Source organism: Hemiscyllium ocellatum, chromosome 16, assembly GCF_020745735.1.
Source record: "Hemiscyllium ocellatum isolate sHemOce1 chromosome 16, sHemOce1.pat.X.cur, whole genome shotgun sequence".
NCBI lineage: Eukaryota > Metazoa > Chordata > Chondrichthyes > Orectolobiformes > Hemiscylliidae > Hemiscyllium > Hemiscyllium ocellatum.
In genome coordinates, this window is record NC_083416.1 from 70,519,734 (window position 1) to 70,663,912 (window position 144,179).

At 40.5% G+C, this 144,179-nt stretch overlaps 1 protein-coding gene and 1 pseudogene across 1 annotated transcript; both read left to right on the forward strand.

Annotated features, from left to right (window-relative positions):
* Positions 1–14,159: 14,159 nt before the first annotated feature.
* Positions 14,160–75,459, forward strand: kif3a (kinesin family member 3A). The gene is made up of 17 exons (XM_060837362.1): positions 14,160–14,307; positions 28,236–28,518; positions 29,595–29,739; positions 31,664–31,748; positions 32,194–32,299; positions 34,267–34,406; positions 39,833–40,030; positions 44,040–44,214; positions 44,298–44,393; positions 55,311–55,467; positions 62,345–62,525; positions 63,469–63,579; positions 66,514–66,639; positions 68,527–68,580; positions 69,358–69,426; positions 70,694–70,821; positions 71,887–75,459. The coding sequence occupies exons 1-17, from the start codon at positions 14,302–14,304 to the stop codon at positions 71,933–71,935; spliced, it is 2,109 nt and encodes a 702-aa protein (XP_060693345.1). The 5' UTR covers positions 14,160–14,301; the 3' UTR covers positions 71,936–75,459.
* A 46,504-nt stretch (positions 75,460–121,963) lies between these two features.
* Positions 121,964–122,251, forward strand: LOC132823087 (10 kDa heat shock protein, mitochondrial-like; annotated as a pseudogene).
* Positions 122,252–144,179: the final 21,928 nt, after the last annotated feature.

The window sequence follows — 144,179 nt, forward strand, 5'->3', positions numbered from 1 at the left end:
ATTTCAAATTTTTAGCATCTGCGGTATTTTACTTTTAGAGTCACAAAGTCCTACAGCACGGGGAGAGGTCCTTCAGCCCAAACTGGTCCATGCTGACCAAAATGTCCATCCACACATAGAGTCATAGAGTAGCAAGGCACTTAGGAGTCATAGATTTGTTTAAGATTAACATGCTAGGGGTTCAGTTAGGAAGGCAAATGAAAGCACTTGTTTCAAATGAATACAAGAGCAGAGGTGTACTACTGAGCTTGTTTAAGCCTCTCATCAGACTGCATTTGAAATATCATGAGCAGTTTTGGGTCCATATCTAAGTTGTGCTGGCATTGGAAGGGTCCATGGGGTTCACAAGAATGATCCTGGGGATGAAGAATCTGTCATATGAGGATTTGTTGAGAACTCTGGGTGTGTAATCGTTGGGAGTTTGGATAGATGAGAAGGGTCTTGATTGAAGCTTACAGAAAACTGAGAAGCATGGAATGGAATAGGCGTGGAGAAGATGTTTCCAGTAGGACCCAAGGGCGCAGCCTCAGGCAGAATGGACAACTCTTTTGAAGTGAGTAGGAATTTCCTCAGGCAGCAGGTGGTGAATCTGTGGAACTCATTACCATAGAAGGCTGTGGAGGCCAAGTCATTCAGTGTATTTAAACAGAGGTTGATGAGTCTTGATTAGAAAGGGGATCAAGGGTTGCAGGGAGAGAGCAGGAGAATGGGGTTGAGAAACATATCAGCTGCAATTGAATGATGAAGCAGACTCAATGGACCAAATGGCCTAATTCTGTTCCTATGTCTTATGGTGTTATGGTATAAAAAAATTTGGATTATAAGTCATAGGCAACCTTTGTATCCTAAAGTTAGATACTTGAATTACAACAGCAATAAAGTCATGCCTTACACTCTAAATTTCATGGTATAACTAAGCACTGCACTCCTCCTAGGAACACTGATGTATCACTGCTGAATTTTCTACTATTACTTTAGATTTTGAGCAATTTCATCAAGACAATGACATTAATTTGAAGAAGCATCAACAGAAGGAAACTTTTAATATATGTCGAGTGTAACTAGAACCTAAATGGTATACTTCTAGTTGAGAAATTAGGTTCATCTTCATTACAATCTGTAAAATACTAGGAATGGTAGCAGTGCAAAGAAGCAGGGTATAAGGTTAAAACAATGTTCAAATAAATCCCAGCATGAAAAAAAAGCTTTTTGAAGTTTTATATCAGAAACATACACATGCGAAGCTTTTAGGTGGCTGCTGACTACTGCCTTGATTTGATTGAAGTAGCTGAATGTGTTCTGACATCTTTGTAACACTACTTTGATGCACGTCTGGGACTTCATGAATATTAAATGAAATAGCTCAAATGAAGCTATCTTTATATTTCTGTATTGCTGATGCATTTGCTCAGAAGCAGGAGACAGTGAAACACACATGAAGATGTGAAAATTGACCCATTCATTAGCAATATTTTGAAGATGGCATGAAACTTAGCGTTTGTACTCTAATGATTCTCTGTGGTGTAAAAATCAAATCCAGAGGTAAGTGCAACAGTGTAGTGCTTTAAAGAGGTTTACATTTTCTGTTTTTAGTTTTTTGTTTTAATTTCCCTTTTATTTTTGCTTCTCTAATTTTATATTTTCCACTCATTTTTTTTTCCGGAAGCTATGATTCTGGTGTTATTTTTCAGGCTATAGTTATTATCTGCTAACCTACCGACAGTACCATTGTTCAGGCATGAAATATGCCATTTCTTACTGGCCATGTTAAATGACTTCAAAACCATAATGAAATTTATTTACAGAATGCTACATTGTATATGTTTGCCTCTTTGCTAACCAACATCCCCTGGACTAGAAAGTTTTTTTCATACTCTTCTAGTCAAGATACTTATAATGCCATTCACCTGTTTATCCTTTTAATACAATTAACAGGTAAACACTTAACCACATGTATCATCATCATAGGTGAACCTGACCAGCTCGTCATCTGACACTTGTACTTTCAAGTTAGGTTGTTGAATAGGGATCAGGCATTAAAAATCTGGCAAAATGCCATTGCAATTCATAAGATGCAAGCAAAGGACAGTCAAATAATGGGAAGGGAGAAGATGTTCTCATTTTGAGCAGTGAATAAAAGGCCCTAAGATAATTGTTACAAATGCATTTCTAAGTTTTGCTTGCAAAGAGGAAGTGCCTCGTGTGTTTAAGGTATCGACAGATTACTTAAGTGTGAACATACAGATGGATTTAGCTGAGTCTGATTCATGATCAGGAAATTATTTTTATATTTTGTCCATTTTTTTTCCATTAAAATTGCTGTATCTGTTTTTAGAATTGAGACTGCTTAAATGAGCTTGCTACTCAGTAGGTATACCCCTTCCCCTTGCCATGGCATATATTGTTCTTACAAATACATACTACATACAGAAAGTTTTTCCACTTTTTACATAAAAATAGTCTGACAAGAAGTGTACTTTAGCTTTATGTCTTTCACATCTAGATAGTAAAGACTACCCATCCAGGAAATCTTTCAATGGGGCTCGGTTGGGAATAATTAACTATTGTATAAAGAGGTAAGACTTGGAGAGTCGAAATGAGTTCACTACAAGCATAAAAGATAAGGAATATATGAGTATGAAAAGAGTATTAGCTTAATGAGATATTGGAACCATTCTTCAATGTTTGGATTTCTAACATAATAACAGATGTATTAATGCAGCTTTCAATAAATGCTGTGTTAAAAGGGTAAATTCATAATATCAGGCTAAGTAAAAATCAGAAATGATAGGTTGCAAAGGTTAAAAAGGTGAAATTCCTTTTACTTTAATTAGTATAAGACAAAGGAGGGAAGTTGGGTGGTCAGTAACTTAATGATATAGAGTCAAGAGTGTGGGTCTCAAAAATGAGATGAGTTTGCAGAGTGTGTGGAGTTGATAGGAAGGGGAAATAAAGAACAAAGTGGTAGGTCTTGGTCTAAGAAGGAGATTGATTTCCATTGAAGGTTGAAGAGTAGAAGAAAGACCAGAAGTATTGAACAGAACTAAAGTGCCAACAATTCTGAAAATAACCTCAGCAGGCAAGGCAGCAGTTATAGAGTGAGAAACAAAATTAATGATTGTGGTCTGTGACCTTTCAGCAGAGCAGGTAGAAATTGGAAATGTAACTTATTAAACAACTACAAAGGCAGGGAGAGAGGGTAGGGGAGGAAAGAACAAATTAAAAGGATGTTAGAGGATGGAAGACAAGGGAGACTGTAAAACAAAAGAGATAATGGTGCAAAGTAAAAGATGGCTGTTAAAAGGATAAGTAAAGTAAAAAATGAATACAGAACAAAGTATAGGCCCAGGCAAGGTATAATTAGGAATACTGTAGTTAGATCTTTACAAACAGCTGTTTGTCTGAGAAAAGGAGGTAATGGTAATGAAATTTTTGAATTCGATGCTGAGCCTGGAAGCCTTGAGTTTCCCACACACTTCATTGGAACAGGATAGCATTCCAAATCAAAATATTGGTGTAGGAATAGAACAGAGAATTAAAATGAATGTCATCAGAAGCTCATGGTCGTAGCTACCGCACAAAATGGTATTTCTATCAGCACATGGTCTTCCTACAGCAGAGGATACTGCACCATGGACGGTGATTACAGTATATCAAAACTGAAAGAACACAAGCAAGTTTTTATTTCTCAACAAAGCAGTATTTTGTGGTCCTGGACAGTAAGAAGAGGTAAAAGCACAGCAGTTGCATTGTGTAAGCTGGCTGTGAGGAGAGGAAGGGATGTTAGAGGGTCAGAGATGAAGGGGTTCAGGGAATGAAGGGAAGAGAGAATATACTAATAAAGGAATGGGAAATATGTAGTCATGAAAAGGAGCCATCAAGGCTGCATTTAACTGAATGTGGGGTTGGGGGAGTCATACCTGGCACTTATAAAAGATGTTGTTGGAGGTCAGTCATCTCAGCTCCAGGATATCTCTGCAGGAGTTCTTCAGGGTAATGCTCCAGGTTCAACCATCTCCAGCTGTTTCATCAACGACCTTCCCCTCCATCAATCAGTTAGGAGTGGGGATGTTTGCTGGCGGTTGTACAATATTCAGGATCATTCGCAACTCTTTATATAATGGAGCAAACCATCCTCAAATGCAACAAGACCTGGATAATATCCAGGCTTGGGCTGACAAGTAGCAAGTAACATTCACGCCACTCAAATGCCAGACCATGACCACCTCCAATCTGAGACAATGTCATCAACGCCCCATGACATTAAATGCTGTTACCATCACTGAATGTCCCCCACAATCAACATCCTGGGGCTTACCATTGACCAGAAACATGGACATGCCACGTAAGTACAGTAGCAACAAGATCAGGTCAGAGACTAGGAATACTGCAGCTGTTATTCACCTCCTGACACCCCAAAACATATCCATCATCTCTAAGGCACAAATTAGGAGTGTGATGGAATATTCACCACTTGCCTGGATGACTGCAGCTCGAACAACACTCAAGAAGTTTGACACCATCTAGGACAAAACAGCCTGCTTGACTGGCATCACATCCACAAGCATTCTTCCAGTACTGATGCTCAGTAGCAGCACTGTGTTCTATCTACAAGATGCAATCTTGAAATTCACCAAAGATCGTTTGACAGCACATTCTAGTCCATGACCACTTCCAACTAGAAGGACAAGGGCAACAGATACATAGGAACACCTTCACCTGCAAGTTCCCTTCCAACCTGCTCACCATACAGCCTTGGAAATATCTTGCCATTCCTTCCCCGTTGCAGGGTCAAACTCCTGGAATTTCCTTCCGAATGACATTGTGGGTTACCTACATCCATTCAAGAAGACAGCTCACCACCACCTTCTCAAGGTGAACTAAGAATGAGCAATAAATGCTGGCCAGCCAGTGGCACCTATGTACCACAAATGAATAAAAGAAAGCTGGTTGGTAGAAAAACCTCTCTCTCCATCCAGAAATACCAGAATGTGGATGTAGTGGTGGAAGAGAGACAGGTAGTAAGGCCAAATGACACCCTTGTTGACTGGTTGGTAGCTGAACCTGTTGATGGTCCTCTTGACCAGACCACAGAACAGTCTCACAAGGAGGTTTACTAGTCTTCCTGCTCCATCTATGATAGGTGATCAAAGATCAGGAGTATAGATTCTGAGTTGCAATACCTCAAAGCTACCTCAGATATTAACAGATGAACTTTAAACTCACACATCCTACATAGCTGTAAAACATGGTTTTCAGCTAAAACTGCTGAATAACCTGCTAAATGTAGGTCTCCACCAGCCAGGGTTAAAATAGCATTGGGAGGAATGAGGTACTTTAGTGGACAAGTAGACCACCCAGTACCTCCACAATACCATTTAAAATGGGAGGCAGAACTGGGAAAGGTAATGGGGCAGGCTGGCCATGTGTTGTACTTTATGAGCTCCTCCTGCCTTCCAATGAGCTGGTTGGTAACCCTAAAGTAAGGGTTACAGTGGTGACTTGCAGGGCACAGTTAGTATAATGTATTGAAAGTAAGGTTTCAGAATCACCAGGCAAAGTATCAACATCTTTAGAAGGAGATGAGAAGTTTGACAAGACAGAAGAAAATTCAAGTTAAAATTGTAAATAAGAGGAAATGGAAATTGAAAAGAGAATTTGGTAAACAGAAAATATATTGATCAGAAGTGATGTACAGGTAGTTCTCATATAAAGCATGTTTTGGCAGCGTAATTTGGTTATAATGTCGCCAACAAATCAGAGAATGGTATTTTCTACAATGCTTACCTCTGTTTGCAATAGCGTGATTCCAGTGGCAATCATTTTGCGCACTTCATTCTGCGCCAATGTCAGCTGCCATCAGAGCATGTGCCAGGTATGGTGCTATACATTGAGCAGGGTAGCATTTTGTTCAATAAGATATCATCTGTCACCCTATGAACAACTTCTTCAAGACAGGAAATAAAGGACAAAGCAGTAAAAACTGGATGTCTTTTTTAAAACCAATCCCTAAGAAACAGTCAGAACACAATCAACCACAGCCATCCACTTCTGCAAACCACAACTGGACTGACCCACTGTTCTGTGATGACCCGCTGTACCTGCATTAACAATATTTTTTCAATGTAATATTTTAAACTTACTTTTGTTTTGTTAATAAATATGGTTTAAGCCTTCATTCAGGTTTTGCTATACATTGCGTTAGGCTCTTGAGTGATATTTGAGCTGTTGTAAGTGATATAGTTTGCTGGTCTACCTCAACCCCACTTTCCTAAAGGCTCCATTATTTCTATTAAGCGATCTTCTATTAAGTGAGGCTTTGCTGGAACACAACTATGCCATTATAGGAGAACTACCTGTATTGTAATTTTTTTTGGTTTTCATTTAGAATAATTTGAAATGTAGTAAAATAATAAATATTGCAATTATCACTTTCTGGAATAGCAAAAATCTTATGACTATGAAATTAGGTGATTTTTGTTGCCATGTGCAAATCTTTAAGAATACATTGCCAAACCCTCTTGTGGTTTAGTGTCCCTACCTCTGGACTGAGAAACCCAGTTCAAGTCCCACCTGCTCCAAAGGTCTGTCATAACAGCTCTGAACAAGTTGATTAGAAAAAATATATTGAATTAGAAAAAAGAATATTTTGGCTAGAGACCACAGAATTACCAGAATTCCTTTTAAAAACAAATAGTATTACACAATGTCAAAAGTAAAATTTGAAATTACTTCCAGCTAATTCGTGTTTATGCTGCCATAGATTTGTTGCATTCAAGTCCCTTAATGAATTATCAAAAAAAACTGATGGGTACTTTGAGGCGTATTAGTGGAACTTAAATGCATAAATTGTCAATCCAAGTGTGACCTGGAAGCTACAATGCACTTGCAGTTTCATAAACTATTATTCAGATGGTCAGATTATGCTTAAAATAGTTTACATATTAAATAATTCTCTGCTTCATAATGTTTACTGATAACAAAGATAGAATAGATATCTAAATTTTTTCTTGATTTGATGAAAATAAATCACTCCAAGACCAGAAAAAACCCACATGATACCAATTACAATAAACTAATTCCAGAACTGAGGTAAGAGTCACTGTCCTTGAATGAAGGTGGCATCAAGGAGTGATCAAAACTACAGTCAATGGGAATCGGAGAAAACCTCTCCACTTGTTGAAGTCATACCTAACTCAAAAGAGAATGCTATGGCTGTTAGTGGTCAGTCATCTCAGCTTCAGGACAAACCTGTAAGAAGGTCTCAGTGTGGACTCCAATGCCCAACCATTTTCAGTTGCTTCCTCAATGAACTTCCTTCTTTCATAAGATCAGAAGAGGGGATATTTGCTCATAATTGCACAACATTCATACATTCATCCTCAGAATAGTAAGACAGTCTATCTCCAAATGCAACAGACCTAGACTATATTCAAATTTGGGCTGGCAAGTGGCAACTAACATTCAGACCGCAGAAGTGCCAGCAATGACCATCTTCAATCAGAAAGAATCTTAATATTGCACCATGACATTCAATGGTATTGCCATTATTGAAAACCCCACTATCAACATTTGATAGTAACCATTGATTAGAAGCTGAACTGGACTCACTAGTTAAGTAATTTTATTAAATGAGTAGGTCAGAAATTAGGAATCCTGCAGTGAATAAGTCAACTTCTGTTTCCCAAACCTGTGCATTACCTACAAGGCACTACAACTACATATTCCAGTTTCTTCACCATCAACATTTTATAACAGCATGTGTGCCACCTACAAGATACTCTGCAGAAATTCATCATGCATCCTAAGTCAACACCTTCCAACCCACAACCATGCCGATCTAGACAGACAAGAGAAAGAGATACATAGAAACACCACCAACTACAAGTTCCTTACCCAGCCATTCACCATTCTGGATAAAAACAAATTACTGCAGATGCTAGAATCTGAAACCAAAAGAGAAAATGCTGGAAAATCTCAGCAGGTCTGGCAGCATCTGTAAGGAGAGAAAAGAGCTGACGTTTTGAGTCTAACTGTCAAACGTCAACTTTGACAAAGTGTCAGTTAGACTTGAAATGTCAGCTCTTTTCTCTCCTTACAGATGCTGCCAGACCTGCTGAGATTTTCCAGCATTTTCTCTTTTGCACTCACCATTCTGATCTGGTGAGGTCTCCATTCCTTCGTTCCTTCACTATCACTGGGCCAAAATCCTGGAATTACTTTCCAATAATGAGTGTACTACACTGAAAGGATTACAGCAATTCAACAAAGCAGCACAATACCAGGGTAAATAGGAATGGGCAATAAATGTTGGTCCAGCCAACGAAGTCCAAATTTCCTGAATGACTTTTTAATATGTACTGTGGCCAAGTGACCATGGCACAAAATTGAATGTTTTAAATTCACCCATAGCCAGAGAAATCATGCTCAGAAGAAAATTGGCCAAATTAAGTTAAACACCAGGCAGCAGCTATTGACTACCGAGGAGAATAGAAACCAAGATCAAAGAGGATTGAAATGTTCAAGGGGAACCAGCAAGAACCAGAGGTTGTGTACTGGAAAAGTGTTGATCAGACATTCTAGCATTTTGACTGCCTGGCATGGCAACAATGAATGGTGTGACCTCATTGGATGACTTAAATCCAGCTCATGACCTCTTTGCCAAAGGCAACAGAGCATTCTGGAAGATCAGGGACAAGGAAGGATAAGAACACACACCTAGATGCCACCCCATCAGGGAAGACACAAACTGGCCGAGCAGTGGAGCTCTGACCAACTGGAGAGAGAAACAGAGAGAGAGAGAGAGAGAGAGAAAGAAGATCTGCTCTGACCTGCAAGACTCACCTTCATGGAAGAGAGCCAGCACTAGGTCAGAGAGGAAGATTTCAGCAGCCCAGCTCAAACACAGATCGTTGCAGGTAATATCCTTTCTCAGACAATAAATAAAGATTAAATACTATGGGAGTTTGGTAAACACTCATGTGGTGTCTTTAATAAGAAATATTTTGTTAACAAAATCGAGTTGAACTGCAAACAGCATAAGTGTCCCTTTGTTTGCTTCACTGACAAAAGCACTTGGGTAAAATGCTTTTAATATATAAACTGGTCAAAATGTCCAAAGCACAGAGAACAGTACTTTTTAATGACATGCATATTCGTGTTTTTTCTTACTGAAAAAGTGCATAATGATGTGGACTGCATAATGTTACAGGAAACCTGTGGCTCACTTGGCAGTTCCCCACACATAATTTTTAAAGCTGGTCTGTGTTCTCAGCAGCCATCAGTGTAAAATCTGTGTTCAAAAAAGTTATACTGACATAGATGTGCGACTTTTTTTTCCCTTAAGACACTATATACAAATCAGAGTCAGGAAGTATTGAAGAGCTAGTGCTATTATATAGTAAATTTGAATGAACAATTTAATGAAAATTAGAAGTCAAGTATGACCTTTATATTTGTCAATGGATGCATCGATATTTATCCGTTCACATGCTAAATACCAAATCTTCGGAGAGACTGAAGAAGGATCTAAGGTCACAAACTGGAGACCTTAGCAGCATTCAACAATGAAACTGAATAACATATGTGTTTCAGAAGATAATGTATTAGAGGGAATTAATGCTCACACTATATTGAATTCCACCCATTTTATTGATTTCACACATAGTCTGTACGTCATCACAGTTGCTTGCTAAGCCATTTGAGAGGACAGTTAAGAGTCAGCCTTATTGCTGTGGGTCTTGAGTGCATCTAGGCCAGACCAGATCAGGTGAGGATGGCAGATTTCTTTCCCTGCAAGACATTAACTTATAATATTGTGTATTTTTTTTTACGGTAACAGGAACACCTACTAACATCAAGAAGAAAAATTCCTGGCAGAATGTAACATTGGTTTCTTTCTTTAGAAGTGATAAGTCAGGGTCTATAAAAGTGCTCGGTCCTGAGCCAAAAACCCATCAGTTCATCATGCTCAACATTGGAATGTATAATTTCTTTGCCTTAAGATCTGTAATGTGGCATTTTATTGAATACTTTATGGGAATTCAAATACACCACATCCACTAGTTAACCTTTATCTCTGTTCCATCTGCAAAGAAAAATGCTAATAAATTTGTCAAATATAAAATACCGTTAAAAGCCATGGTGACTCTGTTTGATAGTATTGTGATATTCTAAATGTCTTACTACCACGTGTTTAATACTTGATCTAGTATTTCTACTGAGGACAGATGTTAGATTAACTTCAGTCTTTATTATCTTGCTTTCTGACTTCCACCTTTCTTATAGAGTCATAGAGTAACAGAAATGTACAGCAGAGGAACAGACCTTTCAGTTCAACTTGTCCATGCTGACTAGATATCCCAACCCAATCTAGTCCCACCTGCCAGCACCTGGTCCATAATCCCTCCAAATCCTTCCAATTCATATGCCCAACCAAATGTCTTTTACATGTTGCAATTGTACTAGCCTCCAGCACTTCCTCTGGCAGCTCATTACATACATGTACCACCCTCTGCGTGAAAAGGTTGTCCCTTAGGTCTGTTTTATATCTTTCCCCTCTCACCCTAAAACTATGCCCTCTAGTTCTGGACTTCTCCACCCCTAGTATTGGACTCCCCAACCCCAGGGAAAAGACTCTGTCTATTTATCCTATCCATGCCCCTCATGATTTTATAAACTTCTATAAGCATCAGCTTCTGATGCTCCAGGGAAAACAGCCCCAGCCAGTTCAGCCTCTCCCTATAGCTCAAATCCTCCAATCCTGGCAACATCCTTGTAAATCTTTTCTGAACCCTTTCAAGTTTCACAACAACTTTCCAACAGGAAGGAGACCAGAATTGTATGCAATATTCCAACAGTGGCCTAACCAATGTCCTGTTCAGCCGCAACATGACCTCCCAACTCCTGTACTCAATATTCTGACCGATAAAGGAAAACATACCAAATGCCTTCGCTACCCTAACTAATTGCAACTCCACTTTCAAGGAGCTATGAACCTGCACTCCAAGGTCTCTTTGTTCAGCAACACTCCCTAGTACCTTATCATTAAGTGTATAAGTCCTGCTAAGATTTGCTTTCCCAAAATGCAGCACCTCACATTTATCTGAATTAAACTCCATCTGCCACTTCTCAGCCCATTGGCCCATCTGATCAAGATCCTGTTGTAAACTGAGGCATATTCTTCGCTGTCCACTACCCCTCCAATTTTGGTGTCATCAGCAAACTTATTAACCACACCTCTTATGCTCACATCTAAATTATTTATATAAATGATGAAAAGTAGTGGACCCAGCACCATACCTTGTGGTACTTCACTGGTCACAGGCCTCCAGTCTGAAAAACAACTCTCCACTACCCCCCTCTAACTCCCACCTTTGAGCCAGTTTTGCATCCAAATGGCTAGTTCTCCCTATATTCCGTGAGATCTAAGCTTGCTAACCAGTCTCCCTTGGGAAACCTTGTCGAATGTCTCACTGAAGTCCAAATAGATCACATCTACCGCTCTGCCCTCACCAATCCTCTTTGTAACTTCTTCAAAAAACTCAGTCAAGTTTGTGAGGCATGATTTCCCACGCACAAAGCCATGTTGATTATCCCTAATCAGTCCTTGCCTTTCCAATTACATGTACATCCTGTCCCTCAGGATTCCCTCCAACAACTCACCGACCACCGACATCAGGCTCACTAGTCTATAGTTCCCTGGCTTATCCTTACTGCCTTTCTTAAACAGTGGTACTACATTAGCCAACCTCCAGTCTTCCAGCACCTCACCTGTGACTATCGATGATACAAATATTTCAGTAAGGCACCCAGCAATCACTTCCCTAGCTTCCCACAGAGCATCCCACATCTGATCAGGTCCTGGGGATTTATCCACTTTTATAAGTTTCAAGACATCCAGCACTTCCTCCTGTGTAATATGGACATTTTTAAAAATGTCACCATCTATTTCCCCACATTCCTTTTCTATAGTAAATACTGATGCAAAAAACTTGATTAGATTCCCTACAGTGTGGAAACAGGCCCTTCGGCCCAACAAGTCCACACCGAACTTCCAAAAAGTAACCCACCTAGACCCATTTCCCTCTGACTAATGTACCTAACACTATGGGCAATTTAGTATGGCCAATTCACCTAGTCTGCACATCTTTGGACTGTGGGAGGAAACCGGAGCGCCTGGAGGAAACCCACCCAGACATGGGGAGAATGTGCAAATTCCACACAGACATTCGCCCGAGGCTGGAATCGAACCTGTGACCCTGGTGCTGTGAGGCAGCAGTGCTAACCACTGTCTCCCCCATTTTCTGTGGCTCCATACAAAGGCTGCTTTGCTCATCTTTGAGGGGCCCTATTCTCTCCCTAGTTATCCTTTTGTCCTTAATGTATTTGTAAAAACCCTCTGGATTCTCCTTAACTCTATTTGCTAAAGCTATCTTATGTCCCCTTTTCACCCTCTTGATTTCCCTCTTAAGTACACTTCTACTGCCTTTATACTCTTATAAGGATTAATTCGATCTATCCTGTCTATACCTGACATATGTTTCCTTATTTTTCTTAATCAAACCCTCAATTTCTTTAGTTATCCAGCATTTCCTATACATACTAGCCTTTCCTTTCACCCTATCAGGAATGTACTTTATCTGGACTCTTGTTATTTCATTTCTGAAGGCTTCCCATTTTCCAGCCGTCCCTTTACCTGCAAACATTTGAAATAATGTGGTTTTCCAATTTGCTGGGGCTTTTGCAGAATCTAGGGCATATTTAAATATGACACTAAATGCTCTCACAATTTCCACATCCACTTCCTTTAAAACCCTAGGATGCAAACCATCAGATCCAGGGCACTTGTCAGCCTGAGTCCCATGAGCTTTCTCATGCCTTTTCTGTACAGATCATGAATGTTTTAAATTTTTTCCTTTAGCGCAGCTTTTTTACTATTCTTAGGTGCCTTTCTTCCCTTCTACTCTAACTGCAAGTACAAAAAATCTCTTCCATGACTCTACCATTTCTATGTTTCCCAATTTTAGTTCTTATGTCTCATCCCTGAAGGGATGATCTGTTTTCCAACTGTTACCGTGTTCCTTTTTCAATACTTGTACACACCAGGTCATACTAATTTTTGCAAGTTTTCTTTTGTATACTCATCAAAACAATTTTAGACAACTACCTGATGAAGGAGCAGCGCTCCAAAAGCTTGCGTGCTTCCAATTAAACCTGTTGGACTATAACCTGGTGTTATGTGATTTTTAACTTTGTACACCCCAGTCCAACACCGGCATTTCCAAATCATAATTTTTTTAAAACACAGATGCACGTTTTAGCTACTCGTGAAATCTCTTTTTCTTAGCTATTCCAATTAGCAGTTTTCTTGCTTTCTTTTCGAACTCAATTTCAGTTTTATTGAGTATAAAATTGTCATCTGAACACGTCATACTAAGATATTAAACTGCATTTAAAATAATGAAATCAGTATTAAAATCAGGCATGAAATATACCATTGATTGGTACAATTGCCTTTTCTATGTGGTGGCTAGGTGTAAAATCTACCCAAGTCTCAAGGAAAGGAAATCTGTTCAGCCTACTGTTTGTGTTTATGTGAAATGAGTTTCAGCAGTTTCACCCTTGCTGGCATAAAGCCATATTTACAAACATTTACATATTTACAAAATTCAGAGAAACCACAGGCATGGACAATTATCAGACGTGCAGCTATGAGCTGCTGGCTGAAATGGAAAGCGTTTCATTCCTCACCGTCCTTTAATATGTGTATGCGGACTCATTGTGTTTTACCCACTCAGGTACCGACACATTTGAGGAGCAGGAGAATCGACGTTTCGGGCAAGAGCCTTTCATCAGGAATCAGCACACCACTCTCGAATCTGATCTCCAGCATCTTGCAATCCTCACTTTCTCCTACCTACACACATCTCCCAATTCCTCTTCTTCCTTCGTCTGGGCCATTGTTAATTCTCCGGCTGGTTTCCTCTCTGTCTGTCAGCGGTGTCCATGGAAACCAGACGCGCGCCCTCTTCCGTTCTGATTGGTGGCGCCGCGGGCCGTTCCACGCTAATAGGTCAATCTGGGCCGTCTATCATACCTAGAAGGCGGACTCTGAGCATGTTGGATGGCAATGAGCATGCGCAGAGCGGAGCCGAAGGGGAAGCTTGGGGGCAGTTAGGCTCGAGCCGTTCGGGGTGGGCTCGTGGGCAGGAGGGTGAACGTGTGTACGGGCGGCGGCACTGGCGACGACGGTTGGATTCAAATTTGAATGTACTCTCGAGCGCCGCGGCGACGATCAAGATGCCGGTGAGTGAAGGGCGCGAGTCTGCAGACAATAACGGGGTGCTTTGGGCGGATGGAGGGGGCGGTGGCAGAAAGGCCTCTATTTAACTGCCGAGATCGAGTCTGGGTCTCGGGCTGGTTTTCAGATCTCCCATTGCGGAGTGAGGCCTCGGTCTGGAGCAAATCTGGAAAACCGAACGACCGGTCGGATACCAGCCGACCTGCATGGGGTGGGGATGCGGCAGAAATTGGGTAGCGCCCTTCCTTAAATCAGTTTCGCCAGCTTGTCTGCCTTTCCCCACCATCTCTCGCGAGCGGATTGAAAGATTGATTCCTCCCCCTCTGATCCTTCTCTTCATTTATTTAAGGGTGGGGCGGGCGATCAGTTGGAATTGTGTGAGCCACCCCCCCCAGGGATCATGATGGATTGGGTTTGAGAAGCGGGGATCTGTAGGCAGACCTGTCTGTGCTGCATATATCACAGACAGACACACAAGAGGAGAAAGGCTGTGAGCCAAGCCCAAACGGCAAACAGGAATCTGCTGTAAACAATACGTGGGGACTAAAAAGCTGATCACGCCCGTGCCCATAGGAGCGAAATGGAAAGGTGTCTGAGCTTGACCAGGGTAAAGGATTGCAATTCCAGGACTGATGTTGCACCATGTTTTGATGGATGGCCGTGTTGAAATATTGCTAGATGACCAGGTTTCCCCTCCCCTGAGTCTCGTTGCATATGCCCTCCGCTCCTTTGAGTGCAATTTCATGGGAGTGGTTCAGTCTCTTCCCCCACCCCAATTTCGTTATTATTTTGCAGCTATTCAATAATTTATGCAAGATTTGAAGGGGCAGCTAGCACGAACGATGCGGTTAAACGTTTGCTGGACGAGCTGGATCAGTTATAAAGTTAGGTTCACAAATGAAAAATTAGTACTTGCAAATGTATATAAAATTATGTGGGGCAATGGAGTGAAGTTGGTGCAGGGAAATTTACCAAGACTTAAATGTGATGTTAAGCTGGGAGTGCCAGAATCTATTGGCAACATGGAAAAACAATTGAAAAAGAAAACATAATTGGTTGGATCATCAGAATCATGGAATAAACAGTAAACTCCTTCCAGTATGGAAACAGGCCCTTCAGCCCAATAAGTCCACACCAACCATTCAAAAAGTAACCCACGCAGACCCATTCCCCAACCTACCTACATTTTACCCCTGATTAACACACCTAACACTATGGTCAATTTAACATGGCCAATTCACCTAACCTGCACATCTTTGGATTGAGAGAGGAAACCGGAGCACCCGGAGGAAATCCACACAAACAGTTGCCTGAGGTGGGACTTCAACCCTGGCACTGTGAGGCAGCAGTGCTAACTGCTGAGCCACTGTGCCGCCCAGTACTTTGCTTTTGTTCCAGCATTTAGAATCTCAATGCAGTCTTGTCCTGAATATGAAATCATCTAAAAGTCAAGTCCCTGTCACCATCACTTTCATTTAAATGCTGTCTTAACTGTTTAAAAAAAATCTTGTTTGTTTTCAAATTTCTCCACCATTGGTATCTGCACTTTCTGTGTTCAGTATTGGATGCATATTTTGGAAATGGTGGAAAAGAGCAATAAAGCCTGTTATCCTACTTTTCATGATACAGTGTTATTTACAATATTTTTACTTGGTGTGCTTGAATATGGCTTTTTAATTTGCAGGTTAAAGCAAGGATCAAACATTCTTATAGTTCTCTTATGCTTGTTAATTATTGCTGATTGTACTTTTATCGGAGCTTGTGCATGTTTGTAACAGTGTCAAGAAATTCCACTGTATTTAAATTTATGATATCAAGTTTAGTTTGGATTTCAGGAGTATCTGTTTTCACCAATTTCAACATTCTGTTTTTCTTTGTAAGTCGTGAAAATCTCAGGTAAAAAGCCACTATTGGCACAGCATCTCTATTCTTCAGTCTTTTGGTGATGTTTAACACAGACCAACTTGCCCTTAATAATATTAAGCAAAGAGCTACATATGCATGAGATCTGAAACAAAAATAGAAATTGCTTGCAAAACTCAGCAAGTCTCGCAACACCTGGGGAAGAAAATACAGTTAACATTTTGAATCTGGTGACTCTTTACTAGAACTGTTAGCAGCTAGGAAAACATCATATTTATGCTGAAGATGAGGTTTGGGGGGGGGAGAGTATATAGGTTGAAATATTGCCCAGAGAGAGAGAAACATGAAAGGGATAGATTTGCAAGGAGAATATGGATGGTAGGCCAGGACAGAAGAAAATCTAAATAAATAATATTAAGAGCTGAGAATAGGAGAGAATGGGTGAGCTGTACTGAAAACAACCCATGTCTTAACAGGACTGTGTGTGTGTGTAAAATATATCAATCATGGAAGGATGGAATCAGGTTCTAAAGTTATTCCAGTTGATGTTGAACCCTAGAGGTTGCAGGGTTCCCAAATAGACAATGAAATGTTGTTCTTCAAGCTGGTACTGTGGCTCATTGGAATGCTGCAGCAGACCTGTAACAGACATGTTGGCATGGGAGCATGGCAGTGTGCTGAAGTGGCAGGCAACTAGAAGCTCAGGGTCATCCTTGCAGACAGAACGTAAGTGTTTTGCAAAGTGGTCACCCAGTCTGTGTACTGAGGAGACCACACTGTGAACAGTGAATACAGTAAACTAGATTGAAGTGCAGGTAAATTACTCCTGGCATTGTCTGGGGCCTTGAATGGTGAAGAGTCATCATATGGGATAGTGTCCTGGGAGTGTGAGGAGGAATTTGCAATGGTGGAGGAGTGAATCAAAATGTGCTGGATGGAATTGTCTCTGCAGAATGCTGTCAAGGGAGGGCAGGGAGATATGTGTCTTGTAGTGGCATCCTGATGGCTTACAATTCTTTGGATGTGGAGGCTGGTGCAGTGATAAGTGAGGACCAGGGAGACTATTGTTATTGTGGGAGTGAAGTGAACGTGTGACATCAGAAGTGTGGGAGATGAATCGAACAGGGGCCCTGTTGACTAAGGTAGAGGGAATCCTCAGTTGAGGAGAAAGGTGGATATTTCTGATGCCCTCCTACAGAATGTGGCACTGTCAGAACAAGTGTGACAGAGATGATGAAACAGGGAGCATGGGATGGAGGCCTTACAAGAAGCAGGGTGTGAGAATGTGTAGTCTAGGTAACTACAGGAGTTAATTTGTTTGAAATGGATATCGGTGTCCAGCCTATTCTCAGAGATGGAAACGGATGTTAAGGAAGGGAGGAATTGAAGATGGACCAGGTAAAGTGGAGGGCAGGGTGGAAAATGGAAGCAGAAGTGAAATTCAGAATTTCAAGGAAGCAGCATTGATGATGTCATCAATGAACTGGAGGAAGAGTTGTTGTGGGGAGGGACCTGAGTAGGATTGGAACAAGGAAGCTGCACATATCTCAAAAAGAAGACAGGTCTAACTATGGCCCATGCAGGTGCTTGTGGCCACCTTTGACTTGAAGAAAGTGAAAGACATTAGAGGAGAAGCTATTCAAAGTGAGGGCGAACTTGGTCAGGTGAAGAAGGGTTTTTGGAGATGGTTCGGACTTTCTTTCCAGGAAGAAATAGATGGCCCTTTGACAATGCTGATTGAGGGTAGATGTGTAAAGGGATTATGTGTACATGGTGAAGAGGATGCAACTGCTGCCTGTGAACTGAAAATTCTGAAACCATTAAAAACCACAGGTGTAAGTGGGAGAGACTGGATAAGGGAAGAGAAAGCAGAGTTGAGGTACGAACAAGTAAGTTCAGTGGGGTAGGAACAGTCCTGTTTGTGGACTTTGGGGAGAAGATAGAAGCAGACTGTACGGGGTTGGGGGACTGTTTGGTGACAGTTATGGACATATGTTTAACAGTAGGGTCATGGTCCAAGGGGAAATAGAAGGAGTATGCAGAGATTAGTATGCCAGAGAACCACAGCATCAACCTTGTCGGCTGGTTTAATGACAAAGTCAGGGAGACTTCTCCTCAACTTTGTGGGTACAATTTTTTGTTTGGTTAACTCCTACCTCTCTGCAGACCCACAAATGAAGCTAGAACCATTTAATAACAATCCATAGGATAATCATTTAATAACAAACTGAAACTAAGTATTTAGCTGTCACTAAAGTCTTTTGTGCCCATGCCTCACCTTCCACGGCATGCAATCTTGACATTCTGTTTAACCCGAGATGAGGATTGCAGATCCACTTAACTTTACAATGGCATTGCTCCATGCATTTCTCCTCTCTTAAATGACTGAGATCCTTAAACTCTTTTTAACTGTAGATTTGATTTCTTTAATGACCTACATGCTAACCTATGGAATCACTCTTACTACACTCCCACTCCCTTCTTATCCAAAACTTGGTTGTATGCATCTTTTATGGAGCAGCTCCAATTTCCTCATGACTATTTTCCTCATTTGTTTTTGTTCACTGGCTGACTGCTGACAAGTTGAATTCAAATCCTCATTCTGAAATGCGAATTCTATTTGCATCTTTGTGCCGCTTTCTTTTGTGACCTCTTCCTGTTGCAGTCTTTTGTCCATTGGCTCTGCTTTTGCCTTGAGTCTAAATTGCAGCAAGACCATACTGTCTGTGGCTTCTTTGTTGTATCTTTCAATTTTTTTTGTTTAAAAGTCTTAGCAAAATTATCTCTTCTAACCCTTTAACCTTATTCAACCATTAATAAGGCTCAACCTTATTTTGCATTTTTCATACAATAAGGATTCTTTATAAGTTAAAGTTGTTGGAAGTAGTGAACCTATTAAAACTTGCTGTAAAACATCAAATATTCCAACATAATTGTTCATGCATTTACTTTAGCACGTGCCTGCATGATTACTCTAGGAAATAAAAAAAATCTGAATACTAATAGTGTATTCTGTATAATATTACACAATTCATCTAAATTTTAAATGATTTTAATAAGTACTTAATGGTTCAGCACTAGTATGCTTATAGGAAAACAGGAATTTTTGGACACCGAGAATATATAAGATAAAGTTACTTAACTCATTAACTAGATCTGCAAAATGGCTTAGAAACATAGAATATCAGAGCAAGAGTAAGCTATTCAACCCTTTAAGCCAGTTATGCTGTCTGTATGATCTTGCTTGATCATCTGACTCAATTCCCATTCCTGTTTTCTCCCCTTATCCTTTGATCCCTTTAAGTCTAACAACTGTAGCTTTATCTTTCTTGAAATTCTTCAATGGTTTGGCCTCAACAGTTTCTTTGGGCAGAGAATTTCTCAAGTCACCACTCTGGGTGAAGAAGTTCATCTTTTTAGAATCCCTACAGTGTAGAAAGAGGCCATTCAGCCCATTGAGTCTGCACTGACCCTCTGAAGAGCATCTCAGCCAGACCCCTACCTATCCCCTTAACTCCACATTTACCATGGCAAACCCATCTAGCCTATAATTGCTGGACACATACCTAATTGATACACATTTTGGTCTTTTTTTTTCCCTAAAAAGCTGTTTATCCTGGGAGTGTAACCCCTGGTTCTGGACTCCCTCGTCATCAAGAGCATCCTTCTTGCACCTATCTGTCTAATCCTGTTAGACTTTTATAGGTTTCTGAGATCTTTCCCTCGGTCTTCTTACTTGTGTGAATATAGTCCTAACTGATCCCATCTCTCCCCCAACATTAGTCCTACTACCCCATGAATCAGAACTGAAGAAGGGCTCATGCCCGAAACATCAGTTCTCCTGCTCCTTGGATGCTGCCTGACTTGCTGCGTATTTCCAGCAACACATTTTTCAGCTCTGATCTCCAGCATCTGCAGTCCTCACTTTCTCCTACCCCATGAATCAGTCTGGTAAACCGTCTTCGCATGCCGCCACTAGCCTGAACGTCCTTCCTCATAAGGAGACCAAGAACTGCATACAGTACTTTTGGTGTGATCTGTCCAAAGGTATGACAATTGCATCAAGGCATCCCTGCTCATGTACTCAAATCCTCTTGCTATGAAGGCCAAGATACAGTTTGCCTTCCTCATTGTCTGCTGCATCTCCATGCTTGCTTTCAGTAACTGGTGTATGAAGATGCCCAGGTCTCTTTGCACATCTCCCTTTCCCAAATTACTTCCACTCCGTTAATAATCTGCCTGCTGTGCTTGCCTGCAGAGTGGATAACTTCACATTTATCCACATTATGCTGCATCTGCTGTGTATTTGTCCACTTAATTAGTTTGTCCAACCACGCTGCAGCTTCTCTGCATCCTACTTGCAGTATACCATCCCATAGCTTTGTACTATCTTTAAACTGGAGATATGTTGTGTAGTTTCTTCATCTCACTTGGTTCCTGACACCTTTGTGTTGCCTGGTCAAAAGCTGGATATGTTGGATAATAAATAGGTTTATATTTTTTTTCTGTATTCCCCACTTTTTTTTAATGATACTGAGTTGTAAATGGCAGTAACTGGCCTGTACCTTAAAATGGTTGCAATTCCTATCAAATTCCATTTCTCCAGAGAAATGCTGCCGAACCACTATCATAATAAATTCATTTTTCTGAGTGCTTGTCACTTTAGTTTTATGAAATACTTGATTGCATTTTCAACTTAATCTCTTTGAATGATTTAAGTACTTTTCCTGTATCAGGCCTGTTAGTCTGCAACAAATGTAAAGAATTGTTGTCTACTACTTAGCCTGTTCTATTTAATATGGATTAAAAATGTATTATCTTATTTTCTGACCCCACTGCCAATACATTTCTCTACAAATGAGTCACTACTCAGCTTTTGTCTCTTTGTATTACTATCTCTCTACATTGGCTTGCTTTGAAATTTGGTTAATGCATGCAACCATGGAATAGCTGCTAGTTCAAAGTAGGTTTTAATAATTCATCATGCAAACATGTTTACTTCAATTTCTCTATTATCTGCAAATATCTAATCATTAAAACAAGTTGCTTCTGTTTTAATCATTATCGCAGTACTAAAGTAGTATTTTATAGTTTCTTATTTTAAATATTTTTAAAAGCTGTATCATATTCCTCCTTAGCCTTTTTATGTTTCGTAGTAAGTAAACTTAGCTCTCTCAGCTGGTTCCCAAATTGCTTGGATGTGAGCCTAGGCATCTATATTTTGCTTTTCTCTGTACCCTTGGTAAAGTATCAAGAACCTCCACCGCAAATGAAAATCAAACTTCATTACTGATTTTTGTAAGAATACTGCTTTAAGTATAACACAAATTAGGATTGAAGTGAGCAATTACTTAGATCTAAATAAAAATGGAATTTTACTATTCTATGTTTATATTAGAGCATCTCTTATTCAGATTACCAATGGCGTGATTGCAATCATAGATTCATTAACAGGGCATTCACGCTACAGGATTGGTGCCTATGTAAAGTGATTTTCACTTACCACAGGATATGCACTGTTGCTATAAATGCGGTTCCAACTTATTCCAGGAAAAGTTGTGTGTGGATGCAGGAGGTGATAATTCTAGCTAACAAACTGTTTCAAAGTTGTATGGTCAATCTAGATTTTTGAAAAAGGAATTCTGGTAATTTAAGCAATTACAGTGGCAATTTTCCTGTGCCTTCCTATATGTTTAATTTTTTTAACCATATTTAGATATGTTAATAGTTCTCCTAAACATGGCTAATGTCTAATAGGCCTAGAATACTCAAGTAAGTTTAGGTTATGCATTCCAGTCTCTAGAGTTAGCCCACAAAGCTAACTCAGCAAAAGTACTACTTTTTTACTTTAATCTGACACTTTTTTATAGTTGGCATAATTAAGCATGGTCTGAAATTTATTTTCTGTAATCATTCATTTACACTGTAGCATCTACATAAGCTCTTGTTAAAGTATTGACTGATCACAGTTTATACTTTCCTATCATTGTTATCTGAAGGTGTGGCTATCTTTAATTTTGAGTAATTTGTTAAGCTGCTTCAAAATGTGATCCTTGTGGTGTGGCATTTATTGCTATTTTAAAATAAAACTTATTCATAAACTTTTGTGAACATCCAGCCAAGGTTTTCTAACCACATACCTAATATGTTAAACATTAACTATCCACGATTAAAACTAGTTCTTTCCCTTTTGTGTTGACAGAGTATGTTGGCATTCAAAGTTGTGAGCCTTGATAGCCTAGCTAAGAAACCTATTTCCTGATTTGGTGCAAAACCAGATAGACCAAGAAACCTCAGGTTCAACGCTTGGTTTGTCATAGAGTCACAGAGTCATACAGCATGGAGACAGACCCTTTGGTCCAACTCGCCCAATGCTGACCAAGTTTCCCAAACTAAACTAGTCCCACTTGGTTGTATATAGCACATATCCCTCTAAACCTTTCATACTCGAGCATCTATTCAAATGTCTTTTCAATGTTGTACCTGTACCTGCATCCACCACTTCCTCTCGCAGTTCATTTCACATACAAATCACTCTCCGTAAAAATGTTGTCCCTCATGTCCTTTTTAAGTCTTTGTCCTCTCAACTTAAAAATATGCTTCCTAGTTTTGAATTCTGCCAGCCTTGGGAAAAGACCGTTGTTGTTCACCTTATCTACGTTCCTCATGATTTTATAAACCTCTATAAGGTCAACCCTCAACTTTCTGTGCTCCGGTGGAAAAAGTCCCATCCTCTCTTTGTAACTTAAACACTTCAGGTCCAAGGATATCCTGATAAATCTTTTCTGAACCTTCTTCAATGTAATAATATTCTTACTATCGCAGGGCGACCAGAACTGTAGACAGTACTCCAAAAATGGCCTCACCAACATCCCACACAGCCTCAACATGACAAACCCAACTCCTGTACTCAGTGGTCTGAGCAATGAAGGCAAACATGCATACGTGGGTGGCACGGTGGCTCAGTGGTTGGCACTGCTGCCTCACAGCACCAGGGATCTGGGTTTGATTCCAGCCTTGGGCAACTGTCTGTGTGGAGTTCGCACATTCTTCCCGCGTCTGCATGGGTTTCCTCTGGGTGCTCTAGTTTCTCTCCACAATCCAAAGATGTGTAGGTTAGGTGCATTAGTAAGGGGTAAATGTAGGATAATAGAGTAGGAGAATGGATCTGGGTAGGTTACTCTTCGGAGGGTCGGTGTGGACTTGTTGGGCCAAAGGGCCTGTTTCCACATTGTCATCAACCAGTAATTAGTGCGCATCTGTGAAAGTTGACCAATTTGGACTTTTGTTAAATAGCTGACTGACTGCTGTCCTGAGTCACTTTTATAAAAATAAATACTGAACTGCTTTTGGGATATGTGAAATTGTTAATTTTGTCTGTACCTTCAGTAGAGTAGGGGAAATAAATTATAATAGGAGAGGGCAGCACAGTGATTAGCACTGCTGCCTCACAGCACCAGGGACCAGCGTTCCATCCCAGCCTTGAATGACTGTCTGTATAGAGTTTGCATATTTTCCCCATGTCTGTTTGGGTTTCTGCTGAGTACTTTGGTTTCCTCCCGCAATCCAAAGACATGCAAGTTAAGTGTATTGGCCATGCTAAATTATCCTGTGGTGTCCAGGGATGTGCATGCTAGGTGGATTACCCACGGTAAATGCGAGGTGATGGCAATAGGATGGGTTTGAGTGGGATGCTCTTTGGAAGGCTGAATAATCTGTTTCAGCACTGTTGGGATTATTAGATTAGATTAGATTACTTACCGTGTGGAAACAGGCCCTTCGACCCAACAAGTCCACACTGACTCGCCAAAGCGCAACCCACCCAGACCCATTCCTCTACATTTAGCCCTTCACCTAACACTATGGGCAATTTAGCATGGCCAGTTCACCTAACCTGCACATTTTTGGACTGTGGGAGGAAACCCACGCAGACACGGGAGAATGTGCAAACTCCACACAGTCAGTCGCCTGAGGCGGGAATTGAATCCGGTCTTTGGCGCTGTGAGGCAGCAGTGCTAACCAGTGTGCCACTGATTCTAAGTGTGGAAGTAGTAAAAACTTGACATATTGCTGCTTGATGTGATACTTGACCAAGGTAAAAGGTGGAGAAAGTGAGGTCTGCAGATACTGGAGATCAGAGCTGAAAATGTATTGCTGGAAAAGCGCAGCAGGTCAGGCTGCATCCAAGGAACAGGAGATTCGATGTTTCAGGCATAAGCCTGAAGAAAGGTAAAAGGTGACCTGGCTTACAGCTGCGGTGGAAAATTACTGATGGGGATAAAGACTGAGGTTATATAGTTATAGGTTGTTGAAATGTAGAGGTTGTATATTAATCTCGTTAGTCTCTCTGTTCTTGAGCAACATCGGGAACAAAGGGGGTAGCTGCTCTGTGCTTTTCTATAGGTTTATTGTATTCAAGATTACTTGAGTGCTGCACGTAATCTAAGTAAACAGCAAAGTTGTTTGAATCATTTTATAAAATGAAGGCTGTTTGTTCAGCTGGAGAGAGTGCTGTGGGACAGTGGAGACAGTGGCAGCCTCTGTGTATTCACAAAAAATAAAGCTCTTTGAAACCACTCGAAGTCTCAGACTAACTAATTTCCTCGACACTAGGTGTATGAGCAGTAGAGTACTTGAGCACCTGAAGAACAAAAAAAAAGAACGTATTATGTGAACTGAGTGAAGAAAGTACCAATGTTTCTCAGTTAAATTTGCGAATGTGATAGTTTAATAACTAATGTTGGATTTTAACTATTTGAAAAAAAAGTAGGTCTGAACTAATTTGTAAAGTTCCACTTGACCTCAACAGTCTTTCTCATTTATGATCCGAGTTTCATTCCGACTTCACCTCTGAATCTTTTAAGATTCCACTTAATTGTTGCAATATGTTTGCAACTTTGAATTCTAATGTCTTATCTGTACCAGGCACAGATCTGATCATGAGAATACTGTCAATATTTCAATGTAAACCTAAATCCCAACAGTCTCCACTGAGAGCTATCTTTGAACTCCTCCTATATCCAGGCAGTAGTAAGACTTGTGCCAGGTCCCTTTGGGTATAAGGTCTCATTTCTATTTACCAGTTTAGTGTGCTGCAGATGTTTGGCAGGTGATGAATGTGCAAATTTCTGAAGATAATTACCGTATATATTCAAGCATGAGTTGCTCTCATGTAAAAGTTGACCACTTATTTTTGGCCAAATAACCTGGACTTTTCCATATATCTTGTGTAAAAATCAACCCTTGTTCTTCACAGATAACAGATAACAGTCAGTGAGCTGGTTGTCATGTCCCACTCCAGCTTTCCAGTCTGCCGGTTATTCTGATCCACTTCTGATCTTCCAGTCTACTGGCTGTTGTATTCTGCTGTGGGTTTTCAGAATTACCATAATTCCTTTTTTCTCTCTTTATTCGTTTAGAGATCAATTGGGCTTCAGCTAATGATATGGTATGGATTTTTACTGGTATGAATTTCAGCCCCTCAAATGTAATAGTCCATGTAATAGTCAATACCATAAATTTAACCTTAAAAAGTAGTCAAAAAAATGCAACTATTGCTTGAGTATATATGGTATATTTGTGTTTATAGCTTGATCTGTTCAGATGTCAGTGTAAGAAAAGTGTAAGCATATTATATATTTTGGAGTTAAGTATGCAGCAATGGCTTTAATGTATTCAAAAACAAGTGAAATTAGACCTTCTATTCATTTGTCTTAAATTGTCTTCAATTGCCTCGAATGTGACAATATATTTTATTTACATGTAAAGATTTGACTCCAGACTGGAGGAGCACAACACCATGCAGAACTGAATTTAGCAAGTTTTGAGAAGATTTGTAGCTCAGGTTGAGGTTTTGGATGTAGGTTTGCTCGCTGAACTGGAAGGTTCATTTTCAGATGTTTCATCACCATACTAGGTAACATCTTCAGTGAGCCTCTGGACGAAGCACTGCTGGTGTTTCCTGCTTTCTATTTAATTGTTTTGGGTTTCCTTGAGTTGGTGATGTAATTACCTGTGGTGATGTTGTTGGGATCCACAAATGAAGCTGCATCAGAACATTATTTCAACGAGCCACCACACACTGCAGCACAGAGGGACTATGCAGGGCAGAGGAAAATCACTGTACAGTATATTCAAAAAGAATGGATACCCAATGAACACAGTCCGCTGATTTTCTCAGCAACAAATCCAAACAAGCAGACGAAACGCGTCCAGAAACCCGAGCCACTCTCCCCTACATCAAAGACATCTTGAAAATGACTGCCAGATTACTTAGACCCCTTGGCATCATGGTAGCCCACAAACCCACCAACACATTAAAACAACAGCTAATGAATTTGAAAAATCCTATACAGATAATAAGCAATACTAATGTCATTTACAAAATACCATGCAAGAACTGTAACAAGCACTACTTTGGACAAACAGGCAGAAAACTAGCCACTAGGATACATGAACATCGACTAGCTTCCAAAATGGCATGACCTTTCTCACTAGTATCCTTTACAAATAAAGAAGGATATCACTTCGACTGGGACATCACAGCCATTCTAGGACAAGCCAAACAGAGACATGCACAAGAATTCCAAGAAGCATGGCATTCCAACTGGAACTCTACCACCAAACACATTGAATGAATTGGAACCCATTTACACACACGCACACACACGTGAAAAAAAACAACAAGAAATGATGTCACCACAATAAATGACATCATCAACCCAAGGAAACCTAAACATGTAAATAGAAAGCAGGAAATACCAGCAGTGCTTTGTCTGGAGGCTCATTGAAATTGTAACCTAATATGGTGACAAAACATCTGAAAATGAACCTTCCAGCTCAGCGAGCAAACCTACATCCAGAACTGATTTTAATCAGGAATCTAGAGTTGGCTTTCATATTGTTCTTTTCACTCATGGGTACTGACTCTCTGCTGATAAATGTAGAGTCTGTTGAGGAAAGAATATAATTCAGTTGATAATCAAACATGAATAAAAGGCTGATAATGTTAAGTGGTCACTTGAGGTGGACTGCAAGTGTTTATGCACTGTAGCTGTATGAAGTATTGCTTTCAGAACATGAGAGAACATTTAAGGTCGGTGGAGTTGTGGTCAGCGAAGAAGGATGTGGCAGGTTACAGCGGGATATAGATAAGCTGCAGAGCTGGGCAGAAAGATGGCAAATGGAGTTCAATGTAGCTAAGTGTGAAGTCATTCACTTTGGTAGGAGTAACAAGATGATGGATTACTGGGCTAATGGTAGGCTACTTGGTAGTGTGGATGAGCAGAGGGATCTTGGTGTCCATGTACACAGATCTCTGAAAGTTGCCACCCAGGTAAATCGTGCTGTGAAGAAGGCATATGGCGTACTGAGCTTTATTGATAGAGGAATTGAGTTCCGGAGTCCTGAGGTCATGTTGCAGTTGTATAAGACTCTGGTGCGGACGCATCTGGAGTATTGTGTGCAGTTTTGGTCGCCATACTATAGGAAGGATGTGAAGGCACTGGAACAGGTGCAGAGGAGGTTTACCAGGATGTTGCCTGGCATGGTAGGAAAATCGTATGAGGAAAGGCTGAGGCACTTGGGGCTGTTCTCATTGGAGAAAAGAAGGTTTAGGGGAGATTTGATCGAAGTGTACAAGATGATTAGGGGTTTAGATAGGGTTGACAGTGAGAACCTTTTTCCGTGTATGGAGTCAGCTGTTAATAGGGGACACAGCTTTAAATTAGGGGGAGGTTGGTATAGGACAGATGTTAGGGGTAGATTCTTTACTCAGCAGGTTGTGAGTTCATGGAATGCCCTGCCAGTAGCAGTGGTGGACTCCCCCTCTTTATGGTCTTTTAAGCGGGCTTTGGATAAGCATATGGAGGTTATTGGGCTAGTGTAGATTAGGTAGGCTTCGGTCGGCGCAACATCGAGGGCCGAAGGGCCTGTACTGCGCTGTATTTTTCTATGTTCTATGTGAGGAAAGAAAAGATTTTGTTCTCTTCAGCAAAAAGAAAATATGATTGTTGGGACATTTTCCTACTTCACTGGTGAATGACAAGTCCTGTTATCATGTTTAATGCAGAGTAATAAATTGGAGAAGATTGACCGCGTTGAGGCTAGCGATAACGTGAAGGTTGTGGTACGCTGCAGGCCGATGAATGAGAAGGAAAGAAATATGGGACACAAACAAGTCGTGAATGTGGATGAGATGCGAGGAACAATCACAGTCTACAAGACAGATGCTGCTAATGAGCCTCCAAAAACATTCACTTTTGATACAGTTTTTGGTCCAGAGAGCAAACAAGTTGATGTGTACAATCTCACTGCAAGACCAATTGTTGATTCAGTTTTAGAAGGATACAATGGTGAGTTTTAGATTTATAATGACTTTTGTTATTTAAAATTAAAAAATAAATACATACATATGCTTTTAAAATATATTTCATTGTTTTAAGAGGTAGGATTTCAAAGCAGCGAGGTCAGTCAGAGTCCTGCAGTTAGTTGTGAGAATCTGTTAAGCATTCTGGGAAAATTATTTTACAGGTTAATCTGTTTCATGTAAAATATTTATTTTCCTCAGCAATTTGTTATTCATAGAATATCATGTGAATAGCAGTTAGCTTTGTAGAATTCTTTTATACAGTTTCTTCATTGGCAATCCTGCTATCTAGAAACAAGTGTATTACAAATACGCACAGGTGTGTCCTTCTGCTCATATTTTCCAGTAGTTGGGCTAAGGGCTCTTGTGGTGCAATGGTAGTGTCCTTATCTTTGAGCCAGATCAGTGTCAAAGCTCTCAATGTGCGATTTGAGACCCTCGCATTGCTATTGACTGTTCACTGCCATTTGAAGTGACTGAACAATCTAGTCTGTACATAAGCATTAAGGAATGGGTAAAATGTCCTGGCCTGGCCCTGATCTAAGTCCCACAAAAAAATGCATTTCTTTCAAAAACAAATCTCTGTATATTTTCCTACCTTCCACTGAAATTAACCAGTATTGTGCATCTCAACTGCTTCGCATGATACTGAGCTCAGTATTCTTAACACTCAAAAAAAAGTTTCTCACTAATTCCTTATTGGGTTTTTTAATGAATATCTTTTCTATGGCCTCTTGTTATTTGACCTCCCAATTGAAGAAACTTCCCCTCTATCAGTATCCTTATTCAATCAAATCCCCTCATAATTTTAAATGCCTCCATCAGGTCACTTTAGTCCTTTCTCTTTATAGCAAAAGGAGCCTCCGTTGTTTTAATGATTGATTACATACTGCTGAAACAATACAGAAAACTCCTGAAGGTGCGTTCTGAGTATTCGCCCCTTCCGTTCATTGCCAATCATAGCCTTTCTCGCTTGTAAATGTTTCAGTTTTGCTATTCAGCCTCATTCTATTATAGTTGAAATATATGCCACAAAATACCATTTTTATTTCACTTCTTTAGGCACCGTGTTTGCTTATGGACAAACAGGCACTGGCAAAACATTTACTATGGAAGGAGTACGTGCTGTACCTGAACTTAGGGGCATTATTCCCAATTCGTTTGCTCATATATTTGGACACATTGCAAAGTCTGAGGGTGACACCAGGTAAAGTTCCAGTGTTGTCTTTTAGGGGTGCAGAAGCATTGTGGACCATAACACTCTGGAATCATTCAGTCAGAAATTGGGTGGAATGAACGAGTTAGACTTTTAGAACTAAGATGAGAATTTCTTCAGCCAGTGGGTAGTTAATCTGTGAAGCTCAGTATCACAGAGGGCTGTGAAGACCAAGTCATTGAGATTTAAGACAGAGATAGGTAGGTTGTTGACTGATAAGGGGATCAAGATTAAGGGAGAAGGCAGGAGAATGGGGTTGAGAAACCTATCAGTCTTATTGAAATTCGGAACAGACTTACTGGGCCAAATTACGTAACTCTGCTTCTGTGTCTTGCGGTCTTATTATGAATACCAGGATGTTGATTCCAAGCTAAAATTGCATAATGTTCTTTTATAACATACACTAACAATTTAAAAAACAGTCTTCTCTTCTGAAGACAGAAGCTCCTTTTTACTTACTGAGAAACTAAGGGGAATGGTTTTAACAGAGGCGTAAAGGAGATGAGGTAAATTAGTTAATAGTGATTATGTGGCTTAAATTTTCATTTTAAGAATTTGCAGATTATGGGAGAACAAAAAGGCTTAAGTAGTCATGAAGTTTCATACTTCTCAATTTCCAAGGCAAAAATGAGTGTTACTGTAGAGGATAAAAAAAAGAACATTGGGGGTTAGAACAGAAGTAAAGTTCAGAGAAGTACTTAATGGAAAATAGAGATACAAGTTTCAGTGGAGGAGATGGGCGGCACGGTGGCACAGTGGTTAGCACTGCTGCCTCAGCGCCAGAGACCCAGGTTCAATTCCCGCTTCAGGCGACTGTGTGGAGTTTGCACATTCTCCCCGTGTCCGGGTGCTGCGGTTTCCTCCCACAGTCCAAAAATGTGCAGGTTAGGTGAATTGGCCATGCTAAATTGCCCATAGTGTTATGCGAAGAGGTAAATGTAGGGGAATGGGTGGGTTGTGCTTCGGCGGGTCGGTGTGGGCTTGTTAGGCAGAAGGGCCTGTTTCCACATGGTAAGTAATCTAATCTAGAGATGAGAGTATCTGTTAATGATCAAGTTTTCACAACTCTTACTTGAACGCTATAAAATTGGCAGAATAGTATTGAAATATTTGATATATTTGAGATTTATAGAATCTCTATTTAGTGGCAACAATTGCTTGATACAAGAAAGTGGAAATTAAGCTCCTTGGAACCATCATTATCAGTGGAAAAAGTATAGTTCTATTTGAGGCTATAAATCATAGAAGTGCAGAAGGAGGTTACTCATCTTGGTTCTATGCTGGCTGTTATCAAACTTGAGTTCGTTACCCAACTCTATCATACCTCTGTAGTGTTCTCTGTCTCAAATGTTTGCTTTTCCGTTTAACAATTACAATGATTTCTACTTCAGTCACAGCCTTTGAAGAATTCTATCCTTTAACAACCATCCATAGTGAAATTCCTCTTAGCTTTTCTTCTCACTCTACGACAATTTTAAATTGCTGCCCTCTTCTCACTGACTAATATCAGTGCTTTTCATAGAACAAACTTGAGGAAAGGAAACATTGCACTTTTTCAAATTAGTCATTGAATTATCAATTTCTTGTGTAGTGGGAGGTAATGTTTTTACTGCATGATTAGTTTGACAAATGAAAAGTGAGGATTGAGAAAGTAAATTACTTAAAAATGCTTAATATAAAGGCTGATTAATTAGGAGATTGGAGGATAAATTCAGTGTGCCGTGTTCCCAGTGGTTAGTCGTAGTTGAAATTTACAAAAGAATTATGTATAATTATTACATAATTACATGACCTTGTCTCCAAACCATTCTGCCTTTGTTAATGTAGCTCCCTGCTGGGACTTTCAAGTTATTGAATTTAACTTCAAGTTATAGTTTTTTTAATTTTACCCGCACAAACCCTTCAACTTTTTAAGGTTCCTTGTTCGAGTGTCTTACCTGGAGATTTATAATGAAGAGGTTCGTGACCTTCTTGGAAAGGATCAAAGTCAGAGACTAGAGGTGAGAAATTCAGTTCATATTAGAAGAAAAATCTGTCAAATTTATAGGTTTATTTATTTCCCACACTATGGCAGCTAAATTAGGCTCGAGGGATGCGATGTTAACACTCTCCGAATATAAAGCGTGGTCTGAATACTTATTATTTGCTAATATTGGCGGATTCCACTCAGGAACCTTCGATAGTGACATTCCACTAACTTAACCTATATTTTAGCTAACTCCTTTCTTACATATAGAGTTCAGTTATGAGAGTGTGTTTTTTTTTCAACTTCTTTATGAGCTAATAATCTGCAAATTGATTTTTACCTACTCAGCCAATTTACTGCCTGGACAATAAAGCTGGAAGTGATTCCTATTATGTTCAGTTCTGGTATTGTTTATGCAAGTTTTACAAATCTGTCTATTCATGCCTCTTATTTCTAATTTTTAATGTTTGATTGAGCAGGTTAAGGAACGGCCTGATGTTGGAGTGTACATTAAAGATCTTTCTGGTTATGTGGTAAACAATGCAGATGATATGGATCGTATTATGACTTTGGGGAATAAAAACCGTAAGTTTTAAAAAATAATTCATATGAAATGCTTGAAAGTCACAAAAGAAATTCTGTATGATTGACCATGTTGTGCTGTCCCTTCTTGACCTGCCTGTAACTTTGACATTGTTGTGCATACCATGCTTCTCCAACATTTTTCCTCATCCACCTGAATGTGTCTGTTGTAACTTGGTTCTATTTCTGTCTATCCAGTCAAAACCAGAAAAATCACCTGTAATGGAATCTGTTCCCACTACTTATTACCTCTTGAGTTCCCAAGGTCTCTTAAAATTTATATACTATTTTCAGGCTTTATCATTTAAAAACACAGCATATATGTGGAAACTGATGCTGAGGAAACCCAATTTCACCTAAACCATGCCCATCCACTGCCTCAAATCTGCCCTTTTGCTTGTTTGCCATCCAGTCATAGGTAGGCAAGAATTTTTCGCTGACTAAATTTTGGAGAAGACTTGTTTTTGATCACAGCATGAATGCCCCAAAAAAATTATCCAAAACCCTGCTCAGTCACAAAGTTCCATTTACCCATTTGTACTGCACTTCTTGACCAATATTAGCCCCTTGTAGTTACTTGTAGTTATTTTTTTTCAAATCTGAGTTTAGACATGCAGCTTTCTGTCTTACAGTTCCAAAACTATCTGGGGTTTCTATGCTCCTCCAATTCTGGCTTTCTTCTCATCCCTGATTTTAAATTGTTCAACAATTGGCTGCCTATGCCCTAAACTCTGGAATTCTCTACTAAAGTTATGTGCTTCCCTATTTCTTCCTTTCACAGTTCTTGCTTCTACCTCTTCAATGATCCTTTTGATAAAACCTTTGGCCATCTACCCAAATAATTTCTTGTGTAGCTTGATGTCAGGTTTTATTATGTTAAAGGTGCTCGACATATGCAACATTGTTGATTTTAAAAATGCTCTTTTTGGCCCAGGTTTATTTTGTTCATTTTCACATTTGTGAGCTGATGAAATAATTTTAATTTTTCTCTGAAAACCTGCTGGTCATACTGGCTGGTTAGTCTGTCTTCTCAGTTGAAATTGCCTGCAATATCAACTCCAGTTTTTTAAGAAAAATGAATTTCATGTTCTAAATTGTGTTATTACTTTAGTTTAGTCCATCTCTCTGAGCTGTCTCCAGGTTTGCTAAAATGATGAATATAATAGTGTTGGTTCTATTTCTTTCTCTTCAGGGTTATTATGTCAAATCTGAGTATGAGTAAACAGTCATGATTCCACAGACATTTCCAGATGGAAAATAGTGTCTCTGGTATTATGCCCAGTCATTGTTTTGTAAATCTCTGTGAAAATTTCTCATATAGAGTCTTTTTAATTATCATTATTCCAGTTACTATTTAAAAAAAATTACCAAGATGTTAAGGATAGCGTAACTACAAACAAAAGCCTAATAATAGCAATCTTAATGCTGGTTCAAAATCCTGGAATTCCCTTAACAGCAGTGCGGACTGTTAAAGAAAGTGAATCTCAGCGATTTTTTTATTTTGGTAAGGGTAAGTTGGAATGAGGAACAAGTGTAGGTCTTTCCAGTCATTTGCAGAATTATACATCAATAAAAATCAAGTTCCTTTCTAAGACTGTAATATAGTGGTGTTAATTGTTGTTGAGATGAAGTGTTGTAGCTTTGACTGTGACACGTTTGTGATTGTGCTGCTGTGAAACTGAACAATATTGCTAAACTTGTACATGTATTAGTGTTGAATTAAACAAAAAATTGCTAGTGCTTAATAGATCTCAAACAATGGGAACAATTTTAAACTGAAGCCAAGATGAAAGACAGTATTATAACAAACTGTTGTGCTGTCTACCCATAAGTGAAAGGGGAGTTAGGGTCTCACCTTTTGTAGTTTTGGTTTTGAGTAAGTTTTCTTTTTTGTATTTTTATTTTTGAATAAAAATGCTGATTGATATTGCTTTGATATTTTATTGATATTGATTCTTTACTTCCTCTAGGTTCTGTTGGTGCTACCAATATGAACGAACATAGTTCCCGCTCTCATGCTATTTTTACTATTACCATCGAGTGCAGTGAAAAAGGAATTGATGGAAACATTCATGTTCGCATGGGCAAACTGCACCTTGTTGATCTTGCAGTAAGAATTAGCAGAATATCTAAAGAACCCGTGTACACACTGCTGTCCTGTGTTTCTGGTTCATTCTTCTCATAGAGTCATAGGGATGTACAGAATGGAAACAGACCCTTCGGTCCAACTTGTCCATGCCAACCAGATATCCTAAACTAAGCTAGTCCTGTTTGCCAACACTTGGCCCATATCCCTCTAAATCTTTCCTATTCATTTACCCATCCAGATGTCTTTTAAATGCTACAATTATACTAGCCTCCACCACTTCCTCTGGCAGGTCATTCCATACGCTCACCACCCTCTGTGTGAAAAAGTTGCCCCTTAGGTCCCTTTTATATCTTTTCACCCTCACACTCACCCTATGCCCTCTAGTTCTGGACTACCCCACACAAGGGAAAAGATCTATTTATCTTATCCATGCCCCACAAGATTTTATAAATCTCTATAAGGTCACCCCTCAGCCTCTGACGCACCAGGGAAAACAGTCCCAGCCTGTTCAGCCTCTCCCTTTATCTCAAATCCACCAACCCTGGCAATGTCCTTGTACATCATTTCTGAACCCTCTCAAGTTTCACAACATCCTTCCAATAGGAAGGAGACCAGAATTGCATGCAATATTCCAAAAGTGGCCTAACCAATGCTCTGTACAGACACAACATGACCTTGCAACTCCTATACTCAATAAAGGAAAGCATATCAAACACCTTCTATCTGTGATTCTACTTCCAATGAACCTTTTGTTTTGGTTTATCTAGAATTTGTCATATCTCTGAATATCTTGGTTCTTATTGTTGAAGCCCAAACCTGGAAGGGTGATAGTTGGGGACACTCCAAACTCCAATGCACCCTGATCAAGCTTGGAAGTTTCTGTGGGCAGTCCTGGAACTAGTTGCTTTGATTAAAATTTTAAATCAGGACCAATGTTGCTTTTGTTATTTTTAATTCCAGTGCCAAGAGCCCCAAAACCATGTTTGTTGCTTCAATATCTGCATCTTGATTTTTCTTTTCAAAAATTATAAGCAGTTAATGTATTTTTCTTGCAAGGCTACCAGGAAGCTTGCTTTTTGTCTGGTACAGTTTCAGATAACCAGTTCTAGGCCTGTCTTCCTGATCTGAACACAAGACAATTTCATATTGTCTGGCTGCTACACAGAGTTTTGGCTCTTGAATAAATTGAATATTTTGATTTTGCAATGAAAATAAATCATAAAATGCTTTAGTCAGCTAGTTGTCAAGTAAGGATCCGAGGAGCAGTAAAATCGACGTTTTGGGCAAAAGCCCTTCATCAGGAATCCAGGCAGAGTCTGAAGGGTGGAGAGATAAGCTAGAGGAGGGTGGGGGTGGGGAGAAAGTAGCATAGAATACAATAGGTGAGTGGGGGCGGAGATGAAGGTGATAGGTTGGTGGCGGGGAGGGTGGAGTGGATAGGTGGAAAAGAAGATAGGCAGGTAGGACAAGTCATAGGGAGTGGGGTAGGGGATGAAGGTGATAGGTCGGGGGAGTGGAGTGGATAGATGGAAAAGATGAAAGACAGGTAGGTCAAGTCATGGGGACAGTGCTGAGCTTGAAGTTTGGAACTAGGGTGAGGTGGGGGAAGGGGTAATGAGGAAACCAACGCCACTCACCTGTATTCTGCTGACACAACCCCACAGATCCCACTGTCACCATTCCCAGCCCACAGAACCCTGAGGAGAACACCACCCCTGCTCATGACCCCACCCCCATTCCCCCCACCATCACACCCATACCAGATCCCAGCTCCCAGCCCTGCTGAGTTTTCACCATCCCTCCAGACCTCCCCCTCACTGAGGACGAACGATCAGTCCTCAGCAAAGGACTTACCTTCATCCCCCTCTGTCCACGCATCAATGAATTTAATACATGCCATGACGTCGAACACTTCTTCCGCTGCCTTCGCCTCTGAGCTTACTTACACAATCAGGATTCCCGCACACCTTCCGAGGACCCCTTCGCCCACCACCAACACACTGCATCCACCTGGACACCCCGTGCTGGCCTATTACCTGCTCTCGACCTCTTCATTTCCAACTGCCGCCAGGACATTAGCTGCCTCAACCTGTCTACCCCACCTCCCCCACTCCCACCTCTCACCCTCACAACGTGCAACCCTCCAATCCCTCTGCTTCAATCCCGACCTCACCATCAAGCCAGCAGATAAAGGGGGTGCAGTGGTAGTCTGGCGCACTGACCTCTACACCGCTGAAGCCAAACGCCAACTCGAGGACACCTCTTCCTATCGCCCCCTCGACCATGACCCCACCCCCCCATCACCAAACCATCATCTCCCAGACCATACAGAACCTCATCACCTCAGGAGATCTCCCACCTACAGCTTCCAACCTCATAGTTCGGGAACCCCGCACTGCCTGGTTCTGCCTCCTTCCCAAGATCCTCAAGCCTGACCACCCTGGCCGACCCATTGTCTCAGCATGCTCCTGCCACACTGAACTAATTTCTGCCTACCTCGACGCTGTCCTATCCCCCCTAGTCCAGGAACTCCCCACATACGTTCGGGACACCATCCACTCCCTCCACCTCCTCCAAGACTTCAGTTTCCCCGGCCCCCAACGCCTCCTCTTCACCATGGATATCCAATCCCTCTACACCTCCATCCGCCATGATCAGGGCCTCCAAGCCCTCCGTTTTTTCCTCTCCCAATGTCCCCAACAGTACCCTTCCACCGACACTCTCATTCATTTGCCTGAACTGCTCCTCACCCTTAACAATTTCTCCTTCGAATCCTCCCACTTCCTCCAGACCCAAGGGGTAGCCATGGGTACATGTATGGGCCCCAGCTATGCCTGTCTGTTTGTAAGCTACATAGAACAGTCGATCTTCCGTAATTACACCCGCACCATTCCCGACCTCTTCCTCCACTACATTGATGACTGCATTGGCGCCACCTCGTGCTCCTGCGAGGAGATTGTTCAATTCATCAACTTCACCAACACATTCCGCCCTGACCTTAAATTTACCTGGACCACCTCTGACACCTCCCTCCTCTTTCTGGACCTCTCCATCTCCATTAATGACGACTGACTTGACACTGACATTTTTTACAAACCCACCGATCCCACAGCTACCTGGATTACACCTCTTCCCACCGTACCTCTTGCAAAAATGCCATCCCGTATTTCCAATTCCTCCGCCTCCATCGTATCTGCTCCCAGGACGACCAGTTCCGACCACAGAACCCACCAGATGGCCTTCTTCTTTAAGGACCTCAATTTCCCTTCCCACGTGGTTAAAGATGCCTTCTCGTCAATGTCCCGCACCTCCGCCCTCAGACCCCACCCCTCCAACCGTAACAAGGACAGAACGCCCCTGGAGCTCAACTTCCACCCTACAAACCTTCGCATAAACCAAATCATCCGCCGACATTTCCGCCACCTCCAAACTGACCCCACCACCAGGGATATATTTCCCTCCCCACCCCTTTCTGCCTTCTGCAAAGACTGTTCTCTCTGTGACTACCTGGTCAGCTCCACGCCTCCCTACAACACACCCTCCCATCCTGGCACCATCCCCTGCCACCGCAGAAATTGCAAAACCTGCGCCCACACCTCCTCCCTCACCTCCATCCAAGGCCCTAAAGGAGCCTTCCACATCCATCAAAGGTTTACCTGCGCATCCACCAATATCATTTATTGTATCCGTTGCTCCCGATGCGGTCTCCTCCACATTGGGAAGACTGGACGCCTCCTAGCAGAGCGCTTTAGGGAACATCTCCGGGACACCTGCACCAATCGACCATACCGCCTTGTGGCCCAACATTTCAACTCCCCCTCCCACTCTGCCGAGGACGTGGAGGTCCTGGGCCTCCTTTACTGCCGCTCCCTCACCACCAGACGCCTGGAGGAAGAACGCCTCAGCTACTGCCTCGGAACACTTCAACCTGAGGGCATCAATGTGGACTTCAACAGTTTCCTCAGTTCCCATTCCCCCACCTTACCCTAGTTCCAGACTTCCAGCTCAGCACTGTCCCCATGACTTGACCTAACTGTCTATCATCTTTTCCATCTATCCACTCCACTCCCCTGACCTATCACCTTCATCCCCTACCCCACTCACCTAATGTACTCTCTGCTAATTTCTCCCCACCCCCACCTTCCTCTAGCTTATCTCTCCACCCTTCAGGCTCTCTGCCTGTATTCCTGATGAAGGGCTTTTGCCCGAAACGTCGATTTTACTGCTTCTCGGATGCTGCCTGAACTGCTGTGCTCTTCCAGCACCACTCTAATCCAGAATCTGGTTTCCAGCATCTGCAGTCATTGTTTTTACCTAGTTGTCAAGTAAGTTATAAAATCAGATTAAATTGGAGATAGCTGCTTATTGGGAGTGTACATGATGAACTGAAAGTCTCATTACTCTTCCTTTGTTTGGCTCTTATAATGAATTGAACTCCTATTGCAAAATTGCATATTTACTTTAATAAAATTAGAAAATAGATAAAGGTAGAATTCGGTGGAATTATTATCTTAACAACCCTCTTTTGGCCTCCAATTTTAAACATGCCATTTCCAACTTTGTTTTCATTTTTACATGTTCTGTATTGCATTGTGACAAGCTTTCCTGTGGTTTCTGTCATAAGAATTCACATGGAAGTCACATGAACATATAAAAAGAAAATATACAACATAAAATAGAGAAATAACTTTATATAGACACTCCTTGTCTCAAAAATGCCTGCATCTTCTTGTGCCATTTTACTTGAACGTTACGCTGATTTCGTCTCAATAAAAAAATTGAGCATTATTTTATTCCTTAAAAAGTATTCTAAAATTAGAAATGTATTCTTGACTGGCCTTGGTTTTTCACAATTACCTTGTCTATCCAGTTCATAATTTCAATTCAGAATTGTGTTTTTAATTCTTGGCAACTTATTCAGGCATTAATTGCATTTTTCAATAATAAATATGTATTTCAGAAGCTTATAATGATAAAACAATGGTGTGTTAAGACACAGTTCATCCCATGTTGGTGGTATCTTTAATCTATTAATAGGGACCAGAATCAGTGAAAATGTAATAAACTTAGTCAATCTAGAAATCTGACAAGAGGTATACAGTGTGTGTCAGTTTGGATAGTTCACATTTCTACTTCTCCAAATTGAATTTTATTCTTCATTATTTGTGCTGAATGCATAATAATTAAATACAATTAAGTACTAATTTTGAAAGCTAAATGAAAATTAAAAATGAAAGATGCACATCCAAAAGGCCATAACCTGTCTATTATCTTCACAAATGTAGATGAATGTTTGTGCATTTCAACATTTTCTATTTTAATTTTGTATGATGATGTTTTTAAAAAAAGTGAAATAACTTTGGTAACCGCAGTAATTAAAAGGTAATCATGAGAATTTATACAGTAATGTTTTGAGGGTCAGTGAATTAGTCCCATCATATTTGCAGGGTTCTGAAAGACAAGGAAAGACTGGAGCCACAGGACAGCGATTAAAAGAAGCAACAAAGATCAACCTCTCATTGTCCACCTTGGGTAATGTTATCTCTGCTCTTGTTGATGGTAAAAGTACACATGTGCCCTATCGTAACTCTAAACTGACACGACTACTCCAGGATTCATTGGGAGGCAATTCAAAGACGATGATGGTGAGCTTTCTTCCTCTTATTGTTGCATAATTGAGAATAATTAATATAATTTGGTGAAATTAGTTTGTATTTAAGCAACATATGTTTTGACAATCGATTGTTCCTATAATTCACAAAATATCTTGTATTTAAAAGGTGGCTAAATAAAGCAGTTGTATGATTCTTATTTTCATATTAGATTTTTGAGTACTAAAGAATATATTGATAGTGTGAGGAGATGGAATTGAGGTAGGTAGGCTATAAATAATCTTGTTGTTTGATGGAGCAGGCTCTAAGAACCAAATGGCCTACTCTGCTCCTATGTAAATGAGCTGTCCGTATAAGATATGTGGTACAAAAATAGATTATTCATTTCAACTGATCCATTTATGGTCCACTTTAGCCTTTGCCTGTCTTTCTTCTATACCCATCTGCATAATCCTCTTCTTCTTCCTTGTATACTTGTCTAACCTCCCTTTTAAATGTATTATAGTATTTACATTAACTAATCCTTGTTCAAGATTGTTTCATGTTCTTGCAGCTCTCTCAAAGAAGACGTTCTTCTGAATTCCAAATTGGATTACTTGGTGGCTAACTTTTATTGAAAGCTTCTCGTAATGCTCTTCTCCATAGTGAAAACTATCTCTCTATCCAATCAATCAAAACGTTCCATATTTATAAGACTATATTAAGTCACTCTTTCAGCCGCTGTTGTTTTTGAAGACAAGAGAAATCTGGTTTATTAAATCCTTTTCTGACACCACATATTTCTGGTTAACCTTGTAAATTGTCTCTACATCCTTTGTAGTACCTCCTTTCTATAATGTGAGTTTTTAAAGTTCATACACAAGACGAGAGCATTATTGGCTTGGCTGGTATTTATTACCCACCCCTAATTGCCTAGATGGCAATTGAGAGTCAACCACGTGGCTGTGGTTCTAGAGTCACGTAGGCCAGACTAGATAAGGATGTCCATTTCTTTCCCTAAAGTTGGGTTTTTCTGACACTGGACTATGGTTTCAAAGTCATCATTAGACTCTTAATTCCAGAGTTGTATTGAAATCAAAATCCTCCGTCTGCCATGGCAGGATTTGAATCCGGGTCCACAGAACATTATTTGGGTCTCTGGATTAACAGTCCAGTGATAATACCTCTAAATTATCAACTCCCCTCTTGTAGTCTCAGCATGGTTTGTCAATGCTGTAGCATAACTTTTTTTCTACTTTTCAGTTCTATGTCTGATAATAGTCTTGGTGTTTGGTTTGGTTTTGGTTTCATGGCTTTGTTAACCAGTGGCACAACTTTTAATGGTACACCAAGTTCTCTTTGTGCCATTATCCACCTAGATTTAAAACATCAAAGTAATAATTGACTTTACTATTTCTCTTACCAAGATATATTATCTCATCTTTCTGTGCTGAACCTCGTTTTCTATTTATTTATCTGCTCTGCAAATTTATTTGCATCCTTCTTTAATTTGTTGTGGTTTTGCTCAGTACTAACTGTCTCCACTTTTTCTCTCTGTGCCACTTGCACATTTAGCAATTATGTTTTTGAGTCGAGAAAGTGTTGCTGGAAAAGCCCAGCAGGTCAGGCAGCATCCGAAGAGCAGGAGAATCGACGTTTTGGGCAAGAACCCTGATCTGCAGTTCTTACTTTCTCTTAATCGTGTTTTTTCAAGTCCAGAGTCTAAATTGTAATAGCAATTGTGAACAATGGTGATCCCAACATTGATCCTGGCGGATCACTATTACCATCCTCCACTATACCCTTACTCCAACCTTTTTTTTGAAGCCTGCAAGCAATCTATTTTACCACTTGTTCTCTGATTATAGCATTCTCTAATCTAATTCATTGGTCATTAGGGGACATTTCTTATTGAAGGCCTTTACATCTATTTCATTACCAGTCTCTCTGCCGGTCTCTCTCTCTCTGTCATCTCCCAATAATTAGTAGAGTTTGTGAAATGAAGGTTTTCTTTTCAAATCCTTGTTGTCTATTAATTATGATATTTTTGCTTTTAGATGATGTTAATCTCTCCATTATTTTCCTTATCATTGTTTTAACCTGGCTAAGTTAGGAATCCGTGGGCATGTGCTGTCACTCTTTGTCAAATATAGGTATTAGTTTGGCATCTACCAGGCTTTTGGCAGTGCATATTTTTTTTCTCAAATCAAAAATGTACCAGTGTCATTATCATGTACTTCTTTTTGACATTCCAGCAACTAATATAATCAATAGCTACAAAAAGTTAAAGTTCTTTAGGCATTTATCTATCATATACCATGGCAAATCTTTAATGCAAGTATGTGTTTAGAAGGATTATTATATGATTTGAAGTTTATCCAGAATTTTATTGAAAAGGTGAAAACCAACATTGTTAGTTAAAGGGACACAAAGCTGAAGGGATGACTAGTGAGTAGCATGTAGTGTGGTTTGGACAGGCTGAGTAAGTGGGCAAATGCATGGCAGATGCAGTGTGAAGTTACTCACTTTGGTATTTGACCATAAATTGGGAGGGGAATGCTCAGCGAGAGCTAGGTGTTCTCATGCACATATCAGGCAGTAAAGAAGGCAAATTGCATGTTGGCCTTCATAGTGAGAGGTTTTCAGTACAGGTACATGATGCCTTGCTGCAATTATAGAGATAAGGCCACACCTGGAATGTTGTGTGCAGTTTTTAGTCTCCTTATCTGAGGAAGGATGTTCTTGTTACTAAGGGAATACAGCAGAAATTTACCAAATTGATTCCTGGGGTGGCAGGACAAGTATATGAGGAGAGCTGAAAATGTGTTGCTGGAAAAACGCAGCAGGTCTGGCAGCATCCAAGGAACAGGAGATTCGATGTTTCGGGCATAAGCCCTTCTTCAGGACTTATGTCTGAAACGTCGAATCTCCTGTTCCTTGGATGCTGCCTGACCTGCTGTGCTTTTTCAGCAACACATTTTCAGCTCTGATCTCCAGCATCTGCACATCTCACTTTCTCCAAGTATATGAGGAGAGATTGATTTGGTTAGGAGTGCACTCACTGGAGTTTAGAAGAATAAAGATGATCTAATACAAACCTATAAAATTTTCAGGACTAGACAGGTTGATACAGGAACGATGTTCCTGCTGGTGTGGGAAATCCAGAACTAGGGATTGTAACTTAAGTATAAGAGGGAGTAAACATGAGAGGAGAAATTTCTTTACCCAGATAGTTGCGAGGCTGTGGAATTTACTGCCATAGAAATTGGTTGAGGCCAACACATTGTATCTTCAAGAAGGAGATAGACTTCGCTCTTAGGGCAACGGGATCAAGCGATATAGGGGAAGGATGGAGTGGGATGATTATGGAGTGGCAGAGCAGACTCGAGGAGTCCTGGTTGTGTCATCTATGATTCATGTTAACCAGTGATCAGTCTGTATTTTTCAGAAGATTTTAATATATGACTGTTTTAAAATGATATTTAGTGGGTTCCTTCCAAATTCCTTTTTATATTTCTTTATCAAATCAAACTGTCCAGAAACACTTCTGGAGTTGGTGGGATTTGAACATAGGCCTCTCTGATAACAAGATGGGGACACTACTGATGTGGTACAGGGACCCTAATTTTTGCATTTGGATATTTTCTGACACATGTTCAAAGATGTTAATACACACCACTGGAGCAGATGGCAATTGAACCCTGGGCCTCTGAAGCTGAGATAGGGACACTACAACTCCCCCCCAAGAACCCTCTCTGTTTTTTTTTATATTCTTTATCTTTCCAGAAGGGTTCTTGCACACAATTGAACATTTTCTTTATCCCCATTACTACCAAATCACCAGTGATACTGTTTTGGGCTTAATGACTTCCTTGGACTGAAAAGCACCTGCATCTCAATGAATGAATAATCAACCTAGATTGAGGGTGTATTTGCGCCACCAAGGGAGGTAACTAATCTCTTCTTGGCACCTTCATACTGCAAAGTAATCAAGATTGAGAGTTTAACATGCAGGAATGAACTTTTGGCATCTTTTGCTTTTCACACCTTTTTTCTTTATCAGTGTGCAAACATTGGGCCAGCAGATTACAATTACGATGAGACTATCAGTACTTTACGCTATGCAAACAGAGCAAAGAATATCAAAAATAAAGCCAGAATTAATGAAGACCCCAAAGATGCATTGTTGCGCCAATTCCAGAAGGAAATTGAGGAGCTTAGAAATAAGCTAAAAGAAGGTATGTACAAGTGAAGTAGAAGAACATTGATGCATTGATGAAATAAAAACCATATCTGAATCAAAATATTTAAATATTCACAGGTGAAGAAATCTCTGGTTCAGAAATGAGTGGCTCTGAAGACGATGACGAAGAAGGTGAAAATGGAGAGGGAGGAGAGAAGAAAAAGAAGCGAAAAGGTAGATGTTTGAAATCAACTTGAATTATGTCTTTATCCGATAAATAATGCATGCAGGGATGGGAGTGTTTAGATTTAATGTGACAGTAAGCTGTATTTTACAATGCATTTGAATGGGTCAGGATTAATACATTTAAAATTTTATTTTATTTCTCCCTTCCCTATTTAACTAACTCGGGCTGATAACGTTAAAACCTCAATTTTGTTAAGCTTGAGTAATGATGCTCCATTTACTTTTCAAAAACAATTTCGATGAATATAAGACAAGCGTCAACCTTGTATATACTGTCCCTCTCTAGTAATATGGTGTTTTGAATTGTACATTGGTTGTATATTCATGTCTGGAATTTGTTTTTAATTCTTTCTCTGGTTATCAAGGCTACTGGCAAAACAGACATTTGTTTCCTGTATAGTTACAGTCTAAAGGAAATTAATGAATTGCTTGGAGTTTTGTGACAAGACATTTTCACTTGCAGCATGTTTAAAAACTGATTTCAAACTTTCAAGCTGACATAGTGGGATTTGGGTTTATGTTCAACTAATCCACCTGCCTTGTCCACTTTTCTAGTAGCATGACCATTATGCAGTCATTTTTTTTTGTGTTTGCACGGTTCAATTTAACTATAATACCTTGTTCCTAACTGTATGGCAGAAATCATAGTATATTCTGGAGAATGGGGATAAGTTGAATGGTGGAATTTAAATGATGCAAACATGTTAAAATAATTTTGGAACAATAGGTGAGTTTCTAACATAACTGCTGTTCACCTGCCAAAACTGGGCCAGAGGTAAAATTTGGACTAGTGATTTGCATTTCAGTCTTCAGTTTTATAAGGGATGTCAAGGGCTGTTTCGGCATTCTGTTTGCAAGGACTACAGTTATAATAAATTTTATTTCATTCTATCATCTTGACAGTGCCGCTAATTTTTTTTTGTGATTTGCTTTGTTCCTGGGCAAGAGCAGCTGTACACAATGTTTGTATTAACTATTAGTTTTTCTTTTTCTTTCAGTGACAGTCTCATCAATCTTCATTGCTTTGGCCTTCTGATTTGCAGAAAATAATGATTAATTTGTCTCTTTTTCCCTTCCTTCTGTATTCACACGCTGCCTACCTGTGGCTTGCTAATTTCTTCTTAATTCAAGATCAAACAGGTTTGTGGACTCTCTTTTTTCATGAGTTTGAGTGGATTATTTTCCTTTCTGTATATATTTCTGTAATGTTAATGGCTTATGCAAGATCTAAACCTGATCCCAATAAAACGTCTATTAATGCATGCTTGTATACAGCATTGTACCTTTTAATATTTATAGGCAGGTTAACTGAAATGAACTGAGGTAGAAACTGAACTAAAAGTGATATCAAAAGAGACTGTAATTGGGTAGTGCGGAGACAGTATGTGTTGGGTACTCAAAATAAATATTGTGGAGAAGTAGGGTTATGTCCACATCGTGGTCCCTCATGGATTTCTTCCCTAAATCATAACGATGGGGACTAGACTCAATCAAGAAATAGATCAGTGGTTATATAAATATAAGTACAATATGGAAAAGCAAATTCAGTTTTAATGAATAATGTACTTTTATAAAAGTTTTTTGGACTGCTTGGAATTTCCAGAGTAGCAATCTAAGATGCTGTGGTATTGTGGACAAATTGATAACTAAAAGGACTGGAAAATAGATATATTCCAGTCGGTTCTCTGGAATTGTCAATGTAGTGATTTGTTCTAATTTTGGCAATAACAAAATTCTGTGTAAATCACCCTATGGGAATCTAATTTGTAGTTTGTTGAAAGATAAATTTATCAGAACTTTGAAAGAGCATAATATCAATTATTGAGTGTAGTATGCGACGACAAACGTATGCTGCGTGATCTAATTGAATGATGCAACTGTTTCAAGGGAACGTCTACCCCTACATCTATTGGTTAGTTTATAATACAGAGCTACTTGTCGCAATATTTGAAAAACTTGGATTTAGAACATCCATAATGCATTGGGAGATTATTGACTAGTTTCAAAATCTCCCACTTCCAAAGTGCATGTCAATTTGTTTATGTTTGATTAGCTCAAATAACCATTGACTATTAATAATGCTTATTCATTCCTTTACAATCTGATGTAAAAACCTAATAGTGGGCAACTCGAAACTGTCTGAAACAAGCTAATGAAATTCACAATAATACCAGAAAGTACTAGTGAAAGTCAACAGCTTGGCCGCATCTATGGAGTGAGAAACAAAGTTTGAGTCCAATCTGACATGTCAGATTCGAAATATTTGATTTTCTCTTTCAATAGATACTGCTAGACCTGCTAAATTTTTATAGGACTTTGTTTTTGTTTCCAGCATCTGCAGTATTTTGCTTTGAATTATCTGAACGTTTTTTGGGTAACACAAAATAACTTTAAATATACACTGAAATAATGCCAGAAAAGTCACCAGACCCTCTTACCCGTACAGGGCCGTCCCTACACCAAACTTCATTCCCAGAAATAGACTTTCTGTCTCACTTAGCAGAGTCTTTTGTGTGGCATTGGCATTCCTGATACCGTTTCACCCTCTTCTGCTTCCCCACCCCCCAATTTAATCTTGTGAGGAGTCTTCCCATTAGTAACTCTGCTGGAGCTATTCCTGTAGTTGCATGAGGGATGGTCTTATGTTCAAGTAGGAACTGGGACAGTTTGGTATCTAATGAAGGTATAGGCTGTTTCTTTAAATCTGCTTTCAAAATTTAGACTGCTATTTCTGCCAAACCAATGGATGATGGACAGTATGGAACAGTCTTTGTATGTTGAATACCATTTGAAATGCTGAAATTCTCTGTTGTTAAATAATGACTCATTATCTGTGACCAACCTGTCTGGAAGTTTGTGTACTGCAAAAGTTGCGCGCTGTTTTTCTATCATTGTCCCCATGTTTGACTAATGAACTCTGTGCACACGTCTAGCCATTTTGAGTGGGCATCCACAATGACTAGGAACATTGAGTCTATGAAAGCACCTGTATAGTTGATGTGTAATCGAGTTCATGTTTTTATCCAGCCATTCCCACAAATATGAGGAGTTGCTCGTAATAATGTTTATCCTTGTTGGCACTCTAGGCACTGCCCCACCAATGCAGCTATGTCTGAATCCAGTCCTGGCCACCAGATGTAACATCTTGCTGACAGCTTCACTTTGGAAACTCCTGGATGACCCTGTTAGAGTTCATCCAGTATTTGCTGGCAACCTTTGCTCGGGACAATCACTCTTGCTCCCCACAATAATATGTCCTTTGTTGTAATTTGTCTCTACTGGTTCAAAAAGGTTTCATTCCTGGTTGTGACAGCATTTTGATTTCCACGCTCATCATCAGCTCTGAATGGAAGTGTGTGTAGAAAATTTAAAACTATTAGAGTCTTCCAGTGGTGGTACCACTGGCATGTATCTGCTAACGGGAGGCAGCTCAATACGTCAGCTTTCTGTATTTGGACTCCCGGAGGGTGTTCCTATTTGGAGTTATATGCACTTAGAAATAGAACCCGCAGCTGAATTTGGCTTGAAGCTATGAGCGGTACTATCTTTTCCTTTTTAAGTAGTCTGAGCAGAGATTTGTGGTCTGTTATTATTGTAAGGCTACATCTCTAAAGATATTGGTGGAACTTCCTGACTATAAATACGACTGCCGAACCTTGCTTCGCAATCTGGGTATGTTCCCGCTCTGCATTAGCCAAGGTCCTGGATGCGTATACTGTTGGGCGCTCTTCTTCGTCGGGCCTCCTATGAGCAAATACTACCCTGTGCCGTACAAGGAGGCATCGCATGTTAATAACAGATCTCGCTTGGAATCATAGTGTGCCAGCTCCTTAGAGAATGATGGCTGTTTCTTCACTTTCCTGAAAGCTATGGCTTAGCTACATGACCATTTCCAAGGCTGACATTTTTAAGAGTTGATGCCAGGATGGAGGCCAGATTATGTATGAACTTTTCTGTAGTAATTCACCAGCTCAAGGAAAGACCTAAGCTCCGGTACAGATGCGGGGGTTCATAGACTCATAGAGATGTACTGCACTGAAATAGGCCCTTTGGTCCATCTTGTCCATGCCGACCAGATGTATTCTAACCTAATCCAGTCCCATTTTCCAGCATTTGGCCCATACTGCCTCTAAACCTTTCCTAATCATTACCCATTTAGATGCCTTTTGAATTTGGAATTGTACCCCCTCCACCACGTCCTCTGGCAACTCATTACATACATGCACCACCATCTGCATGAAAATGTTTCCCTTTGGGTCTCTTTTAAACTTTTCCTCCCTCACCCTACACTTATGTCCTCTAGATCTGGACTTCACCACCCCAGAGAAAATATACCTTGTCTATTTATCCTATCCGTGCCCCTCATGATGTTATAAACCTCTGAGGTCACCCCTCAGCCTCCAGTGCTCCAGGGAAAACAGCCCCAGCATCTTCCTGTGGTTCAAATCCTCCAACCCTGGCAACATCCTTGTAAGTCTTTTCTGAACCCTCTCAAGTTTCACAATATCCTTCTGATATTGGGTGGCACAGTGGTTAGCATTGGGACCAGGGACCAGGATTCAATTCCTGCCTCGGGCAACTGCCTGTGTGTAGTTTGCACATTCTCCCTATGTCTGCGTGGGTTTCCGCCGGGTGCTCTCGTTTCCTCCCAAAGTCCAAAAATGTGCAGATTAGGTGAATTGGCCATGCTAAATTGCCCGTAGTGTTAGGTGAAGGGGTAAATGTAGGGGAATGGGTCTGGATGGGTTGCTCTTCGGAGGGTCGGTGTGGATTTGTTGGGCTGAAGGACCTTTTTTCACATTGTAAGTAATCTAATCTAATCTAATCTAATCTAAAGAGGGAGACCCAGAATTGCAACATCCCAAAAGTGGCCTAACCAATGGTCCTGTACAGGTGCAACATGAACTCCCAATGCTGAAATTCAATGCTCTGTCCAATAAAGAAAAGCATACCAAGTACATCCTTCAGTATCCTATCTACCTGCAACTCCACTTTCAAGGAACTATGAACCTGCACTCCAAGATCTTACCATTAAGTGTACAAGTCCTGCCTGATTTGCCCTTCCAAAATGCAGCACCTCTCATTTATCTAAATTAAACTCCATCTGCCACTCCATGGTTCTTTAGCCCATCTGATCAAGATCCCTTTGAACTCTGAGCTAACCTTCTTTGCTGTCCACGACACCTCCAATTTTGGTGTCATCTGGAAACTTACTAACTATATCTCCTATGTTCACATCCAAATCATTTGTATAAATGATGAAAAGGAGAGGACCCTACAGCAATCCACTGGCTCAGACCTCTAGTCTGAAAAGCAACCCTCCACCACCACCCTCTATTTTCTATCTGCAAGCCAGTTCTGTATACAAATGGCTAGTTCTCACTGTATTCCATGAGATTTAACCTTGCTAACCAGTCTCTTATGGGGAGCCTTGTCGCATGCTTTACTGATGTCCAGATAGATCACGTCCATTGCTCTGTCCTCATCAATCCTTTTCATTACTACTTCAAAAAAAATCAGTTTTGTGAGACTTGATTTCCCACGCACAAAGCCATGTTGACTATCCCGAATCAGTCCTTGCCTTTCGAAATATATGTCCCTCAGGATTCCCTCCAACTATTTGCCCACCACTGATGTCAGGCTTACTGATCTTCAGTTCCCTGGCTTTTCTTTACCACCTTTCTTAAATCCTTTCTCCGCATTAACCAACCTCCAGTCTTCTGGCATCTCACTAACTATTGATGATACAAATATCTCAGCAAGGGGCCCAGCAATCACTTCCCTAGCTTCCCACAGAGTTCTAGTATACACCTGATCAGGTCCTGGGCATTTACTCACTTCTATGCATTTTTAGACATCTAGCACCACCTCCTCTGTAATATGAACGTTTCTCAAAATGTCACCATCTACTTCCCTAATTCCATATCTTCCATGTCCTTTTCCACAGTAAACACTGATGCAAAATACTTGTTTAGTATCTTCCCTCATTTTGTGTGGTTCCACACATAGGCTGCCTTGCTGATCTTTGAGAGGTATTGTTCTCTCCCTAGTTACCCTTTTGTCCTTAATCTATTTGTAAAATCCCTTCGGGTTCTCTTTAACTATTTGCCAAACTTATCACATGTCCTTTTTGCCTTCCTTATTTTCCTCTTAAGTATACTCCTACTGCCTTTATACTCTTCTAAGGATTCACTCGATCTCTGCTGTCTATGCCTGACATATGCTTCCTTTTGCTTTACTAAAGAAATTGAGGTTTTAGTTAGCAGCATTCCATACACCTACCAGCCTTTCCTTTCATCCTAACAGGAATATCCAGTCTCTGAACTCTCGTTATCTCATTTTTTGGAAGCTTCTCATTTTCCAGCTGTCCCTTTACCTGTGTACATCTGCCCCCCACCATCAATCAACCTTTGAAAATTCTTCCCTAATACTGTCAATATTGGCCTTTCTCCAGTTCAGAAATTCAACTTTTAGATCCAATCTATCCTTTTCCATCACTATTGTAAAACTAAGAGTTATGGTTGCTGGCCCTAAAGTGCTCCCCCACTGACACCCCAGTCACCTGGCCAGCCTTATTTCTCAAGAGTAGGTCAAGTTTTGCACCTTCTCTAGTAGGTACATCAACATACTGAATCAGATCATTTTCTTGTACACACTTAATAAATTCCTCTCTATATCTATATCTAAACCTAGACACTATGGCAGTCCCAGTCTATTTTTGGAAAGTTTAAATCCCCTACCATAATGACCCTATTAATCTTACTGATACCTGAGGTCTCCTTACATCTTTGTTTTTCAATTTCCCGCTGACTACTTGGGGGAGGGGTCTATAATACAATCCCAATAAGTTGATCATCTCTTTCCTATTTCTCAGTTCCACCCAAATAACTTCCCTGGATATATTCCAAGAAATATCCTCCCTAAGTATAGCCACAATGCTATCCCTTATCCCTTACTCCCTCTCCTGTCTTACGACTGATTCTATCTTTCCTATAGCATTTGTATCCTGGAACATTAAGCTGCTAGTCCTGTCCATCCCTGAGCCATGTCTCTAATTGCTATGATATCCCACTCCCATGTTCCTCACCATGCTCTGGTGAGTTCATTTGCCTTCTCTGTTAGGGCTCTTGCATTGAAATAAATGCAGTTTAATTTATCAGTCTTACCTTGTTCTCTGCTTTGTTTCTGCCTGCCCTGATTTTTTGACTCTCCTTTTCCTAACTGTACCCATCTCAGATTGATCTCTTTCCTCACTATTTCCTTGGAATGTTCTCGCTTCTCCCCCCCCGCCACCTTACTGGTTTAAATCCTCCCGAGCAGCTCTAGTAGATCTCCCTGCTAATATACTATTTGCCTTGCAATCTGTCCTCCTTGTACAGATTACCTCTACCTCAGAACATTTTCCAATGTCCCAAAAATCTGAACCCTTTCCCGCTGCACCAGCTCCTCTGCCACACATTCGTCTGCTCTCTCCTCCTTTTCCTCACCGGGAGTAATCTAGATATTACTGCTCTCAAGGATGCCCTTTTTAAATTCCTGCCTAACTTTCTATATTCTCCCTTCAGAATCTCATCCTTTTCCCTTCCTACATCATTAGTTCCAATGTGTACAATGATCTCCTGCTGGTCCCTCTCCCCTTTGAACATCCTGCACCCTATCAGAGATCTCCTTTATCCTGGCACCAGGGAGGCAAAACACCATTCTGATTTCATGCTGCTGGCTGTAGAAACATCTGTGCCTCTGTCTAGAGAGTCTCTTGCCACAATCGATCACTTGGAGCCCATGCACCTCCGTTCTATTAGAGCCATTCTCGGTAACAGAAACTTGGCTGTTCTTGTGACATTCATCTGAGAGTACATCACCCCCTACATTTTCCAAAACAGCATACTTGTTTGGGATGTGGATAGCCACAGGAGATTCCTACACTACTAGCCTATCCCTCCTACCTTCCCCTGAGTTAACCCATCTACCTTACTGTCTTTGCAGCTTTTCTCCCTTCCTATAACTGCCATTCACCACCTGCCCCCATCCTCCCCATCTCCTGTAGATTCCTTATTGCCTCCAACTGCTGCTCCAACCGATCCATGCAATATGATAGGATTTGCAACCAAAGACACTTCTTGCAGACATTAGCATCAGTAACATCAAAACTCTCACTAAACCCCCACAGCTGACAGGACGAGCACATCACTCTACTAAAGGCCAGCTTTGCTCCTTCGCAATCTATAGACCCAGAAAATAGCACCGTCTTATTGCTCTCTAAAAAGCATTGCTCCAGGCTGACGTAACACTTACGGCTTATATTTTTAAAATTTAATCAAGAGATAGATCTCAATAAAACATATAATCAAGAAAGAACTCACTTTGCTCACTACTGTAAATTTACAGCAGGGCTACACTTAAAAACTATGCACTTATCTGTTCCTGTCCCACACAGGTTCCTCCAGGTTAGCTGTGAATTTCGTTGTTTGTTACTTTTTTCCTAGACACACTCCAGTGTCCAGAGATACTTGAACTCAAGCAGCAAAGGCAGTAATTGTGCAGATTCACTGCTTTGTCGGGCAGCACTATAGGTTTCTTTCTCTAACCATGTGGTCACTGCCTTTGTCTGTCTTCCTCCTTTTTAAAGTGCCGTTATTTTGATGCTTTGGTCCCCAAAGTTTCAAAACAATGCAAAACTATATAAAACAGTAATTGCTGCTCCTGGAATTTGAGGAAATCACCTCCAGCACTTAAAATACCTCAAAAAAGGAACAGCTCCTACAGCCACAATTTCTTCCTGTCCTCCATCTTAGATTACCCAGAATCAGGCACCTTTGATTGCCCTCACTTTATCTTCTAGTGGATGCCACAATGGTCTTGTCAACTCTGTAGCCCAAGTAGGTGCTGGAACACATTTTTTCCTTCTAAAGGGTAGCCCACCTGGGAGAAACATCTAAGGACTATGTCCAAGTTCTCAAAGTGCTCCTTATTGGTCTTCTCTGTTATTAGCAGGTCATCCAGATAAGTGGTGCCCTACATATGGTGACTTGGGGTGAACCTTGTAAAATCACTGTATCGGCTACTGGGAAACTGCATAGGCTGATCTTAACTCAGATGGCAGTCTTGTATATTAGAACAGTCTTGTATATTAATACTAATGGGTATTAATTGTAACATACTTCTGAGAATCCTCATCTAACTGCATTTACAAGTATACGTGCTGTGAATGGAAGTGTGTCCAGAAAATTTAAAATCATCTGCTTTTCATAAGAGACCGGAACCAAACTTGTACACTTAATCTGTAAAGTTCCCCTCTTATAGGATTTCATTCCAGCCGAGGTCTTGCCCAAACTTTAGGGTTGGAGTCTGGAACTAATCACCGAAACAGTCGCGTCATTATCAACCTCCATTAGAACTGTGTGGCCATTTAACTAGATGTTTATTTTGATTGGTTTTGATTTGGATGTTGCTAAGCAATTTAACTGTTCCAACCAGATGTAGGTGGACTTTCCGGAGTGTGTACTCTCCTGGATGCTGGCCTTATGTATTCTGTTAGTCAATTTAGGTCCAGTAGGACCCTTTCCTGTCTTGAGTCTGCTTACCGGCAGCAACTACAGTGACTTGCTGGCCCAGATCCTGAAGGAAATTTTAACTGTTTGGCTTGGCTTTGTTTTGAGGTTTTTCTGTGGGTTGACCTAGAGTCCCTCTGTGCAGGATATGTCCCGAGTGAGGTTTTGCAATTGCCTTCATTCAAGTGGTGTTCCCTGAGCTCAGATGGACTGATGCGGTGTCCACTTCCATCAGAATACCTTACAGCTCGTATGCACCACTTGCTGCATTTTTCGATGATAAAGTCAGTTGTAGTGTCTGTTCGAAGTCCAGTTGGGCTTCCCGAAGAGTATGCACTTTTGCCTGGCTTACATCATTAATGCCACTCACGTCACCGCTGAAATAACTCCACAGAGCCTGGTATCCTGTCACCAGGTCATCCTTTATTTACGTGAGGCGAGTTCTTGACTCTGATCCAACTCCCTCAGAGCCAGCTCTCCGAGTGAATAGGATGTCTGACCCTCCTGTTCTTTCTTTTAGTGAACAGAACCTCTGAAGTTCCTGTTAGTTTATTTTTTTTTCCTTTTTTTATTTTTTTTTTGAACAGTATGTCTGACACTCCTGTTATAGAGTCATAGAGATGTACAGCATGGAAACAGACCCTTCGGTCTAACCTGTCCATGCCGACCAGATATCCCAACCCAATCTAGTCCCATTTGCCAGCCAGTGCTCCCTGATTGGGGCTGTTAATTTGGTCCAATCTGGGAACCCATATTCTGAGAGGTCCACCTGGCTGACCTTATTACAATCACGACATATTTCAAACAATTGTTAAACATGTTTAGAAAATTGTCCTTACTCAGGTTCCATCCAATGTATTTTTTTGTCAGGTAGCCAGCCCACTTTGGGAGTTGCTGCTTTGTGATGCTTGTGCTCTTTCACTGATCTGTTCTTAGTGTTATTTTGTCTCTACATTTTTGTATTATCACCCTGCAGTGAGCAATTTCAGTTCCTTTACATTAAATGCCTTGCTTTAATCAAGACTGCTTCTTGCAGGTACCTGATGATGTGTACTGTTCTGGTAGCTGAGTATTTCTCTCTTGCCATGATAAAGCATTTCCACGAGCTTTTTGCCCAGCTGCTCCATATTATCTTGACACAAACATTCATATACCAAAATAATCAGCAGACAGCCTTTTCGTACCATGCAGTGTGTTTAACTGAAAATTGGTATGCATTTTAAAACAAAATAAAGTTATCAGCATTGCTTTACAGTATTCTTAATGACATTGTCATCATGCTAATCCAGGTCACTCAACTGAAAATGTAAAAATGTGATCTGCTGAATAAGATTGAACTTTTTTTGCTTTGAAGGAAGAAAGAAGGTATCTCCGGAAAAGATGGCAGAAATGCAAGCAAAGATTGATGAAGAGAGAAAAGTTCTTGAAGCTAAGCTTGACATAGAGGAGGAAGAAAGGAATAAAGCCAGAGCAGAACTAGAGAAAAGAGAGAAAGATCTGCTGAAAGCACAGTAAGATTTTTAAAATTCATACACGGGATGTGGATGTCACTGGCTATGCCATCATTTATGGCCCATGCCTAATTGGCCAAAGGGCATTTAAGAGTCAACATTCTTGTGGGTCCAGAGTCGCATGTAGGCCAGACCAATTTAAGAATGGCAGTTCCCTTCCCAAAAGGACATGAGTGAATTAGATGGCGTTTTTTATCTGACAATTGACTATGCATTTATGGCCGTCATTAGACTCTTAATTCCAGATTTTTATTGAATTCAAATTCCACTATCTGCTGAGGCAGGACTCAAACCTGATTTCCCAGAACATTACTTTGGTCTCTGAATTAAAAATCCAGCAATACTACCACAAAGCTACCTTCTCCCCATGGAGAGTATAGAAGTTCAATAAACTAAGACATTGACATTAAATTTGATAAAGTTAGTAATATATATTAATGCAACCCTGTGCTCCTCTCAAAATAATAAAGAAGAGATTTGGGATATTTTCATTGGAAAGAAAGAATCTAAAGTAGATATGGCCCATGCCATAGATATTTGAATTCTGCGCTGGTCAGTTCAAAATGTTTTACATACTCACTTTAATGAGCAGAAATTCATGGACTGACGAGCAATGATGATGGTGAAAAGCATCAACGTATAGACGTTTCAAACTTAAGATGCAAGAGCATAAGTGATCATGTATCACATTGGCTGGTTTTATGATCACAAAGAATGTTTTGTAGATGGGCTCCTGTCAGATCTTTAAAAGATGCAGGATGTCTTGAAATGCAGAAAGGTGGGTAAATCCCCATGACCTGATTAGGTGTACCCTAGAACTCTATGGGAAGCCAGGGAAGTGATTGCTGGACCTCTTGCTGAGATATTTGTATCATTGATAGTCACTGGTGAGGTGCTGGAAGACTGGAGATTGGCTAGCATGGTGACCCTGTTTAAGAAGGGTGGTAAGGACAAGCCAGGGAACCATAGACTAGTGAGCCTGATGTCGGTGGTGGGCAAGTTGTTGGAGGGAATCCTGAGGGACAGGATGTACATGTATTTGGAAAGGCAAGGACTGATTATGGCTAGTCACCATGGCTTTGTGTGTGGGAAATCATGTTTCACAAACTTGATTGAGTTTTTTAAAGAAGTAACAAAAATGATTGATGAGGGCAGAGCGGTAGATGTGATCTATATGGACTTCAGTAAGGCATTTGATAAGGTTCCCCACTGGAGACTGATTAGCAAGGTTAGATCTCACGGAATACAGGGATAACTAGCCATTTGGATACAGAACTGGCTCAAAGGTAGAAGACCGAGGGTGGTGGTGGAGGGTTGTTTTTCAGACTGCAGGAATGTGACCAGTGGAGTGCCTCAAGGATCAGTGCTGGGTCCTCTACTTTTTGTCATTTATAAGAATGATTTGGATGCGAGCATAAGAGTGATAGTTAATAAGTTTGTAGGTGACACCAAAATTGGAGGTGTAGTGGACAGCGAAGAGGGTACCTCAGATTACAACCGAATCTTGATCAAATGGGCCAATGGGCTGAGAAGTGGCTGATGGAGTTTAGTTCAGATTAATGTGACGTGCTGCATTTTGGGAAAGCAAATCTTAGCAGGACTTATACACTTAATGATAAGGCCTGAGGGAATGTTGTTGAACAAAGAGACCTTGGAGTGCAGGTTCATAGCTCCTTGAAAATGGAGTCACACGTAGATAGGATAGTGAAGAAGGGGTTTGGTATGCTTTCCTTTATTGGTCAGAGTATTGAGTACAGGAGTTGAGAGGTCATATTGGGGCTGTACAGGACATTGGTTAGGCCACTATTGGAATACTGCGTGCAATTCTGGTCTCCTTTTTATCAGTTGTGAAACTTGAATGTGTTCAGAAAAGATTTATAAGCATGTTGGCAGCGTTGGAGTATTTGAGCTATGGGAAGAGGCTGAACAGGCTGGGGCTGTTTTCTGTGGAGCGTCAGAGGCTGAGGGGTGACCTTTATAGAGGTTTACAGAATTTTGAGGGGCATGGGTAGAATAAATAGACAAGATCTTTTCCCTGGGGTGGGGGAGTCCAGAACTAGAGGGTATAGGTTTAAGGTGAGAGGGGATAGATATAAAAGAGACCTAAGCGGCAACTTTTTCACGCAGAGGGTGGTATGTGTATGGGATGAACTGCGAGAGGATGTGGTGGAGGTTGGTACAATTGCAGCATTTAAAAGGCATTTGGATGGATATATGAATAAGAAGGGTTTGGAGGAATATGGGCTGGGTGCTGGCAGGTGGGACTAGATTGGGTTGGGATATCTGGTCGGCATGGATGGGTTGGACCGAAGGGTCTGTTTCCATGCTGTACATCTCTATGACTCTTATGTCACCTTGTTACTTTTGAAATATAACAAGTTGGGATTGAATTATTTTTGTTTGGTATCTTTGGGGAGGAATAATTTCATCATCTGAGAAACTTCCAGCTAACAAATCAATATTCATTTTGTGTAGCTAATGTCCTGACTAATAAAAAATAATGGTGATAAAAACAACGCTTATGTTCAAGTTCTAGCAAACCCACATGGACTTCTTGACTTTAAATTCCTGAGTGGCTATCTGTGTTGCAATGCAGGTTGACAGGGTAGTGAAGAAGATATTCGGTACACTAGCCTTTATTGGTCAATGCATTGAGTATAAGAGTTGGAATGTCATGTTGCTGCTGTACAGTACAGGACATTGGTTAGGTTGCTTTTGGAATACATTGTTCAATTCTGGTCTCCCTGCTATTCCTGAAGATTCCTGAAGAAGGGCTTATGCCCGAAACGTTGAATCTTCTGTTCCTTGGGTGCTGCCTGACCTGCTGCGCTTTTCCAGCAAGACATTTTCAGCTCTGATCTCCAGCATCTGCAGTCCTCACTTTCTTCCTGCTATAAGAAAGATGTGAAATTTGAAAAGGTTCAGAAAAGACTTAAGAGGGTTGGAGCTAAAGGGAGAGGCTTAATTCTCTGGGGCAATCTTCCCTGAAGTATTGGAGGTGAAGGGGTAAAATTGTAGAGGTTTATAAAATCATGAGTATGGATAGGGTGAATAGCCACGGTCTTTTTCCTTGGGTAGGGGAGTCCAAGACTAGAGGGTGTAGGTTTAAAGTGAGAAGGGAAAGATTTAAAAGGACTTTAAGGGCAACCTCTTTTTAGATAGAGGGTGGTGTGTATGAAATGAGCTGCCAGACAAAATGGCAGAGTTGGATATAATTACAACATTTAAAAGGCATCTGGACAGGTACGTGAATAGGAAAGCTTTAGAGGGATCTGGGGAAAGGCTGCCAAATACGAGTAGGTCAGATTGGGATGTCAAGTCGGCATGGATGAGTTGGACTGAAGGGTCTTTTCTGTGCTCTATGACTTTTTGCGTGGAGCTGTACATGAAGAAATGGATACGCCAACTGAAGGAAATTGATAGTTGGCAATCAGGAGGTTTGCTTGGCCATGTTTAACTAGATTCCTAGGATCTAGAATCAGTATTGAGGATTTCAAAGGCCACTGCTTTCTGATATCAGTTTGCTGCTGTCACGTCTATGGGTCTTCCTTACAGGTTGGACAGATGTATATTTCATAGTTGTTTTGGCGAAGTCTGACTGATGGTTGTGATTCTATATGTCAGCCTGATTCTTGATTGGTCTGCAGGACAGCTCAAATGATTTTGGTACAAGCCCACATGTTAGCAAGGAGAACTTTGGATTATTGACTTATTAGGTTTGTCTTTGCCATGTGCATTGATGTCAGATGAATTGTTCTGTTTTATTCTTATGTCTCCTGATGATTTAATTTAGCTGAGACTGAGTAGCTTGTTCAGCCATTTTAAATGGCAGTTGAACGTCACAAATAGATCAAAATGCTTCATGATAAAATACCTCTGTTTCTCCTCCCAAGGGGCATTAGTGAACTAGATAGATTTTAATTTGTAATCTGGTGGTTTAATGATCATCATTAGCTTCTCATCCTAGGTTTATTTAATAAACTACATTTAAATTTCCACTGGTGGGACTAGAGGACTAATTAGTCCAGTTACATAATCGCTTTTGTGATCTGCATTTTGTCAAATGAATATTATGACCTCTAGTGGTGAAGTCCAAGATTTTATGTTTTATTATAATCCTGCCAACACTTTTCTTATGTACCTAGTCAGTTTTAAATTACACACAGATCAAGACCAAGTGTTCTTGACCACAGGCAAGCAATCCTCTTGCTGATTGCCAACTGTTAACCTCCTCCCCGTTGGGTGATTTTGAGATTAAAATTTGAAGGGTTGATTTAATCCATCTTCTGAATTTGTGCATTCTGTTCTTGTTTTATATAAAATGTTGAGTTTATATTATTTGAGATTAAGTAGCAAACCCTGACTTAATTTGGGAAATTGAAGAAAAGTTGATTGGAGATGAGACTTTCTCTGGATTACAGATTGGGGAACTGCGATTAAGTAGAAAAGTACTGCAGCAGCACTGTGGAGCAAGGAAAATATGATGACTACAATTGATTATAGTTGTGGAAATAGAAATGTACAATGGATGAACTTTGAGTTATGTACATGACCACAAGATTTATGTGTATAGAGATTTCTTGATTGTTGCTGAACTTCATGGTTAAATTGTTCAAGGCTTGAACTGATTTTGTTTAAAATGTGCTTAAGTAGATCAGTTGAAAAAAACATCTTGAGCAGGTGGAAACATTATCAGTACAGAATAGAATTTCCCTTAACTTGCCAAAACTATTATTGTATTAGGGTATTACAGTACCTGGTTGTGTCCACCAGATGTAGCTAGCATGTCAGTGATGGGAAAATTAGAGATTTCTTCTCGATAAAATTGCAAAAAGTTACACCTTTCCAATCACTTCTAGTCCTTCCAATGCAGTTATGCTATCATTTTTCATTATTCTGCTCTGCTTTTATCTTGCAACTCAATGCACTGGCTGGAATTCTGTTGATGAGAAGCCTGATGATGGTCGCAAAACTTCTGCCATTTGTGGGACCACAGTATGCAATCTTTGGCTGTCTCTCAACTAATTAATTGGTGTCGGGCTTCTTTTCTGTTAGTAGACTACCCCATTTTCAAAGAAGTGGTGGGTAATCAGAGTCAGTAGATTAGTGTCAGTGGAAATAATGCCCACTTCTGAGACATCCTTTAATATAGGGTAGCCAAGCGGCGAGGCACCTTCCCCAAACTAAGTAATGTGGTTTTGGATGCGAATGTCAGTCAGGCAGGCCCTGCTAAAGCTAGGCTGGGGTATACTGCTTGGTGAGGGCGGGGGAAGAGTTGATCTGGGTTGAGCCGGGATCATTGCTGCAGTGTCGGTGTGACTCTTGATTAAGCACCCTCAGGACATTAGAAACCTGTTAGATCTCATCAGGTGCTCTCAAATCTTGCATGTACTTACATGTCTCATAAAGTACATCCATTGTACATTCCTATTTTCACAACTGTAATTAATTAGCAATCAATTTTGTGAACTAAATGATGTGGTGTGCCAACTGGCAGTGGCATCAAGAGCCCATTTAGATAGCTGGAGGAAGACCTTTCCTCAACATCTTATGAGTCCATAGGCCTCTCCTGGTAAAACACAACCCATTTTCTTTCAAGTGTACGTCAGACTCACAGCAAGGTTGTTTTTAAATTATTACATTGTTCATTTCTAAGGGCATTGCCTCAAAATCTGTAGAATTTAAACTTTTATAAACTAATGAAATTAAATTTCAACAAAGAATTGTTAACCTGCAACATCATATTGTTCTAAGTTGACTCTTGATAGATTATTTATATTTAACATCATTATGGACATAGAAACATGTATATAGAGTCATAGAGATGTACAACATGGAAACAGACCCTTCTGTCCGACCAGATATCCATTTGCTTCCTTTTTTGACCACAGCAAATGCAAAAGTACAGTGTGAGGAAAAAATGTGGAGTGAGTGAGCCACTTGGGCATTGCAAACAAGGGAAGAGAATACAATATGAATGGTGAGACTCTGGAAAGCACTAGGCATCACAGGGATCTTGGTGTGCATGCCCACTTGTCCCCTAAGACAGCGAGAGAGATAGATAAAGTGGTTAAGAAGGCTTTTGGGATTTGTTTTATAATCAGTCAGTTCAGAGATCTTAGTCTACACCTATGGACCCACTTGTCTTTATTAACTGAGGCATAAAGTTTAAGAGTACTGAGGTTATCTTGGAACTGTATAAAATATTGGTTAGTTTACAGCTGGAATATAATGTACAGTTCTGGTATCCATGTTATTGGAGAGATATGATTGTACTGGAATGCATGCAGAGTAAATTTACCAGGATATTGTGTGAGCTGGAGAGATTTTTATTATGAAGTAAGATTGGATAGACTGGGGTTGTTTCCCTTAGAGCAGAGAAGATTGAAAGAGGACATGATTTGAGATGTGTGAAATTACAAGGGCCGTAGACAGGAAGAGACTTATCCCTTGCTGGAAAGATCAATGACAAGGGGTATAAGTTTAAGGTAAGGAACAGGAGGTTTAGAGAAGATGTGAGGAAAAAGAAAATCACTGAGGGTAGTGGGAATTTGGAATTCACTGCCTGTAAGGGTGGTAGGGGCAGAAACTCTCAGAATATTTAAGAAGTATTTCCATGTACACTTGTGATGCCAAGGCAAAAAGATAATGGGCCAAGTGTTGGAAATTGGGATTACAATAATTAACTGGCTGTTTTTGACCAATGTAGACTCAGTGGACCAAAGAGCCATTCACTACACCATGATATAATGTTCTTTGGTTTTCCTTATAGGCAAATTGTTATTGTTAAGGATTTATGTTATTTGTTCTTATTGAAAATAATTTAAAGCTTAACATTTTATGTATGTAATGGGATGTACTCACTGGAATTTTCAAGGCAGGAGCATCAGACCTTGTTAGAAAAATTGTCAGCTCTAGAAAAGAAGGTGATTGTAGGAGGAGTGGATCTTCTGGCTAAAGCTGAAGAACAGGAGAGACTACTAGATGAGTCAAATTGCGAGCTTGAAGCGCGCCGGAACCGAGCAGAGCAACTTCGGAAAGAGCTGGAGGAAAAAGAGGTAATGTTACTATTTTTAACGCATTTTCTAATTAGCACAAAGTTGAAATACTGCTACCCTCAGTTTTGCTATTGTAATTGTTTGCAAGCCTTTAAACCTCCACCTCGGTGTCACTTAAACCCCACTTTTTGATTTTCCTCCCCTCAACTGTCTAATTTTGATAATACCCTATTTTTTGGGCTTTAGGTCTTTTATTCAGTTTTCTTAACAAAAAAGACATTATCAGATTGCCAGGCAACAGATTTGATTAGATTTCCTACAGTATGGGAACAGGCCCATCAGCCCAACAAGTCCACACTGACCCTCCGAAGAGTAACCCATCCAGACCCATTTCCCCTACCATTTATGTATCCCTGACTATTGCACCTGACCCTATAGGCAATTTAGCATAGCCAATTCACCTGACCTGCACATCTTTGGATTGTGGGAGGAAATCGGAGCACCCGGAGAAAACCCACGCCGACATGGGGAGAATGTGCAAACACCACACAGAGAGTCACCTGAGGCAGGAATCGAACCCGGGTCCGTGGTAGTGTAAGGCAGCTTGTTGAACCTGCTTGTTACGTGTCCCTTTTGCTTTCACGTTTTCTGATATTTTTAGTTCTCATCATGTTTAAATTCATAGAGAATCATGTGTCTTCCTCTTGGTTATGTAATCTCCTCAAACTCTAGAATTCCTTACAAATTTATGTTTCTCAATGGCCTTCTTTTTAGCTTACATTCCTTTAGTGCAGCTTTTTCCATCTAATCTCCTTACTCTTGAATGTCTTCCTTAAGCCACTTCACCTCCCTCACCTGCTTCTCTACCTCTCTATCCTCAAAACTTGCATCTCCTATATCAGGTAAGACAATTTTGGAGAGGTGTTAACATCACATATATTTGTCTTGGTCACTCTTAAAATTCAGTTGATGTCCATTGTGGTGTTTTTCTTTCATTAAATAGCAAGAACGTTTGGACATTGAGGAGAAATACACCAGTTTGCAGGAGGAAGCTCAGGGCAAAACAAAGAAACTGAAGAAAGTCTGGACAATGCTGATGGCAGCAAAGTCTGAGGTGAGAGGTAGCCGTGTTCATGGAGGAGCTACTGTGATTTGTAGACTTTTTATCCTTTTGCATATTCCAGTCAAAGAAAATGATTTGAGTTGTAAATGAGCATATTAAAAAGTCTGAGGGTTTAGATTATAACAATTGGTTAAATAATTATTCATATGGAATCACAGCATAGGAAATACGAAAATTGCAAACTTCGGACCTTCAGTTTATACTTTCAGATAATCAGAAATAATATGTATGAATATATCTTAATGAAGCACCAAAAATATAAATGGTCTTTTGAATGGGCATACCATAGTGAAAACCACCTGTGGTACTCACAGGTGGAATTGTCCTTGCCCCTGAATAATGTAAAAGTTGGGAAAATTATGCAAGATAAGCAGTGAGAAGCTTCTCAATGTTTTGAGCAAAATATTCCAATATTCCGAGAATGGCAAGACAAGATTCTCGTTAGTAATTGGCAAGAGGCCTATTTCCATGCGTTAGCATCTCATTATTAGTGAATCCTCCCTCATCAACATGCAGCTTCCCATACTTTCAGTCGCTGCATAGAAACTAGATAACCGACAATTCCCAATATTGAAGTCAGGGTGATTACCTGGCGACTTCATGTCCTCTGGACCTCCATCTTGGATACCAGGCACCAGCAATTTAGGGCATGCTCCATGGGTAGTATTACATACATCCAGGCCTTGGCATCTAACATGTACCAATCTCACAACATCATAATGGCACATCTCCAATCTACTTGTGGTCAGATTTTATACTTCAGTTGAATGCTGATGCCAGAACACTTTGCACAGACAGATAAGCAAGAGTATCCTCCAATATTAGTCCAGGGGTTTAGACACAGTCAGGTTGCCACTCGAGAATGTCATAGTCAGGTTGTCCATATGTCTGCAGTTTACGGAGTGGACACCAGTCAGCCCTGTAGGTCGGATGCAACAGGTCAGGAGTTGTAGGAGGTCAGTCGAGGAGCTGTACAGATGTCCATAAGGGATCGGACCCTCATCTTTTGAGGCTGTCTGTCAGTCAGGGGGTTGGGCCACAGTCAGACCTAGGTTCAATTCACTAATATTCAAGGGAAGGATATCACAGGCCAATGCTGGGGGAAAGAAGCTAGGGAACTTACATGTTGGGATTGGAGGCAGAATGCTGGGAAGCAGTGGGGAATAACAATAGTGAGGAGAGCCGACTCAATATAAAAAGGTAAAGTTTCCATAGTTGTACTGGACCATAGGCCTCCTGTCTCATTACAGAAAGATGACTGGTGGTGTTTTAACCTGAGGGTCACCATGCTTCCGGTGAAGAGAGGTTGAGAAGAGGAATCCTTCATGGTAACCTCAGTTGATGAAGGAATTGAACCCACATTAGTGAGTTTTGAGAAGATTTGTTGCTCAGGTTGAGGTCCTGGGTGTAGGTTTGCTCGCTGAGCTGGAAGGTTTGTTTTCAGACGTTTCATCACCATACTTGGTAACATCTTCACCCGGAGGCTCACTGAAGATGGTATCTAGTGTGGTGACAAAATGTCTGAAAATGAACCTTACAGCTCAGCAAGCAAACCTACATCCAGAACCCATATTGTTGGTGTATTCTGTGTTGCAAACTAGCCTTCTAGCCAACTGGGCTAAGAATTTATATGTGGGGGAAAGACAGGAAAGGAAAAAAGTCTGGAAGGGAATTAGGACCTTGTTTTTTGTCTATGACTTGTATAAGTTCGCTATTCTCTTTACCTGTATTTTTCCTGGAAAGTTCCTGCTTAGTGAGTGGTGTGGCACTTGTGGGCAGCTCACATGAAACAGCAGTCCTCTTTTTATTTTAAACCCATGAATACTTCTGCATTTTGGGAAAGCAAATCTTAGCAGGACTTATACACTTAATGGTAAGGTCCGAGGGAGTGTTGCTGAACAAAGAAACCTTGGTGTGCAGGTTCATAGCTCCTTGAAAGTGGAGTCACACGTAGATAGGATAGTGAGGAAAGCGTTTGATATGCTTTCCTTTATTGGTCAGAGTATTGAGTACAGGAGTTGGGAGGTTATGTTGCAGCTATACAGGACATTGGTTAGGCCACTGTTGGAATATTGCGTGCAATTCTGGTCTCTGTCCTATCGGAAAGATGTTGTGAAACTTGAAAGGGTTCAGAAAAGATTTACAAGGCTGTTGCCAGGGTTGGAAGATTTGAGCTATAGTGAGAGGTTGAACAGGCTGGGGCTGTTTTCCCTGGAGCGTCGGAGGCTGAGGGGTGACCTTATAGAGGTTTACAAAATTATGAGGGGCATGGATAGGATAAATAGACAAAGCCTTTTCCCTGGGGTCGGGGAATCCCGAACTGGAGGGCCTAGGTTTAGGGTGAGAGCGGAAAGATATAAAAGAGACCAAAGGGGCAACTGTTTCACGCAGAGGGTGGTATGTGTATGGAATGAGCTGCCAGAGGATGTGGTGGAGGTTGATACAATTGCAACATTTAGGAGGCATTTGGATGGGTATATGAATAGGAAAGGTTTGGAGGGACATGGGGCAAGTGCTGGCAGGTGGGACTAGATTGGGTTGGGATATCTGGTCGGCGTGGACAGGTTGGACCGAAGGGTCTGTTTCCATGCTGTACATCTCTATGACTCTATGACTGTATAAATTGAGTGGGGTTGGGTGGTGGTGTGAGGTGTTGTGATGCATATCTTCCTTTTCAAAACCACAGATTACAGACAGTAAAAAGAAGAGATTAAGATTTTTTTCTCTCTCATCCCTTCCCTTAACAATTGTATTTAATGGTTGAATGTTACTTTTACTAGACCTTGCTTGAAAACTCCTGGCAATCCAATCCTTCTATAAGTAACCCCTTTGCCCAGTTTTTTTTTTGCATTACATCTTTCATGTATTGTGTGCTTCATTTCATGATAACTTATTCAACTCATTTTGATGTTTTTTAATTCAAAGATGGCAGACTTGCAACAAGAACACCAACGTGAAATTGAAGGACTGTTGGAGAATATAAGACAGCTGAGCCGTGAACTTCGTCTCCAGATGCTCATTATTGAGAATTTTATTCCTCAAGAATACCAGGTTGGACAGGGATTCTTAATTAAATATTTATGTTGGGGTTTTTGATTATGGAAAAATGGCATGTGTAACTCTTGTGCCTAATTGGGTATTTGTTACTTATATAGTACAGCTTTCATGAATAAGCAATATCTTTACTATAAAAGTATATATCACAGTCCTATATATGAGTCCTTGAACTTTTATTAGAAAATAGTGTAAATTGAAATATAGAACAAGAAGAAAATGGGAAATTGACAACATTTATACTATAAATATTGATGTTTGGTAATTGATTTTCTTTTGTAGTACACATGTGATTCTTCAAAACTAATTTAGAAATAATGTTGTTAAAATTTTATATACTGCTAATGTGCTCTTATAGAGTCAGAGAGATGTATAGCATGGAAACAGAACCTTCGGTCCAACCCGTCCATGCAGACCAGATATCCCAACCCAATCTAGTCCCATCTGTCAGCACCCGGCCCATTAGCCTAAAAATATACTTTAAGTGTAGTTGTTGTTTATTGCATTTAATATTTCTGCGGTAGTTAATATTAACGTTAGTTAAAAAGAAACTGATGTTAATCAGTTTATTGAGGAAGCAACGTTTTAAGCAAAACATTTTGTCCTGAAAACTGTCTTGTCCACAATTGGGGAAAAAAGTAATTGAATAGAGGTTCTGTTATACTCCTTCGTACCTATTTGGGTGCAGAACTGACTCAAAGGTAGAAGACAGAAGGTGGTGGTGGAAGGTTGTTTTTTAGACTGGAGGCTTGTGACCAGTGGAGCACCACAAGGATCGGTGCTGGGCCCTCTACTTTTTGTCATTTACATAAATGATTTGGATGCGAGCATAAGAGGTACAGTTAGTAAATTTGCAGATGACACCAACTGGAGGTGTAGTGGACAGTGAAGAGGGTTACCTCAGATTACAACAGGATCTGGACCAGATGGGCCAATGGGCTGAGAAGTGGCAGATGGAGTTTAATTCAGATAAATGCGAGGTGCCGCTTTTTGGGAAAGCAAATCTTAGCAGGACTTATACACTTAATGGTAAGGTTCTAGGGAGTGTTGCTGAACAAAGAGACCTTGCAGGGCAGGTTCATAGCTCCTTGAAAATAGAGTCACAGGTAGATAGGATAGTGAAGAAGGCGTTTGGTATGCTTTCCTTTATTGGTCAGAGTATTAAGTACAGGATTTGGGAGGTCATGTTGCAGCTGTACAGGGCATTGGTTAGGCCACTGTTGGAATGTTGCTTGCAATTCTGGTCTCCATCCTATCGGAAAGATGTTGTGAAACTTGAAAGGGTTCTGAAAAGAGTTACAAAGATGTTGCCATGGTTGGAGGATCTGAACTACAGGGAGAGGCTGAGGCTGTTTTCTGTGGAGCGTCGGAGGCTGAGGGGTGACATTATAGAGGTTTACAAAATTATGAGGGTCATGGATAGGATAAATAGACAAAGTTTTGGGGATTATAGGAGAGTCCAGAACTAGAGGGCTAGGTTTAGGATGAGAGGGGAAAGATATAAAAGAGACCTAAGGGGCAACTTTTTCATGCAGAGGGTGGTACGTGTATGGAATGAGCTGCCAGAGGATGTGGTGGAGGCTGGTGCAATGGCAACATTTAAAAGGCATTTGGGTGGTTATATGAATAGGAAGGGTTTGGAGGGATATGGGCCGGGTGCTGGCAGGTGGGACCAGATTGGGTTGGGATATCTGGTCGGCATGGATGGGTTGGACCAAAGGGTCTGTTTCCACGCTGTACATCTCTGATTCTAATGACGCTTTCTCAAATATTTACAAAATTAAGACAAGATTAGTAAACTGGATTCTTGATTGACTTTGACTTTGATTTGTTGCATTGATCAACGAAGGCAGGTTTGCTAAAATGAATGTATGTACCTTCTAGGAGATGATTGAGAACTATGTACACTGGAATGAAGACATTGGAGAGTGGCAGTTGGTAAGTTTGTAGTAATTCAGGACAACAAATTTTGTACCCAACTGATGCAAGACTAGTTTTGCATGAAATTAGATAGAATATCCATCACAGCATGTGTTGGCCAAATGACCCACGCAGGTCAGTTATATGTCCATTCTGCAGGCTTATACTGTTAGCTCATAACCTGTTACAGTCGTCTTCATAATAACATATTTTTACCACTACCCCCAAAACCTCCATCAAATTGATGTCTTTCATGAATTTAGGAATTGTGTTTTGTTCCAAACATTTTTGTGTTATTCATTCATAGGATGTGGGTGTCACTGGCTAGGCCAGCATTTGTTACCCTTCCCTCTTTGTCCAGAGGGCAGTTAAGTGTCAACCATATTGTTGTAGGTCTGGAGTGTAGTGAACCAGATGGGTTTTTCTGACAAATGACAAAAGATGACAGTGTCACCTTTAGACTCTTAATTCCAGAAATTTATTGAATTCAAACTCCACCGTCTGCATTTTAAATATAGATACTTTGTAGGAAGCAAACTCTTACATTGTTGAAAATCTGTACAAAGGTTTTATCAATGTGTTCTAAGAATAATCTATAGCTTCTGTTTTGAAGCATTCATATTATTAACTTTCACCAGTTTGATTCCCTATAATCAGCAATACTCTGATTCCAATACTAGTCTGTAGCAAATGGTCTGCAAATCTTTTCACACTTGGTTCTGTTCAAGTGCCTCGTAAAGTACATGTTTAACAATAATATTAACTTTTAATTTTTAATTTTTTATTTATTTGTAGAAATGTGTGGCGTACACAGGAAACAACATGAGAAAACAAACTCCAGTAGCAGACAAAAAAGAAAAAGATGTAAGTTTTGAATTTTTAGCTTAAAGGAAACATCATCTAAATAGATTCCCTTTTTCCCCTTTTGTTACCTTCACCTCTGCTAGTCCATGTCTGCCCCTCAATATTATTTATTAATTGTAAATAAAAACAAAGTTGAGAAATTGTTAAGTTTACTGAGATTAGCACATTCCTTGACCTCCTGGTGCTGTCTATCATTGAATCTCTGATGGAGCCAAGATCGGAACGTGCTAAGGCTCAAGTAGTTAGAGCTTTTTTCTGCCTTACTGAGGTTAGTGAGCCTGGGTGGTACCTGAACTCATTATACAATATCTTTTGCATTGATGGGTACCACTCTGAAATCATCTTGTATCAACCTATAAGTGGCAAAGGAACATTATTCTTAGTCACTTGGAAGAAATTTGTTAAAAAGAATTAGAACCAAAAATCGATGCAGCATAGTATTGGTAAAATGATATAGCAGGTTGGCTTAATGATAAGATTTCTCATCTGAGTTAGAAGATTGATGCGCTACGTGAAAACGTGCTGAGAGGTTCTGCCCACTATTTATCACTTAACCAACAGCACCAAAGCAGACTCACTGCTCATTGTGCTGCTATTTATGGGATCTTATTACATGTAAATGTATAACACGTTTACTGATTAAACAAATGGCTACAGTTTTGCACTTTGGGATAGCCTGAAAAGTGAAAAAATGTGTAAGAATGTAAGCCGTCCTTTTCTGGACCTTAGAAGACTACAAAAACCTGGTTTAATTGCAGAAATATAAATGTCGTTCAATTTTCCTACTAACATTCATTATACTAAACTGTTACAATGTCGTTTACTATACATTTCAGGCTGAGACGGATAGAATGTTGTTGACAGGAAATCAAGAGATGAGTGCAGGTAGAAAGGTAGAGTTGAATCCTGAGTTCAACTATGAAAGTAATGAATGGCAGAGCAGTCTGCATGGCCTTCTCCATCCTCATGTCATTGTGTGTTATGTCATGCTTTATGATTTTTGTGTTGAATTATAATGCAATCTTACTGAGATGTACAGTTGTGTCTTGTAGAAGTCATGTTAAGTCATTCAAACAAGGCCTAATAAAAGTTAAGTGAGCAGGTCTTGTCTGAAGTGGAGTTCATATTAAATTATGCCATGAACTCTAAGTTTAAATGGTATAAGGTGCAAGTGATCAGGCTACTGGTATAAACTACAATTTCAGAAGTTCTGATTACTTCATAGAAACTCTACTTCCTACTTTAATTACCTTCTTTATTTTCTTAGCCATTTGAAGTGGATTTGTCACATGTTTACTTGGCTTACACTGAAGAAAGTCTGCGACAGTCATTAATGAAGTTGGAGAGGCCAAGAACCTCAAAGGGAGGGAAATCCAGACCCAAGACGGGCAGAAGGTAAGGCAACAATGGGAATATTGAAATGTTATGCATTTTCTTTTGGTTTGATAGTGTCTTCATTTGCTTTTAAGATAACCACAGATAGAGAGTTTTCCCCTATGGCACTTCTCTGTCTTGCTGAAATATATCTATTCTGTGTATTCTGAAGTATCCCTTAAATGCCTGGCTTTGCATCTCTATTAATGTATCCATCAACCAAATTTGCCAATTCATTTTAGCATGTGTAGCAAGAGTACATTTTCAGGTACAAATAATTGCCTTTATTTATGTTTAAAATTCTTGTTCTGGTCCGAGTTTTCCTCATTTTAAAATTAAATCCTATATCAATCACGGTAAGGGTGTCTTCAGTATGAGGTCACTAAGTAATCCTATCTCATTGTGTAATATTGAGTCCAGTGTAGCCTGCAATCTGGTCAGCTCCAGAACAAGCTGAAACTCTTCATCTAGGTTACCTTTCCACATCTGATTTTTCCAGACCATATGCAGGCTAAAATCCCCTGTGGTTTTTGCTATATGTTTCTGACAAGCTCCCACAATTTTTTCATTAGTACTGTATGGTTAAAGTTAGATTACACCATTCCCAGTAGTGATTTTGTTTACCATTTTTCATCACTAACAAACTACCTGTGTATCTTAGCTTCCTGAACATAGATCATCCTTCTCCATCGTGTTAATAGCATCATGAATTGAGAGTTACCTACCATCTTTTCCTCACTTCTTTTCCTTCCTAAATATCTTGTATCCTTTAATATGCAGACCACAACGTATCATCCTGCAGCCTTGCTTCTGTAATCACTATCAGATTATACTTCTATTTTTTTCTAAAGTTCTACTGTATGTTGAGCTAAAATTATGTTGAACTAGTTATGTCATTACCTTGCAAGTCTATGACAAGCAGAATGGAAAGAAACAGCCTCCAATTAAGTTGCAGGCTGAATGAGGAATGAGAAAAAGTGTTGTGGGCGTCATTTTTGTTAGCATTTTAGTGTTCATTTTGGAAAGGATTAAATTAAATAATTCATCAAAAGGCCATTATGATCTATTTCCTTTTTCCATAATTAGGAAACGATCTACAAAATCTGAAGCTGGAATTGAAACCCTTCTTCAGTGATCAATAGATGAGACTGGCTAGGTGCATGGACCAGATTTTAGACGGAAAAGGTTTCCAGGATGATGAAAATTGATAGATGTGACAAGAACAGCAAGTTGTCGTTTTTTTGAACCATACACATTGACCTGTAAGAAGAATGGAATTTAATGCTAATATCTAAATGAAATGCCAGTGAGTTTGTAACTTTTATTAGGCAATGTTTGAGTTGCTGTCAGAATGCTGGTCATGAATGTTTACAACTAAATGCTTGGGATCCCAGTATTTAGTTGTTATTTTATTCTTCTTGATGTTGGTCTTGGCTTATATTTTGGTTGGTTTTGGTGGTGGGTAGAGAATATATGACTGGCAGCGAAGCTATTAGTAGGAATTTGCTGTCTGTGAAGGAAATAAACCCTAATTTAACATTTTCAAATATTGCTTCAAGCTCAAAGAATGTTTTTTTTTAAATAAGAGCTTCAAACTTCTGGTCCATAAATTATTTTACTGAACTGAAAATATTCCCTCTGTCTTACCTTCATTCTGTTTTAAAAGTACAAAGTTGACTTCTACACTAGTTCTTTGTTTACCTTGACTTCTGTTAACCAGAGGTTTATGTGCACTTTGTATAACTGTGATGGCAAGGGATTGCAGTACTCAAAATGCATTCCATGACTGCTATAAAGTGAGATAATTTTGAGTCTTACTGTTAGATAAGGTTTCTTTGATTAGGACGATATGTTGCATCTATCATTTCAGAGTACGTTATGTAACCATAGGGCACATTAATCATTGAGTTATACAGCGTGGAAACTGGCACTTCCGTCCAGCTAGTCCAAACTGACCATGTTCCCAAACTACACTAGTCCCACCTGCCTGTGTTTGGCCCGTATCCCTCCATACCTTTCCTATTCATGTACTTATCCAAATGTTTTTTAAATGTTGTAACTGTATCTATATCCTCCACTTCTGGCAGTTCATTCCACACACTAATCATTCTCTGTGTAAAAAAAAAAGTTGCTCCCATGTCCTTTTTGAATCTTTCTCCACTCATCTTAAAAATATGTCCCCTAGTTTTGAACTTACGGAAAAGATCTTTGTTATTCACCTTATCTGTGCCCCTGATGATTTTATAAACCTCTATAAGGTCACCTTCAACCTTTTGTGCACCAGTGAAAAAGGTCCTAGTGTATTCAACCTATTTCTAAAACTAAAACCCTCCATTCCTGGCAACATACTGGTAGGAGAAAGGGCAGAACTGCAAAACTAGGAGATCATCTCTATTACGGAGCTGGCACAGACATAATAGACTGAGTGGCCTTTTTGCATAAATGTAGTTAATTGGAAGTTGGAGCAATTTGCCGTATGTGTAAAGAAGTGTTGAGAAGCAGCCTTTTTACTGGTAATTGATTCCCTAAATGTCAGTAACACAAATTATCAAAACAGTCAGCAGACACTTTGCAGCAAGGAGCCTGACATGCACACATGTAGATAGACCTATAGTTCTCCAATCTATGCTAACATTAGAAGCACAGGATTGCAGAATTTGCTGTCATTAGCCTTAATAGAGCTTGCAACTTTTATAACAGGAAGAGTTGATCAGATATTTCACTTATGCATTTCTTGGTTGGGCTTGTTAAAAGGAAAGCAATTTTTGCTTAGAACTGTGACAGATTCTGGTTGGAACTTTTACTCTGCAGCAATATGGAAGGAATAGAAGATAACCATGAAAAAATAGTAAACTGTGCAAACAAAAAAATGTTTGATAAGTATCGCAAGACTTGTGCTTCTGTTACTACTGACACTGTACTGTATTCTTAACTGTTATTTGGGTGCCCTGCTTTTTAAATAGTAACAAACAGACAAACTTTAGCGTAGTGTTCATCACCCACTCTGAGAACTCAGGTGGTACTTGCTGCTATAAATGTGATAAACAAAAAATTGCATATGCACACAACAGCTGATCCATGTTTCTTCGTTCCATTTTTTGACATAGATCTATGAACCATTGTTGGTTCTTTTAAACACTTTGACCTCAGAAGTAAATTTGACCACATTATCTCTGACTCAGTTGGAAAGTTAAGGGTTATGGAATCACAGATTTCATAATACTGGGAGAGCACTGGTTTCAAGGTCAAAATTGCAATGCATTTAGTTTTCAGTGAATATTACTTTACAAATGCATTGTGAAAATCTATTTATGTATTGTAGGAACAGTAACCATGACAGCTGCTAACTTTAATTCATTGATATCATAATGTACTATTGATGGTTTAAGCTGTTTTATGATGAGCATTTTAATGGACTGCTTTTAATTCCTTACAACTAAAACATTAAGTTGACAATATTTTCAATTGATCGATTTCTGCATGATTTGTAACCATGCCAGATTGCTGTTATTTCTCTTTCCTACATATTAAGTAGCACAGGACCATGTAGCTCACAGTGTTTGTTGTAAAAAGCTGATGGAACAACCCAGCATTCAGAAAAAAATAGCCAATAACTTAGCTACTTCCTTTGTAATATGAATTTTAAGATCTATATTGCCAAACCCAGGGACAACTTTAAATGACTGGTAGGTAATGGCAGCAAGAATCTGCTTACTAGTAAAGGAACTATGTCCACATTATTCTTTTCATTTGTAACTATCAAAGACTGTGGTTAAACTGTTAGTACAAATATTTTGTTACAAAAAAGCCTTTTTGCAAGTTCCAATAGAGAATGCATTATAGTTTGTGAAATTCAGACCTCAGTTGTGAGTACTGCTAATTTGATGGTTTGTAGAAATGTGAAATAAAGAGGTATAGCTATGTCAAGCAGTTGTTTTGAGATTGTCATGCAATGTCAGACTGACAAATTTGACTATCCAATATTTCCTCTGATTCGTTTATGAATGTCTATATTGTGTTCTTTATTACGAGCTTTAACAGAGACATGTAGTATTGTATTTTCTCAACATTGATTCAGGGAAAATTATATGCTGCAAATGGAAGCTACTTAAACATGTGAAAATAATCTTTTCTTTCATCTGCAAAATGTGTCGATTTTTTTTGTTTGTATCTACCTGATTAAACAACTGACTCTGGACTACTAATAAGAACACTTACATACCCTCTCCATGTTTGAATTTAATAGAGAATCTTGACTGCAATGATATTACACATCAAGTGCACAAATCAAGAATTTTATTATTGTGTTTTAATGTTGTAAGCATCCTATGTTTTTCTGTTGTAAAGTTTATTGTAAAATGTTTAAAATAACTACTAGAAAGCTGCACATGTTCTGAAATCCTATTTTAATGCTGGGTTGTATAGTGTGATTAATAAGAGTCCCAAATTGTTAGTTTTATTTCACTTGACCTGAACTTACTTTCTATATACTATGTTCAGAGCAGTTGAAATAAACACTTTACAGATGTCTTTTTTATTTGATTATTCTTTGTAATCTTTATGTATAAATTAATCATTGAGATGTACATATGAGACCATGAATATGTATATATGCAGCATGTTAATGTTCATAAATAAAGAAATATCTATACAATTGTATGCTTGATCATGGGTAACCTCAGCAATCTAAATTGCTGCTTTGCTATTTGAATTGAAAGTCCTATGATTGGTGATGGCATTATATAAAGTTAGAGTCAATTAGTTGTCAAAACAGACTTGTATTTGTGTGGCACCTTAATTGGGCCCTCAGAACATCACTTGGCCTATTATGTCCTTTAAAGTGTGATCACTTTTGGATTGTAGGAAACTCTCCTCAAACAGCAATATTTAGAGACCAAAATATGTTTTAAGATTGACCAGGACTATGGTAATATCTCCATTTTTCTTTAAAATAGTGCTTTTTACCTCTTCTTGTCTACCTATGTTGTCTCATTTGAAAGACAGACTTTCTGATAGTTTAGCACACCCTTAGTCAGTGTGTTGTTGTGTTTTCAGTTTCTTGAGTTGAGCTGGCATTTGCAATGTTCTGCCTCAAAATTCAATGGTCTTGACTCTATATTCTGTAGGAGAGAGTTCCAAAGACGCAATCATTTGAGAGGAACATTTCTCCATGATCATCAATACATTTTAGAGGGAAAATTCTAGATCTGCACAACTCTTAGTATAAAGTGATGAAGAGGTGAAATGACTAAATAAACATGGCATGGAAAGTCTGTTTGAATATATCATGTGGCTGAGTGATTAGTCCATGGATAGCTTTGGGTCATCCCATAATTCGTGAGTTTTACCCACTCTTTCCCCCCCCCACCCCCACTATTCAATCTTAAGTCACCACATCCCAGACTTAGCACTGTCCAGACTCTTGTAGCCACCTTCAGTTGAATATCCTCAGGAATGCGGTTAATCCCATTATGCCTGCATATGTAAATCAGCATTTTTTTATGTGACATGTGGCTATACTTTTGTCATAACAATACATAGCTGTAGTTTGTATCATTCACTGTGTTACTATAGGCAGCTGTTTCTACAATAATTGCCCCAACAGTGATACATTCTGACTATCCTAAATGACCCAATTGTGATTTTAATGTTAGGTCTCTTTCTTTGGTTTTTCCTGCTCGAGAGAATTGCTTCTCTCCACCCCATCCAGTCATTTATTCATCACTTTTAGATCACATCTTAATCTATATTTCAGAGAATACAGGCCTGGTCTTGTGATTTAACCTTTTCAACCTGCATAGTCATTGTGATAGAACTGCTCTCACCCCCTCAGAGCCAGTATTTTTATTTTAGGATGTAAGTTTGCTCACTGAGCTGGAATGTTTGTTTTCAGATGTTTTGTCACCATGCTGGGTAACGTCATCAATGAGCCTCATGTGAAGCACTGGTGAGTGATTCGCTTTCTATTTATTGAAACCTTCCAGCTCAGTGAGCAAACCTACGTCCAGAACCTCAACCTCAACAAATCTTCTCAAAACTCGCTAATAGTTATTTTAATCAACTTGTTTGAACATGTTATGATATACCTCCAGGGCAGGTAGAACTTGAGTTTGGACCCCCTTGCCTAGAAATAGGAATACCATATCATTGCTACGTTACTATGCCCATTATTGAACACAGTACTCCAGATTGGATTTAACTTTTTGTCCTGCTGTTATGTAACTTCTATCTATTTGTATTTCAGCTTTTGAGATCTAAAGACAAGACACAAAAATTAGGAACAGAAGTAGGCAATTTAGCTTCTGGAATCCCCTGCACCATTTAGTAAAATCATGTCTGATTCGATTTGCCTGAATGCTATTTCTAGCCTACCCCTGAAATCTTTTAACTGCCTTTCAAGAGTATGGAGAATACAAGAATTAAAAGAAAGGTCATCAGTTATTTTGTTTCAACTTAAAGATTACCTTTTTATCTGTCAATTGGTTTTCTGATTCTGTACACAGACTTCAAATATCTTTGTTCATCTACAGTTTTAACTTTTGCCATGGGAAGATACTTTGATACTGTTCAAAATGAATGTCTTCACACTTCCCCATTTCGAATTCCTATTTTCATCCAATTTTCTTCACTCAATCTTTCATTGTTTCTTTGCAGCTTTCTACTCCCATAGGCATTATCTATACTGCTCTTTTGTATCATTAATATATTTTAAATATTAAAAATGAATTTTGCATTTGTCAAGGTTGTGATGCTGAGATCCAGCTTTTTATCCAGTTTGCGTATTTATTAAAGTAAGTGTAACTGGTCAAGTGAAAGATCAAATTTCTCTTGCATTGTTGAGCAAACTATTTCTAGGCAAGGCGGTCCAAACTCAAGTTCCACTTTCCCTGGAGGTACATCATAACATGTTCAAACAAGTTGATTAAAATAACTATTAGCGAGTTTTGAGAAGATTTGTTGAGGTTGAGATTCTGGACGTAGGTTTGCTCACTGAGCTGGAAGGTTTCAATAAATAGAAAGTGGATCACTCATCAGTGCTTCACATGAGGCTCATTGATGACGTCACCTAGCATGGTGACAAACCTGATGAGCAAACTAAGTGCAATTTGCATTTTAGTTTGTGTTCGAGTTCCCAGGTCAGTTGTACTTGTGATTTCTCAGTTTAATAATTTAGTAAAGATTGACTAAACATAATTCACTGAGGACTGGAGAGGCTTCCATGATGTTACTCCGAGTTGTTCCAAAGTCTAGTATTGGAATAGAAAGTGTGACAAATCATTTCTTCATTCCTCTTTTTAACTATTACAATATTTTCAAAGTATGAATCTGTTCTGTGGAAAATATAAATGTGTGGATAATATATAATATAAAACTCCAGATTTTAAAAAGTGACACCTAACAATGGACAATAGCAATTGGTTTTCACAGAATAGCGTTCAGTTTTAATCTTCCTTTAAATTACTAGGATGGCATGGTGGCTCAGTGGTTAGCACTGCTGCCTCACAGCACCAGAGTCCCAGGTTTGATTCCAGCAGTGGGCCACTGTTTGGAATTTGCACATTCTCCCCGTGTCTGCGTAGGTTTCCTCTGGTGCTCTGGTTTCCTCCCACATTCCAAAAGATGTGCAGGTCAGGTCAGTTGGCCATGTTAAATTGCGCATAGTGTTCGGTGCATTAGTCAGAGGGCGGTGGGTTACTCTTCAGAGGATCAGTGTGGACTTATTGGGCCGAAGGGCCTGTTTCCACACTGTAGGGAGTCTAATCTACTTTTCAATCTCAAGGATCTCCCTAACAACATTTAGTGTTACGTGAGAAGGCAGTTCCTTATGGAATAAAAGTGTTTGTGAGGATATGAAGCGCTGATGTGAATCAGTAAAACATATTTAACCACAGTAATATTCATTGTAATGACCTCAAAACACTTTCAATGTCTTGATGTTTTCTCTGCGGTGAAGGTGTGAATTATTTTATCTAGCAATTAGGCAGATGCATATACTTGCATTTAATAGTGTATGCATTTCCGTTCTGCACTGTTTTTTGAAAGAAAAGGTTATTCCTATGTGTAGTTGGGACTATATGGATGCATATGCTCAATCCCCTGGTACTGTCAATGAGGTACTTGTCCAACAGTAACACGTTATCAGTTTAAAGCTTTAAAATTTATCAAAGCCTGACCTGATCATTTCACATTTATAGCTTTTCAGCTATTTGTGCCAGTAAACCAATTGTATCCTAGTTTTCATTCCTTCTAATCAAGATGCAGTGTTCAAACCAATTTCGCTTCACACCACTCTTCTCCATAGCAGTACAAATTCTCAAAGCATTTTGAGTATTGCAGTATTCTCATTCAATCAAAATAATATGCAGTCAGCCCAGTTTGTTTAAAGTGCAAATTTGACTTTTGTGATGCTGGTATATGACAATTTTTTTTCCGGTTCTCTGTTTTATAACTGAACAAATCTGGACAAGTGTCCAAAAGCAGCTATGTGATATGTTGGCTGGGGTAGTCATTCCATGTAGCGAGCCACTGTCATTTGACAGTGTTGCACTCTGACTAACTCTCACAATGGAAAGTGGTTTGGTTTCAAGAAAAAAAAACTTTGTGGAGACTGATCTAGCTGTAAACACGAGAAAAATATTAGAAAGAAAAATCCAAGATGTAACATGCCAATTCATACAATCTCATCCTTTTGCAGGATAGTAGTAAATCTCTTGATAAATTTTGGTGGATTAAAATGTATACAATTCTAATAGGACTGGACAGACTGGATGCAGGGAGGATGTTTTCACCTGGTTGGGGAGTCTAGAAACAGGGGACACAGTCTCAGGGGTCAACCGTTTAGGGCTGAGAAGAGGAATTTTCTTTAACTGGGTAGTGAACATGTGGAATTCTCTACAACGGGAGGCTGTGGAGGCCAGTCTCTGAATATATTCAAGAATATTGGATTTTAAAAGCATCAAGGGATATGGAGAGAAAGGTGGAGCAAGCCCGAAAGGTTGAATGGCTTACTATTGCTTCTAACTTCTCTGGTGTACCCGGACCCTGACTGCTGCTTGTTAAATACTTTTGACGATAGAACGAAACTCTTATGGGCCCTTCAGTGGCTTCAAACCTGCCTCAGTTGACCTCTGAGTAGGAAGGCTGTCTTCCTCACCCAGGCTTCACAGGGGTAGAATGGGATTGTGGGTAGTGTCAGGAAGAAGTCCTGGTTTCCACACAAATTTTCTTGCCCCATTTTACCGGGTACACACTGGCGTGGTTTCTTGTTGTGGGAGACTCTAGGAGCAGAGAAGGGGGTCACCCAGTTTGGACAGAATTGAAGAATTTCTCTAAGAGGGTAGTGAATCTGCGGAATTCTTTATCACGGTAGGCTGTTGACACTGGTTTATCAAGTATATTTGAGGCTGAGATAATCAGATCTTTAATCAAGAAAGCAATCAAGGGTTATAAACAAAAAGCAGTAAAATTGAGTTTGGGGCTTATTAGCATACGTGGAGCAGAAAAGTCAATGTTTCAGGCATAAGCCCTTCATCAGGAATGGTGGGGGGCGGGCGGAGCGTGGAAGAGGCAGGTGGGGCTGGGGGAAAGGTAGCTGGGAAGGCTATAGGTCGATGCAGCTGGAGGGACTGACAGTGATAAGTTGGAGCTACTGTGCTTTTCCAGCACACGACACATTTTGACTCTGATCTTTAACATCTGCACTCCTCACTTTCTCCTTGAGGATTATTAGATCAACCAATTGACCAGGAGAACAGACTTGATGGACGGAATGGCCTGCTTCTACTTTTATGTCTTATAGTTTTAAGAATATTTTCAAAAGATGTTTGCGTGGGATACAGGAGATTTTTAAAAATGAGGTATGACCACAATATGGAATGAGTTATGAGAGTTTTCTTTAACATTTAAAAATGTTTTCTCATGGTGCCATACCAACTGCAAATATAAATTATGCAACATGATACACCTTCTAGATGATGCAATTTGAATATACTACAACTCATTTTCCATCGTGAGAATCATCAGAATGCTTGCATGTTTTCTGGCTCATAAAGGATATTGGGAAATCTGATAAATTGCTTTGGTTTGAGATGGTTACTTGAAATGACTGTCTTAGTGGTTACCAAGAGCCCTAAGATAGGTTAAAATGTTTCCTGTGAATCCTTTGTGTACAGGTGATGGCCTCTGTCAAAACATCTATATCTGATTGAAATGGTAAAATGAATCATTTTTGTGATTCCCATCTACCCCTACAGAAGGTTTCTAGGGTTTTTCCTTTATTTCAAATGAATAGAAACAGTACATTTTCATTGACTCATAATAGATGGGCCTCTAATCGAGCCACAGTCGACAAACTGTTAAGAGTATCTCCCTGAAATGGATGAATTAAGACAAGAAAATCCAGACCTCCAAGAGTGAAATGAAATGCAAAATATTGCTGGTGCAGAAAATCCAGAAACAAGATAATATCAGTGGTGGAAATACACAGGAGGTCAGGTTGTTGAGAATGGAAGTTAGGGTCAACATTTCAGCTTGATGAACCTGAAATGAGGTGCTGAATTAGGGGCAACTGCGGAGGCCATTCATGTGAACTCCTGCAATTTATTTCCCTCCATTTCATGTGCCAAATTAGTGCCGACTTTCACCTATCACCCTTATCCTTTCACCCATGTTTTGAGTATCCACAGATAAACTATAATAGTGAAAAACTATAGCTTTTTCCACATAAATATTTCTCATTTACAAATGCCTATTTTGACACACAAAATCTTTGTGAAAGGTCTTTACAAGTTAGATAGTTCCAAAGGAATTAAGAATTTTTTATTCGTAATGATTTCTGTGGCAAATAGTGCCAAATGGCCCCTGACTCCTGACCTTCACATGAAAGGATACCTGATCCCAGCCCCGAGTTATACTGACTCCGTATTGTAGAGGCCCCTCAACTCTCCAAATGGATGCATTGGCTATCCAAAAGAAAGGTACTGAGAACAGGCATGCTCTCACCTGGTCTAATCTCCACATTCTGGCTTCTAGATATCAGTGACTTCAAAACCTCTTTGTCAGTAGAGGAAGTTGATCGCGAAATACCTGGCCTCAAGCCTGCACCTGTAAGGATAAGAAATGCTGGCTTCAAGGGCAAACTTAGGGATTCCTAACTTCTAGCATTTTAGTTATGGTGGAGATGTGCTTTGTTGTTTATAAAGGGGTGCCTTGAACTTTGCATGAGATAAGATCATTCAGAGTCAGCATTATTTCATGGATGGGAAAACTTGCCAGAATTCTTTGAGGAGGAAACAAGCCGGATAGATAAAAAGGAACCAGGAGTTCTATAAAGGCATTCAGTAAAGTTCCATATGTAAGGCCACATTACGATAAGAGCCCATGCTATTTGGGTAGTATATTAACATGGACAAACTAATAGAAAATAGAGTTAGGATTAGGGGGCATTTTCAGGATGGCAACTTGTAATTAGTAGGGTGCCACAGGGCTTAGTGCTGAAGTTTCAATTATGTAAGAGTTTGTATTAATACCTTGGATGATAGAAATGGATATATTATTGCCGTAGAATAATAGTCATATAGCACAGATACTGGCTGTTCAGCCCAACTTGTCTATGCCAGCCGTATAGTCATCGAGTCATACAGCATGAAACAGACCGTCTGGTCCAATTTGTCCATACTGATCATAGAGTCTCACACAGCACGCAAACAGACCCAGTCTGGTCCAACCTGTCCATGTGGATATTTATTACTAGATATCCCAAATAAGTCTAGTCCCATCTGTCAGTACCTGACTCACAACCCTCCACACCCCTCCCATTCATACAATCAAATATCTCCCACACTCTGCAATTGCAACCACCCTCACCCTTTCTGACAGCTTGTCCCACAGATACACCACCCTCTGTGCGAGAAAGCAGCTGTCCAGGTCCTACTTAAATTCCTCCTCTCCTGCCCCAAACCCAAGTCCTCCAGTCTCAGACTCTCCCACCCCATGTTTGTGGATGACAAAAATTGAAAGGAAGGCAAGTTGTGAGGGTAATGCAGTTTACAGAGTGAAACAGGCAAGGTGAGCATGTGGGCAGAACTCGGCAGATGGAAAAGAATGAAGTGCATTTGTTGGGAAGGCTAAGTGAACTGGATGTCCTTAGCTGGAGAAAGTCTGCAGAAAGCTTGAACACAGAGTGATTTAGGGATCCTAGTGCATACATCACAAAACACAAGTATATAAATTCAGCAGGTAATATTGAATATAAGTGAAATGTTGGCTTCAATTTCAAAGGGAATGGAGTATAAAGGTAGGGGGTTTTGTTATAACTGCAAGACCGTAGTTACATCACATCTAGAATACAGTGAGCAGTTTTGGGTCCCTTGTCGACAGAACTGTACACTGGGACTGGAGTCAGGTTCATGAGGTTGAGACCAGATATTGATGGATTTTATGCAGAAAAGTACAGAGATGAAGAGAATCTCTCAGAGAATAGTGAATCTTTGTAACTCTTTCCCACATTAGATGCAGAGGTTGAATCATTCTATATGCTCAAGGCTGAGATAGACCATATTTAGTCAGTAAAGGAATTGAGGGATCAGATCAGCAATAATAATCTTGAATGGTGGAGAAGGCTGAACCAAATGACCTACTTCTGTTCCTACATCTTACCATCATCTTATCTACACAATTGCATGGCTCTTCAGGGGCTCTCCATTATCAGGTTATCTATTACACTACTACTGACGTCACTCAGTTTACACTGTCAAACGTTAATTCTCAATTCCACAATGTTCTCTGCCACTTCCAGCTTCCTGACTGTCAATTAATTTCACTGCATGTCTCATGAATTTTTTTCAGCGTCTTTTCATGGAATTCCAGTACAGAAGCAGTCAAAAAAGGCAGTATTCTTGGCCCATTGACTGCCTCAAATGATTTGTAAAGAGACAAATTGTTTGTGGCAGCAGACCTGTCAGAATATCGCATCTTTAACCTGAAGGGAAGTGAAAATGACGCCCAGTGTCAATTCTATTCAGTGCAAGACTGCAGAAGGAAGTTCAATACAATGGAGAAATAGCGTATTGGCCACTGCCCCTTTTTAGTCACCCTTGTAGGCAAAAGAATTTTCACTATCTAAAGAGAGCTTTTGTGCAAGTAAGCTTTCACAGTGTGTAATCAAAATAGCAACTGCTGAAAATATTCAACAGTTCTTACAGGATGTGTAGAGAGAGAATTTAATCAATTTAATTTCTATTGAATTGTCTGTACTGAATACAATAATGACATCATTAACAAGACTACATTTCAGTCAATCTTTCCCCTGGACTGAGGGCTGCTGCAATTGGTTGCTCTTCACTGTTAATCTATCTTGTCATTTGTTTTAGATAATTCTTTGGTCTGAACAAATATCACTGGTAAACTAGATTGGAGATATTTACAACAATGGGTAGCAGCTCATGGTGTACATGGTCATAAGAAAGTGTATGGTCCTTTACCAACACTGCTCCATTTTTTTTGGAGTTTCCAACACTTTGCATCTCCATTTTAAATGAGTGAACCCTCATTCTGTAATATGTCACCTAGTTCAATAAACCCCAACAAATTGAAGCATCTAATCTGTCAAATCCCTTCAGAACATTGTACATTTCAACAAATCACCTAACATTCTTCTAAATTCCAATGAATACAAAGTCTAACCTGTTTAGCCATTCTTAATAAGTCATTCCCTTTTTCCCAGGGCTCAACCTAGGGGGTATAGTTAATAAGTTTGCAGATGACACCAAAGTGGGTAGTGGACAGGGAAGAAGGTTACCTCCGATTACAATAGGATCTTGATCAGATGGGCCAATGGACTGAGGAGTGGCAGGTGGAGTTTAATTTGGATAAATGTGAGGTGCTGCATTTTGAGAAAGCAATTCTTAGCAGGACTTATACACTTAATGGTAAGGTCGTAGGGAGTGTTGCTGAACAAAGAGACTTTTGAGTGCAGGTTCATAGCTCCTTGAAAGTAGAGTCACAGGTAGATAGGATAGTGAAGAAGGTATTTGGCGTATTCCTTTATTGGTCAGAATATTGGAGTTGGGAGGTCATGTTGCTGCTGCACTGGGTATTGGTTAGGCCACTGTTGGCATATTGCATGCAATTCTGGTCTTCTTCCTATTGGAAGGATGTTGTGAAACTTGAAAGGGTTCAAAAAAGACTTACGGGATATTGCCAGGGCTGGAAGATTTGAGCTATAGGGAGAGGCTGAATAGGCTGGGGCTGTTTTCCCTGGAGCATCAAAGGCTGAGGGGGGACCTCATAGAGGTTTATAAAATCATGGGGGGGGGCATGAATAGGATAAATAGACAAAGTCTTTTGCTTGGGATGGGAGAGTCCAGAACTAGAGGGCATAGGATTAGGGTGAGAGGAGTAAGATATATAAGGGACTTAAGGGACAACCTTTGCAAGCAGAGGATGATGTATGTATAGAATGAGCTGCCAAAGGAAGTGATGGAGGCTGATACAATTGCAAAATTTTAAAGGTATCTGGATGGGTATTTGAATAGGAAGGGTTTGGAGGGATATGGGCCAGATGCTGACAAATGGGGCCATATTGGTTAAGATATCTGGTCAGCATGGATGAGTTGGACTGTAGGATCTGTTCCCATGCTGTACATCTCTATGACTGTGACTCTGTTGAATCTCTGCCAGTTCAGAGATTGCCTGTCATTACCTATTTATTATTTTCTTTTTAAATATGGGAGCAAAATGTAGTCCAGATGCAGACTCTGCAGCACCTCATTCAGTTGTTACAAGACATCCCTACTTTCAAACTCCCTGCCAATAAAAACCAAAGATTCATGTGCCTCCATAAATACTTGCTGCAACTTAATCACTCATCCTGTAAAATGTGTACCTTGTCCTGAATTAATCTGTAATGGTATTTCCCATATTAGGATTACCTCTTCAAACATTATTCAAGCAACATTTGTCACTGAACAGTCCTGTAAGGAATAAGCTTCCACCCACCCAGTAAATTTGTCAAAAACAACTAATGTTTTCCCCCAATTCAGTGGGAGGGGTCTTATGAAATCTGTTTGTAGCGCTCTCATGGTCCCTTTGGTTGGGATCAGCATGACCTGTGGACCTTGACTGATCTTGCTGAGCACATTTCCGGGATTGCCGTCAGTATTCCTTTTCATCTCTTCTGATTCCTTGCCACGATCAGCACCTTCCCACCTCCACCAAATATGGTTCCTCTCCCAAAGTGTTACGTTCCGTGGTATAGTTCATGAGAATATGTTGAGTGCAGTGTGGTACTACCATCCATTCCTCTCTTCACCAGATTCCATCAGCACTTTTTAACACTCCTTGTTCTTCTATGAGCCTGTGTAAATGCACCATGTTTATTTCACCCGAACCCGTTCCTGCTGCTATTATTTGACACGCAAGGCCTGTTACAAATGCCTTCTTAGCTGCCTCATCTGCCTATCAATTACTTAATTATCTGTTCCCTTTCGATATGCTTTAACCTTTATTACTGCTGCCTGATAGTCTGACAGCTCCCACCAATTCCTTAGTCATTGTCTAATGCTGGATATACCTTTCTGAGGTAATATACCCTTTCAACTCCATGTTACCATGGAACCCCAAATAGGATGATGTAAAATTCTCATCTATATAAAAGTTAGCCTGTTGAGTGCGGTATCACATTCTATGATTGATTGTACCAAACAACAGTTTGTCTCATTCAATAGCATTCTCTAACCAATACTGTTGCTAATTCTTATTTCCTTGGACTTAGACACAAATGCTTTAACTATCAAATCAAATGAACTTTGAACAGTTTGCCTTTAGCTGCCCCCTGCATCCAACTTGTCAATATTCATTATTATTCCTAGAAATGGTTCCATATTTTCAAGACAAAGCACATTTACTGTTTTTATTTTCTCATGAGCTTTCAATAACTTTTTTTACAATATTCTTAAAAACAATTCTATTTGATCTCGGGCACTAACATCTTTACATTTAGACTACATATATACTTCCCATTTCACAATTCTGGATTCAAATAGGCTAATGGGTTCCCTTTAAATCTAAAGTTCCTCCTTTTAAAAAAAATTGCTCTTTCCCATGGAAACTACTTCTATGTGTGTCAGTTCAAGCCATGCCTCGTTTGTGCTATATTCTTCCCTGGCTGCCGTTCAGGAACCCAAGCTGCTTTCCATGAATGGTGAAGAAAGGGAGGTGTTTCACTTAAACTCCTTACATCCTGTAACTCTGACGTGGGTCACTTATTTTGTCTGCCTATGTGGGTTTTGCTGTATGGGCTTCTGAGGGATCTGAGTTCTCTGCATGATGTTTTGTCTTTCCCATCCCATTGCCCCACCCAACACTGAGGTTCTGCCTCCTCAACCCAGTGCCTCCTTTCTTGAATCCTTCTGCAGATTCTTTGGATATTGTCCACATCTTTCTGGTACAGCTTGCACTATGGATGGTAAGTTAAAATATTCTGATCCAATCATAGTCCCGGTGCTGGGGATCTCCTGAAAATATGCGAAACGACGCCAAACGACTTGACAAATTGATGTGAGCTTAGGAAAGCTGGTTATGATCATTTTTTGATTAGATTAGACTTACAGTGTGGAAACAGGCCCTTCGGCCCAACAAGTCCACACCGACCCGCCGAAGCGCAACCCACCCATACCCCTACATTTACCCCTTACCTAACACTATGGGCAATTTAGCTTGGCCAATTCACCTGACCCGCACATCTTTGTGACTGTGGGAGGAAACCGGAGCACCCGGAGGAAACCCACGCAGACACGGGGAGAACGTGCAAACTCCACACAGTCAGTCGCCTGAGTCGGGAATTGAACCCGGGTCTACAGGCGCTGTGAGGCAGCAGTGCTAACCACTGTGCCACCGTGCCGCCCATTTACATTATACATGTGTATGGAGAATCAATGCTTATTGTGATAGGTTACAAACACCTTTAAGCTTTATACGGAGCATTACAGCATCCCAAACCTCTCTGCTTCATGTTATCTACTGTTTCCACAATCTTTACAGGCATTGCCTGTATTTCACCCAAGGCCTGCTTTATTTTGCTGATAGGATTAAGATTCATTTACTTTTAGCCTGCCTTTGTACACCTGTGGTTCCCATTAGCTTTACAATATGACTGAAAATGTAACCTTTAACTATGTGAAAGTGATTCTACCCCTTCAGATGGCACGGATGTGAAGTACCTTTTGGTAGTTTCCTGTTTTAAAGATGCTAATTTATGGCAAAATATTGTTGTTATTGTAAACATTACTATCATAACTATGATCAAACGCAGCCAGCAGCATCTTCCACTGCATTACTTGCTAGCCAATTATTTTTGTGCAATTTACCAGCTCAACCCTAAAGCTGTGCACTGAGTGTGATGATTTCTTTGAAAGTTAATTAGCCATAGATAGCCATATTTAGATTAGAATGGTTGGCCGACACAGACTCGATGGAATGAGGGATTTTTTTTTGTGCTGTAGATATCTACTACTCTATGACATACTCTATGAATGTTAAATCATCCCAAATGTATATTGGAATTTCATTTCCAATGATAGCCCAGTCCAGCTGAGACTCCAATGGATCCCTGATTCCTGATGAGGGGCTTTTGCCTTAAACATCGATTTTCCTGCTCCTCGGATGCTGCTTGACCTGCTCACACTCTAAATACTCTTCCACAATGGCTCTCCTATCATTCAACCTTGGCGACTGTGACCCACTTTTCAGCTAATCAGATGCAGAAAATGACAATGTGGATAATTGCTTTTCTTTGCTGTTATGTTGTTAGATTATTCAGATGTTCTATTTTCAATTCCCATCAATTTTGAACTGTTTCTTGCAAGAAAAATCATACGATTCCACAAGTGACTTTGTCAAAATAGGCTCAAACTAGGTCAACATTGTGGAATGAAATTTGCAAACTTCATAACTTTTATCTGATCTGATATTATATCTCAGAAGTAATCACCAATGCCAACTTCAATAATTGTTGATAAGAGTTTCCTTCCTGCCAGCTTCACTGCTTGGGGAAGACCTTAGATTACGAAATTAAACATGTGAGATGATTCATGTTGGTAAATCTCAGATATGACAAGGTAGCTTGACGGTAATCCAGTGACAACCTTGGTTTTTCCAAGATATTGAAGGAGTGAATATAAAAGATGTGTTCACTCTTCATGGTTTACAGAAATTTCTGGTGATACATTGATCTGTTATCTCTTGTTGAAATAACCAGAACATTTTAAGTTATCTTGATTAAGATGCTGAAGGTTGCGATTTTGCTTTTTTCCATTGTTGTGTGTATCAACAGTGCAGTTGTGCGAACATTAAACTCAAAAGACCAGACATTAATGGAGATTATCAACACTCTGGAGCATATAACAAATGGACAGATAAGTAAAGTAAGTGTCTTTTATGCTAATATTTAATAACTGCAGCATATTAAAATGGAGCATAATGATTCTAATATTTTGATGCACATTACAGCAACTAAAATGGATTTCATTGTCTTGTCTGATACACATTATGAAATCTGGCTGATTATACAACTTGAGGTTTCCAATTAGACCGAAAAAAAAGGAACAAAATAGGTAACATCCAACAGTGGGCGGCACGGTGGCACAGTGGTTAGCATTGCTGCCTCACAGCGCCTGAGACCCGGGTTCAGTTCCCAACTCAGGCGACTGACTGTGTGGAGTTTGCACGTTCTCCCCGTGTCTGCGTGGGTTTCCTCCGGGTGCTCCGGTTTCCTCCCACAGTCCAAAGATGTGCGGTTCAGGTGAATTGGCCATGCTAAATTGCCCGTAGTGTTAGGTAAGGGGTAAATGTAGGGGTATGGGTGGATTGTGCTTCGGCGGGTCGGTGTGGACTTGTTGGGCCAAAGGGCCTGTTTCCACACTGTAAGTCTAATCTAAAGTGCATGTTCTTCATTGAAGGTCAGATAAGTTCATTGAAAATAGAGAGGAGGGAGAGCATTTGTTGTTCATTACTATTGCACATAATGAGAACAGTAAGTATGCTTAGACTGATTTATCATTATGTAGAGGAGTCATGTTGCGCACTTAATTGTAAAATATATTTTTTTAAATTCATTCACAGGATGCTGGCATCACTAGCAAGGCCAGCGTTTATTGTCCATATCTAATTGCTTTGGAGAAGGTGGTGGTCAGCTACCTTCTTGAACTGTCACAGTCCATTATTTAGTGTATAAATTCAAAACTTATTTAGATCTACAATTTAAGACAAATTACTAAACACATTTAGCTATCTAGGAAGATGTTAGAGGCAGTGCAGGGCATTTCAGCAAAATTTCAGTTTAATGGCAATAAACATATTGTGCTGTTGTGTATCGGAGATGAATTACTTTGAATAAAGTTTTAACAGCACTTTTTTTTCTTTGAAGCCTGACTGTCGTAGTATCCTGGTGCTGGACACTTTCAGTGATATTACAGTAAGTTAAATTGTTGTCTGATTATGAAATTGAAGTTTATGAATTATACTTTAAAGACTGAAACAATATCAAATATTGTTACAGCACAGTAAAACTTCAATTAGTCTTAACCATTATTTAACTATATTATAATTAATGGCTATTCATCTTAATGTAGGTTGTTGGAAGAGTAAATTCACAACTTGTATTCACTAACTGGTGAACTATTGGGTATTATTAGCAATGGATTACTTATCAATGAGATTCTGATTCTGTTGCTGCTTCATCATAGAAGAAGGCCAGGAGGCAATAGATCAGCTGGTATATGTCGCACATTGCTAGCTCTGTTCTGACTAGATTCTTACATCCCATCATCAGCATGAAATGTTCTCGCTCAGCCAAAAAAAAATGTAAAGAAATGTCTAAGTGCATAAGAGCAACACCTGGTGAGTTCTTCTCTGCACTCCTCAGGTGTCATCACTCTGACATTAACTGTTATTTCGCGTCTGAATTTTTTTATCAAGCCATTCAGATGCTTGTGACACTCCTCTGGAACAAGTGGGTCTTGTACCCAGGCATCCTGCCTTCGAGATAAAACCACTACTACTGTGTTAGTGAGTTAAGCAGATTTCTTGTCCATTGACTATGATCAAGTATAGTCTCGGTTCTTATTGGATGAATTCACTTTTACCCCTTATTTGAAATTAATTGGTACTTTTGTAAATTTAGTAGAGAATGGAGTATCATGTGATTATATTAATATGCTAATACTGCAGAATGTGATTTTGCCTGTTCGAACTTTATAAAATGCCCATCGACTATTTTTCAGTGTTGCTGAAAATAATTAGATAATTAGATGTAAATACTCAATTAGATGTAAATACATTGTAATGTGACCATATTTAATGCATTTTACGAGCCCATGAGAACAATCTTCAAACTAGTTAGCCATTTGGATAACTCATTGGCTTGTAACCATGGACTGAATTCCTGGAATTTGTATGGGCCTAACTTCTAAACTGGTTCTAAAAGCCTAAAATGTTGGCAGGTCAGTCAGCTATTGAATGAAAAAAATAGATTCAAGAATTGGATTAGATCCTTTGTCAGAAACTCTACCATGCTAATTATCTTGAATGACAAAGAGATATCAATATTTCAAATGGAAACTAACTAATACTCTGGAACCTGAACAAACTTAGACTTCGGTACATTTATTCACAGCTAACTAGTGTGCTAATCTTATGTTTTTCTTGCCATTATTTTAGAAAACAAATTTATAGCTATAAGCATTTCTGGCTTTTCCCCGATCTTGAAAATAATTGTTAATGATCAGAAGATTTTCAAGGCAACTTTTTAAAGTATAAGCTATAGATTGATACAGCAAAAAAAACATATTAGAAAAAGCAGGAACAATCTGGTGGATTTCATTTTTGTCAAGTTTTCTGTGTTTAACATTCGATAATTTGGTTTCAGCATCAGGGTGTATCAGAAACATTTTGTAAAGCTGCCAAAGCTCTGAAGAGTATTACTCCCTGTTTGTCCATCCAACAAGATCTGGAGAGACTTCAAGTGAACTTGCTGAAAATTGGAGAAATGGTAAGACTAGTTTGCAACAGACTTATTCATTCAATATTTTGATAGAATAGTTGTGAATAAATTTGCTATTAAACGAATATACCTCACTGGACTAGTCATTTAGAGCATTAGAGTCATTTCGAGATATCTGTGCTAACAATCTCAACAGTGTGATCAAATCTTACCCTCTTGTGTTGAGACCTTGACTTCGGTTTAGAAAATAAAAAAGGCTAATATTAGTAAAACTGGCTATGATAGCTTACTATTTTAAAAACACAACTGATTGATGAATGATCCTCAGTGAAGTAAACATCTTTATCTGATTTGGCTTAGTTGTAACTCTGGTTTACTCAGCAGCTTAGCTGATACTTACCTTTAAAGTGCTGTCTTTAAAGCGATTCTAGTAGATGGCCCACCATCAGTTACTAAGGGAATCTTAGTATAGCCTTGCCAGTGACACTCATATCTGAGAATCACACTTTCAAATTTCCTTCATCGTGCAATTCAATTTAACTGTATGATGCCTTCAGCTTACTTGCCATTCTCTGGCATACAGTCATCGTGCAGCTCCCCAAATCTATTACTTAAAGGTGTCGCACCAGCTTCAGAGGTTGTGCTTTCTAATACCTACACCCAAGCTTGCGTTGAGTGAAAAATGTCCTGACATTTTATGGGCAAATCTACAGGTACTCCATTGATAACGAACACGTATATCGGGAGCGTGATGGAATCATTGTCACTTGCCTAGATGAAGACAGCACCAATATTACTCTGGCAGCATAGCACCATCCAGGCTACGAACAGCAAATAATAACAAAAAAGAACTGCTGATGCTGGAAATCAGGAAGAAAAACAGAAATTGCTGGAAAGGCTCAGTAGGTCTGGCAATATCTGTGGAGAGAAATCAGTTTCGGGTCCAGTGACCTTACCTCAGACCTGCTGAGCTTTTCCGGCAATTACTGTTTTTGTTGTTGTTGCCACTTAATTAGCATCTCACCAACCACCTTAAACAAATCACTCCCTCGACCACAAAATGAAAGTGGCAGCAGTTGCACCATCTATAAATGTACTGCAGAATTCATCAAAGTTCCTTTGACAGACTTTCCAAACTCATAACCTCAAGCACCTAGATGGACCAGGGCAGCAGATTCATGGATGGCTCAGTGGTTAGCTCTACTGCCTCACAGCTCCAGGGATCGGGTTTGATTCCACCCTTGGGTGACTGTCTGTGCAGAGTTTGCACATTCTCCCCATGTCTGAGTGGGTTTCTGCCGGGTGCTGTGATTTCCTCACCCAGTCCAAAGATGCGCAGGTTATGCGGATTGGCCATGCTAAATTGCCTATTGTGTTCAGGGATGTGTGGGTCAGGTGTGTTAGCCATGGGAAACGCAGAGTTCCAGGAATAGAGTTGGGAATGGATCTGGATGGGATGCTCTTCAGATGGTCAGTGTGGATCCATTGGGCACTGTTGGAATTCTATGGATCTGTACCACCAGTTGCAAGTCCCCCTCCAAGTCACACATCATCCTAACATGGAAATATATTGCTTTCATTTCTGTTGAGTTAAAATCCTTAAAGTCCTTTCCTATCAATATTGTGGGTTTATCCACACCAAACAGATTATTGTGATTCAAAAGCATGGCTCACCAACTCCTTCTCAATGACAATTAGAGATGGCCAATAAATAGCTGGATGGCCATATCACATAAACAAATTACAAAAGGAAGTTAAAAATTGTTTTTTTTTTCCAACTCTCTTCTGACTAACAAGGCCACGGTTTCATGGACCACCCTATGGCTTGAGTACACAAGCATGACTGACATTTCCGGTGTAGCACTGAAGGAGTTGAGTAGTGCGCTGTTGAAAATGTTGTCTTCAGATTAGACACTAAATTGATTTCCCTTCTACATGGTTGTAAAAAAAATCTTCTGACTTTATTTTGACAAATTATAGGGAGCTCTTCCCTCCTTTTTGGCCAATACTTACAATTCTTCTGTTCATCGTCATATTGCCTTTTGTGGGAGCTTACTGTATTAAGTTTGTCTGCTGTGTTTTCTATCTTACAAAGTAGTTACATATCAACAATATTTCATTCATCATAAAGCACATTGAGATGTTTGGTTGTCATGGAAGTTGCTATGTAAATGCAAGCAGCATTGTTTTTCCTTTTCACAGTGTAATGTTACTTCAATAGCTGCTGTTTAATTGAATACATACTTTGGGACCATAAAGTGTAATTGATTTTTTTTCTCTCTTAGGCAGTGAATTGCACGTTGCACACCCATTCCGAAATTCAACTCGTTGCATTTCTGAGAAACTTGATGAAGTTTTCCATGAAAGCATACAGACAATAATGTTTTGAAGACTAGCGAGATCTTATCTTAACTAGCTTTGTGCATTGGGAAGACACCTGCAAGTATTTGTTAAATTTGAATGGCTCATTTCTTTCTCTAAAAGTACAAAAATCCCAAATGCAATATTTATTTATTTACTAGACTACATTGTCGCCTTCAACACAAATAAATATAGCTTGTTATTTATATAATATTTATGTAAATAGTACATTTTTCTAGGAATCATATTTATTTGACAGAATTGAAATATAACATAAATACAGATTATAATTATTAAAATTCCACATGGTTTAAATAAACTTATTTTGCTATAGATTCAAAATATATTCATAATTTAGCTCCTTGCATCTGTGCAGGCACTTTCAAATGATTGATTAAATTGTTTCCACTCTTTCCCCATAACATTATTATTATTTCCTTTTAGGCTTAACTTGTCTGATGGTAAAGCAGTAAATTGTTACAAACCATATATGTTGTGTGAAGATTCTAAGTTCAACACAAATAGCTTTGATTACCTTGCATTGTATAGAGATTGATTAATTCTATTTCATTGGCGGTAAAGCATTTTGAAATGCTTGGATGTTGTGAAAGATGCCGTGTCAATGGCTGCCCTTCTTCATGTGAAGAAGTGTTACATTTTTTTTTAACTGTTAGCATCCAACTTCCATGTGCAAATCAGTTCTACCCCAACTGACTGGAGGGCAAATCTTCTACTTTGTGTGGAATAAAATTGATTTGCAATTGCAAAAATCATGATTAATAAATCAATGTGGATTTGTTGAAGATAAAACATACATGCCAAGTTGACTGAGTTCTTTGATAGAATAATGATTTATTTTGTGTGTAAATATACTTTCAACGGGTGATTCATAAAAGTCAGCACAGCCTGTATATGAGTAAAGGGAGAGTGGCAGCATGGTTGCAAATGTGGCTAAAAGAAAGAGTCATGATTGCTTTCTCAACCTGGAGAGAACTATGCCATTGTGTCCCCGGGGCTTCAGGGGAACTTTGATAAATTGGGAAAGTGCAGAGATAAATAGCAGATGAAATTTCAAGGGAAGATGCAAGATTATGTATTTTGAGATGAAAAATATGAAGGGTTGATGTGAACTGAAGAATATAATCTTCAAGGAGCTGCAGGAACAGAAGGACATGGATGTTCATACCATGGTTTCTCTTGGTCTAAGATTCCCATGGAATCCACAGGAAATAGGCACTAACCTTTTGGACATTACTACTCACAAACCAAGGAGAAAAGTCAGTGTAGGCAAAAGTGAGGACTGCAGATGCTGGAGATTAGAGTCGAGAATGTGCTGCTGGAAAAGCACTGCAGGTCAGGCAGCATCCGAGGAGCCCAGTAGAGTGGACATTTCAGGCAAAAGCTCTTCATCAGGAATGTGGCATTCATTATTTATAAAATACGAGGCCAATTGTTTTTGACCCACAAGTAGAATTAACTAATGAAGGTATATTCACTTCCATATCATGTAGGAAGGTAGGGATGTGTGTTTGATTAAAGTAATATTGGGGGTAGGAGGTCACACAACAATACTTCAGGAAGATGCCCAGAAACTGTTGGGCAGTCTTAGAGCACATACATTTTAATCTGTGAAGTTTGGAAGCCAATCAATAAAGCTGCCAAAAAGGCAGTTGGGATCTTCAGCCTTATAAAGAAAGACATTGACTACAGAAGCGAGGAAGTTATCCTTACCCTTTATTGATGACTTTATTGGCTTCACTTGGAGTATTATATCCAATTCTGGGCATCACATTTTAGCAAAGATGCAATGTTCCTGGAGAGGCAGAAATTATTACCACTGACAGATGGTTCAGCAACCAAAGGACACAAATTTAAAAAGCTTCTCAAATGAACCAGAGGAGAGAGGACAAGAATTAGATTGGGTCAGGAAATTCTATCCTTTTATATGTTTCTCTTAAATTGTCTCACTAGACTACAGTTTTGACAATACTTTACTCATGATGTCTCTGGCACAAAGTGAGCTATAAGTGCAAATTATTCAAAAGAGAATGAGACAAGCATTTGACTCTGTTTGATTCATTGGGTGCATCCTGATGTAGTTTTTGTTTGGACTTTTGTTGTTGGTGGACCATAAAGTTTAGATTCATTTGTTTGGGTACCATTGGGACAGATGTGCTTTGAGTTTCTTTAAACATCTAACACTTGTATATGAGTGTATAAATCATTGCTTGCCCTAGTTTAATCATTTGTCATTTGCATAGATTATTTTTTAAAATTTGATCAATAAATTTAACTTCATGTCTGTGATATATAGTGCATATTTGACTGTTAAGACATACACTAAAAATTAAACCATTAGTCAAATTAAGAGGTGGTTAAATTTGTAACAGAAGAACTCTAAAGAAAAGAACATTAGGAAACGAAAAAAATCAGTATTTTGGCCATCTGATCAGGGTTGAAAGCTACTAAGATCTCTCCTCAAAGGCAAAGTTAAGGGCAGCTCTATCTGGGACATCATGGGAATAAACAGGTCTCCCTGAGACTATCAAACCTTCTTCAGGTTGTCTTGTTGGTGTAGGCTTGATTTCTAATCCAAGTTGTCAAGTCACTCCTGTCCACAAGCAGGGGACACAGTCTAAGAATAGAAGGTAGCCCATTTAGAAATGAGATGCAGATAAATCTCTTCATGCAGAGAGTAGTCAGTGTCACAAAGCTAGTCTCTTTTTCTTCCTAAAAGCTGTTCCTTAGCTCAAGGAGACTCTGTCCTTGATTTTTTTCAGAGGTGTAATAAACCAGACCCAGGGAACTGTTCAGGTCTGGTTTGGTACAGAGATGAAAAATATGTTGAGGGGCCTTTTGTTTATATGTAAACAGATGAGACTTCAGGCCAAAGTGGTCATGTTTTCAATGTGACCTGTATAATGAAAGGAGAGTGGTTAGCTCTCTAGTTGAGCTGTTTAGTTCAGTCCTGACCTGGTAAGGAGTTCAACAGTGTGCTGTGTGGGAACTCTCTCTTTCCCTCCTTCTGCCCTTGAACTTCAACTTGTAAGCATGTGTTCCATTTATACTGGGTTTTAAAGGGAGTTTGCTTATTTGAACTATTATGTATATTCGGAGCAGCATAATTGAGTCTAGTTTGGATAGACTGATTTCTGAAGGGGTTCTTTATTCTGTTCTTTGTGTTTCATTTTGTACTTTTGTGAATAAATATTTATCTGTTTTAAAATCTAGTAGTCAGCCTAGCTAACTTACTCCGGGTAATTTTCACTTATCAAAACAAATTGCAAAGTTATGGTCTGGGGCTGCCTGCTTAACAATGTTTTGAGTGATCTGGCCTAGTCCATAGCATGAGCCTGTGGAAGTCTCTGCCACAGAAAGTGGTTGAAGCAGAAATATTGAATGTTTTTTTTTCAAGAAGGGGTTAGATAAAATTCCTAGGTCTAAAGCGATCAAAGAGTTTTGGGAGAAATTGAGAAAAAGATGCAGGATTGGATGATCAGCCATGATCAGATTAAATGATGATTTAATATCTAAGCTTCTCAACAATGCCAGAGTTGCTCGATGTGGTGTAGCCAGTTTTCATTTTGTGTTTGAACTTTATAATTGTGTGAACCTTATCTGTATAATGTTTTTCCTGGGCTTTCGCATCTGATTGCCTATGTACCTTTCTACCAAGTGTCATCTGTCCTCCTAAAAACCCACATTACTCTGCTGACCTTGATCGTGTGTCTGTTCCGACCACTGTTCTTTACATGAAATATTAATGTTTGGCAACCCTATTGTTTGGTGAATGTTTAGAGATCTCCTCAGGACAATATAGTTGGAGATTCTCTTGTAATAGGACGAGTAGTGTTTCTGGATGTTAACAAGAGCCCAGTCTGGATTGAATCTCTGTACTGATTAGCTGCTCAGCTCATTTGCTTTGATATTTGGACAAAATATTCTACTTATCTGTTTGTGCTTGATTAATGTGGCTGAACTTATGCTTTGTATCATTTTGTGCTTGCACTGTCAAAATTCTTTCAATGTGAATTGATTACCAGAGTCAGATGCAGCCAATAACTTAATAGATAATTAGGCAATTAGTTATTAGATAATGTGATGTAACAATGGTATACTCTGATCTCAGACTCCTAATAAAATAAAGGATTTTGTCACTGGGTCAAAATCTGGAATTTCCTTCCTAATGGCATTGTGGGTCAACCCACATCAGGTGAACTGCAGTGGTTCAAAAAGGCAGCTCATCACCACCTTCTCAAGTGCAACTAGGAACAGACAATAAATGTTGGCCCAGCCAGCGATGTCCACATCCCACAAATGAATAAAAATAAAACAACTTCTGGCTCCCTCAAAAAAGCATCCACTAGCACCTTGTATCTGATATCCTGAAATAGACCTGCAAAATAAACATGAACTCATTCTCAAGATTTGGAAGCAAATATCCAAGGATGTAAGGATTCCTGTGACAGACTGGTCTGTATGATTTGACATGACGTAATGCTTTAGAACACAGTTTGATCTGTTCATCAGCTGCAAATGTGTTGCTGGTCAAAGCACAGCAGGCCAGGCAGCATCTCAGGAATAGAGAATTCGACGTTTCGAGCATAAGCCCTTCATCAGGAATAAGAGAGAGAGAGAGCCAAGCAGGCTAAGATAAAGGGTAGGGAGGAGGGACTAGGGGGAGGGGCGATGGAGGTGGGATAGGTGGAAGGAGGTCAAGGTGAGGGTGATAGGCCGGAGTGGGGTGGGGGCGGAGAGGTCAGGAAGAGGATTGCAGGTTAGGAGGGCGGTGCTGAGTTGAGGGAACCGACTGAGACAAGGTGGGGGGAGGGGAAATGAGGAAACTGGAGAAATCTGAATTCATACCTTGTGGTTGGAGGGTTCCCAGGCGGAAGATGAGGCGCTCCTCCTCCAGCCGTCGTGTTGTTGTGTTCTGCCGGTGGAGGAGTCCAAGGACCTGCATGTCCTCGGTGGAGTGGGAGGGAGAGTTAAAGTGTTGAGCCACGGGGTGATTGGGTTGGTTGGTTAGGGCGGCCCGGAGGTGTTCTCTGAAGCGTTCCGCAAGTAAGCGGCCTGTTTCACCAATATAGAGGAGGCCACATCGGGTGCAGCGGATGCAATAGATGATGTGTGTGGAGGTACAGGTGAACTTGTGGTGGATATGGAAGGATCCCTTGGGGCCTTGGAGGGAAGTGAGTGTGGAGGTGTGGGCGCAAGTTTTACATTTCCTGCGGTTGCAGGGGAAGGTGCCGGGGGTGGAGGTTGGGTTGGTGGGGGGTGTGGATCTGACGAGGGAGTCACGAAGGGAGTGGTCCTTGCGGAACGCTGATAGGGGAGGGGAGGGAAATATATCCTTGGTGGTGGGGTCCGTTTGGAGGTGGCGGAAATGGCGGCGGATGATACGTTGTATGCGGAGGTTGGTGGGGTGGTAGGTGAGAACCAGTGGGGTTCTGTCTTGGTGGTGGTTGGAGGAGCGGGGCTCAAGGGCGGAGGAGCGGGAAGTGGAGGAGATGCGGTGGAGGGCAAGCACAACCAGTCTAGGAAGGGGAGGGAGGAGTCTGAGACGGTCCAGGTGAATTTGAGGTTGAGGTGGAAGGTGTTGGTAAAGTGGATGAACTGTTCAACCTCCTCGTGGGAGCATGAGGCAGCGCCGATACGGTAACTTTCCATTTCTATCTCGGGCGACCGAATCAACACGGACATTTACTATAAACCGACTGACTCCCACAACTACCTAGACTACACCTCCTCCCACCCTGCCCCCTGTAAAAACGCCATCCCATATTCCCAATTCCTTCGTCTCCGCCGCATCTGCTCCCAGGAGGACTAGTTCCAATACCGTACAACCCAGATGGCCCCCTTCTTCAAAGACTGCAATTTCCCCCCAGTCATGATTGACGATGCCCTCCACCGCATCTCCTCCACTTCCCGCTCCTCCACCCTTGAGCCCCGCCCCTCCAACCACCACCAGGACAGAACCCCACTGGTTCTCACCTACCAACCCCCCAACCTCCATATACAGCGTATCATCCACCGTCATTTTCGCCACCTCCAAATGGACCCCACCACCAGGGATATATTTCCCTCCCCTCCCCTATCACCGTTCCGAAAAGACCACTCCCTCCGTGACTCCCTCGTCAGGTCCACACCCCCCACCAACCCAACCTCCACTCCCGGCACCTTCCCCTGCAACTGCAAGAAATGCAAAACTTGTGCCCACACCTCCTCCCTTACTTCTCTCCAAGGCCCCAAGGGATCCTTCCATATCTGCCACAAATTCACCTGCACCTCCACACACATCGTTTATTGTATCCGCTGCACCCGATGTGGCCTCCTCTATATTGGGGAGACAGGCCGCCTTTTTGCAGAACGTTTCAGAGAACACCTCTGGGACACCCGCACCAACCAACCCAACCACCCCGTGGCTCAACACTTCAACTAGCCCTCCCACTCCACTAAGGACATGCAGGTCCTTGGACTCCTCCATCGCCAGACCATAACAACACGACGGTTGGAGGAAGAGCGCCTCATCTTCCGCCTGGGAACCCTCCAACCACAAGGAATGAACTCAGATTTCTCCAGTTTCCTCATTTCCCCTCCTCCCACCTTGTCTCAGTCAAATCCCTCGAACTCAGCACCGCCTTCCTAACCTGCAATCTTCTTCCTGACCTCTCCGCCCCCACCCCACTCCGGCCTATCACCCTCACCTTGACCTTCCTCCACTTAACGCATCTCCAATGCCCCTCCCCCAAGTCCCTCCTCCCTACCTTTTATCTTAGCCTGCTAGACACACTTTCCTCATTCCTGAAGAAGGGCTTATGCTCGAAACGTCGATTCTCCTGTTCCTTGGATGCTGCCTGACCTGCTGCGCTTTTCCAGCAACACATTTTCAGCTCTGATCTCCAGCATCTGCAGTCCTCACTTTCTCCCCTCTATCTGGCCTCTCACCTACTCTTCATTTCGGGTTATTGACTTGACATCAGACACCTGAATTTGCCTGCTCCCCCTACCCATTCTAACCTGGTTCCCTCGCTCTCCTGTTGTGATCTGTTCTCTCAGTCTAACTTTGATATTGTTATCAAACCTGCTGACACGGGTAACGCTGTTGTTGATTGCTTTGCCAATCTCTACCTTGCAGAGACCAAACACTAACTCTCAGATATGTTCACCTGTCATCCCCGGATCATGTCTCTGACACTGAACATCAAGCTGTTGCTTCCTAATATCACCTCCACTGGTGACCTCACTCCCCCAGCCTCCCACCTCACATAGCATGCTTTTACTTTCCTCCCAAAATCCACAGATAAGATTGCCCTTGGAGATCCATCATTTCAGCACACTCCAGGCCCATCGAATTTAGTTCTTCTTGTCTTGATTATGTTTTCCCTTCCCTCATGCAGTCTCTTCTGCTTTACATTTGTGACACTTCTGACGTAGTGAACTGTTTCCACAGTTTCTAGTTTCCTGAAGGCGCTGTTTGCTCTTCACCATGGATGTACAATCCCCCAACTACACACGTGTCCCTCAATGATATGTTCTGAAGGCTCTCCACTTCTTCCTTGAAAAGAGCCTTGAACAGTTCCCACCCACCAGCATCCCTCTTCATGGATTCAAAAAACAAATAAAGAACAAAGAAAATTTACAGCCCAGGAACAGGCCCTTTGGCCCTCAAAGCCTGAGCCAATCCAAATCCATTGTCTAAACCTGCCACCCAATTCCTAACCATCTGTATCCCTCTGTTCCCCACCTACTCATGCATCTGTCTAGATGCATCTTAAATGAATCTACAGTGCCTGCCTCTACTACCTCTGCTGGCAACGCATTCCAGGCACCTACAACCCTCTATGTTAAGTACTTACCGAGTGTATCCCCCTTAAACTTTTCACCTCTCTCCTTGAAAGCGCGACCTCTCATTATTGAATCCTTCACCCTGGAAAAATGCTTATCTCTGTCTACCTTGTCTATACCCTTCGTGATTTTGTAAACCTCAATCAGATCCCCCCTCAATCTCCTTTTTTCTAATGAAAACACACCAACCTACTCAACCTCTCTTCGTAGCTAACACCTTCCATACCAGGCAACATCCTCGTAAAGGATGCACCCTCTCCAAAGCATCCACGTCCTTTTAGTAATGTGGTGACCAGAACTGTACCAACATCATGTACAATTGTAACATGACCTGCCAGCTTTTATACTCAATACCCCGTCTGATGAAGGCAAACATACCATATGCCTTCTTGGCCACTCTATCCACCTCTGCAGCAACCTTCAGGGTACAATGGACCTGAACTCCCAGATCTCTCTGCTCACCAACTTTTCCCAAGGCTCTTCCGTTTTCTGTATAATTCGCTCTAGAATTAGACTTCCCAAAATACATCACCTCACATTTTTCTGGATTGAACTCCATCTGCCACTTCTCTGCCCAATTCTCCAGTCTATCTATATTCTCCTGTATTCTTTGACAGTCCCCTATGCTTTCTGCTACTTCACCAATCTTTGTGTCATCTGCAAACAGATTCCTTTAATTGTGTGGAATATGTGAGATGTTTCCTGATCTAGTCCTCCTTGAGCTATTCTCAAAGCTCCTTCCGGTTACAGGAAAGATACCGTTTAGCTGGAGAGGGTTCGGAAGAGATTTACCAGAATGTTGCCAGGAATGGAGAGTTTGAGGCAAGGCTGAATAGGCCGGGGCTATTTTCATTGGAGCACAGGAGGTTGAGGGGAGCCCTTATAGAGGTTTATAAAATCATCAGGGAGCAGATAGCATGAAGGGTAAGTGTCTTTTCATTAGGTTGGGGCCTCTCAAGACTAGGAGGCATATTTTTATAGTCAGAGGACTAAGATTTAAAAAAGACATGAGGAGCAACTTTTTTACACAGGGAGTGGTTCGTGTGTGGAATGAACTTCCAGAGGAAGTGGTGGATGTGGGTGCAGTTTTGATGTATAAAAGACATTTAGATAAGTACATGAACAAGAAATGTTTGCAGGGATATGGGCCATGTGCAAGCAGGTGGGACTACTTCAGTTTGGGATGATGGTCAGTGTGGTCTGGGTCTGTTTCCATGTGTATGATATTATGACTCTGTGGTACATTGACTTCACCCTCAAAGTTGTGAAAGGAATTCTGAAGAACAGTCATGAGGTTTGAAACATGAACTCTGTTTCCCTCTCCACAGATGCTGCCAGACCTGTTGAGTTTCTGCAGCACTTCCTGTTTTTATTTCAGATTTCCAGCTTCAGCAGTACTTTGCACGTCAAAGGAGATAAAAGCAATGTGGGCAACCTCTCATACAAGTGTGGATTTTTCAGCCAATGCAAATTTTCTTGACATTGACTTAGTTGGTTTCAGCCTTTAGATAACACATCAATTTCAAAGCTGACAACTTTCTTTTAATCAGTATGTTTACCCTGATTTGTGTATAGGCACACAAACAGGAAGGGAGTGGGTGAAGGAGAAGTAGGGCCAATCGGAAACCCGAAAAGGAGATTTACAGCCAGAGGCATTGAGCATGTTAAATGCATAATTGCATCTGTCTTTACAAAAAAGAGGATGCTGCCCTGAACATGGCGATAGAGGAAGAAATAAACTGAATAAGGAAAAGGTCTTGGGTAGATTGTGACACTGAAATTTAGTGACGTTTTAGGACTGGATGACATCCATCCAAAGTGTTTGAAGAAAGTGAGGGTAGGAATTCCAGAGGCACTGGCCATAATATCTAAGTCTTCCTGGACTTGAGGGAGGTATTGGAAGACTGGTGAATTGCGAACATTACGTCCTTGTTCAAGAAAGTTGTAAAGATAATCACAGCAATTACAGGCCAATCAGGTTAACGTCAGCGGTGAGAAAACTTCTGAAAACAATTATTTGGAATAGAATCACTGGTTATTGGTGGGTTGATTAGGAAGAGTCAGCATGGATTTCTCGTCTCCTTCAATCACTCTCTCAAGGGGAAATTATGTTTAAGTAGCTCGCTGGACTTTTTTTTGAAGAGGGAACAGAAGGAGTTGATGAGGGGAGCACTGGAGTCTCAGAAGATGCAGTGCCTCACAATAGACCTGTAAGGAAAGTTGTAGCTCGTGGCATAAAATGGACAGTGGTAACATGGATACCACATTAACTAAGTGACGGAAAACAAAGAGTAATGGTCAATGGATATTTTTCAGCTTGAAGAAAATTGATAATGGATAACCCTGGGTGGGGCTCAGATGTTTGCTTTTCCTGATATATATTAGTGATCTTGCTATTGGGGGATAGGAGACATTTTTAAATTTGTAGATGAAGAGAATTGTAGACAGCAAGAAGGACAGTGTGCAACTCCAAAAAAATGTTGATACATTGGTGGAGTTAGCTACATCTTTTTAGGGATGCGTAGGGGCTTAGTGTTTAGCTTGCTGTCTCACAGCGCCAGCAACCCACATTCAATTCCAGCCTCGGGTGATTGTCTGTGTGGAGTTTGCACATTTTCCCTGTGTCTGTGTGGGTTTCCTCTGGGTGCTTCCGTTTCCTTCCACAATCCAAAGATTAGGTGGATTGGCCTTACCAAATTGCCCATAGTGTTCAGGGATGTGTAGTATTGGTGCATTAGTCAAGGATAAATATAGGATAATGGGTTTAAGTGGTATACTGTCCATAGGGTTGGTGTGGACATGTTGGGCCGAAGGGCCTGTTCCACACTGTAGGAGTTCTAAAGTTCTAGGCAGATGTGGTTGAATACAGAGAAATGTGAGGTGATACACTTTAGCATGAAGAAATTTGAAAGACAGTATAAAATGGGATGTGCAATTCTAAAAGGGGTGATGAATCAGAGAGACGTGGGTGTGTACATGCACAGATCTAAAGTTGGCAGAAGAGGGAGACAAAGCAGTTAATACACCATACAGTGTGCATGCTGATTCCAGTATGAGAACCTTCACTGATAAGGCTAGATTGAAGAAGTTGCGATTGTTCACCCTGGCTAAGAGGAGATCTGGTTGAGGATTTTGAAATTAGGAGTAGGAGTGGCAGAGCAGATAGGCTGCATTTATCCTGGGTAAAAATAAGGACTGCAGGTGCTGGAAGCCAGAGCCTAGATTAGAGTATTGCTGGAAAAAGAACAGCAGGTCAGGCGGCATCCGAGGAACAGGAAACATCGATTTTCCTGCTCCTCAGATGCTGTCTGAGCTGCTGTGCTTTTCCAGCATCACTCTAATCTAGAGTCTGCATTTATTCTGGCCTGTTAAAAAAACAAGAATGAGAGGGCATAGATTTCAAGTGATTTGCAAATGAAATAAAGAATTAGAATGATAATTTATTGTCATGTGTACTCAAGAATGTAGGAATTCCTTGAAAATCGTACAAAGTCACCATTCTCTGGCACCATCCTAAAGTACAAAACCAGAATTTTTTTAAAAAGTAAGAAGAAATAAAAGATACAACCAAAAGAAAAGGAAAACATCCAGAGTGCAAAGTTTTATCTCCTTGGGTTTACCCTTGGTCTGGAGTCTCAGTTAGCCTACTCCTGACTCATGCTCCACAGATCACCTTTGTTGTAGCTGAGCCATCACCGATCGCTGGAAGGAGCCACATCTGTCGCCCACCTCTATTGCACATGCTCCGGAAGCCAGGCCAGCTCTCACAAAGGCAATACAAAATTGGTGGTGCAATTCTAAAGGGAGTGCAGAAGCAGAGGGACCTGGGCGCGTACATGCACAGATACTGAAAGGTGGCAGGACAAGGGGAAAAAGCACCTAATAAACCATACAGTGTGCATGGCTTATCAAGAGCAGAGATAATGTTGAACCATACTAGACACTTATTAGACCTCAGTGGGAGTATTATGTGCAATTGAGGGCATCACATTAAAGTAAGGAGGTGAATGGATTAGAGGAAAATGCAGAAGTGTCGAAGACATTGAGAAAGGCTTGCCTTTCCTTGACCGGTGATGTGAGAAAAAATGTTTTCCTGCAGTGAATAGTTTGGGTATGGAATGAATTGTCCATGAGGTAGGTACAATTAAGGCATTCAAGAAAGCATTGGGTGGTTATTTGGATAATAAAGGTGTGGTAGGATATGGGTTAAAGGTAGGAATTTGATAACAGAACTGGTGCAACCACAATGGGCCAAATAGCCTCCTCTGCACCATAATAATTTTGTGATTCAGTGTCAATTTGTGCTCAAGTGATCACAGCAGCCATTTTAGGTCAGTATTTGTCTTTGTCCATGAAAATCTTGGTTATTGAAATCAGATGATGCAAGTAAAATCCATAACCTATGTACTCTTAAGATACACTAAATAGGTATATTCATTAGTATCAACATTTTCCTTTTCGTTAGCACCTATATCTGCATCCAAACTGTGAATGGCTTTATTTGTTCTCTGACTTTGATTATCCTGTCTTTGCCTCTGATTAGTTTGAGATGTTGTTGTGTCAGTAAATCTTTTCTTGGTTCTCAATGTTTCCTCTCAACGTGTCTAATATTTGAGCAGAGTCTGCAGGTTTTTTTAACGTAGAACCCCTACAGTGTGGAAACAGGCCCTTTGGCCCAAAAAGTCCACATCGATCCTCCGAAGAGTAACCCACCCAGACCCATTCCCCCTACCCTACATTTGCTCCTGACTAATACACCTAACCTACACATCCCTGAACACTATGGGCAATTTAGCATGGCCAATTCACCTAACATGCACTTCTTTGGACTGTGGGGGGAAACCGGAGCACCCGGAGCAAACCGACTCAGACACGGGGAGAATATGCAAACTCCACACAAACATGATTTGGAGATGCCGGTGTTAGACTGGGGTGTACCAAGTTAAAAATCACACAACACCAGGTTATAGTCCAACAGGTTTAATTGGAAGCACACTAGCTTTCAGAGTGTTGCTCCGTCATCAAGTGATAGTGGAGGACTCAATCCTAAAACACAGAATATCACACTGTAAATTTTTGCTATAAATTCTGTGTTTTAGAATTGAGTCCTCCACTTTCTCCTGATGAAGGAGCGTCGCTCCGAAAGCTAGTGTGATTCAATTAAACCTGTTGGACTATAACCTGGTGTTGTGTAATTTTTAACTTTGTCCACACAGACAGTAACCCAAAGCTGACTTCAGCCAGTAGATGCTTGGACTGTTACACATTGCACATAGAAAACATGATATTTGTCACCTCTCTTCTCCTTGCCCTGTGGTTTCCTCGTGGCTTTCCATACATAATGACAAAATAACTCTGAGCAGGAGTAGGCAATTTAACCCCTCAAGCCTGCTCCACCATTTAACACAACGATAGCTGATCTCATCTTGGCCTCAAGTCCACTTTCCTGCCCACTTTCCATAACCCTTCAACCCATTACTAATTAAAAATGTCCATCTCCTCCTTAAATTTACTCAATGTCCCAGCATTCACCATACTCTGGGATGCTGATTCTGCAGATTCATGACATTTTGAGAAAAGTAATTTCTCCTCATCTCTGTTTTAAATCTGCTGCTTATGCTAAAACTCATTCTTGACTACCCCACATGAGGAGGCATCCTCTCTACATCTACTTCATCAATCCCTTTTAGCACTTTATATATCTCTATTAAATCTTATCTCATTCTAACTGGTGTTGATTATAAGAGAGTAGTTATGTGATTCGACTTTTACCTTGAGGTCAATTATAATATCTTAATATTAACTGATAGTTCCAAAGAACGACAAATGATGCCACAATTCGATTAGAATAAAAATATCTGAAATTGTGATTCATTGCTGTGTCTAAACTATGACCAGCAGTTATAATGTTTGCAATTTGTGTCTCCAAAGGATGAAAGAAGATAACAGTAACTTCTTGTAAATGATGCTAAGTATTGAGGTTGATCACAAAACATGATAACTAGATAATCATGAGATGAGTGCTTTGTAGCGAGATTTGCAGAGACATTCTTTCAGCATTCATGCAAAAGTTATGCTCTGTAACCTTTTGACCAACTGATAGGTTTCAAAATGTTTCACTCAGTAAACCCTATCATTTGATGTTCAAGTTTTCACCTTGTGTTAATAGCGATAAATGATTTGTGATCAGTTTTCAATCTGAGTCCTTGGGCTTCTTTACTCCAAAACCTTGCTGTTGTTTCTCAATAGAGCCCCCCTGTTGAGATTGAAAATGAAAAGGATCATAGCTTTCAGAACTTTGGACACATTGACTTTTGGCGTGTGGCTTACTGAGCAGAACTGTTACCACTGAGTTATAAAGTTACAGGCTCAGCTCTGACTCCAGACACAAGCACATAACCTCACTGAGGTTCTGTCTTTCAGATGAGGCAATAAACTGAGGTATATAAATAATCTTGGTTGAGGATGAAAGATTAACTAAAGTAAGCTGAGTGATCAAGCATGTAATGTACAGTGCCTAGATACCCTTGTGTATAAACTATGTACTGGCTTTTCTTTGGATGAGAAACTGTCAGGCTTTGAAGATTTCACAACATATGTGATAATCTAAACTACAAGTGAAAATCAAAATCTGTGTTGGTAATGGTCACAGCAATTTAGAACTGCACTAAGATTCACACCACTCAAGGTTGTAACATATCCAGCTTGTATATGGACACAGATCGCAAAAGTTATAAGTGCAGTGATCTTCCACGCATAAGGCTTGGATTTATTTAACACCTTCAAGATCATCATGGTACATCAAAATGCCTTAGAATTTTCAAGGGTTCTATGAGACACCCCCTCATTTTTCTAAAATCCAGAGCATACAATTCCAGCTGCTCCAATCTCTGCTCTTATGTCAGTCCTGCCATTCCAGGAATCAATTTGATAAACCTTCACTGCACCCCCTCCATAGCAAGAACATCGTTCCTTAAATAAAGAGACCAAAACCACACACAATATTCCAAGTGTGGCCTCACCAATGTCTTGTATAATTGCAGCAAGCCTTCTTTGTTGCTGTCCTACAATCCAGCCACTCTGAAGGTCAGCATACAGTGTGCCTTCTTTACTGCCTGCTTCACCTTACTTTCAGCGACTGGTGCACAAAGACACCCAGGTCTCATTGAATATTCCAATCTCTCAATTTATAACCATTCTCCTAATTTTTTCTACAAAAGTGGATAACATCATATTAATCCTCATTATACTGCATCTGCCATGCATTTGTCCACTCAATCAGCCCGTCCAAACCACATGCAACATCTCTGCATTCTCCTCACTCTCCTAACCAATCTTATATCATTTACAAATGTTGAGATTTTACATTTAGCTCCCTTACTTAAATCAGTAACACATACAGTGAATACTGGGATCCCAGCACTGAACCCATGATTCCCCACTAATTACTGCCTCCCATTTCAAAAAAGACCCATTTATTTCTGTTGTGTTTTCTATCTGCTAACCAATTTTCCGTCCATGTTAATACATTATCACCGATTCCATGCATTTCAACTTTACATATTACTTCGATGTGAGAGCTTTCTGAAAGTCTAAACAAACCACATTCACTGCTCCCCTGATCAACTCAACTAGTTACATCCTCAAAGAGTTCCAACAGATTTGTCAAGCATGATTTCCCTTTTGTAAATCCATTGTTTTTTAAGTCCTCTGCTATAAAATCCTTGTTAATGGATTCTTGAAATTTCCCCACTTACAACTTCAGACTTCTAATTCCCTGGTTTCTCTCTATGGTCCTTTTTAGATACTGTAGGAACTGTATCAGAGTCTAAAAATCTTGAAAGATGATCTTCAATGTGTCCATTATTTTGGGGTCAATTCCTTAAATACTTTGGGATGTAGATTATCAGGCTCTGGGGATTTACCAGCCTTCAATCCCATCAATTTCTCCAACTCCATTTCTCTACTAATTCAGATTTGCTTCAGTTCCACCTACTCTCTAACTTGCAAACTCCCCATCATTTCTGGTATATTTTTGTTCCCTCCTTTGTGAAGACAGAAGCAAAGTATGAATTTAGTTCATCAACCATTTCTTTGTTGCTAGTTATAAATTCCCCCGTTACTGACTGTAAGAGAGCACTAATCTTGTTTCCTTTCAATTCCTATAGAAACTTTAACAGTCAGTTCTTCTGTTTCCTGCAAGCGTACTGCTACACTTTATTTTCCCTGTCTTAACCTATCTCTTGGTCCTCCTTTACTGACTTATAATCTTGTTCTCATGAAGCTCATCAAAATATTGATTTTCAACATAGAAACATAACACATGATGTAGTTTATAAGAATTTATTGTTTTGCCTTCAGGTACATGAACCGCAAGATAAAATATTATGAAACAACTGGTGACTTATTGGATAAATCATAGATAGAGCCCAAGCATGAAAGATTAATGCTATTCTTCTTATTCTCCAAAGTTAATTGCAAGTATTCAGCATTTTCATAATTTCAGCATTTACACAGACAGGGATAGCACAGTTCTATATTAGATAAATATGATTCTTCTGTAATAAAGAAAATATTCCATCTGTGTGAACATTATTTCCATAACAGTCCATCATTAATGCCACAAACTATTCAGTTAATGAATAAATAAATATTACACGTGATTTGTAAATTCCTGAAATTAAAACGAGCTGTGTCAAATTAACAAGATTTAATTGCCCTCCCAATGCATAAAGATAATTAAGGATAAGATTTCTGTATTCTTCAAGGTATCATTGTCCGTATGTTCTCTTGGTAAACTTCATCAGATGTTTCAAGAATGTGCCTAATTGAATCTCAGAATCATCTTTTACTGTGCAAATTGGCGTCTATAAGGAGAAAAATGTTGGTTTCACTTTAAGGTCACAAAACATGATAAACAGCAGATATTTAAGTAGTATTATCTTAGAAGCAAAGTATTAACAGCATTTCGTAAGGATAACCAATTCATATCCTGTCATGTTGGCTATAGAAAACATTTATTCCTGATTCTAATTGCCCTGACAGAACTGTTGATGTATGTTGTTCTTAAACTGATGTTAACTTGATTCAAATGGATTGTTTCTTGCCCAGCACTTCAAAGCACACTTAAGAGTCAATAACATTGCTTTGTGCATGGTGTCACATATGTTGAGTTGAGTAAAAGGTAGCAGCTTTCCTTCCCTGAAGGATATTCATTAATTAGTTGGGATTTCCTTTTCTCTGACAATCTTCCAGTGTCACTTATATGAATGTCAGCAATTTTTTTTTCCAGATTTTTTTCTAAATTTAAATGAAGGTCCTCAAACTGCCCATATTTTGCTTATATCTCCCTAAACCCTTCCTATTCATGTACTCATCCAGATGTCTTTTAAATGTAATTGTACCAGCCTCTACCACTTCCTCTAAAAGCTCATTCCATACGTGCACCACTCTCTGTGTGAAAAACTTGCCCTTTAGACCCCTTTTATACTTTTGCCTTATCATCTTAAACCTGTACCATCTAGTTTTTGCCTATTCTACCCTGGGAACAAGACTTTGGCAATTCACCTAATCCATGCACTCATGATTTTATAATCCTCTATAAGGTCACCCTTCACTTTTCTTTGTGTTGATTTTGCTTCTTAGATTTAAAGCCAATTGCCTTAAATCTGTTCCCTCTCATTGTTGAGTAGGTGTGTTGTGAGAAAGACTCACCTTTTCTGCTGCTTTTAGTAAGTTCATTTCAAGTTTCTGCAGATCATGCTGGATGCGTGGACAGGGAGTAATTTTCTTCAGGGCTTTGAAAGCTTTGCAAAATGTTTCTGAGATGTTCTGATGCTGGAAATTAAATTATTGTTTCATTAAAAACACTGATTCAGTGATAGAAAAAACTTAGAGTTCACCAGATTGTCCCTGGCTTTTTCCATCACATGTTCATTGAATTGATATATGATTAAAGCTAGATGAAATCCTGGAAATGTTTATAATACTAAAACTGATCCAACGTTTTTGAAATAGACCCAATGTTCAGAAATAAAGACCAGAAAAGGAAATGTAGTAAAGGAATGCTTATTGCTGTTAAAAATAATTTAATCAATTATTTAATTCAATGAAAGGATAAACTAGAAACTAATTTGTAAACTAATACGCCAAAGTAAAATCTCAGAAGTTAAGGTCAGATCTCATTATACAAGCATTGGCTATGCTGAAAGTAAGGTTAGCTCCTCAAGTGGAAAGAATTCATTATTAATTTGTCACTCAGGATCATTGACAATTTAGAATTTTTTGAGTTATGAGGAATATTCATGTTAGATTCAAACATTAGCCCTGCTTCTCCCTCCACAGATGCTTCCAGACCTGTCGTGTTTCTTCAGCATTTTTTGTACTTTTTTAGAATTCTGATGAAATGGGTCACACTTAAGACATTAAGCAATATTTCTTTCAGATTCCACCTGACCTACTGCATATTTCCAGCATTTTCTGGTTTCAAAGCCAGTTGGGAATGTGCTGAAACAAACAAGAACTCAGTACAGGGTCAACCTTTTAAATACTATTTAAGGAGCTAGTCAGGTTGAAAGTTATAATGTGCTGCAAAATATTGGTGTCTCTTACATATGTTGTACCACAAACGAACATTAGTATCTGGTCATTTCTTAAATGGCACTGAGAAACATTTGGTAATAGTTTAAAGGGAAAAAAATCACATTGTTCAGAATGGGATAATAATGCACTCACACAAAAACCTGCTACATTAACTGAGGTGCTAGCTCATTTAAAATAATATAAAACAGTATGATTGGCCCACATTTTTTTAAATAGCTGAACATCCTACATTCAAAAGGTTTGGAAAGCAGGAATGTCTGATGAGGAATAGTCCTGTAATTTTTTTTATATGCAAATGGGTGACAACCAACTGATTTTTTAGCATTGAAGTAGAGCAAGATAGGACATTTTCAAAACACAGTAATGTTAACCGGATTAAAGTTAAGGGGCAGATGATCAGATTGATGGTTTCAATGACTGGATGGGTTTAGAAGACAATCCTCCAGATCGCTTCTTGTTGATGTAAAGCAATGGAAGAAAGTCTAATCCTGACAGAGCCAGCATTGTGAGTGGGGTGACAGGTTTGCTCTACCAAATGGTCTTTTGCTGCCTATCTTTTCTGTAAGATGAGTCGGTTGTCTGGCTGCTTTGTGCTGCAGAGTGATGCCAACGGCATGGGTCCAATTCCTGTACTGGCTGAAGGTCCCACCTTCTCATCCTTGCCCTTCGTCTGAATTATTGTGACCCTCAGGTTAAACCACTGCCAGTCAACTCTGACTAATGACAGAGCATTCATATGGTCCTCTGAGACTGTGATGATTTTACTGAGGATAAAGCAGCAGAAGAATCCAAATGTCATTGAGTCATAATAATCCACGGCTGTTATTCCAACCACATGGTTGAGCACCAGTTTTTGAACACCACTTGTGATTTTTTTTTCCAATCAATCTATTTTATAGTTCATATATATAATATACAGTTAAAGGGTAGCCTGGGATTGCTTGAAGCTCTCAACATAAGGATATTATTGTAATCTTTAAATTCAATACACAAGCATCAATAGCATAATGAGACAACAATTTAACTTACTGTCATATCACTGAAAATGTCCAGAATCATTTTGTCACGACATGCAGCCTGCAAAGAAAGTGCCATTAGAACTTTTCTATTCAAAGGAACACATCTCCAAAGCACAATATTTTCATTACCATTGAACCAAAAGATTGCTAAAATCTGTTACAGTTGTAGTGGAAATGGACCATCAATATTCAACTTCTTTCATTTGCGAGGATTTTACAGACTCAAAATGGTTTTAAAATTACTGCTCTGATTTCCAATGAGTCCAGGTGACCCACATGGGAAACACAAAACCTCAAAGTTTCAACTTATATCAAGAAGCTTTGAAACTCAGTGAGGTGTCAAGAAATTTACATCTCTCGTTTTCCTCATGCTCGCAGTGATAACTTCACATATTGTGAAGGAAAGTTGTCTACAGCTGTCTAGTTGAAATGAAATAATGACAGACATCAGCATCCACAAAGGAAAGGCATAGCTACAGCAGCCTGCATGGAGGATGTGCTTTTGATATTGCGATTTATTGTTTCTTTTGCAGTGGTAAGTAGTGAAACTCAACTTTCATTCACTCAGGGAAAGGTCTGAAGGTGTCTAAATCATCCAAACTGGAAGGATTGCTCCCTAGAGTTCTAAAGAACATAGCTGAAGAGATTGTGGAGGCATTGGCACTGATCTTTCAGCAGTCACTGAAGTCTGGGAGGATCCCAGAGGAGTGGAAAATGATTAATATAACTTATCGATTTAAGAAAGGAGGGAGGCAGAAGACAGGAAACTATAGGCCTGTTAGACTGACCTTGGTCATTGGTAAGAATGGAGAATCCATACTTAAGGGCAAGATTGCACAGTACTTGGACGTGCATGGTAAACATAGAGCTGAGTCAGCATAGCTTCATCAAGGTGAGATCATGCCTGATATATCTGTTCAAATTCTTTGAGGAGGTAACAAACAAGTTAGACAAAGGAGAGCCAGTGAATGTGATCTATTTGTATTTGCAGAAAGTCTTTGACAATTGCCACACAGGAGGTGCTAAATAGGACGAGAAATCTGAAGCAAAAAGGGACTTAGGAGTCCTAGTTCAGGATTCTCTTAAGGTTAACATGCAGCTTCAGTCGGCAGTGAGGAAAGCGAATGTAATGTGAACAATCATTTTGAGAGGGCTAGAATACTTGAGTGGGATGTTCTGCTGTGGCTGCATAAGACTCTGGTCAGACCGCTTTTGGAATATCATGTGCAATTTTGATTCCTGTATCTAAGGAAGACAGCGTTAGAGGGGATCCAGAGGAAGAATGATCCCGACTACAAAGGACTTCACATATGAGGCGTGGTTGAGGACTAAGGATCTGTCCTAAATGAGGGGGAATCTCATTGAAACGTATAGAATACTGAAATGCATGAATGGAGAAGATGTTTTCATGAATGGGAGAGACTACAACCTGAGGCACAGCCTCAGAGTGAAAGGATGAACCTTTAGCACTGAGATAAGAAGGAATTTCTTCAGCCAGAGGGTGGTGAATCTGTGGAATTCATTGCCACAGAAGTCTGTGGAGGCCAAGCCATTAGAGTGTATTTAAGACAGCGATAGATAGGTTCTTGATTATTAAGCGGATCAAAGGCTATGGGGAGAAGGCAGGAGAATAGGATTGAAAAACCTACCAGTCATGATCAAATGGCAGACTCAATGGGCAGAAGAGTCTAATTCTTTTCTCATATCTTATTGTCTTATGTCTAAACATTGGATTGGCTCCCTTCATTTATAAAATTCTTCTTAATTTAATTGAATTGAAGGGTAACAACAATGTGCTAAAACAAAATTGTGGTTGACCAATTGTGGTTTAGAAAGAGGGGAGCCATGACCCCCTCCTCAACTGGTTAAAACAAATATTCTGAGTTAACCCTAAGACTTTCATGGGCAGCTGAATCTAATTAGCAGTAGTTTCAAATCAGCATTCCAACTAAAAATCAAGAATAAATGTTTTATCATTTAGGTAAACATAATTAATATTTTAATCATGTGTGCTACACAATAACAACACAGAATGGTAAATTGGTCTAAATGACTTTTTGTGTGTAATAGTAACAAGTAATAAATATTTCCCTTCCTTTTATTTTTAACAAACACATATGACCTTCAATGAAAAACATGCCCATTTAAATGCTAACTTGTTTATTTTCTAGATCTTACTGGAAACCTCAAGTAGTATGAAAGCCAGATTTGTTTTGTACATATAAGATAAAACGGTATCAGTATTTACAATCACTATTTTGCATTCTATTATTCCATAGTGATAAGTTATTATAAAAGATGCTAACTTCACTTACCAGCCTCTTTGTCATATGTGTCAGAGTGTTGATGATCTCCTTTAAGGTCTGGTCATCAGAGTTCATTGTTCTCACAGCTGTACAGTCCATGCTCACTATGATGGAGAAAATCAAAATCATAAACTTCAGCATTTCGGTCCTGATAAATTGTAAAGATCTGATTTCGCAAACAACTCTTCACAGGGTAATGTCTCAACAGAAGCTTGTGAAAGCCTGAAGGGTGAGTGCACCTTTTTATATCCATTCCTCCAAAGTCATGGAAACACCCAAGAGGTTACTGGGGCACTACCAAACCATCTTACCGTGTAGGAGATTTCCCAGAATGAATCATCTCACGTATTCAGTTACATAATCTAAAATATTGCACTGCTTGTTGAAACCAGTAGGAAGGAAATTCTTATCAATTGGGTTGATTCATTCTGAGATATGAATTAGACCAGATAAATTTGATTCTTATTCTCCAAAATAAATATATTAAGATAATTGTGACAATGCCATTTATGGATCCATGTTCCTATTGTGATGTTTAATTAGGAGGTGAAAATTGAGTTATGGCAGCTAGGACCAAATGGGAGATAGTGAAGCCTGTTGAGAATGTGAAGGGTGGGAGATCAGTGGGAGTCAGAGCTGAGCTAAAAGATATGAAAATCTATGGTTTTGCTCTGATGTAAAACCAATCACAGAACATGGTTTTCTCACACCATGGCCAATCAATGTGCAAGGAATAGCAGTACACTATATTCAGTGCACAGCCTCAGGACTGAACTGATAGGTTGTTGGCAAAGTCCTACTCTTTGCAGCTGAGCAAGGTGGTTAGTCATGAAGGTTTTGCTTTACAAAGCAACATATCCTAAATTGACACTATACAATACCCTCCAGGAACCACAATGAAACTGACATTTAAACAAAAAAAATGAAAGCTCTGCTAAACTTGCATCAAATTTTGGGTTGGCCACACTGAGGAGGTTATTATGGCAAAGGGTTCTAATAAGAAGTGTGCACTTGAATGCATGAATTTAGCAATGTTGAGGCTAATTGATAATTATCGTAGTTTCTTATGGTGCAAATATTAAAACAAACAAGTACAAGGTTAGTGCCTAAACTAGTTAGACAAAGACTTTTTGGAGCTTTTTAAGCAGCTTGTACTCACTTTGGCAACAGTATATGACATCAGTTCCCAAAGAAATGTAATAATTTGGCAGGAGTTGTTTAGTATCTCACAAACACACTGTTTAGTAATCACCATTAACATTGTAACCTCAATGCACTCTGTCCCCCATCTAACAATAAATGGCTGCAATGGTTGTAAATTGGTCTGGGCTTCTCCATTAACAGGGTCTAACCTGTTGTGGCTGATGGTAGAGATCTGTTGTCCACCAGAACACGAGGAGGGCTGGACTCGAAGGTAGTGCCATGTGTGAAATACGGAACTGGAACTTCTTCCATTATAGCTCTGGTGCTCCCTTCCCCTGCCCAACAAATGGCCCAGAGCACTGAAATCTGTACAATCTGAGGAAACAGTCAGTTGCCTTTTGAGGACAACCCAGGAAAGTATCTTAACTTTCCTCTTCAAATTCACATCAGCTGCCTGCTTCAACACTAGGAACAAGATATGTTATAAGGGGTGACCTAATAGAGGTTTATAAAATCATGGTGGGCATGGATAAGGTTAATAGCCAAGGTCTTTTCCCCAGAGTAGGAGAATCTCAAACTAGAGGGCATAGGTTTAAGGTGAGAAGGAAAAGACTTAAAAGGGACCAGAGGGGCAACATTTTCACACAAAGGGTAGTGGTTATATGGAACAAACCGTGAGAGGAAGTAGTAGAGGTGGGCTCAATTATAAAATTTTAAACAATGTTTGGACATGTAAACAGGTAGGAAAGATTTAGAGGGATATGGGCCAAATGCAGGCAAATGGGACTACTCAGTTCAGGAAATCTGGTTGGCATAGATGAGTTGGGCCTAAGGTCTGTTTCCATGCTGTATGACTGTATGATTTTCTGATCCTATACAGGAACAGTAGATTTCAGAAAGATGCTATACATAAATACTGAGTGAAAGGATCAGGTTGAATAATATACTTGTAAATTCTCTTGATTGTATAACCCTTCCCTTGTTTGTTTTCACTGTAGTTAAAGATGATGGTAGTTGGATAGTGATGGAATCACTGACCTTGTTAGTTGTGATCTTCATGCAGAAGGTGTTGAAAGGATTGAGTGCAGTTGATGGACTGCTTGGTACCTTGCTAGTCATTGGAAACTGCAGTATGTGCTCTGAAACCTGATAAAGGAGAACATCTGTCAAAGTGCCCTTCAATCAGATAGCGGCCATATACCTGGATACCTCTGGATCCTCCTGCCTTGTCCACCTCAGTGTCCTCTTACCAGTGTTCACTGACACAGAAATTGTGGGGCAATCGTACCTGTGTGCTCACTCGGAAACATGGATGTGCGCGGTTCTAGACCTTTGTGTCATTGCATCGTGTGCAAAGTTTGCACTGGGCATGGACTCATAACAGGAACAACGTTGACATGGGGTTTGGCATCTGGTCAATGGGGTGTGGTCTTGGTCCTGTGGGTGGGGGGGGCAATCGAAAAGACTTCTTGTTTCCACATCCACAACCCCAGATCTCTTTTCCGACCCACTTTCTTCCTTTCCCTCCTGACCCCAATCTCCTACCCACTCTCTCTCCTCTTCCTGGATTTCAATCTCCAGATTCAGTAGATAGCTGCCTCATAAACAGTAACTGCTTACAGAATGCTTGCACCATGAGCTCCCTTAAGTGGAAATGGTTCAGCAATGTGATTAACAATGCCACTAATCAGATAATAAATCTCTTTGCTCAGACACAGTCTGAAAGCAGAGTTTTTCCTTGTATATGGTTTCAGTTTTCATCTGCCTTCATCCCACATTAAATGAGCTAAGTCCAAACACATGTACATCTCTCTGACTTTATGACTCTAGGATCTTGCTTCTCAGCTATCTCACCATAAACTAGCATACACTGAAGAAGATGAAACTGATCTTGTGTATGCATATTGTGGGATTGCAAATGACTTGACTGATTTCCACATGCAAGGCGTCAAACTTGGACATACAAACAATAAACAAAGGAACTAATATAATCATCCTTAACAACCATGACTATATCATCAAAATACATGTCATTCTTCATGCCGGGTCCAAGATAGTATCCATTGAACTTGTTGCTCAGCATGACTGGACAGCTTACCTCGAAAGCAAGCTGGAGTTGATAAAGTGTGAAGCTGTTTAAAGTACAGCAGGTCAAGCAGCATCAGAGGAGCAGGGGAGTCGATATCTCAGGTCGGAACCTTTCATCAAGCTAAAAAGCAATTGCTGGACTTGTGTAAGAACAATAAGCTGTCAGATAATATATACAGTAGGATTCATCTTCATTGCTCAATGCATTCAAGTACATAAAAATGATGTTCCTTTACATCTCATCTTGTCTACAACTGATTCTGCACAATGTGAGCTCGATAAATTGTTGGCTGAATTGTTTCTGTTAGTTTTGAGCAAGATTTTCATTTACATGGTGATGATTCCTTCACATTTTTGGATATTGTACAGGACTTGCATAACCATAACATTGCAGGCTCATTACGATCAACTGTCAATGCTGGCTTATTTGCTAATAGACCTGTCCTGGAGGCATAGACATCTGCACTACAGTTGTATATCATGACAATCTAGACCTGCCACCATTGGGTGGACCAATATTCATTGAACGTATGAACTTAACAACTCATGCAATGTGCTCAGTTTGAACAAAACCATGTCAGACCGAACCCAGCTCAGCTCAGTCCTTACAAACATCTTTGTTAGTTTTCAGGAAAATGACACCGAAATCCTATTGCCAGCCCATTTGTGAAGTGAGGATATAATGTTTTCTATATTTGAATCCACAGATGCATGTAAACATTTCCTTACATTTTAATAGGCCCCATCCTGAGCTCAGATTCATATTTGAAATGGTACAGTCATTCAGCTTGCTAGCTAAGAAATCAGCCAAAGGGCTCTGCTACTGTCTACCACAAACCTATTTTCACTGGCTCATTCTGCATTGGGATTCATATAGATCCATGTGTTTCAGTATTGGCCTTGTCCGTAACCTCATATATGTACCTGAGTTATTTGCTTGCTGTAGATTTTTGATGCTAAAATAGGGCACATCAAAGAAATCTTGCAGGATAAAGGTTTACCATGACTCGACTATTTCTCACTTTATATTGTGTAACCTCTTGAACAACATTATGGCAGTCATGTTTGGTGCTGCAAAATGTTCTGCCTACCTCAGATTATACAGGAAGGTTCAGGAATCTTAAAGGTTGCAGTAGTAGGTGAAGTTAGCTGCTTCAAGCAACTGTGTTGTTCACCATTTACAGGGTACTTTCATAATGCCAAAAAAGGTATTCTGCCTATCACACAATGTGGTAAATGAATGCCAGTATTAACGTAATGCTAGATACGTAGGCTGACAGATCATATCAAGTAGCAGATCTCTTTGGTTGTACCCATCGAGCAACATATTGATGATAGCCTATGCTTGCCAGACTTGAAATACAGTGTTCAATATTAGATCTATTGCAATTAAATAACATTTCCTGGATAAGCCTGAGTAAGCAATGAATTATACTGATAACCAATTTAGGATTGTCAGTCAAGCTCACATTCTAGTGCCCTTGAGCATACTGGCAAGCTCATTTATTAAACATAAGATCTTGCTATTTGTAGACAGAAAAAACATGGATACACACTGTGCATGTTTCTCCATGAAATAGATGATGCAGCGGTAGTGTTCTTACTACTGGAAATGGAGTTCCACCTGCTCCAGAGGTGTGCAATAACATCTTCAAATAGGTTGATTAGAAAAATAAGTTAATAAAAGAACACTCCATGGAGTAGATGACAGCCATTTGCTGGTTCATTTCATAAGACAATGCCTTCACCAATCAGGAATTTAACAAAGTCTGGCAGTTAACTATCAAACATCATTAACTGGTGCTTCCTCCTTAGCAATATCTCTATCAGTCTGTCCAATTGCCAGCCATTCAGCAGTCTTCTCTCATAGAGTATTATTGTTGGTTTCCCATTAAATTGGTATTTCTTGTGAATTATTCTGATGGGTGCAAGTTGGAAAAGTCCAACAAGCTGCCTTTTTTTCAGCAACACTTGAAAACACAAGTTTAGGGTGGGGTATAGGACAATGTGCAGATAGTATAAATAGTCAATAAGGATGAAGACTTGGGAGGGAATATGGAATAAATGGTCAACTGTGCCTTTACTTTAATAATAGCTAGGGAGCACGTATATAAGGACCTATACGTCATGATGATGTCAAATCATATGGAACTGGAACCCAAAGGCATAGATCCAGAGAATTCTCCCTCACCATCTTGTGTGTATCATGTATATATTTAATCAAGACTGTTAATGTTCACTGACCAGGGTGAGGACTACTTTTCACCCTCTCCTCATTCCTGATGAAGGGCTTATGCCCAAAACGTCGAATTTCCTATTCCTTGGATGCTGCCTGACCTGCTGTGCTTTAACCAGCAACACATTTTCAACGAGGACTACTTCTTATCAACATCGCAGACATAATTTTAATAAACTGCGTCACCTCTTAATCCTCAGAGCAAGGGGCTCCTCTAGCAAAGTGCAATGACTGAAAACTTCCTTTCACCTGGTGAATAAGGCAGAGTAGCACAGCACCCATTTTTTTGGGGGAAAAAAAAGTTCAGAGAATTTTGGCATATCTTCACAAAGTCTCCTGAAGTGTTTCATTAATCATTTTCAAATGCAAGGTAATCAATCAGTGAATCTGTCAAAGTCTATCATTAAAAGTTGACCATGGCTTTAAACGTTTTTGTAATCTCAGCTCTGATTTGTTAACTCCTATTCAGCTAGTCTTTGTTGGAAGAAGTTTTAAGTAAAGTGTTACTGGCTGCTGTAGGGAGGTTACTCATTTCTAGCGCTCTCTAGCAGTGGCAGCAGTCATGGCTCGTCAGGTGTTTAAAAAGTTTCTTCCTCTCTTTGACAGTGTTTTGGTGGAATAGGTTGCAAAAGACAATTTCATGCTTCCAGAAAAATCTCAGGACAAAATGCTTCAAGCAATGGTTGTAGTGGTTGGATCTAGCAACAAAAAGAAAAGAATGGTGACATTCACCCAGTTCATGTAGAAGGTGGTGTAACAGTTCTACTCACAAAAATATGGAGAGACTAAGGCTGTCTTGGATGATCAGGATTACAATTTGTTCAGAGATGGAAATACAGAGGAATCTCGATTATTCAACATTCGATTATCCAAATATTCGATTATCCAAACAAAATACTCCTGCCTGAGGCATTCGGATAACCCAAGGTTCCTCTGTGTTCTTGAAAAATGCACAGCATCAATAATGGATGTTGCAAGAAACTGGTCATTCCATGAAGTAACTGTCTTTTTGTCTCAGCCTGGAAATGCAATTTTTTTGAGGTTGATTACAATAAATTCAATGTTAAATGCACAAAAACCTAAAGTGTTAGTTGTAAAAATAGTGTTCAGTCTTTGTAATGAGCCTGGCAGGAAATTTCATTGCCAATCAGACCTTTAGCGATCCTCATGGTGCTTACTCCTCAAGTGTACAAATCAATCCCTTTAACAAAATGGTTTCTGGCTCAAAACACGAGCTAAGCTATTTTGGAAGATTTAGAGACCAATCCAGTCACATCGAAGCTCCTAAGCAGCTAAAGTACATGCTGAAAATTGCAGCATAGAACATAATGCTCAGGTCTGGCCTTTATGATCATGATGTTAAGGTGTTGAGAATGTGCATAAAAATCTATTAAGGTGATACTTCCCAGAGGATTATATGGCTAGAAGATGTTACAGAGATTAGAAACAAAGTAAAAGAATTGAAAATTGAAGTATTTTGAGACTGGTAACCAATATAAGTGAACGTTAAGATAATTTGTTTACTTTCTCCATTAACATTTAAGTCATCTTTGAGACGTGTTTGTGGTTTCACACAGGATGTTGGAGATAAATTGCTTTCTACTTCCAGTTGAATAAAAGATTCACATGTATAGTACTCAATTCAAAATATAAAGTTAAGGAGATTATGAATGGTGTGCACAATATGTTTTTTGTTCATAGGATGTGGGTGTTGCTGGCTAGGCCAATATTTGTTGACAATCCATCATCTTCTTGCAACCTAGTGACTTGCAAAGCTATCCCAGAGGGCAGATATGAGTCAACTACATTGTTGTGGGTCTGGAGTCTGCCGACAGATAAGAACAATGGATTTCCATCCCTAAAGGACCATTTGGGTTTTCAACAACAATGGACAGTGGTGATCAGTAGGCTAGCTTTTAAGTCCGGATTATTTATATTGAATTCTGTTGAATATTGTTAACTGCCATGATGGGATTGCAATCATTTCTCCAGATCAGAGCTGTTGTTCTGGAATACCCAACAATAAAATTTCAACAACAAAGAGCTATAGAACGCTACAGCACAGAAACAGAGCCTTTGGTCCAACCAGTCCATGCTGAACATAATCCCAAAATAAACTAATCCTACCTGCCTACTCCTGGCCCACATCCCTCCAAACTGTTCTTATTCATGTACTTCTAAATGTCTTTTAAGCGTTGTAATTGTGCCCGCATCCACCACTTCCTCAGGAAGGTCATTCCACAGGAGCTTCCCTGTGTAAACATTTTCCCATTCATGTCTTTTTAAAATCTTAATCCTCTCACCTTAAAAATAGCCCCTAGTCTTGAAATCCCCATTCTAGGGAAAAGACAGAAACCATTCACCCTATCTATACCCCACATGATTTTATAAACCTCTAGAAAGTCGCCTGTCAACTACCTATGTTCCATGGAAAAACGTCCCAGCCAATCCAGCCTTTCTTTATAACGCAAACCTTCTACACCTGGCAACATCCTGGTCAATCTCCTCTGAACCCTCTCCAGCTTAATAATATCCTTCTTTCTCAGGCTCCTGGAAATAAATATTGTCTTGAGTTAGTTGATATTTCCAGGTTCAAAACAACATGTGGAATATTCTGTAAGTTTTTCAATAGTTTGCCCTGCATGAATGTCCAGTAGTGAAACTTCACTTGAAGTTAAAGGAAAGTGCAAAGGTAATGTTTTCTTATTAAAAGACTCACTAATCTGCACCTTATCAAAATGTGGCTGCATTAACTGATATCAAAGCGAATACATATCATCTGTTTCGATCTTTTCATTCAAACTGTTCAGACATAGAACATAGAACATAGAACAATACAACACAGTACAGGCCCTTTGGCCCTCGATGTTGTGCTGACCTTTTAGCCTATTCCAAGATCAAACTAACCTACTTACCCTTCATTTCACTGTCATCCATATGCTTATCCAAGCGTCGCTTAAATGTCCCTAATGTATCTGACTCCACTACCACTGCTGGCAGTGCATTCCATGCAGACTCCACGCTTTCTGTAAAGAAACTACCTCTGACATCGTCCCTAAATCTTCTTCCAATCACCTTAAAATTGTGCCCCCTTGCCATTTCTGCCCTGGGATAAAGTCTCTGGCTATCCACTCTATCCATGCCTCTCATCATCTTGTATACCTCTATGAAGCTACTGCTCATCCTTCTTTGCTCCAATGAGAAAAGTCCTAGCTTCCTTAACCTTTCTTCATAAGACATGCCCTCCAGTCCAGGCAGCATCCTGGTCAATCTCCTCTGCACCCTCTCTAAAGCTTCCATATCCTTCCTATAATGAGAAGACTAGAATTGAACACAATCATTTTATGATACACCTTTGCAGAAGGTAGAACCTGAATGTAAACCTCCATGTCCATTACCACAACAGCCTAAGCATCAGCGTTAGACACTTACTAAACTGGATGTAGATTTGCTTGCTGAGCTGGAAGATTCGTTTTCAGATGTTTCGTCACCATACTAGGTAACATCATCAGTGAGCCTCCAAATGAAGCACTGGTGATATGGCCCACTTTCTTTTTATGTGCTATGGTTTCCTTGGGCTGGTGATGTCATTTCCTGTGGTGATGTCATTTCCTGTTCTTTTTCTCAGAAGGTGGTAAATGGGATCCAAGTCAATGTGTTTGTTGATAGAGTTCCAGTTGGAATGCCATACCTCTAGGAATTTTCGTGTATGTCTCTGTTTGGCTTGTCCTAGGATGGATATGTTGTCCCAGTCGAAGTGGTGTTCTCCTTCATCCATATATAAGGATACTAGTGAAAGTGGGTCATATCTTTTTGTGGCTAGTTGATGTTCATGTATCCTGTAGCTAGTTTTCTGCCTGTTGTCCAATGTAGTGCTTGTTATAGTTCTTGTTAGGTATTTTGTAAATGATATTAGTTTTGCTTGTTGTCTGTATAGGGTCTTTCAAGTTCACTAGCTGCTGATTAAATGTGTTGATGGGTTTGTGGGCTACCATGATGCTAAGGGGTCTGAGTAGTCTGGCAGTCATTTCCGAGATGTCTTTGATGTAGAGGAGAGTGGCTAGGGTTTCTGGGCATGTTTTGTCTGCTTGTTTGGGTTTGTTGCTAAGAAATCGGTGGACTGTGCTCTTTGGATGCTGCCTGACCGACTGTGCTTTTCCAGCACTACAGTTGTCTTGACTGTGTTCATTGGGTACCCGTTCTTTTTGAATGTGCTGTATAGGTGATTTTCCTCTGTTCTTCGTAATTCCTCTGTGCTGCAGTGTGTGGTGGCTTGTTGAAATAATACTCTAATGCAGCTTCATTTGTGGATGTTGGGATGATTGCTTCGTAGTTCAATATTTAGCCTGTATGTGTTGTTTTCCTGTTGACGCTGGTTTGAAGTTGCCCATTGGCTGTTCACTCTACTGCGACATCTAGGAATGGCAGTTTGTTGTTGTTTTCCTCATTAGTGAATTTTTATGCCAGTAATGGTATTATTGATGGTCTTGAAGGTTTTCTCTAATTTGTTTCATTTAGTGATGACAAAGGTGACATCCTCATAGCGGACCCAAAGTTTGGATTGGTTGGTTGGCAAAGCTATTTGTTTGAATCTCTGCATTACTGCCGCTGCTAAGATCCCTGATATCGGAGATCCCAGGGGTGTTCCATTGGTTTATCTGTAGGTTTTCTTGTTGAAGGTGAAGTGGGTGGTAAGGCATTGGTCCCTAGTTTGATGATTTTGTCCTTGCTGATGAAGTTGGTGATGTTGGTGTATGTGTCTTTGATTCTTCCAATAGTGTAGTAGCCTTACATACAGATAAGAGCTGAAAATGTGTTGCTGGAAAAGCGCAGCAGGCCAGGCAGCATCCAAGGAGCAGGACAATCGACGTTTCGGACATGAGCCCTTCTTCTTCATTCCTGAAGAAGGGCTCATGCCCAAAACGTCGATTCTTCTACTCCTTGGATGCTGCCAGGCCTGCTGCGCTTTTCCAGCAACACATTTTCAGCTCTGATCTCCAGCATCTGCAGTCCTCACTTTCTCCTTACATACAGATAAGGAAGGACACCATTTCGACTGGAACAACACATCCCTCTGAGGACAAGTCAAACAGAGACATGCATGAGAATTCCTAGAAGCATGACATTCCAACTGGAATTCTATCAACAAACTCATTGACTAGGATCCTATTTACCACCCCCGAGAAAAAGTATAGGAAATGACATCACCACAGGAAATGACATCTCCACAGGAAATGGTATCCCCAACCCAAGGAAACCCAAACACATAAATAGAAAGCAGGCCATACCACCAGTGCTTCATCCAGAGACTCACTGATGATGTTACCTACTATGATGACAAAACTTCTGAAAATGAACCTTCCAGCTCAGCGAGCAAACCTACACTCAGAACCCCTACCTGAGCTACAAATCTTCTCAAAACTCACTAACTTACTAAACAGTATATTATTGAAGGGTCTCCTTAGCTTTCTCAGCAACTTGGTCAGTAAGTTTAACCTGTATGCAGTCAAACTAATGAAACTCTTTAATGTACTCCTCAGGCATGTTGCAAATATCTGACAAGCTTAATTATATTTAGTGTGATGCTTTAAAGGACTTTCCTCCTATATAAATTGCTTTTTATTTAAATTATCAAACAGCAGTGCTGGGATAAGTATGTTATTAGGTGGTGTCATGCAACACTTATAAAAGAATGCTACCACTTGACATCTACTGACCTCTCAGAACCCTCAGGGCACCTTTCTGATCCACTTCAAAGATGCTTCAATATACGCAATTTAGGGTGCACAGGAATCTAGCATTAAAATGCTGCTACGAGATCACTCCACGCTCAGTGTCATCTATTTTGTCATAAAGATCAAATTGCTTGTCAAGTTCAGGAAAAGACTTGAAGTGTCCTGAATGATATCGGGTATGGTGAGAAATCTGGGAGAATTGTGTGAGAAGCCCAGGGAGGCCTTTCTCAACGTCAGGAGCAACTGGCTGCATTTTCCAACAGAGTTCCCGGAGTCAAGATGGGATTCCCACTATGCAGAGGTGAGATGTCTATTAAGGGGGATTAATGCTCGTTACCACCCTTATTAACAGCAAATTTCATCTCTTAATTTGCAGCTTCCAATTCTGTCAACTGATGGGAAGAAACGAGACGTTGACACATCCTGGCGTGAGAGTCAGATTGGGTACTTGGCATTTCAGCCTGTCACTTGCCCCTTCTTCCTGCCATTTTGGTTGCCAGCATCAACATCACAGAGTAAACTCCATGGGCATTGACCACATGCACTCCTTATACAAGAGTGCTACTACTTGACATCTACTGACCTCTCAGAACCCTTGGGGCACCTCTCTGATCCACTTCAAAGATGCTTCAATTTACGCAATTTAGGGTGCACTGGAATCTAGCATTAAAATGCTGCTACAAGATCACTGCACGCTCAGTGTCACTATCAGCTCTCAGATTGGAACAAGTTACATTGCAGGGCTATTCACTCACTCATTCTCCTATTCTTACTATCCTCACGCATGCCAACATGCTGACAGCAACCCTGCTTTGTTTTGTCTTGCCATGCTTTGCATCTTAGCACAGTTGCAAAACCAGGCAACGTGGCAGCCAAGGGATGGATATCATGTTGTATGGCTCATTGCTGTGACAATAAACTTGTATCATGAGCTAGCAACCTATGGGCTGAATACATTATTTGCATCGAAGTAGAGTAGTCCTCATCGAAATTCATTGACATCCCCATTAGTCAGGGGTTCCCAGCACAGTAAGCCAACGGTAACTTCCGAGGTCAGTCCAGGGAGTTTGTGTGCACTCAGGAAACTCTCTCTCAGGGGTCTGTACCTCTGCAGTTCAGGGAGAAGCTCAGACTGGGAGACATTTAGGAAGGAGGCAACTGTACATGTGAGGGTGGAAAGTGGCAGAGCATGGATGGCAAATGGATCATGCACTAGAAAGGGCCATCTATGTTCAGGATCAGCCTGACTTCAAGGGGAGGACATTATCTGAGCACAAATGGTCACTTCGTACACCAGGGGCTGAAGGTGGTCATTTGTCAGGTGCTGGCTTATATGGATGGTTGGTGGGATCCTGGGGAGGCACAAAGCTGATGGGTAGAGTAGGGTAAGTGCCTTTATCTATAAAAGAGGGGACTGAGAAACTCATTAACATAAGACCCTTCAAAGGACATAACATTACACAGATTCATATAATGTCGAGGAAATACAACTGAAGGCTCATAATCCTTGTTGACCCAGGCAACACTAATTCCTTGACTTTCTGTGTACTACCCATCTTCCTGGCCCAAGCATAACTGACCATTTCATGCAAGACCAACACATTTGGCCACTGAGGCCAGTGATGCATCCCAATGTTGAGCCTCATTGAGATTTTACCATCTTCTTGAAATGACAGTTACAGTAGAAGCTAGACAGGAACTCAGAGCAAACAGGTTTTGTGACATAGTCAGCATCTATGAATAAATATGTACTGTGAAATGTTACACACGCCATCAATGTGTCCTCAAAATGTTTTCATTTCCTTTTCCCTTCCACTACACCTCAGTGAAGTCTTGGGTTTCCCAATTGGACTAAACAGAGACTATCCTACAGTGGAGCCCATTGTCCTTGAATTTGTAGTGAGGGACTATGGGGACACTTGATCCAGAGACTCCAGACATGCTGGTTATGTCTTAGAAGTAAGAAGTAACTCCTGTGATATGAGGCAGGCTGGGGGATTGGAAGGCTCTGTCACCTCAGGACTGTCCTGAGTGTCCTGCAGGTGGTTCCTCCTCCAGCTGAATTCCTAATGGTACTGCTTTGTCTCCATGTGAAGAACTGGCACCTGGAGTGAGTTCAAAGTACCCCAGCCCCTGTTGTCTTACCGTTCGTGCTGTGGACTCCCCAGCCCCTGTTGTCTTACCGTTTGTGTTGTGGAACATGCCTACGGTGATGGAATACAGGTCCATTCACATATCCAGCAGATACTGAGACTGCTGGACCTGGCTGGCCATGGCAGCTCCTATCCTGGCCATGAAGGCAACAAAACAATCACTCACTTGAAGTAATTGGGTCTTCATAGTGTAGGTGCAATTCTGTAGCTCTGGATTCTGAGGGCCAATGAGTCCGATGTATCCGCTTGGTGCTCCTGTGTCTTTTGTAAACATTTTTCATGAGATGTTGGCATCCCTGCAAAAGCCTGCATTTGTTGCCCATTCCTCATTGTCCTTGAACTGAGAGGCCTTTTGGGCCATTTTAACAAAGTGTCAACCGTATTGCTGCATGTCTGGAGTCACATGTAGGCCAGACCAGGTAAAGATGGTAGATTTTCTTCCCTAAAAGACATCTGTGAACCAGACAGTTATTTACAATGAATCAACTGTGGTTACATGGTCATCATTTGCCTAGTTTTTAATTCCAGATTGTTAGTGAATTCAAATTTCACCATTTGCTATAATGGGATTCAAACCCATGTCCCCAGAACATTAGTCTGGGTTCTGGATTACAGCCTGGTGACATTACCACTGTACCAGTCTCCTCTAAAGTCTAACCCTTAAAGTTCCTGATTGCTGATAGCACAGGTTTCTCTCCTTCCTCAGCCAGAAGAAATGTCCTGTCTCTGCAGTGCTTAGAGTGCCAGCAGCCTGGGGCCTATCTTCCTCAGCCAGCTGCAGAAATATTGTAGAGATGTGCTCTCCAACTGATTCTAATCGGGTGAACTGCGGTGTCAGCATTCAAGTTGTTTGGGAGTGCTGCCTGTTGATATGTACCCTAAAGCACGTTACACTAACTTCCTCAGGGGTGCAAGAGCACTTTCCTTGCACAGTTCACTGCTGGAGATATCCAGCTGGTAGCTGCAAGAGAGAAGGCATTGCAGCCAGGGGTTGCCGGCTGTGTGACAATGATGTTCATAGGAGATTTGGGCTGAAATGAGGAGTGGTCTGTTGGATGTCTTAGCATTCCTGTGGGAGTGGTCCCAGTTTTCTCCTGCGAGGAACCAGTTTCATCTCCTCATAGGGGGTGAGGAGCCAAATATTGGTACCTCAATATCCACCTGTCCCCTTTGGCTAGTTTCTCTTGTAGTGAGAGAAATGGATGGATTGATTGAAATGGAAGTGAGTGGCACAGCTGTTAGTGCTGGAAGAGGTGGGGGGTAAAGTGATCAAGTGCCTCAAGTGAGTGACTGGGTATTGCAGAGTGCATGCAAGCTCAGTGAGGGGTGGAGGGGCTGGGAGTTCAGAGCAAGTGAGAGAATATAAGGCAGGCAATAGTGAGAGTGTTTGAGCACGTGTCTCAGGAGGAGGTAGCAAGGATACAGTGAGTGTAAATTACCAGACAGCAGTTGCACTTACCCTGCCATAACAGCAACATTCATTGACTTTCTTTCTGCTTTTTTTTAGTCCACTTCCGGTAAACAAGCCTTCCAGCATTTATTGTCCATCCTAGCTGCCCTTGAGAAGGTGGCAGTGAGCTACCTCTTTGAACCGCTGCAGTCCTTCGCTCCATGTTCCTCTGGATAGCGGAGACTGCAATCAACTGGGTGGCACCCTCAGCCCAGGTTGGCAGGGTCTAGTGGCATGGTCCCCTTTGGTTCTCCTGGGGGAAGAGGTCTGTTCTCCTCTGCACCATACCACCCGTCAAAACACCCAGCTGTCTGTCCGTTAAGTTGGGCGCCAATTTTCCTCCATCTGAAATGTAGGAAGGTTCTGTATCCACACTGCAAGACGACTTTGGAATGCCACTCTCCTCTGGGTATGAACAGGCCTTTTAAATAATGTACAGGATGCCAGGGGTGCTCTGCTATCCCAGGATATCTGTTGAGTGGCTAATTCTTCTGGTTGAGGGGAGTGGAAGAAAAGAGCTAGCGTTGTATATGAGGCTATGAAGGGGAAATAGTTAAAGAGGTGAGTTTAGTGAGATAGTGCGAGAAAACACATAATGCCTTACAGTTAAAAAACCTCCATGAAGCTCAACAAAATGAACTCTTAGCTAAAATATGGCTTGATTCAGTGCAGAATATTTCTTGTGAACTGTCAACCGTGAAGAATTATTGTCTTAAGGCTAAATTTGCATTATTCCAGCCATCATGGATACGTGCTGATGCATTTATGTTATACTTTGCATAAAGAGGTGCAAGATTCCAGGTGAGGGGAACAATGGAAGATTGGAGGAATGGAAGAGTCAAAAGAATCAGCCAATAAAGCTGATACCTGATATCTTGCAAGACTTAATCCTCTTGATTCTTGACACAATGATGAAATTCTGCTTTCTGTCCAGAAAACTCTAGCTGTACTGATCTGTCGATGGTTTCTCACAAAGGTTGCAGTCAGATCTGTCGATATGATGTTGGCATGATAGACTTCAATAAATAATAGATCATCTTTATAGTGATTATAACACGGTCAGTCAGGTGGAGCTCATAGAAAATTAACGAGTTTCCTGATTGCAGCTGTTAATCTGGTCCAGTCAGGGAGCTCTGGCTGATAGGTATAAATAGGAGAGTCCCTTTGATGTGAAGGGCACTGCTTGTCAAAGGCCACTCGGGTGTTTTCCTACTTTTCCTGATGGTGGAAATTGAATAAAGATTTGTACACCTTGTCTCTCACTGTGTCTCACAGCTGCACACACACACACACCATGGGTGCTGGGGATAAAAATAATAAGCACTACCGCAGTTAGGCGGTAGTTTAGATTACTTACAGTGTGGAAACAGGCCCTTCGGCCCAACAAGTCCACACCGACCCGCCGAAGCGACAACCCACCCATACCCCACATATACCCCTTACCTAACACTACGGGCAATTTAGCATGGCCAATTCACCTGACCCGCACATCTTTGGACTGTGGGAGGAAACTGGAGCACCCGGAGGAAACCCACGCAGACACGGGGAGAACGTGCAAACTCCACACAGTCAGTCGCCTGAGGTGGGAATTGAACCCAGGTCCCTGGCGCTGTGAGGCAGCAGTGCTAACCACTGTGCCACCGTGCCGCCCATGTGGGGGTTAATATTAGAAAAAAAAGAAAAAAAAACAGGAGTGTGCCCTCCCCTTCACAAAAAAAAGAAAAATAAAATAAATAGGAGAGTCAGTGGTTCTGTTCACTCTGACAGCTGTCTCTGAGGAAGCTGGATCAGTATTGAGGACTCTCCACATGTAAATAAAGGGGGACTTGGTGATGGGATACCGGCCTCTGTGGAGCTATTTTAGTGGCAATGAGAGAAAAGTATGCTCCTGAAGAAATTCACTTGCAACTTTTTCTTGGGGTAAGCATTTCAGGCATTATGCTGTTATTTAGGAAGCTTGACTGACTCCATCCTGCCATCGAAGACTAGGCCCAGTCTCTGGAAAGAATGCATTATTTTTTCCAGACAAATGTCATTGATGAAAAGCAACAAATAATTCTCCTGACAGCTTGGAGGCCTGTAACTTTTTCAGTTACTGGGAACTTAACAGTTCCTGAGTCACCAGACACTAAAATGTTTCAAGTGTTGACAGATTTAGTTAAGGAATATGATGACCCCAAGCCTCCTCTAATTCTGAGGATGCTATTTACTCTGAGATGCTATTTATTGGAGAATCTGTATCAGGAGTTTTCACTCAGTAGCTAGACACTGGGCAGAGGCATGTGACTTTCATTTAATCCATTGAGTTGCTCAGAGATTGTTTGGTAGTTGGTATTATTGAGGTAGCCATGCAAAAGATCCTTCTAGCTGTAGACCAACTGGACTTCAAACAGGCACTGGCTTTATTTGGAAAATACGGTAAATGGAGCATATAAGGTGCAGGATATTCAAAAAGTGGACACCCTTGCCAGTCCAACTGAGCTTGGGGCAAACCACTTGGGTAAAGGCAATTATGTAGTCTCACTCAGAACATTTCCTGATCAAAGCAACGACAGGTCAGCCCACAGCAAAACCAAGCAAAGCCTCTGCCAAGTGGTTAAACTTTTCTTCAGGATCTGGAGTTGTTGTTACTGGTATGTAGACTCAAGACAGCAAATGAGTCTCACTAAACCTAAATTGAATAAGAGAACTCGGAGCGTCCTGACCTGACATGACCTGCCTGACCTGCTGCACTTTTCCAGCACATTTTCAGCTCTGATCTCCAGCATCTGTAGTCCTCACTTTCTCCTAAGAGAACTTGTAGGCCAATATCCTGGAGAGTGCACATCCTGGAACGTCCACCTACATCTGGTCTGGAAGAGGTAAATTGCTCAGCAACATTCAAATTAAATGGTTACTCAGGTCAATACTGGCATTCATTTCAGTCATTGCAGAACTAGCCTTTAACAAACTTCGCAAGACCTCGGCTAGGCTGAGAATGTATACAAGGGAACCTTTACAGATTAACGGCAAAGCTTCAGTTCCAGTGTCTTATGAGAAGCAATTGCCACAGTTACCACTGATTATAGGCAAAAGTGAGGACTGCAGATGTTGGAGATTAGAGTAGTGCTGGAAAAGCACAGCAGGTCAGGTAGTATCCGACGAGCAGGAAAATCGACGTTTCGGGCAAAAGCCCTTCATCAGGAATGAGGTAGGGAGCCTTGGGGGTGGATAAGCCCCCTCCCACCACCTAACCCCAGTTCTAACCTGCCAGCTCAGCATCATCCTAATGACCTGTCATACCTATTAATCTTCCTTCCCGCCTGTCCATTCCACCCTCCTCTCTGACCTATCACCTTCATCCCCACCTCCATCCACCTGCTGCACTCTTAGCTACCTTCTCCCCAGCCCCATCCCCCTCCCATTTATCTCTCCACCCTGGAGGCTCCCAGCCTCATTACTGATGAAGGGCCTTTGCCTGAAATGTCGATTTTCCTGCTCCTCGAATGCTGCCTGACCTGCTGTGCTTTTTCAGCACCACTCTAATCATGACACTTACCATTGACTATAGTAAAAGTCTTGGGTCCAAGCTTGATGGGATGAAATTGGTGGGGATAGATTCACCTTGATTAGCTGAATATTTTTGGATGAGAACATGGCTGCCTGAGTGAAGTCCTAATTAAATACTTGGGAATTTTTCAGGAAGATTAGAGTGGTGCTGGAAAAGCACAGCAGTCAGGCAGCATCCGAGGAGCAGGAAAATTGGCATTTCAGGCAAAAGCCCTTCATCAAGAGACTTTTGTCCGAAAAGTTAATTTTCATCCTCCTCAGATGCTGCCTGTTCTGCTGTGCTTTTCCAGCCCCACTCTTTCCAGCACCTGCAATACCCACCTCCGCTTAATTTTTTAGGAAGGTCTAGGGTCTATCAAAGGAGCCAAGGCCAACTTGCAAGTTGACCAGGAAACAACTCCACGAATCTGCAAGGCCCGCCCAGTTTGCCTTATGGGCAAAAGTAGAGGCAGAAATCAGAAGCTGGAAGGTGAAGGAATCATCAAACCAATCCAGTTTGCAGAATGGGCAGCACCGATTGTGAAGCCAAAAGGTTGGTTCATCTTTGTGGGGATTTTAAACAAACAGCAAAGCGTTACTTGCAGTTGGATAAATACCCAATCCCTTGCATAGAGGATTTATATGCAAAGCTGACAGCAAGACTGTCCTTCGTGAAGCTGGATATGATTCGTGTGTATCTGCAGTCGTGGTTAAATGAGGATTCTTAGAAGTACGCTATAATTAATACTCAAAGATTTTGTACCAATATATGAGACTGCTATTTGGGGTATTGTCAGCATGTGCAATTTTTCAGTGAACAATGGAGAACATTTCACAAGATCTACTCCATGTCAGCATTTATGTAGATGACACACTAATAGCAGGGAAGACTAATAAAGTGCACTGCGAGAACTTGGACATCATCCTTAGACATTTTGTCCCAGTGGAAGGGAAAACTGTGTGTTCCAGGCACCCCATGTGACTTACTTGTGCTACGAAGTCAACAAGACCAAGTTATACTCATTGGAAGATAAAGTGAGAGCAATCAAAGGCTCTCACATCTATGTGGAGCTTAGGTCTTTCCTTGGACTGGTGAATTATTAAGATAAGTTCATACATAACCTGGTCTCCATCCTGGCATTTTTGCATCAAGTCTTAGATTCTGCAGTGAAAAGGTGTGCATAACTAAGCCATCGCTTTCAGGGAAGTGGAGAAATAGAGATCATCCTCCAAGGTGATGGCACACTATGATCCCAAGCGAGATTTGGTATTGACATACAATGTCGTCCTGCATGGCGCCTGGGTAGTATTAGCTTGAATGTGGCTCAATGGAGAAAAATACCCAACAGCGTATGTATCCAGAACTTTGGCTAATGTAGAGTATAAATTGCCCAGATATAGAAGGGCAGTTTGGCGGCCATATATAGGGTCAGGAAGTTCCACCAATACATTTGTAATTTGTAATAAGACTGGACCACAACCCAGTGCTAGGTCTGCTTAAAGAGGGCAAGGCAGTGCACCCATTTCTTCAGGTGGAATTCAACAGTGGGCTTTAATTCTAAGTTAATATAATTACAAGTTGGAACACCATTGACGAGGCCAAGTAGTGAATGGGGATGCATTGAGCTGCTTCGCCACTGGTAGATAGACCACTGGTGGTACTGCCAATGAAAGAGTCCATAATGGTTTTAAGTTTTCTGGGCACATTTCCAATCACGACTGACAATCATGATTTGGAGGAGCTGGTGTTGCACTGGGATGTGCAAAGTTAAAAATCACACGACACCAGATTATAGTCCAGCAGGTTTATTTACAAACACTAGCTTTCAGAGCACTGCTCCTTCATCAGGTGGTTGTGTCCTGATGAAGAAGCAGCGCTCTGAAGGCTAGTGCTTCCAAATAAATATGTTGGACTATAACCTGGTGTTGTATGCTTTATAACTCTGACAATATCAGACATTGAATGTAGAGAAGTCTGGTCCTGGCAAAACAGGAACACAATGAGAATTGAAACCTTTTTGGACCTTGAGAGACCAGATTACAGTAGAGAATGATATATTACTATAGGGAGAAAAAGTGATTGTCCCGAGAAAAGGTCGCCACCAGAAACTGGCTGGACTCCATCAGGGTCGTCCAGAGTTACCAAAAATGAAGGTGTTGGCGAAGTTATGTTTGATCCCAGGACTGTATACAGACACAGGCATATTGGTGGAACAAAACTTACTGCCAGCAGACCACCACATTTGTGAGAATGGTAGATAAACCTTGGATTTAGTAACACATCAGCTATGCAGGCCCTTCATGAGCTCAATGTTCCTAGTCGTGTGGACACCCATTCAAAATGACTTGACATGCACAGAGTTCATTCATCAAACATGGGGATGGTGATAGAAAAACATGTTTTGCAATACATGGACCCATGGATATGTTGGTCATGGATAATGGGCCATTATTTACCAGGCAGGAATTTGAATATTTCCTAAAGACATAGTATTGGTCATATAAGGACAGCTCCATACCACCCATCATTCAATGGGCTGGCAGAAAGAGAAGTGCAAATTTTGAAAACAGGCTTAAAGAAACAGTCTACAACTTCACTAGATACTAAACTGTCTCAATTCCTAATTGATTATGGAGTCACCCCTCATACAACTACAAGATAGCTCCAGCAGAGTTGCCTATGGGGAGAAGGTTCTGCACCAGGTTAAATCTGATCTTCTTAGCCTTGGAGGGGAGGGTGAGACAAACGTCAGGAACACCAATGCCGGACACAAGACTCTACTTAGCAAGAGAGTCGGTTTACTTCAGGGGAAGAAGTTTGATGTAGGAACCACTGGAATGACTATGCATGGGTTGCAGGCAAGGTCGATGTGAGGTCAGGCCCAGTGACCAATGAAGTTTGGGTAGATATGACAGTCCTGAACTAAAAGGTGGACCATATGAAAGCATCAAACTCTCAAACGGTGTGGAGCAAAATGGGGAGCAGCCAGCTCCCCAACAGCCTTTATGACTGTTATGGAATCCATGGGTTCTCCCTCTCCATCAAGTGTTGAAGATAAGATTAGATTACTTAGTGTGGAAACAGGCCCTTCGGCCCAACAAGTCCACACCGACCCGCCGAAGCGCAACCCACCCATACCCCTACATTTACCCCTTACCTAACACTACGGGCAATTTGGCATGGCCAATTCACCTAACCCGCACCACTTTGGACTGTGGGAGGAAACCGGAGCACCCGGAGGAAACCCACGCAGACACGGGGAGAATGTGCAAACTCCACACAGTCAGTCGCCTGAGTCGGGAATTGAACCCAGGTCTCAGGCGCTGTGAGGCACCAGTGCTAACCACTGTGCCACCGTGCCGCCCACTAACTCAGAACCTAAGATGGACGGTGCAGATACCATCACCTTGACACCTTAGCTGCCTGAAGAAAAGAATTAATTTCTTCGACACTCCAGACTTTAAGACCTGCTACTGTGTCGCTCATATCAGAGGCAGCATTGCAGGAACCTGACCCAGTGCTAAAATGCCCCTGAGGAACTACAATTAAAAGAACTGGCCTATGTCCTCAGACTCAAAGGGGGAGGGATGTAGAGATCATAATGAGGTCAGCCAAGTGATCCTCATAGAATATAAGTTCCCTGACTGGGGCTGTTAATCTGATCCAATCAGGGAGTTCTGGCTGACAGAAAAAAAAGAGTTAATTCTGTCAGCTGGCTCTGAGGAACCTGGATCCATGTCAAAAACTCTCTGCGTGTAAATGACAAGTGACTTAGTGACAGGATACTGGCCTCTGTGCATTCATTTCCATTTCCACACTGAGACCAGGAAAAACATGGTGACTTTTCATTTGAAAAGAGAATAATTCCAAGGCAGTAGAGGGTTACAACTCATGAGAATTCTTATTATTTTATCACACCTTACATACATTTACAAATATTCCCACTTCATTCACTACAGAGGACAATATTTTGATCATCAGATATTTTAACATCTGCCATGTATGTCAGATTTTCCATCCATGCAATCACTGTTTATCACTTCCAACAGCCAACACTTCCTTACATGCTCGTTTAATTGCCAATCTTTTCCCCACCGCATATTAAACTACTTACATATTGAACTCATGGTTAGATACTATCTATCTCCAATTGGATATCAGGATGAACCAAAATCTTCTGAAGTTCAACACTGGAAAAACAACATTTAAAAGTGTACAATCATTTAAATATGGGAAGGAGCAACATTACACAAAGTTGAACTTCCTCCATTGAACAATTGTCACAACTGAATTTTGAACGATTAACCAGCAGAGGGAGTTACACACTGGTGTCCTGATTAAGTTAATACTTATGCAAACTTATGGAGATTCTAACGTTCTTGTTTTCTAAAAGTGCAGTGAGTATTTTAGGCACAGAAAACAAATGCAGAATTGATACGGCATCTGTAGCAAACAGACCTCCTTCTAGCACTGGGGGGCAGGGGACCTCAAGAATTCCTTTGTTGATGTTTCTGCATTTGACCCAGTCAAAGCCTCTCTCAACCTTACTGGAAATGCTTATTGCCCAAACAATGGGCATTACCAGGTTAGATGTGCAAATGGTGCATCAAGGCAGAGCAACTTCTCAGAAAAGGACTGTGCATTTTTCATAAAAATGTCCTGTGAGAGGTGAAAGAGAATTAAGTGGGTGGCACGGTGGTTAGCACTGCTGCCTCACAGAGCCAGACACCTGGGTTCAATTCCTGCCTCAGGCGACCGACTGTGTGGAGTTTGCACGTTCTCCCCATGTCTGCGTGGGTTTCCTCTGGGTGCTCTGGTTTCCTCCCACAGTCCAAAGTTGTGTGAGTCACGTGAATTGTCCATGCTAAATCACCCGTGGTGTTAGGTAAGGGGTAAATGCAGGGGTATGTGTGGGTTGCACTTCGGCGGGTTGGTGTGGACTTGTTGGGCCGAAGGGCCTGTTTCCACACTGTAAGTAATCTAATCTAATCTAAGACTGACTCCTAGGGGCGAAATCAGTAAGAAACCAATTACTGCAAGCTTTCTCCCAATGGCATTTTATTAATTCTGATATAAGCATGATTTGCTGTTATCAATTACTTAATGTTGTAATTTTGGTCTGCTTATTTGTGGAAGGATGTAAATGAATTAGATACAGCTCAGAGGAGATTTACCATATTGATATCTAGAACGAATGAATTGGCTTATGACAATCGGTTGTAAAGTCTGGGATTGTTAGCCAAAATGAAAATGCTGGAAAATCTCAGCAGGTCTGTCACCATCTGTAAGGAGAGAAAAGAGCTGATGTTTCAAATCTAACTGACCTTTTGTCAAAGCTGGCAAAGGGTCAGTTAGACTCGAAACATCAGCTCTTTTCTCTCCTTACAGATGCTGACAGACCTGCTGAGATTTTCCAGCATTTTCTCTTTAGTTTTCAGATTCCAGCCTCCGCAGTAATTTGCTTTTATCCAGGGATTGTTAGACTGGAGTTTCAAAGAGTGAATGGTGATTTGATTGAAGTGTTTAAGATCCTGACTGGTCATGACAGGAGAGCGTGGAGAGAATGTTTCCTCTTATTGGTCTGTCCAGAAATTGGGACCTGTTTTAAAATATTTAGGACAGAGATGATAAGAAGTTTTTCTTTCAGAGAGTTATGAGTCTTTGGACTTTGGAAGGTAGTGGAAACATGATCATTGAATTTTTTAAGATAGAGGTGGATAGGATGAAATAAACCCAGGGTTATTGGGAGAGGGTGGGAATGTGGAATTAAAAATGCAAACAGTTTAGCCCCGATTGTTTTGAAGGGTTGAATCATTTATGTTTGTAATTAATCAAGATTAACTACAACCAAGATGGTGCATATGTTTAATCAGAGTTTACAATGACTTAAACTTTCATGAAGTTCCTTGTTAAATAACTTGTGAAAGTTTAGCACATCTATTGGTTACCCTCTATTCACTCCACTCTGATTCAGATTTCTTCAAAAATGCTAATAACTTAGTCAGTCATGATTTTCCTTTCATGCTATGAACTTGGACATGGGGACCGAAGTGAGTTAGACATCTCATCAATTTAAAGCCACAGACATCACAAACTATTAAGTGGGTAAGTAAATAATAAAGACTATTTTCTTTTCCATTTCCATGCCTGGGGAGTGAATGTGCACTCCTACTATTCTGTCCAGGTTAGCTTCCCTATAGACCTTGCATTTATATATGATGCCAACAACAATCCAATCAGATGTAATATTCTTCTAAAATAAGTATGCCTTTGAAACTGATGTTGCCTCATGTTACAATAAAAGGAAGGACTAACTCCAGGAATTGAAAACACAATGGGATTGTGATAACATTTCCTGATGCAGGTGAAATAACAGCAATGTTTCTCTTCAGTGGATGGTGATGATTACTGGTTTGGGATAGTGGTGACAAATGGAAGGAAGAGAGCTCTGCACAAAGGTCCAGTCTGTCCTTGTCTGTTCCAGTTCCCTTCGTATTGATTCAGTCTGTAATCCTTATCTGTTCCACACTCCTGGTAATCTGAAAATAGGCATGAGTGAGTCACTGCGACTCTTCATTGACACTGAGTTACATTGCTAGAGTCCACCTCTAGCAACATTCTCATTCTCAGGATCTTGCATATTTACAAATTAGGCCATACAGGTCTTTGATCCAGCTCCGCTATTCAATAATGTCATGGAAAATTCTTGCTGAAAGTTTATAAACTCATGAGGGGCATAGATTGGGTGAATAGTCAAAATCTTTACTCCAGGTTAGGAAAGTCCAGCACTAGAGGGCGTATGTTTAAGATGAGAGGGTAAAGTTTTAAAAGGGACTTAAGTGGCAACCTTTTCACGGAGGGTGGTACATGCATAGAAGAGTTGGACCGAAGGGTCTATTTCCATGCTATACATCTCTATGACTCTGAGCATCTCAAAGAACATGCACGGTCAAGTGGCTAGGAGAAGAAAATAATACAACTATTTTCTTTTCAGTTTCCATGCCTGAGGAGTGAAGACGGACCCTACTGATTTGTTGGGTTCAGCTGCCCGATAGACTGTGTATTTACATAGGATACTAACAACATAGGCAATCACATGTAATATTTTCTAAGATTTGAAAATAATTTGAAATCCATTCTCATCTACCCCTCTCTCTGAGTGTTCTGCATGTCATGATTACGTCATTCCTTCCCTGAGTGTCTGCATTAATCCTTTACTTCACACCTGCTCTCTAGAACTCACTAGAGTTTTCATTACTGAGATGTTGGTTACCAAAATTTCAAATAGCTGCAGCCAGTCCTGAGCTGCAAAAGCAAAAGCCAAATGCTTCAACGCAGTACATTGTAATAGATAGATCTGCATGCTTGTAAGTGCACATCAATAGATTAATTTTTAACATAACTATATCCAAAGGGCATTTGGAGTGGACATCTTCTGGAACTAGACATGTGATGTGATGACATAGCTTCTTCTGCATGTACTCAGTAGCTTTTCATAAAGGTTTTGGAAATGTTCTGAGATCCACAGGTAGTTGAACTCCTTCCACAGACACTTTTGAGGATGAGGAGATAAAAGTAAGGAGTGAGGAAAATGATTCCGTTATGTAATGCTCAGTCTATACTGTATAATTGGAATGCAAGCAAAATAAAGTGCTATCAGCTTAATTTTCAAAGCAAACCGTACAGCTCACTAAACGCAATAAAAGTTTGTTTCTCTGATGTGATGGGCATGGATTTATTCATTTCTTTGCAGTGTTGACTTGGAAGGCCGGGTTTTTTTAAACATTCATTGTGCAGTCTGACTTATGAATGAAATTAGGGGTGTATTAATATTAACTTTAAAGATCTGACAGACACACATTTCCTGTAGTTACGAATGGCTATTTTATATTGTCCTGCATTGTGCTCCGACTTGCAGACAAATCAACATGTGGATGGACTCAATAATGGAACTCATTTGCAAACTGTTAGCTGCTGTATTGTTGCTGTAGTCGAGAGTGTGTTGCTGGAAAAGCACAGCAGGTCAGACAGCATCCGAGGAGCAGGAAAATCGACATTTCAGGCTGGAGACCTTAATCAGGAATGAGGCTGGGAGCCTTGGGGTGGAGAGATAAATGGGAGGGGGTGGGGGTGGGGCTGGGGAGAAGATAGCTAAGAGTGCAATAGGTGGTTGGAGGTTGGGGTAAAGGTGATAGGTTGGAGAGGATGGTGCTGAGCTGGAAGGTTGGAACTGGGGTCAGGTGGGGGGAGGGAAAATGGGGAAACTGGTGAAGTCCACATTGATACCCTGAGATTGAAGGGTCCTGAGGTGGAGGATAAGGCATTCTTCCTCCAGGTGTCAGGTGGTGAGGGAGTAGCAATGGAGGAGGCCCACGACCCGCATGTCCTTGACAGAGTGGGAGAGGGAATTGAAACGTTCGGCCATGGGGCAGTGCGGTTGATTGGTGTGCATGTCCCTGAGATGATCTCTAAGGCGCTCTGCAAGAACGCGTCTAGTCTCCCTAATGTAGAGGAGACTGCATCAGGTGCAATAGATACAATATGTTATTTATTGCACACATTGCTCCCGGTGCAATCTCCTCTACATTGGGGAAACAGGACGCCTTCTCACAGAGCATTTTAGAGAACATCGCCAGGACACCCGCACCAATCAACCCCACCACCCCGTGGCCGAACATTTCAACTCCCCCTCCTACTCTGCCGAGGACATGCAAGTCCTGGGCCTCTTCCTTCGCCACTCCCTCAACACCCAAAGCCTGGAAGAAGAACGGTTTGTCTTCCGCCTCGGAACACTTCAACCCCAGGGCATCAATGTGCACTTCACCAGTTTCCTCATTGCTCCTCCCCCCACCTTACCCCAGTTCCAACCTTCCAGCTCAGCACCGTCCTCATGACCTATCTTACCTGTCAATCTTCCTTCCCACCTATCCTCTCCGACCTATCACCTTTACCCCACCTCCGTCCAACTATTGCATTCTTAGCTACCTTCTCCCTAGCCCCATCCCATGGCAAAACCTTCATGGATTTCATAGTGCAATGAGCAGAATGAATTGACTCTGTCACCTTTACACAGTGTACTCCATATCAACATTGATACATGCATCCTTGCATCCAGTTAAACTACATTGAGAATTATCCAGTAAAGCAATCTGATCCATAGCACATTCTGCATAGAAAACAAATCAAGTCATACTTTTGTGCATTTTGGTCAATGATTTGGCACTAACTCTTTGGCACTGACAACCAAGAAAACTTTCCACTATGTTTTAATCTTTCGAAGTTGCAAATGCAAGGAGACTCACAATGCAAACCTGCACCAGCAAATGAGAAATGCTAAAAATAGAGGACAGCTGCAATGGTCCATGGCCAACATTAATGAAGGTTACAAAGGACAAAAATACTATTAAAGCAGGAACCTGGATTGTGAGCCACCCCTGTTTATTTATTAAAAACAGGGACACAGGAGACAATATACCATGCTAGAATGTCTCAATAGTGTAAGTTGTCAATGATCCAACAGGGGGAGGCAGTGTGTACCGGATGTTATTATCTCGGATTAGTCGCTTATTCATTATTGTAAATTATATTATAATGTCTAACTACAATTGTGTGACTTACAATGTGAATAAATGAATGCTAGTTGGTCTCTGAGTGTGCTCTCAGTTGGAACTTTCTGAGCTCTAACCCATGTTTGGGTTCCTATTTTGCCATAAAAGGCAATTGATTTATGAGGATACTATTGTTCTTCCCCTTTGTGTGGCAGTTTAAAATCAAACTACTCCTAACATTATATGCACCAGATTGTTTGGAATAATAGAAAGTGAAGCTGAATGACATTGACAAAGGATCAATCTCTAGTCAATTGTCTCCTGGGAAGCCAAATCAACTAATGCCTGTCAACAGCTTGGAGA

Excerpts from the sequence above, each read along its gene's own strand:
- kif3a (XM_060837362.1), top strand. Across the intron at positions 29,740-31,663 it reads AAGTCTGAGGGTGACACCAG|GTTCCTTGTTCGAGTGTCTT; the intron begins GTAAAGTTCCAG and ends CAACTTTTTAAG. Across the intron at positions 68,581-69,357 it reads ACATTGGAGAGTGGCAGTTG|AAATGTGTGGCGTACACAGG; the intron begins GTAAGTTTGTAG and ends ATTTATTTGTAG.